Raw genomic sequence first — 128,193 nt, 5'->3', positions numbered from 1 at the left:
GGAGACACCATCACGTTTCTCAACGCAGTGATCTAGAGCAATGCCCCCATCCCTTATGGGAAATATGCAAAAGCATGTAAATCAACAGCCACGGAGACACCATCACATGTTTCTCAACGCAAGCAATGACTAGCCAGGTCTTTCCCCGGGAAGGAACAACCACGGGAAGGGCAGTCTCCAATGAAGGAAACCACCTATGCCAAAACATGGTATCCATCCACAGACAGCTGTTTCGGGGTATTGCCCCTCATCAGTGTGGAGTAGGAAACTGGCTAGTAGGAGCAATGCCTAGTGAAAGGCTATAAACATAAGGATGAGTGACCTCATGGAGATCAACATCCAACACTGCGGAGACACCATCACATGTTTCTCAACGCAGTGATCTAGAGCAATGCCCCCATCCCTTATGGGAAAAATGCAAAAGCATGTAAATCAACAGCCGCGGAGACACCATCACGTTTCTCAACGCAAGCAATGACTAGGGGAAAGACCTGGCTAGTCATTGCTTGCGTTGAGAAACATGTGATGGTGTCTCCGCGGCTGTTGATTTACATGCTTTTGCATATTTCCCATAAGGGATGGGGGCATTGCTCTAGATCACTGCGTTGAGAAACATGTGATGGTGTCTCCGCAGTGTTGGATGTTGATCTCCATGAGGTCACTCATCCTTATGTTTATAGCCTTTCACTAGGCATTGCTCCTACTAGCCAGTTTCCTACTCCACACTGATGAGGGGCAATACCCCGAAACAGCTGTCTGTGGATGGATACCATGTTTTGGCATAGGTGGTTTCCTTCATTGGAGACTGCCCTTCCCGTGGTTGTTCCTTCCCGGGGAAAGACCTGGCTAGTCATTGCTTGCGTTGAGAAACATGTGATGGTGTCTCCGCGGCTGTTGATTTACCTCTTATTTGTTGGCACGGCACTCTCCAGCCTGCTGCTGTTGATGCTGCAGCTCTCAGAACATGGACAGTCTGGTTTTGTATTCCCCTTCTCTACCTCTCCAAACTCCTTTCATACCTATTTACACCAATATTGAATGTTCACTTTAGAGAGTAACCATTTCAATTTTTTCAGCCTAACAGGGAAGATCAGAAACTTTATCTTTCATTATAGGAAAAATGTTTCTTTACGAAGTTATCTGTCACTCCCAATCCTGCAAGGGGAAGGAGCTGGAGGGAGACAGATACACAGACAAGGTACTGCAGCTTCTAGTGACTAGAACTTGCAGAACGGAAGAAAGTTTGATATTGGAGTAAGAATATTTACAAAGAAGCACAGATAACCTGCTACATGACAGGTTCGCACCATGCCAACATTACAGTGCCTACAGTCTTTTATCACATAGGTAATACATGACTGTATGGCAGTATAGTAACAAATGAAAGGCACCCATAGCAATCATCTATTTTGCTTAAACAGCAACAAGAATTGAAAAAAGCACTGTTTTTTATTTTTTCTAATTTTGTTAAAATTTTATTCACCCCAGGAGAAACAAATTACTTTTACTTCTGTCTGTAATGTAAAGTTTCTTGTTTCCATAGGATGCTTCCCAGGTTCTGCCTACCATCTTGCACAACTCTGTCTTAGGATAGATACACATGTCAGACATTAACGTTTAATCCTGCTGTCTGTCTATGAAGGACACACAGTGCATCACCCAGCTTTGCACATAGACTTGCCTCTGCACCTAGCATTCACATGGTATGTCCATCCACCCAGCTCTCCTGCTCTCCTGCTGTCTGTCTATGAAGGACACACAGTGCATCACCCAGCTTTGCACATAGACTTGCCTCTGCACCTAGCATTCACATGGTATGTCCATCCACCCAGCTCTCCTGCTCTCCTGCTGTCTGTCTATGAAGGACACACAGTGCATCACCCAGCTTTGCACATAGACTTGCCTCTGCACCTAGCATTCACATGGTATGTCCATCCACCCAGCTCTCCTGCTGTCTGTCTATGAAGGACACACAGTGCATCACCCAGCTTTGCACATAGACTTGCCTCTGCACCTAGCATTCACATGGTATGTCCATCCACCCAGCTCTCCTGCTCTCCTGCTGTCTGTCTATGAAGGACACACAGTGCATCACCCAGCTTTGCACATAGACTTGCCTCTGCACCTAGCATTCACATGGTATGTCCATCCACCCAGCTCTCCTGCTCTCCTGCTGTCTGTCTATGAAGGACACACAGTGCATCACCCAGCTTTGCACATAGACTTGCCTCTGCACCTAGCATTCACATGGTATGTCCATCCACCCAGCTCTCCTGCTGTCTGTCTATGAAGGACACACAGTGCATCACCCAGCTTTGCACATAGACTTGCCTCTGCACCTAGCATTCACATGGTATGTCCATCCACCCAGCTCTCCTGCTGTCTGTCTATGAAGGACACACAGTGCATCACCCAGCTTTGCACATAGACTTGCCTCTGCACCTAGCATTCACATGGTATGCCTTTCAGCTAACCCCAGCTTACCCCAGTGTTATTTATGACCTTGTTTACTCTGGCTTGATCATATACATCTGGTCCACTCTTAATTGTCTGACCAAAATGAGCAGAGACCACTCCTCTCTGCTTCACACCTGACTGCACTTAGTTGTACATATATTGCAGAGCACAAGTCTGCATAGACTTCAGTCTGCATTGTGATTGCTATAAGTGTGTGCTAGAAGTGTGAAGATTAATTTAAGAATTAAAACCAGAAGTGAACCAGAAGGGAACTGAAGGTAACTGGACACAGTCACTGTAAACAATGTTTCTGTTTGTTTTCACTTTCACCCCAATAATCCTTCACTTTCTGCTAATTCCCCTAATCCCTACTCCTAGTAAGGAACTGTTCATCTCTTCTTCAATCCTCCCCATCCACATCACCTCCGCCTCAAAACTGTTCCTTAACATACAATCCTCTGTCTCCAAACACAGACAGCCCCCTCATGCCCTCTCCTGCTCCCACCTGCTAACACTTTCTCTGCTCCTTCTCACTGCTGGCGATATCTCCCCAAATCCTGGTCCTCCTCACCACATTCCCACAGTCATTTCTACCTCCCATCCACACTCTATCACAACCTTCCGTAACCTCTCCAACCTTATACCCATTCACCCAGCCCCCGCTTCCCCAGTCCCACTAACAGGAGCTCTGTGGAACGCTCGCTCTGTCTGCAACAAGCTTTCCTACATCCATGATCTTTTTGTTACTACCAAACTCTCCTTCCTCGCCATCACCGAAACCTGGCTCACCCCTTCTGACACAGCCTCTCCTGCTGCACTTTCGTATGGCGGCTTCCACCTTTCTCACACCCCCCGCCCCAGCAGCAAACATGGTGGAGGAGTTGGTTTTCTCCTGTCAGATACCTGCTCCTTCACCCCAATCCCACTGCCACCCTCTGTTACCCTCCCTTCCTTTGAGGTGCACTCTGTGCGCATCTACTCCCCCTCCAACCTCCAACTGGCTGTCATCTACCGCCCCCCAGGGCCAGCCACCACCTTCTTTGACCACTTCACCACCTGGTTACTTCATTTCCTTTCCACGGACATCCCTACTATCATCATGGGCGACTTCAACATCCCCATCGACACTTCCCTCTCAGCTGCCACTAAACTTCTATCTCTCACTTCCTCCTTCGGCCTCACTCAATGGTCTTCTACAGCCACCCACAAAGATGGCCACACACTGGACCTCATCTTCACCCGCCTCTGCTCCCTATCTAACCTCTCTAACTCACCTCTTCCTCTCTCTGACCACAACCTGCTCACATTCTCTTCCCTCTTCACTCCATGTCTACAATCCCCACCCCACAAACTTTCACACCCTCGCAGGAATCTTAAACACCTTGACCTACACTCATTCTCTGAATCCCTCCTCCCTCTTACAGATATAAGTTCCTTACACAATGCGGATGACGCTGCCGCTCTATATAACACCACAATAGCTGTAGCTTTGGAATCCGCTGCCCCACTTACACATACCAAAACTCGCAAAATCAACAGACAGCCCTGGCACACCAGCCTGACCAAAGAGCTGAGGCGAGCTTCCAGGGCTGCTGAGCGCAGATGGAAAAGATCCCACTCCAACAAGCACTTCATCGCATTCAAACAGTCCCTCACTACTTTCAAGACCACACTCGCCACAGCTAAACAAACCTACTTCTCATCTCTCATATCCTCCCTGTCTCACAACCCTAAACAGTTATTCAACACCTTCAATTCTCTCCTCCGCCCCCCAGCACCTCCTCCCTCCCCACTCATCTCAGCTGAAGACTTTGCCTCATTTTTCAAGCAGAAAATTGATAACATCAGGGACAGTTTTGGTCAACAACCCCCAGAGCCCTTCCTCCCGACTTCCCAGCCCTCCACCTTCAAAACCAACTTCTCCACCATTACAGAAGATCGACTCTCCACTCTACTCTCAAGATCACATCTCACCACCTGTGCACTCGACCCGATCCCATCCCACTTCATCCCAAACCTCACCACAGTCTTCATCCCAACCCTAACCCATCTCTTCAACCTGTCACTAACAACTGGTGTTTTCCCCTCAAGCTTTAAACATGCCTCCATCACACCTATCCTCAAAAAGCCCTCTCTTGACCCATCCTCTGTATCTAGCTATCGCCCTATATCACTTCTCCCATACGCCTCCAAGCTACTGGAACAACACGTCTACCTTGAACTGTCCTCCCATCTCTCTTCTTGCTCCCTCTTCGACCGCTTACAATCTGGCTTCCGGTCACACCACTCCACTGAAACTGCCCTTACTAAGGTCACCAATGACCTCTTAACTGCCAAGAGCAAGCGACACTACTCTGTCCTCCTCCTCCTGGACCTGTCGGCTGCCTTTGACACAGTGGACCATTCCCTATTATTACAGACCCTCTCATCCCTCGGCATCACAGACTTGGCCCTCTCCTGGATCTCATCATACCTAACAGACCGGACATTCAGCGTCTCCCACTCACACACCACCTCCTCACCTCGCCCCCTATCTGTCGGAGTCCCACAAGGTTCAGTCCTTGGGCCCCTGCTGTTCTCTATTTACACCTTTGGCCTGGGACAGCTCATAGAATCTCATGGCTTTCAGTATCATCTTTATGCTGATGACACACAGATCTACATCTCTGGACCAGATATCACCTCCCTACTAACCAGAATCCCTCAATGTCTGTCCACTATTTCATCCTTCTTCTCCACTAGATATCTGAAACTCAACATGGAAAAAACAGAATTCATCATCTTTCCCCCATCTCACGTGACCCCCCCTACGAACCTATCAATTACAGTAAATGACTGCCCACTCTCCCCAGTCCCACAAGCTCGCTGCCTCGGAGTAATCCTTGACGCTGATCTTTCCTTCAAACCACATATCCAAACCCTTTCCACTTCCTGCCGACTTCAACTCAAAAACATTTCACGCATCCGTTCATTCCTCACCCAAGAATCTGCAAAAACCCTAGTCCATGCCCTCATCATCTCTCGCCTTGACTACTGCAACCTCATGCTCTGTGGCCTCCCCTCAAACACTCTCGCACCCCTCCAATCTATTCTAAACTCTGCTGCCCGACTAATCCACCTGTCCCCCCGCTATTCCCCAGCTTCTCCCCTCTGTCAATCCCTTCACTGGCTCCCAATTGCCCAGAGACTCCATTACAAAACCCTAACCATGACATACAAAGCAATCCACAACCTGTCTCCTCCATACATCTGTGACCTCGTCTCCCGGTACTTTCCTGCACGCAACCTCCGATCCTCACAAGATCTCCTTCTTTACTCCCCTCTTATCTCCTCTTCCCACAATCGCATACAAGATTTCTCTCGCGCATCACCCCTACTCTGGAACTCTCTACCACAACATATCAGACTCTCACCTACCATCGAAACCTTCAAAAAGAGCCTGAAGACCCACCTCTTCCGACAAGCCTATAACCTGCAGTAACCACCGATCGACCAAACCGCTGCACGACCAGCTCTACCCTCGCCTACTGTATTATCACCCATCCCTTGAAGATTGTGAGCCCTCGCGGGCAGGGTCCTCTCTCCTCCTGTACCAGTTATGACTTGTATTGTTTAAGATTATTGTACTTGTTTTTATGTATACCCCTCCTCACATGTAAAGCGCCATGGAATAAATGGCGCTATAACAATAAATAATAATAATAATAATAATAATACATATCTATATCTATATATATATATATATATGTATTTATTGATATGTTTACAATTGTGTGAAAGTGTTTGCCCCATTCCTGATTTCCTGACAAAGTAGACCAAAATATCCTCAAAAGCTAGACATCGTGCCGCGATCCAAACAAATTCTGGAACAAATGAGAAACAAAGTAATTGAGATCTATCAGTCTGGAAAATGTTATAACGCCATTTCTTAAGGTTTGGGACTTGAGCGAACCACAGTGAGAGCCATTATCCACAAATGGCAAAAACAATGAGCAGTGGTGATTGGGGAACTTTCCCCAACAGTGACTAGCCAACCAAAACTATCCCAACAGCGCAGCAACCACACATCCAAGAGGTCACAACAACATCATAAGAACTACAGGCCTCACTTGTCTCAGTTATGGTCAGTGTTCATGACTCCACCATGAGACAGGGCAGAAATCACCTACATGGCAGAGTACCAAGATGAAAACCACTGCTCAGCAATAAGAACATAAAGGCTTGTCTTAGTTTTGCACATTTTGATGATGTCCAAGACTTTTGGGAGAATACTCTGTGGACTGACAAGACAAAAGTTGAATTTTTTGGAAGGTGTATGTCCCATTGCATCTGGTGCAGAAGTGACACAGCATTTCAAAAAAGGAACATCATACCAACAGTAAAATTTGATGGTCTGGGGCTGTTTTGCTGCTTCAGGACATGGAAGACTTGCTGTTGTAAATGGAACCATGAATTCTGCTGTCTCCTAAAAAAAATCCTGAAGGACAATGTCTGACCATCTATTAGTGACTTCAAGCTGATGCGCACTTGGCTTATGCAGCAAGTCCACCTCTGAATGGCTTAAGAAAAACAAAATTAAGACTTTGGAGTGGCCTAGTCAAAGTCCTGACCTTAACCTGACTGAGATGCTGTGGCACGATATTAAAAAGGAGGTTCATGCTCGGAAATCCTCCAATGCGGCTAAATTACAACAATTCTGCAAAGATACCGTAAGTGGGCCAAAATTCCTCCTGGTCGTTGGAAAATACTCATTGTGCAAACGATTGCAGTTGTTGCTGCTGCTAAGGGTGGCCCAACTAGTTATTAGGTTTAGGGGGCAATCACTTTTTCACACAGGGCTCTGTAGGTTTGGATTTCCTTTCCTCTTAAACCCTTCACCCCCAAGGGTGTTTTGCATATTAATGACCAGGCCAATTTTTACAATTCTGACCACTGTCCCTTTATGAGGTAATAACTCTGGAAGGCTTTCATGGATCCCATTGATTCTGACATTGTTTTCTCATGACATAGTGTACTTCATGATAGTGGTAAAATTTCTTAGATGTGGATGGTGTTTATTTGTGGGAAAAAACAGAAATTTGGCGAAAATTTTGAAAATTTTGCAGTTTTCCAAATTTGATTTTTCATACCCTTAAAACAGAGAAATATGTCTCACAAAATAGTTAATAACATTTCCCACATGTTTACTTTACATCAGCACAATTTTGGAACCAAAATTGTTTTTAGTTAGGAAGTTATAAGGGTTACAAGTAGACCAGCGATTTCTCATTTTTACAACACCATTCTTTTTAAGAAGTCACTTTGATGGGTCTATATGATATAAAATACCCAAAAGTGACACCATTCTAAAAACTGCACTCCTGAAGGTGCTCAAAACCACATTCAAGAAGCTTATTAGCTCTTCAGGTACTTCACATGAATTTTTGGAATGTTTAAAAAAAAAAAAAAACCCACTTTCACAAAAAATTTACTTCAGATCCAATTTGTTTTATTTTACCAAGGGTAACAGGAGAAATTGGACCCCAAAAGTTGTTGTACAATTTATTCTGAGTAGGCTGATACTCCATATATGCAGGTAAACCACTGTTTGGGCGCACGGCAGAGCTTGGAAGGGAAGCAGCTCAGTTTGACTTTTTCAATACTAAATTAACTAGAATTGAGATCGGACGCTATGTCGCGTTTGGAAAGCCCCTGATGTGCCTAAACAGTAGAAACCCCTCACAAGTGACACCATTTTGGAAAGTAGACCCCCTAAGGAACTTATCTAGATGTGTGGTGAGGTGAGCACTTTGAACCCCCAAGTGCTTCACAGAAGTTTATAATGTGGAGCTGTAAAAATAAAAAAAAATCATTTTTTTTTTCACAAAAATAATCTTTTTGCCCCAAATTGTTTATTTTCCTAAGGGTAAGGGCAGAGACACACTGCCGTATTTCTCACGCGAACATCACATTGTAAAACTCGCACTGGCTGTTGGCTCTCCTGACCTGAGCTTGACAGTTGCATAGTAATCCATCGCACTGTCATGCTCAGGTCAGGAGAGGTGCCAGCCAGTCCGCACTGTGCGATGCGATTATAGGAGAAATTCGGCAGTGTGACTCCAGCCTAACAGGAGAAATTGGACCCCAAAATTTGTTGTACAATTTGTCCTGAGTAGGCCGATACCCTATATGTGAGGGTAAACCACTGTTTGGGCACATGGCAGAGCTCGGAAGGGAAGGAGCACCATTTGCCTTTTTCAACGCAGAATTGGCAGGAATTGAGATCAGACGCATGCAGCGTTTGGAGAGCCACTGATGTGCCTAAACAGTGGAAACCCCCCAATTATAACACCAACCCTAACCCCAACACACCCCTAACCCTAATCCCAACAGTAACCATAACCCTAATCCCAATCCTAACCCTAACTTTAGACCCAACACTAATCCTAACCACAACCCTATCCCTAATGGGAAAATGGAAATAAATACATATTTTTTTATTTTATTATTTTTCCCTAACTAAGGGGGCAATAAAGGGGGGTTTGATTTACTATTTATAGTGGGTTTTTATGTTTGGCAGCTGTCACACACTAAAAGGCACTATTGCAAAAAATAGTTTTTGCATCCCCACATTTTGAGAGCTATAATTTTTCCATATTTAGGCCCACAGAGTCATGTGAGGTCTTGTTTTTTGCGGAACAAGTTGATGTTTTTATTGGTACCATTTTCGGTCACGTGACTTTTTGATCACTTTTTATTCCAATTTTTGGGAGGCAGAATGAACAAAGACCAGCAATTCATGAATTTCTTTTGGGGGGGCGGTGATTATATGGTTCCGTGTGTGGTAAAATTGGTAAGGCAGTTTTATTCTTCGGGTCAGTATGATTACAGCAATACCTCATTTATATCATTTTTTATGTTTTGCAGCTTTTATATAAAAAAAAAAAAATTTGCATCGCTTTATTCTGAGAGCTATAACTTTTTTTTATTTTTCCGGTGATGGAGCTGTATGGTGGCTTGTTTTTTGCGGTACAAGATGACATTTTTAGTGGTACCACGTTTATTTATATCCGTCTTTTTGATCGTGTGTTATTCCACTTTTTGTTCGGCGGTATGATGATAAAGCATTGTTTTTTGCTTTTTTTTAATGGTGTTCACTAAAGGGGTTAACTACAGAGACAGTTTTATAGGTTGCGTCGTTACGGACGTGGCGATACTAAATATGTGTACTTTTATTGTTTAGATTTTTTTATTCAAATATTGATTTAAAGATAATTGATTTTTATTTTTTAAAATATTTTGACAATTTAATTTTTTTTTAAAATTTCAATCTATGTTTTACACCTTGTCCCACTATAGGACACTCATTTTGTGCAGGCTGATCGCTTATATGACATACATCTCTGCATGCCATATAAGCTGTCAGCGCTGCAGGGATTTGTCACTAACCTCAGAGACTTCATGACATGCACTGCGCATGACAGGAAGTCTATGACCTCTGGTTAACCCAGATGTTGTCATAGCGACATCGGGTTACCATGGGAGCAATCGGGACCCCGCCACAGCTGACAGCCCCTCTGCCGACTCCATGTTTGATCGCAGTGTGCCGGGGGTTAACGTGCCGAGAGTGGTCCGTGATGGCTTCTGGCACTTAGTGCCGGGTATCAGCTGTGAGAATCAGCCGACACCTGGCCACGATCAGCCGCGCTCCCACCGAGAGCGCGGCTGATCGCGCATGACGTACTATTCTGTCCATCGGCATTAAGTCCCAGGGCACATGGATGGAATGGAATAGTACGTCCAAGGTCAGAAAGGGATTAAAGATCTTCATTAAAAAACATTTTTTTTTTTTTTACTTGTGTTATATTTGTCTAATATTTACATTTGTTTGGCGATGTGATAGATTTAAAGTGCAAAAGAATAGTAAATCAGGAAGGAGAAAACACTTTTTCACACAACTGTATGTGTATATGTCTAAGAGGCTGCTGCATTTGAGTCCCAACAGCACAGACCTTCCTTCAGATGTCATTTTTTTACCATATACTGTATGAGAGAGAATACACAGTTTGTCATTAATGTATTGGATTGATGTCACCAATTTTTGGCCCATGCATCCTATTTTAACATCATTGTGGAATCTCTTTTTCTCATTTGAAAAAAAAAAAAAATTTTTCATTGCTTCTATCACTCATTAAACTTTAAAAAATGGACGGCACCCAAGCGATATTTGTCTTTTGAACCAATTCACTTTAAAGAGCAAGTTTGATCTGTAAATCGGATAAAAAAAAATTGGTATGCATCTATTCTCGGACCATCAAAAAAGACACATGAACCATTCCATAGACCAGGGGTGGGGAACCTTTTTTCTGCCGAAGGCCATTTGGAATTTTATAATCGCGTTCGGGGGGCCGTATAAAATTATTAATGATGATGAGCTCGGGTTTTCAAGGGAACCTATCACCTGTAAAAATGCTATTAACTGCAGATATGTTAATAGCGTTTGAATCCTGCTTGGCGCCTGCAGATTGAACCCCGCTGAACTTTAGTTCTCCCAGCAGCATTATGGTTTCCGTCATGGAGGTGGCACCGGTGTGGGTTCAGTCACCGCTCTGTGTATGGAGAGCAGCGGCTGTGACCGCAGCCTTCCGCACTGACTGACAGCTGCTCTGCATTGGAAACCATGAAGGGGGCACAGTTACAACCGCTGCTCTAGATTTACAAAGCCGTGACTAAACACCTTCGGGAGGATTAGAGTTCATTTCCTCCCAGCAGTGGGGTTTTACATGCAGGAACCACGCAGGTTCAGAACGCTACTAATCTGCAAATTAACTCCATTTCTGGGGCCTGAGGTATACAACACATGGGTGGTATATGGAGTCTGAGGTATACAGTACATGGGGGTTACATGGAGTCGGAGGTATACAGCACATGGGGGGTACATAGGGCCTGGGGTATACAGCACATGGGGGGTACATGGGGGGGTACATGGGGCCTGAGGTACCGTGATTACCCTGCACACTGCAACCATCTTCCCAGTGCAGTCACCTCCCCAGTGCAGCCATGTCCTCAGTGTAGCCATCTCCCCAGTGCAGCAGTCTCCCCACTGCACCCGTTTCCCCAGTGCAGCCATCTCCCGAGTGCAGCCGTCTCCCGAGTGCAGCCGTATCCTCAGTGCAGCCACCTCCCCAGTGCAGCAATGTCCTCAGTGTAGCCATCTCCCCACTGCACCCGTTTCCCCAGTGCAGCCATCTCCCCACTGCACCCGTTTCCCGAGTGCAGCAGTCTCCCTAGTGCAGCCATATCCTCAGTGCAGCCACCTCCCCAGTGCAGCCATGTCCTCAGTGTAGCCATCTCTCCACTGCACCTGTTTCCCAGTGCAGCCATCTCCCCACTGCAGCCATCTCCTCACTGCACCCGTCTCCCTAGTGCAGTCGTCTCCCTAGTGCAGCTGTCTCCCCAGTGCAGCCATCTCCCAACTGCACCCGTTTCACCAGTGCAGCCATCTCCCCAGTGCACCCATGTCCCCACTGCAGCCGTTTCCCCAGTGTAGCCATCTCCCCACTGCACCTGTTTTCCCAGTGCAGCCATCTCCCCACTGCAGCCATCTCCCCAGTGCAGCCATCTCCCCAGTGCACTCATCTCCTCAGTGCAGCCATCTCCCCAGTGCACCCATGTCCCCACTGCAGCCGTTTACCCAGTGCAGGCTCCGCTCATTGCCCCCCCGCCGCTCATCCACCCCTGGCTCCCATTCTCCACCTTGCTCTTTCTCTCCCCTCCGCCGCTCATTCTCCATCTGGCTTACCTGTGTCCATTCCCTGCTGCTGCTGCATGTCTTGTCCAGCCTAGTTCTTCCTGTGTGAGCGCGCGGTCACATGGTACTGCTCATTAGGCTCATGAATATGGGCGCCACGCCTATGAGAGTGGAGTGGCGTCCATATTCATGATCTTAATGAGCGGTACCACGTGTAACCACGCACTCACACAGGAAGAGGCACCACTGGAGGAGGTGAGTATGGTGGGGGAAAATGGGAAAAGCGCAGCACAATAACGCCTCTTAAAGGGCCCGTGGCCAAAAAATGGGGAAAGTGGCTGCGGGCCGCACAAGATGATATGGCGGGCCGTATACGGCCCATGGGCCGGACGTTCCCCACCCCTGCCATAGACAATGGATAAATGACAAAAGCTGTATGTGAATCACAGATGTCTGAATAAGGTCTTTGTCATAAGTAGTGGAAGTGCGGCCTGTAGGTACTATCGCTGAATCACATTGGTGCCGGATTCCTACCATTCCCATGCTGCCTCATGACCCTTGATGAAATTCTCCTTTTGCCACCTCTTGGGGTACATACATACGGCATCTTACCGCAGAGTTTCTGAGAGCTGCTTCCTACTAGAAGCTGCTTGAAGAATGAATAGGGCACATTTATTGTCGCTTCATGGCTTTCGAAGCTTGGAGATGTTAAAAGCAGCTTAAAAAGATGGTACATGTGAAAAGCAAGTCGTTTTTATATGCAATGCAATGCAAATAAGGATTCTTTTAATATTTTTTATGAGATTTTTCAGTTGGATTTTAGGCAGAAAGGAAATGAAAAAGTTGTAAATGAGACAGAGGTCCCGCTTCATCAAAGAGTTTAGGTCAGAAAAGAGGTGTAAAACACTTTGAAAATGCAACATTGTCTCTTCAGAGAGGAAGAGGACTTGATCTATTATGCCAGCTACTAGAAGCAGCAATTCTAAAAGTCAATATTGACCCATTAATGAGCCTTGCAATATGACTTATGATAAAAGCTAAACCAGAATCTCAATTTGCAGCTACGGTGTTTTGGGGTAGTGCCCTTCACCAGTGCAAAGTACGAGATCTGTCAGGCCTGGCTTGTCACTCTCCACAAGGATAAAAGTTACCCCTTAGATGCCAGGCTTAGCCTCTCGTCTAGCCAAATCAGATCTCATACTTTGCACTAACGAGGGGCAATACCCTGAAACACAGTCTTCAAATTGAGATTTGGCTTTTATCCTAAGTCATGTGCCAATTTTTGTTAAAGGGTTGATATTGACTTTTAGGATTGCTACTTCAAGTAGGTGGCACTAGAGTTCTAGTCCTCTTCCTCTCTGAAGAGACAATTTGCATATTTAATTTCCCAGAGGAACATACATGGCGTTTAAGTCTCTTCATTCTGACATGCCAGGCCTGCCTTGTCACTCTCCACAAAGAGAAATGTTACCCCGTACATCTCAAACTTTGAAAAGACACACTTTTGCGCAACATGAAGTTGCATAAAAATGTTGTGAATTTTAGAGTTTTTATGACCGTTTCAGGCAGTGCTGTCAAAATGGGTGAAAATGGTGAAGAGACAAGTCAGAGCTGGGCATGGCTATGTCAGCCTGTCAAATTAATAAAAAGTGGTGGCATTTCTTACCCCCAAAATCTTACTGTACTTTACAAATGATGTGAAACTGTGCATGATGTGTGACGCTATGTTCTCATGTACTGAAAACGTTTTACAGTTCAAGCTAAAGTGGATGTGATTTCAGGACAACTCTTGTCTACTATGTATTAAAAGAGAATGCATTTTTTAAGTGTGGAATCACGGCTTTACCGCATTAAAGAAAAAAATATGAAAAATGTTGCACACCAAAAAATGCATAAAAAGAGGGAAAACACGTAAAAAACCTCAATGAGTGTGCAATATTCGGTGCAGATGGGAATTTTGTATTATGGGTTTGACACCTGTGGAGAACAAGCAGTGGAAAAACGTGGCATTTTTGCTATGTGGGAAAATTACCTAAGACTCTGTAAGGTGACAAATTGTCAGAGTAACAGGTCTAAATGGATGGATTGTGCTGTTCTTACAGATGTGCTTTGTAAAGTTGAATTGATTGACTATTTGATTTGCGATTGTCTTGTTTCTTAACCCCTTTTACCCGCAAGGGTGGTTTGCATGTTAATGACCAGGACAATTTTTACAATTCTGACCACTGTCCCTTTATGAGGTAATAACTTCAACGGATCTTGGCAATTCTGAGAGTTTTTTCGTGACATATTGCATATTACTATATTACATAGTACTTCACATTAGTGGTAAAATTTCTTCGGTATAGCTTGCGTTTGTGTAAAAAACGGAAATTTGGCGAAAATTTTGCAATTTTCAAACTTTGAATTTTTATGCTCTTAAAATAGAGAAATATGTCGCACAAAATTGTTAAAAAATAACATTTCCCACATGTCTACTTTACACCAGCACAATTTTGGAAACAAAAATTTTTTTGTTATGAAGTTAGAAGGGTTAAAAGTTGACCAGCGATCTCATTTTTACAACAAAATTTACAAAACCATTTTTTTTAAGGGCCAACCTCACACTTGAAGTCACTTTGAGGGGTCTATACAGCAGAAAATACACAAGTGACACCATTCTAAAAACTGTACTCCTCAAGCTGATCAGAACCACATTCAAGAAGTTTATTAACCCTTCAGGTGTTTCACAGGAGCAGAAGCAATGTGGAAGGAAAAATGAACATTTAACTTTTTAGTCACAAAAATGATCTTTTAGCAACAATTTTTTTTATTTTCCCAAGGGTAAAAGGATAAAATGGACCACAAAAGTTGTTGTCCAATTTGTCCTGAGTACGCTGGTACCCCATCTGTGGGAGAAAACTACTGTTTGGGCACATGTCGGGGCTCGGAAGGGAAGTAGTGATGTTTTGGAATGCAGACTTTGATGGAATGGTCTGCGGGCGTCATTTTCCGTTTGCAGAGCCACTGATGTGCCTGAACAGTGGAAACCCCCCCACAAGTATCCCCATTTTGGGAACTAGATCCCCTAAGGAACTTATCTAGATGTGTGGTGAGCACTTTGAACCCCCTAGTGCTTCACAGAAGTTTATAACGCCCGGGCATGAAAATAAAAAATATTTTTTCCACAAACATGATCGTTTAGTCCCAAATTTTTTATTTTCCCAAGGGTAACAGGAGAAATTAGACCCCAAAAGTTGTTGTCTAATTTGCCCTGAGTATGCTGATACCTCATATGTGGGGGGAGGGGGAACCACTGTTTGGGCGCATGGCAGAGTTCTGAACGGAAGGAGCGCCGTGTGACTTTTCCAAAATAAAATTGGCTGGAATTAAGATTGAAAGCCAAGTCGCGTTTGGCGAGCCCCTGATGTGCCTAAACAGTGAAAAAAACCACAAGTGACCCCATTTTGGAAACTAGATCCCATCAGGAACTTATCTAGATGTGTGGTGAGCACTTTGAACCCCCAAGTGCTTCACAGAAGTTTATAAAGCCCGGGCGTGAAAATAAAAAATCATATTTTTTTCACAAACATGATTGTTTAGTCTGCATTTTTTTATTTTCCCAAGAGTAATAGGAGAAATTGGATCCCAAATGTTGCTGTCCAATTTGTCCTGAGTATGATGGTTCCCCATATGTGGGAGAAAACTGTTTGGGCACATGTCGGGGCTCAGAAGGGAAGTAGTGACTTTTAGGAATGCAGACTTTGATGGAATGGTCTGCGGGCATCATGTTCCGTTTGCAGAGCCCCTGATGTGCTTAAACGGTAAAAAAAAAAACCGCAAGTGACATCATTTTGGAAACTAGACCCCCAATGAACTTATCTAGATGTGCCCCCTTTTTGGAACTAATCTACTGTTTCCTGTAAAGTAAATTAGTAGTGCATGGAGGTGTGGTACAATTTGAAGCAATCTTTCATACACAGGCCAGGTTTTTCAGGGCAGGTGTCGCATTGATAAATGGTGTCCTTGCATATTCCCCTTTTGTAACACACTCGGCACCTTTTTTGCGACCTCTCTTTTTTTTTCAGTTTTCAGGACTTTCCCCGGTGAATGCTGACCTGGTATGATACAAGAACCTTCTCTTCCGGAAGTACTGGGGCCCGCTCTTTCCTGAGTGCCAAATATCAGGGCCTTAACCACTAGCTCCTGGAACTGAAGGTACGACGTATCGGTGTGGCATGCACATTGTGACAGCAGGAAAGCGTTGAGCATTGCCATTTGTGCACTGCCAGCTTTTTGTACCACACCCTGGCCTTTCTCAAAGCACTGTACGGTTGGAGGAGTTGATCAAAGAGATCAACTCCCCTCATGTTTTTGTTGTACCCCAGTACACAGTCCGGTTTGCAGACCTGTGTGGAGGTACCTCGTACAGTGCTGAGGGCGCTGCCATCACCGTGTATGGTGGCCAAGAGAAGGACATCCCTCTTGTCTTTGTACTTGACCACCAGCACGTGGTCACTATATTGGGCTCTGCTGTCACCCCTTCTAAGCATCTGCCCAAGTAGCGTCTTTGGGAGGCCTCTCTGATTTTTGCGGACAGTACAGCAGGTTGCGGTACCTCACGCAGAAAGGGATTTATAGAGTCGGATGCTGGTATAAAAGTTATCAGTGTAGAGGTAATAACCTTTATCCAGCAGTGGGTGCACCAAATCCCACACAATTTTCCCACTCAGGCCGGAGTCACATTAGAGAGAAATACGGATGAGTGCTATGCGAGAAAAGAATCGCATAGCACTCGGACCAATGTTAATCTATGGGGCAGCTCCCATCATTTGTTTCTTCTCGCCCGTATTATACGTGCGGGTGAAATTGCAGCATGCTGCGATTTGCACCGAATTACGACCAAGACTCGCCAATGAAAGTCTATGGGTGCGAGAAAAAAATGGATTACACACGGATCACGCGTGTGACTTGGGAGAAATACGCATCGGTGTCCTTTAGGAAAGCCGGTAATTCAGTGCGCTATACTGTAAAATCACACTGACATGTTAAAATAGGATAGATAGAATACATGTATACACATAATATAGGTATGAAACACAAAAAGACAGCACAGAATAGCAAATGTGCAAAAATACCCTGCAGTAAAAAATATGACAATCAGCAAGTGCTGGTAAAAAGATGACAACAAATACAGGGTATTTAGTCGATACTTTTTTTGCAAAAAAGTGTATACCAAGCCACTCCACCTAGTCAAGGTAACCCTTAATGGAGCAGTCCCTATCTAATCTATTTAAAACCTGAACATATGAAGAGTGTCTAAATGAACAGGATTAAGACAGGCGCTTCCTAGTGTGAGCACGTGGTGTAAGACAGCTCTTTATGTGCATGTCACACAAGAGAGGGGTGGGGTCTCTCAAACCATGCAAAAGCAAGGAGAAAAAGGATTAAAAACACAGTGTGACATGCACAAATATGAACAAGTCGGTCGGACAGTGTTCACATCACCCACTGACTGAAACACAAAAAGACAGCACAGAATAGTAAATGTGCAAAAATACCCTGCAGTGTTGTGAGTTCATTCTCTGGTTCACCAGTTGTGAGTTCTCCTTCCAGACTCCCTCTGGTGGTGACAGGAGGTAGAGAGGCTGATTTGATCGGTGGAGATCTGCCACCTGAGAATGAGGATGACGATTGGATCTCAGGAGTCTCAGATTGGATTTAAGACAGCCGACGCCCTATTCAGTTGCTGGTGATTCCTTCTGGCTTGTCAGCTCTTGGCTTTCAGCTCTGTTCCAGTCATCTAAAGCTAAGTTTTCTGCTAATGTTCACACTTGATTTTGTTGGTCTATTCAGTTTTTTGGTGTGGTCAGCCAGCCCCTGCTGGGGGCTGTACTGAATTTCCACTCTTATTTATCAGTATTTTGCCAATTGGCTTTTTGTCCCTTATTAGTTCGGTCTCTTTTTGCTCTGTCTCAGAATATTTCAGAGTGCTGATATAGTGGGTGAAGTCTAGTGACTTCAGGGTTAATTATGCTATCAGAAGTGTTGGACATGATTTTTGTAGGGTTTTTTGCAGGTTGCAGACAGTGTCTTTCCTTTCCTGTCTAGTTAGTTTGGGCCCCATCATTTGCTCAACCTATTTTCCTGCCTGTGTTTGTGCCTTCATCTTGTTTCACCGTCAATACATGTGTGGGGGCTATCTATTCCTTTGGGGTCTGCTCCGGGGTAGTTAGTTTTCCCTTTTCTTGCTTTAGGCTTATTTAGTCCTCCGGCCGTGACGAGGCATCTAGGAACATCGTAGGCACGCTCCACGGCTACTGCTAGTTGTGTGGTAAGATCAGGGATCTGCAATCTGCATAGTTACTAACCTCTCTGGTTAACAGAATCACCAGCCATACCGCAGATTCTAGGGTACTCAAAAGCAGGAAAAAGTTGAAAAAAAAAAAAAAGAAAAAGTCAGAATTTTTTATTTTTTTTAATTTATATTTTTTCCTCTTTTTTCTCTGGGGCCGTAGGAGGATTTTTTTTTTCTTTTTCCTAATGGAGATTAAGCAATTGTCTGATCGTGTGGAGCAGCTGGCTGCTGAAGTGCAGGGAATTTCCACCTACCTCATTCAGTCACATGCTGCTGAACCTAAGATCCCTACTCCTGATGTGTTTTCTGGGGATCGGTCTATTCTGCGCATGGACATGGATGTCAGGGATACAGTGGGGCCTGTCCCTCAGATCACTTTTCGTAGAGGTAGATCATTGAGGGACAGGCTGGTCCACAGTCTCTTTCAGCCTCCTAAGAACCAGACATGGCCGAGTTCACCGCCAACAGGGTGTTTTAGATATGGCAAGTGTAAATTCTGTATGCATGTTTCACCCGGAAAAACTTTTGTAAGTAACACTGGAAAGATGTACTCTATTAGACAGTTCATTAACTGTTAGAGTGTGGGCATTCTGTACAAGGCTACCTGTGAATGTGGTATGGAGTACATAGGAAAAACAAAAAGAGAGTTCCGCAGAAGGATTGGAGAACATTTAGGAGATATTGTGAATGAAGGAGACACGTCTATAGCTAACCATATCAACAAACATCATCAGGGTGACCCCAAGAAGATCACTTTTAGAGGGATAGGCAGGATTAATCCACCTGTAAGAGGCGGCAACTGGGACCAAAGGATCCTGCAAAAAGAGACAAAATGGATCTTTTGGTTACAAACCATACATCCAAAGAGCCTTAATGACCAGCTTTCCTTTGTTTCCTATATTTAGCATAGGGACTTTAGGGCCTTTAGAGAGGGACAGCTGCCGTCAAGTGGGGACACCATCTGCACAGGTCCTAGGGTGCCAATCTCCGCGTGAGGTAGGGCTCAGGTAAACGAGGGCCTTTAGGGAGAGAATAGTATACCGTATCTTTCCCTTTTCACCCTTCAGTGTTTATGTCCAAGGAAGTCGGTTGGTGTAAGTATATCTGGATAAAAAATACGTGTCTCTTTTCCAATTCCTATATGTCTCATCTATTTAACAGCCTCCCTATTCATCTGTTTTTTGTTTTTCTCCTTGTTTTTGTATGTATTTTCATCTACCATGAATGAATTTTTGAGCTGGGTGTTTCCCTATGTATTGATGTGCATATCTGGATCCTCTAGGATATCCAAAAATGTTTTAAATGGTCCTTACTTGATTTGGAACCTGCATATAGTTAATTAGTTAATGATCCATTAGGCTAGTTTCACACTTGCTTTTTTTTGCAGCGCGTTTTTCCCGCAAAAAAAACGCATTGAAAAAACGCATACATAAGCATACAACTGCTGCGTTTTTTTCAAGCATTTTTATGAGCATGCATGAAAAAAACGCAGCGTTTTTATGCGTTTGTATGCGTTTTTAGCGCGTTTTTACCGCGTTTGCGTTTTTTTCCAACATTTTTAGGTGGCCCCTCACACTACCCAAACCATGACTTTACTAACCCTAACCCTGACCCTAACCCTAACCCTGACCCTAACCCTGACCCTAACCCTTAACCAAATCATACTTAACCCTAACCCAAACCCTAAACCCTAACTAACCCTAACCCTAACCCTGACCCTTAACCAAACCATACTTAACCCTAATCCTGACCCTAACCCTTAACAAAACCATACTTAACCCTAATCCTGACCCTAACCATGACCCTAATCCTTAACAAAACCATACTTAACCCTAACCCTGACCCTAACCCTTAACAAAACCATACTTAACCCTAATCCTGACCCTAACCCTGACCCTAATCCTTAACAAAACCATACTTAACCCTAATCCTGACCCTAACCCTGACCCTAACCCTGACCCTAACCCTTAACAAAACCATACTTAACCCTAATCCTGACCCTAACCATGACCCTAATCCTTAACAAAACCATACTTAACCCTAACCCTGACCCAAACCCCAACCCTAACCCTGACCCTGACCATAACCCTAACACTAAACCCCCTTAACTAACCCTAACTCTAACCCAAACCCCTAAATTCCATGGTTTAAAAAAAAAACCGCATATGCAAAAAAACGCATACATGAGCATGCCAGTGCGCACATATGCGCATCCATAGGCTATAATGGCCATTTTTAGCGCAAAACGTGCGCATATGTGCGCATGCGCTTTTTTGCAGGGCCAAAAAATGCAACATGCTGCGTCTGGAAAATCACAACGCACACCCCAAAAAAACGCAGCGCATGAAAATCGCATACATGCGCTGACCAGTGCGCAGGTATGCGCACCCATGTTAAATATAGGGGAAAAAACGCATGCGCAGGTGTGCGTTTTTTTCCAGCGCTAAAAAACGCAAATGTGAAACCAGCCTTAGCTTTACTGTAGGGATTATTAAGATCTGGCCGATATTTAGGAGCCGTAGAGAGGGGTTGTTATGGGGGATGTGTTTTACCTCTTTGTAGTAGTTAACATCCCCTAATAAAAGCGCCTAGTTGTGGCGCGTGCGCTTTGACTGGCTGCGGCAGGGTGAACACGTCATTTATCCTAGGGGAGGTACACATTGACGCTTGCCTGTCAGTCTTTTCTCCCCTCCAATAGGAGCAGCGCTAATCAGCGCATGCCCAGTGGCTGACGGTCGCGCCCTCAGCACGCCGAGCGTTCCACAGAATGGACGCGCTGATGACGCTAGCGGTTCAGCTACAGGAAGTGAAAAGAACAGGAAACCGGAAGTATTCGTTCCTCCGGTAAGCAAGGCACCAATATAAAAATGAATGACACGCTACCACGATATACACATTATGGCGGTTTGGGCACGAAACGGCCACCTATGACGCCTGGCTACTGTGGCCCCATTTGACTCCCCTCATGAGCAAAACGAAACGCGTCGGGAGAAGGGGTAGCACATTCACCACTATGGGGATGTAGGCTTTCTTGACCAGAACCTGAAAATCAGTGAGACCGTTCCTTTTTATATGCCACAGGGTCTTTTTGCATGTCATGTTAACCAACCCCTATCAGCAGAATGTGGTTAAAACAGGGGTATGCATGACAATGATACGTCTTAATTAGGACGTTGTAATTATGACTTGTATATTTATGTGCTATCATTAAATCCCCTAGGAAGCGTGAGCTGATGACTGTGGCTCATTTAGGGGTGAAACTGGCTGTGCTAATGTTAAACAGTACACTTTATTTATGATTTATATGTATGTTTAGACCTAGGTTATAGCTATTGTATACCTCACGGTGAGAATTTATGTACGGTTTTTGGAAACTGGGCTAAACATTGTGTCACTGTTTATTTGGCAAATCCGGAATGGATTAATATAATGCAATATCCTGTATTTGATTCTGCTGCAGTATAGACTAATAGGCCAATGTGGAGAGTTGCAATAGATTTTGATAATAGATTCGGGTATAACCCAAAGAGCAATAGGCCTATGTGGACAGTTGCAATAGAATCTACCTCTGTGGGCATTTCATTACGTATGAGCACCAATAAAAGTATTTTGAGTTGCTGTATTTAAAGGGCATATGTTGGTGCAATATGATATCTGAAATTATGGCCAAGAGGATGCAACATTGGTATTAGGGCGTATAGGGAGTATATGATTTTGCGCCTATTTCCTAGTACCTCATTATCTTTTGGTGCATTATGATACCTGAAATTCTAGCTGAGAAGATGCAATATTGGGGTTGGGGCGTATAATACATTGCGTCTACCTTCTAATACCTCATCAACAGGCGTCTTTATTATAAGCAGAATATATATGGAAATACTTATGCATACTTTGGTGGTAAGGATTTGCATACCAGCACATCAGTCTTTTGTATGTGTTGTTTGTTTTTGAGCACCTTGCACTTTGATTCTTATTTGTAAAATAAAAGTTATGTTTTAATTCCTATCCAGTTGCTACAATACATTTATATAGGAGTGGATCTACTAGTGCTGTATTTTAAGTTATCAAATAATACTCATTTTTTTAGCCTCTGGTCGCATGATTTTTGGCCAGTGTCAACCATAACGGTAATGCACCCTAGGTTTCTATTTTGCAGCCATATTAATATAGTCTGTCTTTTATTGCATATGTTTACATAGATACAGTGAAAAAAGACTTTACTTCCCAATATCATTACGTGGAGTTTACAAATCAGCAAAATATAGCTCCAAAAAAAATCTACACATCAATGGCAGACAGACCAAGTCCAAGTGATCAGTGGAGTCCCAGTGCTTAGAACCACATACTGAAGGAATATCAATGTGTCAATTATAACACAGAACCTCTTTTAGGGTATATTAAACGACCCCTTTTCTGATGTATGAACTGTAATTCTCAGTTGTAGAAAGTTGTACAATAAATGTGCCACATGAGAACATAGTGTTAAGAATAAATTCATCAGATTATTGCAACAATCTGCAGCCTGTCTGTCCCCTTAAGGCCTCTTTCATACAAGTGTATTTTTAATCCATATCTCTGTTAGCCAATTAATCTATTCTCATGAATGTTTTTTCACGTCTGTGTTTCTGAAACATTGCATGTGCCATTTTACTCTATTTTACAAATACAATATGCCAACAAAACGTTTTTGGAGTGTGCATAAAATATGGATTACTCAGTATTTGATCAGTTCTTCAATGCAGATTTCATCAGTAGTCAATCATTAGTTGCATTTATTACTATTATTTTCTAGTGTCAAAAACAGATAAAGAAACAACAATAAATGCGAATTTGAATGTAAAAACTGCCCAAATTCATTATACTGGTAGTATTACAGGTCTATATTACAGACAGGGCTGAATATGCCACTAGGCACTGAAAGCATTTTTTTGTCCTGAGGTGTATTTTTTTTAATTTTATCAATGTTTATCTGAAGCATTTTCCTTACATTTTATTGGGTGTTTTTTAGCTAACACTTTTAAAGCTTTATTTTGCAGGTGAAATTGTGCATTATGATTAGTTATTGTACTGTAGTGCAAAGGTTCCATATATTGTTCTTGCACAGGGTCTTCTTCTGTCTGTATCCACCCCTGTACCACGTGATATACGTTTATATACAATGCTTCTTATAGTAGACAGATGCCTCGGCATTCATCCCGACTGCGCACACTTTCGGGCTCATACCTCCTGTGACAATGGCACAAAACGTAGTGTGGCCCGAGCCTAAGTGATAGGAAACTCAAAGAAAAAAACAGGATAAAATTGAAAGTTCTTGCAGTTGCCCTGTGTTTCTGAAGTCAGGTCAAAGATGGTGAGAGTATCGCTGGAGTAATTCTGATCAGTCCATTGGATAGGTTTTTGGCGGTGACCTGTCAGATGATATTATTGGTACCCCTAAAGCTTTGAGATCGCTTCTGGCCAGAGGAGGTTACATTTATTTTCGGCATCGTACCCCTGAGGATGGCAGTACAGTTATCTGTAAGTAACCTTAGTGGAACATTATTAGGCATTGTTAAGTTTTATAAAAGTGAGGCAATTAACATTTGTATGAACCCTGGTCACAGGACTGTGCACCTCTGCTTTGGCAAATGGATGTAGCATCGATATTCTGCTAGCTCCGTCAGGTAAGTGTGGGAAGGCCACTTGTGTTTTTCCACAAACTCCAGTTCCTCAGCTGGAAGGAGCAAAAAAGAAAAATCTAAGATTACACAGGAGATATACGCAGGTCACAATGGTCATTTTTGGAGTGAGTCGCACAAATATTAAATGGTTAATGTATTCCATGGCATCTGTACCTGTGACCCCATGTCACACACCTTTGTTGGTTATTTTGTGTGTAAACACCCCATGATTTCAATGCCTTTTCTAAGCTTGTTTTGGGTGGTGTTTTTATTCAGCAATTTATTCCATGCCACACAAAGAATATGGTTTATTTTGAATGAAAAAAAAAAAAACCTCAGTAACCCAAACACATAACAAAAGTAAGGAAAAGGCACAAAAATGCACTGCAAGCAGTGCGTTTCGAATATTGATTTAGAGGGGTTGTCCACTACTCGGACATCCACTTTATGCTCCCATGTAAAACTGACCTCCTGGAAGAGAGAGAGCATCGGAAGTTCTGACTTCCTCCAAATGTCAGTTTTGTCTGAACGAAGTGTGAGTGAAATGGCCGCTGATTTGCTGCAGTGCTGACGTGACATAATGCCACCGTCGCTAACACTGGAGGTGGGTACACTGCAGGAATTGAGAAGGGGTTGTCCGAGTAGTAAATAATCCCCTTAATCCTCATTCAAAACATGAGCCCAAAACATGTTCAGATCATGAACCCAATATCCTCTATGGTTCACGGATCAGACTTATTCTTTCAAATCAATTGATCTGTGAAAAAAAACGACAACAAACAGATGCCAGTGAATAAGAAAGGACCTTTTTTTGCACACAAGAAAAACAGATGCTGAACTGATAGTAAAAATAGGCAATGAACCAAAAATGAATGAAAATCAGATCCAGCTAAAAAAATTTGTTTTTTCTAGTTTGCAAAAAAAGTTTTAAAAAAACCTTGATGTAAGAATGAGGCTTTATAAACAACAACAAAAACACAAAACATCAGTACAGACATTTATAAAAAAAAGTTGCAATTTAAAATTTAAAAAACTGCTGCAGCCAGTTGTTAAGTTCAAGTCAGTTGGGTACTATAAGGCCAAGTTCACATCACGGTTTATTGACGTTAATGATAAAGACAGTCACTTTGTGCTCTGTCTGACATAATATTCCACCATAATAGCTTATTTGAAGGGGGCACCAAAAAGTGGTCAATTCCACTTTGATGTGCCCGCCTCAAATAGATGAATACTGCCTACAGAGCACAAAGTGACTGCTTGTATCATTAAAGAGGATGATCAGGGTTATCACAAAAGTCTACAGTCACTCTATTTTATGTGGACCCTATGTCTACGAAAAAAATCAGAGACATGTCTGTTAATTGGAATCACAGATCAATATTACCCATTAAAGCCTCTGGGTGCGTGTTAATCACTGACAGTACACAGACTGCTTGCTGATGCGATCTGTGTGCTGTCCGCAATTTTCATGGACCCATAGACCTTGAATGAGGAATATTGATAGGGACTTCGAATTAACAAATATGTCTCCGATTTTGTTTTGTAGACAAAGGGTCCACAGACACAGAAAATCATGTACATGTGACTAGCACTATAGACTTTAGTGGGTACATGTTCTAGCCATGAAAATCACGGTTATAACACGTACATGATTCACTTTCCCTGATGATACACGTGGGGCGTCTGAGCTACATGAGCCGCGGGTAAACATGGGTGACGTGTTTTCTAGCCATACTTTGGTCAGCATAGGGCACGTTATCTAGCACTGGGCACTATAGCTATGACATCTATGGTTAGGAATAGTCTTATTAAGGGTTTTTCATATGTGGCTATAATAACCTTATAAGCATCTTTATATACCTGCTATAGGTTTTTTGTGTATATTTAGTGTTGGATAACTGGATACATCAGACTACAGCTGTTTGAGATTACTATTAATTATTACATTGGTTTACATATTGCACCTTATAGTATATAGTTCATCGCCAGTATGCCTTGCTCTCACTGGTGTGGTATATAGCATACCATTTCTTTATCCCTTCGGATTATTGGTGTATTATATGCATGGCTTAAACTAATTCTATGTACCATTGCTAGCAATATTTATAAAAGATGATGAATTATTATGCTGTTATGTCTACCTTTTGGTATGTCACCTTGGCCCATAGCACCTGATTATGTGCGTCTCAGGTTGTTTCATTGATATTTTATATATTTCTATGCTTGAATACCAATAAAAGCCATTTTTATTTTAGGTGTGCGCATCACTAGGGTAAATGTGACAGTTGCAGAAATGTCACCAAAACATCTGAGTGTTAGTGTTAGAAAACCTAAACCAACTCACTAATTACTGTGCCAATTCCAGAACGAGTTACCTGAAAGGTCTTGGAACTCTTGCTTTTGACTGAAGATCATGTGATGTGTGGCAAGAAAGTAAAGTAGCCATTTATAAAGACTTTCTGAGTTATGAAACTGTCAAACAAAACCAAATCAATATTAAAAGAAGAAGTGAGCTATATTGGACATATACAAATATTAACAGGCAATCTCTACACACAACAATCATTGCTAGTCAAGTTTTGTGATAACTATCGCAATTATTACTCTACGGCTCAAGTTGTATGAAACAGTAAATGGTACATGCCGCCAATTTAATAAAGATGTTTTTTCAAATTTTTTTATATTTATAAAGCAATAGAAGCTTTATTGCTGAGTAAGGCACCATGCAGACCACCATATGTTGTCATACAGCTCCACAGTACATCTAGGTTATACAGCCCCCTGGACACCTCCTATGGATTTCTCTATATAGGCTTATGGTGCATTCTTCACAAACTGTTCCCAAATAGTTATAGGGTATACATTGTTTTACTGGATGCATCCATATGTAACAGTGTAGCAGACACTATTCCTTATAACAAATAAAGGTATACAGAAGCACATCAACAAATGGAAGCCAAAAGGACACTCTTTGGGCATTTTCAAATGAATGGGACTTAGGCCTCTTTCACACTTCAGTAGTTTGACGTCAGTCAAAATCCGCCGTTTTTGGAAAAAAGCGGATCCGCCATATTTTTGGCGGATCCGTTATTTTTTCCCATAGACTTGCATTAGCGGAGGATTTTGACTGGTGGTCGTCGATTGCATCTGTTTTTTGATGGATCGGTTTGAATTTTAGCATCCGCCGTCTGGAGTAGACGGACAAAGGAACGTTTTTTTCAGCGGCGGAACCGCTATTTTAAACTGCGCATGCCCGGAACATCTTTCCTTTCATGCATTTTAACCCTAAATGCCATTCTGGAAAAGGCAAAAAAATCTCTCTCTCTTAGCGGCTGCAGCAGACCCATCCAAAAAACGGATACAGTGCATCAGTTTTTTGCAAAGCGGAAATGGATCCGTTTTTTCACACTTTGACGGTTTGTAACTGACGTCAAACAACTGAAGAGTGAAACAGCCCTTATGGATACATTTGACCTATGTACCAGAATCTTTCCCAGTACTTACTGCAATAATGCGTGAGAGTAGACTTGAGATTCAAATTAACCCCTATCAGTGCATTATTGCTTACACTAATCTCAGGAAGCAGCTTACTTCAGGAGACCTGTTCTAGAAACATCTTTATTCTTCCTTCACACACACAGTCTATAGAGATACAGTCAAGGCCAAAAGAGTTGACAACCTTGAATTTGTCACAGAAAATGAAGTATTTCTCCCAGAAAATTATTGGAATTACACATGATTTGTTATATACATGTGTGTATTGAAACAGCACAAAAAAGAGAGGAAAAAAAAAAAGGCAAAGTGGAGATCATCTCACACAGAGGCCCCTAAATAGACCAGACAAAATGGCTGGCACCCTCAACTTAATATTCTGTTGCACATCCTTTAGAATGATTAACTGCAATCAATAGCTTTCAATATCAATCAACAAGATTCTTACAACTCTCAACTAGAATTTTGGACCAATCTTCTTTTGCAAACTGATCCAGGTCTCTCATATTTGAAGGGTGCCTTCTCCCAACAGCAATATTAAGATCTCTGCACAGGTGTATATATACTACATTCATACAACATACATACATAGTACATACTACATACATACAACATGCTACAGACATACAACATACATACTACATACAATACATTCATACAATACGTACAGTACATATAACATAGAGTACATACTCACCATCACTTGTCACTTTGATCCCCGAAGCCAGTGTAATCTTTAAAAAATATTAAAATAACAAACAACCGATATACTCCCTGATCCGCAGAAATCCACGAGTGTCCCACGACGATCTCCCGTGGAGAACAGCAGCATCAGCTGATGCCACCGCTCTCTAGGGGCCCCAGGAATGCAATGATGGGAGGTAGGTATCCTTCCGCCCTGTATTCCTCCGCCACTGTAAAAAAATAGTCCCTAGCCTCACTTTTGGCATTGTTGTGTGAGAAAGTTCCCACGCAGCTTTTGCCATAAAGTGAGACCAGTGAACTATAGTAACCTCTCAGTGATGCACTGCAGGAGATCGTCGTGGGACACTCATGGATTTCTGCGGATCAGGGAGAATATTGCTTGTTTGTTATTTTAATATTTTTTACAGTGAGATGACACTGGCTTCGGGGATCAAAGTGACAAGTGATGGTGAGTATGTACTCTGTTATATGTACTGTACGTTAAATATGTATGTATTGTATGAATGTATTGTATGTAGTATGTATGTTGTATGAATGTAGTATATATGTAGTATGTATTTATGTTGTATGAATGTAGTATATATATATATATATATATATATATATATGTAGTATGTATGTATGTTGTATGAATGTAGTATGTATGTTGTATGAATATAGTATATATGTAGTATGTATGTTGTATGAATGTAGTATATATGTAGTATGTATGTATGACTATGTATGTTGTATGAATGTTGTATATATGTAGTATGTATGTTTTTTGTTTTTTTTTACATTCAACACAATAGCCGGATGATGGGACTACTACTGTCCCATCATTGGCTAATGTGTCAATCACTGTCATTGTAGCAGGCATAGCCCGATGGGACTTGTAGTCCCATCCGACGATGCCTGCACACACACACAACCTCCGGCGTCCCGCACAGACCCCCGGCGTCCCGCACAGACCCCCGGCGTCCCGCACAGACCCCCACAGACCCCCGGCAGGCCCGCACAGACCGCGCATCATGATGCGCACAGACCGCGCATCATGATGACATCATTTCAGCAGCCAATCACAGCCATAACACTGGCTCATTCCATTATGGGAACTTCCGATTCCGGTATCCGATATTGTAAAAATCTCGGTATCGGAATTCCGATAGAGCGAATATCGGCCGATACCCGATATTTGCAGTATCGGAATGCTCAACACTAGTGCCAACACATTTGTCTATCATTGTATATTGGGGAATTTCCACCTTTCCCTTTTTTTTTTGTGGGGGGGGGGGGGCGGGTTTATTACTCCTATTGATGAAAAGTGACAGAGGAAATAGGCCTAACACTTTTCTATAACTTTCTACAACTATGCCTGTGCTATTAATTGTTTCTCTTTAGACCACTTGTAAATATGCTGAAACATTTTACTGGTGCCAGAAACTGGTTATTTGAAATCACTGGTGGGCAAAGATTTACACATATTGATGTAATTTGGCAGAATAAAACTTCCATTATGTCCTGCCAGGACACGGAGCCGGCAGAATATACAATAATCCCTGATGCATCACTTTCCATGATGCTGCCTATCTGCTGTTTGTACTAGAAACAATCATAATGACAAGATTTACTAGCAGATGTTGAGAATCCTGAAACTACTGCAGAAAATATGTTATTAAAGAACTGAACGATTTATTAAGGTCACGTGCACACTTTCAGTGTTTGGAGAGTTTCTTACCGCCGTACTTGTAAACCAAAATCACGAGTGGAACAATCAGAGGAAAAGTATAATAGAAACACGGCACCACTTCTGGATTTATCACCTATTCCTGGTTTTCCCTTACAAATACAGAGGTAAAATACTGACCAAATACTTACCGTTGTCTTATACAGATTGAAAAACCAATAGAGCCATTCACATGGACATGATGTCTTTTTCAGGTCAGATTACGTTTGGAATCTACCAGAAAAAGTTCCACAAAACTGCTGCAAAAAAAAAAAAAAAAAAAAAAGACGCCAATGCACAACAATGTAAAAACATTGCTGTGCACATGTTCAGTCTTTTGTTACTTCTTTTAACAACAGCTTCAGGATTCAGAAACTGTGAAGCCACTAGAAGAAGCAGCATGTTCATTCTGCGGCGTCTTCGGCTTGGAAACCGCTTATTGCTAGCTACAGTTTAAATTATAGACAAAAAGTCATCGTCAAAGAAGCCGACACAAAGATGATGGCATAACCACCAGCAAAGCCACTTCAGGATAAAGATCACTAGTTTTTGCCTAAGAGAATCTTGTCAAGTCCCCCAGCATCTTAAAGACGCCATGCGCACATACTCGGAGACTCTCGTAGGACAGAGTAAGATGATGCACAATCCGTGTAAGACAAACACTCATGTGAATTGTGTTATCGACTATTTTAGGGTTCTTGGGCAGTCTGTTATGCACATGACAACTGAAAAATTGGTAGTGCAAGTAAACCCTAAAGCAAAAAATGTACACTTGTTAGGTATCCATATTAATGTCACATTTCATTTAATTAAAAAAAAATGAATAGTATAATAAAAAATAGTTTTAAAAAAATCTAAAACATTTAGTGCATCATTTAGGTCATTGTTAATCACTGGAAACCCCTTCTTAAATGCCACAGTGCCCCAAAATAAAGAAAGAAAAAAACCCGAAAAACTTAATCCCCTCCAGACTAGCAACTGCTCCAGCAACGTCGGCATGGTGTCTCCTGGTATTCACTTGACATTGGTTTATCAAATGCACGCTGCAACTGTTACAACTGATAACAGTTCTTGCAGAACTTATAGAGCTATAAGGATGGCTCTATTAGGATACAGCAGAGATATGCCAGAAAAATAGCCCCCTGCTATAGATGCTTCATTATTACTATCATTATTACTATGCTTCATTCTTACTATCAATCTGACAATCAATCTGCTTCATCCTCAGGTACGTTCACTGGCTGCAATATCATCACCCATATTTCCTGACCCCACTCACCCTGTATCTGCCTGTCATTACTGACCTTCTTCCGTCCTCCACGCTTATTCGCTCCTCACCCAATCGCCTCCAAGATTTCTCCCAAATAACCCCTATCCTTTGGAATTCTGTGCCCCAACATGTACGGTTATCCACCACATTTGGATCCTTCAGACGGAACCTGAAAACCCATTTCTTCATAAAAGGTTACAACCTGTAATGACCACGCGGCCTCCTCAACACCACGGGAGCTACTGCAACCCCCAACCTAATGTCTCCTTCCCCATAATCCTGTAGAATGTAAGCCTGCAAGGGCAGGGTCCTCTTCTCTCTGTACCAGTCTGTCATTGTTAGTTTGTTTACTTTAAGTAATATTTGTATTTTGATGTAACCCCGTCTCATGTACAGCACCATGAATTAATGATGCTATATAAATAAATAATAATAATAACAACTGAGAAGGCTGCTGATGGGAATACCCCTTTAAGAGTAGCAGTTTATCTCCAAGATCCTATCCCAATATGTAGTAGGTGTTATCTATATATATATATAAAACTGAATGTATGTATGTGTATCACCAACCAATCACGAAGCATCTTTCATTTTACCAAAGCTGTTCAAAAGAAGCGGAGCTGTGATTGGTTGCTATGATGAACAGTTTTCCTTGCAACCAATCACTAAGCATCTCTCATTTCACCAGAGCTGGTTAAAAGTAGCTGAGCTGTGATTTGCTGCTGTGAGCAAGTTTTCCCACATGACAACACCTCAGCAGACACTGACATGGTGGGAGAAATCTAGCATCTTCGGGAACATAAGCTCCCAGCCATTGTCTGCCCCCCTGAAAGGAGCAGAGAGCACATGACAGAAATGAATCCCCCCCCCTCCCTGCCCATATCGCCATCATACATCCTCATCCTGTAGGCATATCTTCCCTCTTAAAGGGATCATTGGTATGGAAGTTAGGGCAAATCCACTCTGCGCTTTGGTACTGACCCCAGGCCTTTCTTAAAGGGATCTCCGGTATGGAAGTCAGGGCAAATTCATCCAGCGCTTTGGTTCTGACCCCAGGCCTCTCTTAAAGGGATCCCTGGTATGGAAGTTAGGACTGTTCCACTCAGCTCTGTGGTTCTGACCCCAGGGTCTCTTAAAGGGATCATTGTTATGGAAGTTAGGGCAAATCCACTCTGTGCTTTGGTACTGACCCCAAGTCTTTCTTAAAAGGATCTCCGGGATGGAAGTCAGGGCAAATCCATCCAGTGCTTTGGTTCTCACCCCAGGCTGTCTTAAAGGGATCTTCTGTATGGAAGTTAGGGCAAATCCCTCAACGCTCTGATTCTGACCTCAGGGCTCTATTAAAGGGATCATTGGTATGCAAGTCACGGAAAATCCACTCAGCGCTCTGGTTTTGATCCCAGTCTCTCTTAAAGGTTTCCCCGGTATGGAAGTGAGGGCAAATCCACTCTGTGCTTTGGTACTGACCCCAGGCCTCTCTTAAAGGGATCTCCGGTATGGAAGTTAGGGTAAATCCCTCAGCGCTCTGATTCTCACCCCAGGCTTCTATTAAAGGGATCATTGGTATGAAAGTTAGAACAAATCCACTCAGTGCTCTGGTTCTAACCCCAGGCCTCTCTTAAAGTGATCCTGGGTATGGAAGTTAGGACCGTTCCACTGAGCGCTCTGGTTCTGACCCCAGGCTGACGGGATGATGTGGGATATTAGGGGTAGTAGTCCAGTGGCTCTGGTTGATGGGATGATGTGGGATATTAGGAGTAGTCCAGTGGCTCTGGCTGATGGAATGATGTGGGATATTAGTGGTAGTTGTCCGGTAGCTTTGGCGGACGGGATGTTTGATATTAGGGGAAGTAGTCTGGCGTCTGTGACGGGATGATGTGGAATATTAGTGGTAGTTGTCTGGTGACCCTGGCTGACAGGATGATGTGGGATATTAGTGGTAGTTGTCTGGTGACCCTGGCTGACAGGATGATGTGGGATATTAGGGGTAGTAGTCCGGTGGCTCTGACGGGATGATGTGGAATATTAGGGGTAGTAGTCCGGTGGCTCTGGCTGATGGGACGATGTGGGACATTAGGGGTAGCAGTCCGGTGTCTCTGGCTGACGGGATGATGTGGGATATTATAGTGAATGTGGCTATGCGGAGTAGGCGGGGCTCTACACTCAGCTATATATATATATATATATATATATATATATATATATATATATATATATATATATAAATCCAACAGAGCAAAAATATGAAGCCTATGCCAAATAGGATTAAAAGTAAACAACTGTATTTGCCATAATTAAAATACATTCATAAAATCATTTTTCAGTGGAGGTATACGTCACAAACAAACTGTTTAACACAGAAAACATGTTTTGAAATGCCACAATAATAAATAGTTTAATAAACATCCTGTCCAGAACAATGAAGTCAATCTGCATAAATCACAATTACGACATATATATACATAAAAAAAGATCTGCATTAATGCACTCATCAACTAGTACCCAAAGAGGTCATGCACAAAAATTATAAAATTGGAAGACAGCTTTTCAATTAATCAAACAAAAAAATCCATGTGGCCCAGCCTACATAGGGTTAAATAAATGATCTACTAAATAACGTGAAGGCTCATACATAGGTAAATCATTCAAGAGTATGCGTCCCAATTCTAAAGGTGCTTTTTGCTAGTGCATAAAATTATAAAGTGCATTTTTAAGTGGAGTCATGAGTCATGTGACGCTGATCGGTGGTGACATCACATCCGCCTTGTTATTGTGAGCGCCGTTTAACCACTGCCACCACTGATTGAACACGCTATAAATAATGGCACAAAACACACCTACTGTAGCCAGACCCCAGGAAGAAGCAAGCATGCGAAACGCGCGTCGGGGCACAGCGCTGTTTACTAGGTAACATGTATTTTTGAAATCAGCCTTTTTTCACCGACCATGTTTTGTGGGCATAGTGGACACCTCAGCTAATGTTATTGGATCATCGGCTACTTAGCCATTATGTCTAGGGTACATTACAATTGGTACATTTTGTAATACTTTTGCTGGTATACTCTAGCGGGCATTTTAGCGAATACTAATAATTTATTGGCTTTTGAGCCATGTTTTCAGCAACTGCACTTTGCAATATATATTATTACACTAAGTAAACAATGTCTTTGAATTAAAACTGTGAGATTGTCCGTTTTGTATTATATTTCTGCAGGCATACCTATTTTTGGCACATTGGTAAACATCATCAGCTTTTTGGCTATTTAGCCATTAACTCCACTTAAAAATGCACTTTGTAATTTTATGCACTAACAAAAAGCACCTTTAGAATTGGGAAGCATACTCTTGAATGATTTACCTATGTATGAGCCTTCACGTTATTTAGTAGATCATTTATTTAACCCTATGTAGGCTGAGCCACGTGGATTTTTTTGTTTGATTAATTGAAAAGCTGTCTTCCAATTTTATAATTATTGTGCATGACCTATTTGGGTACTAGTTGATGAGAGCATTAATGCTGATCTTTTTTATGTATATATATATGCCGTATTTGTGATTTATGTAGATTGACTTCATTGTTCTGGACAGGTTGTTTATAAAACTATTTATTATTGTGGCATTTCAAAACATGCTTTCCTGTGGTAAACCGTTTATGTTTGTGATGTATACCTCCACTGAAAAATGATTTTATGAATGTATTTTAATTATGGTAAATAAAGTTGATTAATTTTAATCCTATTTGGCATAGGCCTCCTATTTTTGCTCTGTTGGATTTAGTTACACGATTGGAAGTGCCTTTAAGCTAAGCCTAGAATTAGGTGTGTATGTACAGTCATATGTAAAAGTTTGGGCACCCCTATTAATGTTAACCTTTTTTCTTTATAACAATTTTGGTTTTTGCAACAGGTATTTCAGTTTCATATATCTAATAACTGATGGACTCAGTTATATTTCTGGATTCAAATGAGGTTTATTGTACTAACAGAAAATGTGCAATCTGCATTTAAACAAAATTTGACCGGTGCAAAAGTATGGGCACCCTTATCATTTTCTTGATTTGAACACTCCTAACTACTTTTTACTGACTTCCTGAAGCAATAAATTGGTTTTGTAACCTCATTGAGCTTTGAACTTCATAGCCAGGTGTATCAAATCATGAGAAAAGGTATTTAAAGTGGCCACTTGCAAGTAGTTCTCCTATTTGATTCTCCTATGAAGAGTGGCATCATGGGCTCCTCAAAACAACTCTCAAATGATCTGAAAACAAAGATTATTCAACATAGCTTTTCAGGGGAAGGATACAAAAAGTTGTCTCAGAGATTTAACCAAGTCAGTTTCCACTGTGAGGAACATAGTAAGGAAATGGAAGAACACAGGTACAGTTCTTGTTAAGCCCAGAAGTGGCAGGCCAAGAAAAATATCAGAAAGGCAGAGAAGAAGAATGGTGAGAACAGTCAAGGACAATCCACAGACCACCTCCAAAGACCTGCAGCATCATCTTGCTGCAGATGGTGTCACTGTGCATCGGTCAACAATACAGCGCATGCATAACGCCTTTTTGTATGACCAAATAACTCAATCTTTGTTTCATCAGTTCACAGGACCTTCTTCCAAAATGTAACTGGCTTGTCCAAATGTGCTTTTGCATACCTCAGGCGACTCTGTTTGTGGCGTGCTTGCACAAACGGCTTCTTTCGCATCACTCTCCCATACAGCTTCTCCTTGTGCAAAGTGCGCTGTATTGTTGACCGATGCACAGTGACACCATCTGCAGCAAGATGATGCTGCAGGTCTTTGGAGGTGGTCTGTGGATTGTCCTTGACTGTTCTCACCATTCTTCTTCTCTGCCTTTCTGATATTTTTCTTGGCCTGCCACTTCTGGGCTTAACAAGAACTGTACCTGTGTTCTTCCATTTCCTTACTATGTTCCTCACAGTGGAAACTGACTGGTTAAATCTCTGAGACAACTTTTTGTATCCTTCCCCTGAAAAGCTATGTTGAATAATCTTTGTTTTCAGATCATTTGAAAGTTGTTTTGAGGAGCCCATGATGCCACTCTTCATAGGAGAATCAAATAGGAGAACTACTTGCAAGTGGCCACTTAAAATACCTTTTCTCATGATTTGATACACCTGGCTATGAAGTTCAAAGCTCAATGAGGTTACAAAACCAATTTAGTGCTTCAGGAAGTCAGTAAAAAGTAGTTAGGAGTGTTCAAATCAAGAAAATGATAAGGGTGCCCATACTTTTGCACCGGTCAAATTTTGTTTAAATGCAGATTGCACATTTTCTGTTAGTACAATAAACCTCATTTGAATCCAGAAATATAACTGAGTCCATCAGTTATTAGATATATGAAACTGAAATACCTGGTGCAAATACCAAAATTGTTATAAAGAAAAAAGGTTAACATTAATAGGGGTGCCCAAACTTTTACATATGACTGTATATATATATATATATATATATATATATATATATATATATAATCATTATAATTTGTTATAAGTAACCATAGTTAGTTACTATGCCCGGGCAGCGCCGGGCTCTTCAGCTAGTAATAATAATATTAGTAAATACCTCCAATTAGAAATGTAGTATAGTTTTTCTGATTCGCTTTGTCTCTCACCTCATGTGAAGGCACTGCGAGAGGGAGAGAGATTTGAGGCAATTCCGCTCGTCCAAAAACGCTGCGGAATCGCATCAAAATCCGCAACGTGTGCACATACCCTTATGCTTCCTGAAGTTCTACCTTACAAAATTGAAGAACAGGACATTCTATAACTAAGTCTCAACAAATGACCAAAGCTACCAGGGAATGACCATTCATGTATCAGATCCATATCTGGTCTGCCATGCTACATGCCAATGTACAAGAGTGAAGTCAGAGCAAAACAAACAGATGAGTTTAGCAATTCGTGTGAACATGGCCTAATAATACTCGTACAATATACAGTCAGTATTTTACCTCAGTACCTGTAAGCCAAAACCAGGAGTGGGTGATAAATACAGAAGTGGTGACATGTTTCTAATATACTTTTCCTTTGATTGTTCCTCTCCTGGTTTTGTCTTACAAATACTGATGTAAGATACTGACCAAATACTGAATGTGTGAACGTGGCCTTACTAGTTTGTATCTAGACTACACTTAGATTTTTTATTTACCTCTATATTTCAACGAGATCAATAATAAATGTTATTTTGTATACCACTTCCATAAACACTGTGTTTAATATTAAATAGGTTGTCCACTACTAGGACAACCCCTTCTTAAACTAAAATTATAAATAGGGATGAGCGAGTACTGTAGTATTCGGACTCGCTGTACTCGTTACAAGTACCTCCTAATACTCGGGTACTCGTAACGAGTACCGAGTCCAATGTAAGTCTATGGGAAATGCAATTAATGGGCGGGACTGTGATGGACTGGGCGGGGACTGTGCGAAGATTGTGCCAGGCTATGCAGGACTGTGCTGCCCTTTGCGGGGACTGTGCCGGGCTGTGCGGGACTGTGCTGGCCTGTGCGAAGACTGTGCCAGGTTGTGCGGGACTGTGCGAAGACTGTGTCGTGCGGGACTGTGCTGGGCTGTGTGGGACTGTGGTGGGCCGTGCTGGGCTGTGCGGGGACTGTGCGGGAACTGTGCCGTGCTGTGCGGGGCTGTGCGGGACTGTGCAGGGCTGTGCGGGAACTGTGCTGGCTGTTGCGAATAATGCAAGACGAGTAGTGAAATACTCGCGAGGATTCGAGTAAAGCGAGTACCGCATTACTCGCAGAGTACCGAATCCTCACGAGTATGCTCGCTCATCCCTAATTATAAAGTCTATACTCGCCTCCGGTGCCAGAGCTGTTCTTGCAGGGTCTTCACTCGCGGTCACAGGACCCAGTGTTGTGACATGAGATGCCGGCGCCCAATCAGAGCTGGCGTCACTGTCTCCGCCTTCTTACGAACATGAAGAGTAAGTCGGGGATCAGCTGCAGCCCGGGCTTCCTCTTCATGTTCAGTTTGTCGAAGGCGGAGACAGTGACACCAGCTCTGATTGGGTGCCGGGCATTACATGTCAATCCACCGCATCACAGTCCCATGACCGTGAGGGCCAACACCGCTGGAATGGAGCCAGCAAGGGAGGTGAGTATAGGCTTTATTATTTTATCAAGGCATAACATTTAGTTTTAAAGGGGGTTGTCCTAATAGTGGACAACCCCTTTAATATTTCATGCTGTTGACCTCAAGACGGCATTACCTTGGCTTTCTTGAGCAGACTGACCACATTCAGGCTGGTTGATGCCAGTTCTCTGCTAGGCATGCTCTGGAGCTGAGTGGTGATGTTACACTCACATGTATGCTTCAGTCTGGATACTTGATACATCTCAGAACAAACCAGAAGGGACATGGCTTGCAGAACACTGGCTGGAGGAAAACAAATTAAAAGTTAGGGACTTCTGTCAGATCTCCAGAACCGCCTCTAGTTCATTAGGCAAATGAGAGGTTTGTGAAAGAACAGTGACGTCACGTAATAAGAAAAAAGTGTAATGAATATTTAAAGGGGTTATAATATCACATTCTTAAATAGGTAAAATTGCAACATGCTTGTAAAAATAAGGACCTTTGTAATTTATCCCTTATTGAAATTTCTATACGTGCCCAAGATGTTTAATTTGACAGTGTACAGCTCATTACCTAGGTTACTGGCCACCCTGTGGTCTCAGAGTGGTGGGTTACTTAGGTAAGGAGCGCACACTGCTTGTACGCACTACACTTTACAGTCTGCTCACAGCGCTCTGAAGCTGTAGGGAAGATGTTTCCAACCATTTTGAATCCCCTTGCACTTATCCCATGTTGCAGAGGCAAAGCTATCCCAGGTAGCAGCTTGTGCGAGGGCACAGTTCACACCAGTGGCCCAACCATGTTGATGGTCTGCAATGTAAATCCTCAAGAGTACACCTAATGTGGCAAAACAGGACAGGGGGGGGGCAAGAGTCATGTGCTTCTGAAGATAAAACCTTAGAATAACCCATTAAATGAACAAATTGGCAATTTTCCCATATTGTATTAAGAGAAGCTCTCCATTGCTCAGATTTTAAAGTGTGTAGAGGCAACGAAACAGGGATTTTTGTGATAACTCACCGTAAAATCCTTTTCTCCGAGACACTCATTGGGGGACACAGGACTGTGGGTGTATGCTACTGCTGCCAGGAGGCTGACACTAAGTGAATTAAAAAAAAGGTTAGCTCCTCCTCCGCCGCAGTATACACCCTCGCCCTGATTGCCGGCGAGATCAGTTTAGTGCAAAAGCAATAGGAGATGAAAAACACAAACAAAATAAACCTTAATGCAGGTAACAACATGTCTGAAAAGACCCACCTTTTATCATAAATACATATTAACAAACAAAAAAAGAGCTAACAGGGTGGGTGCTGTGTCCCCCAATGAGCGTCTCGGAGAAAAGGATTTTACGGTGAGTTATTACAAAAATCCCTGTTTCTCTTTCGCCTCATTGGGGGACACAGGACTGTAGGACGTCCTAAAGCAGTCCCTGAGTGGGAAGTCGACTCACCGGTCCAAGCTATACGCACCTCCTGTCTAAAGGTGCACCACCGCTGCTTGGAGAAACCTTCTACCCAGGCTCACGTATGCTGAAGCCTGAGTATGGATATTGTCGTGCTTCCAGAATGTGTGCAGACTGGAGCAGGTTGCCGCTTTGTAGACCTGCTTCACCAAAGCCTGGTGCTGAAGAACCCAAGAGGCGACCACCGTCCGAGCGGAGTGTGCTCTGATCCCCGCTGGAACAGGTGCGCCTCTGATGTGGAAAGACTCCTGCAAAGCCAAATGAATCCACCTGGTTATGGTCGATCCTGAGGCCGCGAGTCCATTCCTGCGATCCTCGGGAAGCATGAACAGCGTGTCTAACGACAGGGTGCCGTCCGTGACACGTACCTCCTGAGAGCTCTCACCAGATCCAACGTATGAAGAGCCTTTTCCACCCGGTGTACCGATGCTGGGCAGAAAAAAGGGCAAGACAACATCCTCAATAAAGTGAGATGAAGAAACGACCTTTGGCAGAAAAAAGGTGGAGTCGGCCTGAGAACCACCTTATCCTTGTGGAAAATCAGATACAGGGCTCGACAGGATAGAGCCGCCAGCTCTGAGACCCATCTAATTGATGTTATAGCCACGAGGAACACCACCATCCAGGAAAGGTATGCCAAAAAGACACCCTGTAGTGGTTCAAACGGAGCTTCCTGCAGACCGCTTAGGACCAGGTTAAGGCCCCAGGTGTCCAGAGGGACCCTATAGGGGGGGTATCATGCGGGAGACCCCCTGGCTGAGAGTCTTTACCTGCAGATGGGTAGCAATCCTATGCTGGAGCAGGGCGGATAAGGCCGAAATCTGTCTCCTGAGGGATCTTGGAGCTAAACCTGAGTCTAGGCCAGACTGGAGAAGAGCTAAAAATGTTAGGATGGAGAATCTCAGTGGAGGATAACAGCGGTCCCTACACCGTGAGAAGAAAAAACTTCCCAAGCGCGGTGGAAAACACGTGCTGAGGCGGGCTCCCGGGCACTAACCATTGCAGCCACCACCTTCCGGCTGAACCTGGCCTGGGCCAGGATCCAAGATTCAATGGCTAAGCCGCCAAACACAGGGCCTCTGGGTTCTGGTGGTAGATCGAGCCCTGGGAAAGTAGGTTTGGGCACTCTGGCAGCCGCCAGGGGATGTCGACAAGTAGCTGCACTAAACCTGCGCACCCTATCCGACGAGGCCAATCTGGGGCAATCAGTATTACTGGAACCCCCTATGCCTTGAACTTCCTGAGACCTTTGGAAGCAGTGGAAGCGGAGGAAACAGGTACGAGAGGTGAAAACTGGCTCCATATAAGGAACAACGCGTCCACGGCGATTGCCTGTGGGTCCCGGGACTGAGCAACAACCCTGGGCACTTTGGCATTTAGCCTGGAGGTCAGCAGGTCCACTTCTGGGGTTCCTCAATGTTGGAAAATCTGTTGGAAAAAACTTGGGATGGAGTGGCCATACCCCAGACGCGAGACCCTGCCAGCTGAGAAAGATCGCCGCCCAGTTCTCCAAGCCCAGAATGTGAACTGCCGAGATCACAGAGTGATTTCTCTCGGCTCAGCAAAGGACATGCTTTGCCTCGAGCATGGCCTTCCTGCTGCGGTTGCCCCCCTGATGATCTATGTAAGCCCCTGCCGCGGCATTGTCTGACTGATTTCGGACAGGGCATCCTGCCAGGAGATGATGCAAAGTGCTGCAAAGCCAGTCGAATCACCCGGAAGGTTGATCGGGAGGGCGTGATTCCCGAGGTAACCAACATCCTTGGGCTGTGTGTTGGCGAAATACTGCTCCCCATCCGAGGAGACTGGAGTCGGCCGTGACCATTAACCAATGGTTTGGAGGAAAAGGCTTCGCCTTCAGAAGGGAGGGACTCATCGTCCACCATCTGGGAGCCTGTCTGACAGGAGTGAACAACCGGCACTGATGGTCGAAGGCGAACAGGCTTCTTGTCCCAAGCTGCCAAGAGGGCGTGCTGCAAGGGACGAAGATGGGGCTGGTCAAATGGAACAGCCTCTATTGCTGCCACCATTTTCCCTAAGACCTTCATGCCAAACCGGATGGTACAGGAGACCGGCTGGCGAAGTGCCCAGGCTCCCTGCCAGAGTGCTAGGGCCTTGTCCCGAGGGAGAATTTCCAACCCTCGGGAAGTGTCGAAGATCATCCCTAGAAGGTAAAATTTGTGAGTTGGAATAGGGGATAACTTCAGAACTTAAAATAGACCAGCCATCCTAGGAGAAGTGTATCCAGTGTGATGTTGACGCTCTCTTCGCAAGACTATAAAAATGGGCCCTTGACCAGGAGGTCGTCCAGATAAGGCCAGATAATTATGCCCCAGGCATGCAGGATGGACATGACGGCCGCCATGACCCTTGTGGATACCCTGGGGGTGATGGCTAGCCCGAAGGGTAAGGCTGTGATGCAGGTTGCTGATGGCAACTGTAAGAACCTTTGATGCGAGGGAAAAAAAAAATGGGAATGTGCCGGTAGGCACCTTGGACGAAATATTCTCCCCTTTTTCATGGCAGATATAACAGAGAGGAGAGACTCCATCCGGAAATGTCTGATCCTGACAAAACCTGTTCAGAAGCTTCAGGTCCAGAATGAGCCTCACGGTTCCGTTCCTTTTTTTTTTGGGGACCACAAACAGGTTGGAGTAGAAACCCTGAAATCTCTCTTTTTTCGGTACAGAGATGATCACTCCACTGCGCCTGAGAGGCTCAACGGCTTCAAATAAGGCGCGTGCCCGGATTTCAGATTTGGGAAGGTCGAGACAGGAAAAATCGTTTGGGGGTGGCTGATAAACACTATCTTGTACCCTGAAGACACCAGCGTCGTGTACGACGGTGAGCCAGACGTGATGAAACCAGAGCAGGCACCCGCCTAATCTGCAGGTGTAGACCAGAATTTCCTCCAGTCATTCGCTGGTTGGAACGCATCCTCCCAAATGGGTTGGTTCTATATGAGATCTGATGATCTCTGCCCTGATTGGGCCGACCTGAACTGGCGGTCGAAACTGTGTTTGAAGCTGGTGACGGAATGGCTGCTTAGCCCCCTGTTGTGGGAGAAGGTTGCTTTTCCCCCGTGTGGTGTCAGAGATAAGCTGATCTAGCTTCTCACTGAACACACTGCTGCTCTGATAGGGCAAAGAAGTTAGGGATTTGTTGGAAGTTGGGTAGGCTCGCCATGTTCTCAACCATAGGGCTCCCCTGATGCAAATCGCATTTGCGGCAGCCAGTGCTGCGGGGTTAGCTGCATTCAAGGATGCGTTAATGAAATAGCCTCCTGCTATTTCCAGGACTATCTGATTCGCGATTACAGCTACCTCCGACGGTAGGTTCAGGCTCTGCAAAGCTGCATTTGATGACTCTGACCAGGAAATCATGGCCTTGGCTACCCAATTTGCCGTGCAAGAGGGAGAGAGGGCTGATCCTGAGGCCTCAAACACCAAGTGAGCCCGGCACTCTACTGAGACGGTCAGTGGGATCCTTATTAGAAGAACCGTTAGGTAGGGATGATCGGGTTCTTGATACCAACCGTGATATGGGTGGATCTACTGATGGGGGCTCTGCCCACTTTTCACGGAGTTCAGAGGCAAATGGTTATCTTGCATCCAGTGCCCCCTGTCCTGCAAAGCATTTGTTTGGCCACTCCCTGTGACATTGCACTATGTCCCCAAACTCTGGGTGAGTCTATGAGGCCATTTGACCCGTTTGAATGGCACCATATGACCTGAGAACAAGGTGGACTCATCGTCAATACCCAGGGTTTGGTTGACTGTCTCCATGAGCCTGTCAACTGATTCCTGGTAACCAGGTGCATCCAAAATGAGGGGCCCCTTGGAATCGTAATCCGAGTTTTGCTCGCTGTCACCCCCTGGAGAAGGAGAGCGAGAAGCAGAGCTCATAGATGCTGAGGCACCAGTCGGGCTGGGTGACGTTGTGTGGGTTCGTTTTCCCCGCGTCTGCCTAGAGTGAGAGCAGCCCCTGCAGGCCGGCGGCTCCTGTAAGGTCAAGGATTTCTTCAAGACAGGCGAGCCGCTGTCCCTACCCCTATCTGGGGCCCTCGTTAGTGATGCCATAGACTGCGACAAAGACAGAGCCCATTCCGGGGGCTTGGTAGCAGGGGAGGGCTCTTGGGCACGTTAGGAATCGCAGGCTTCGTCCGGCACAGCCTCAAGCTGCTTAGTGGCTGACACCTGACGAGAGCAGTCACACTCAGCCTAGAAGGGCCGGTGGCACTATAACTCTGTGCCTGCGGAAAAGCGGGCTGACAGGAGGTGCATGCGGCAATTAGCACATGAGGCTTGGTCCTCTGGACCTGCGTGCCCGGGTTTCCTGCTGGCTGGCATGGCCTGCGGGAGTGACGCCATTAGTATAGCTGCCCGGCTGGAGGGGGTGGGGGGTAGCACTTACCCGCAGTCCTGAGCTCCTGAGCATCCTGAAGTGCAGCAGGAGGGGTCTGGCTGCCTCTAACTTCAAAATTCGCGCCGAGTGGGCGGGCCCCCCGGATGTAGGCGTGCCTGGGGGCCCCCCCGGATGTAGGCGTGCCTGGGGCATGATGTCCGTTCGTGCCTAGCACAGGCAGAAAATGGGCGTCAGTGGGCGGGACTCCCACCTCCCACCCGTGGCCTAGGCAAACTAGGAGCCGGGAAAAAAGTTCCGGCATCGGCCGGCGATGAAGAGGCAGCGCCGTGCTGCACGCGCCGGGGAACAGCCGCTGGCGCTAATCTTGCAGCGGAAGCTGCACTGCACAGGAGCAGGACCTCCACAGGAACCCTCGCTCCGTGCCCCGTCTTGATCGCATGGAGCGCTTCAGCTGCCAGCCTGTCAGGTGTGTGTGGGAGGAGAGGGGGGCTATGTACAGGACGGTCAGGCACCCTGGCTCCATCGTTCCTTACCAGGGAAGAGTAGAGGGACCGTCTGCATCCTTCCATCACCGCAGTCTAGCATTGGTGATGCAGTAGGGGCCGCACGGACTGTACTTGTGCCTCTGTACAGCCTAGGGTTTCAATACATCAGGGTGGTCAGGGCTGAGTCCAACATCATGTCCCACATTGCGGGAGAGGATACGTGGAGGCGACACTAGCACGTGCTCGCCCGTTGATGGTTTGGGGAGATCGGAGCCTTTCAGTAGGGTCCGTCGCCCCTGTCATCTTCATGGAAAGTAAAAAAAGAAAAAAGTCTGGGGTAAAAGACCAGACGTGTGCCTCCTACGGACACTAAGCATGAACTGGTCTCGCCGGCAATCAGGGCGAGGGTGTATACTGCGGAGGAGGTGCTAACCTTTTTTTCTATTCACTTAGTGTCAGCCTCCTGGCGGCACTAGCATACACCCACAGTCCTGTGTCCCCCAATGAGACGAAGGAGAAAAGTCTATTTGGACTTTGCACCAAATTCATTAACTGTGTGCCCTATTTTGATGAATTTGGTGCAAAAAACGCAAATAATACCACAAGGCAAGAAAAAGGAAAGTGACTTAAATCCCCCCACAAATTATGAATTAGGACCTATATCTTTTATATGAGACTCCCCTTAAGTTCTGGTTATTGCTTATAATCTGTTGTCTAGTTTTTGGTCACTTTCACCAATCCCAGGAATTTATCTTACCTTTTTGTTAGCAATTATACTTCTGCCCTATTACCTCTTTCATCAAGGTACTCACTGATGAGTAGCACCACAATATCTGATTACTGATCAAAAGTACCGTATTAGCGGATTTGATTATTCAGATTTTAGGTTGGTTGAGGCCCCAGGTGACATCTGATGGAGATGCCACCAATGCAGACAGGAGGTACTTGTCCCAATGTGGAAAATCAGGTAACACAGCTGTATATGCCAGTGCCCGGATACTCTGAGGGGGCTATAAACTTGTATTCTGCTTCATATGTACTGTGGCATACTGTATATTGATAAGTATGGCTGATATTTCTTTATTTCCCTACTTCCAACGCTCCTCTAATTAACATCTCGACAATAGTAATTTGCTGTTCCTTTGATATGCAATCCCCTTTGACTAGAAGAGGAGCCGCAAACAAGGTTACAATAAGATCTGACGCTCTAATGATGGAGATGAACTGCCGAGAATGATTGTGGAGCAACTGAAGATGAATGATCCACTGTGAAGATATACCGTAACTAGATAATTAGGTTACACATAACGTTTCAGGCACTTGTAGTGTCTCACAATGTATGTCTTACCAGGGCAGCAGGTATCCGTATAGATATATTCCAGGAAAGCAAGGAAAGTGTCTTTCGATATACCCTTCACTGGAATAAGGATGCAGTTCGCTTCCATGTAACTTCCGGTAAGCATGGCGGCCATTACTTCACAACGAGCTACCAATATGGCCCGATGAACTGGGATTTTGGTATCTGTTGTCCAAAACAGAAAGGTATAAAGTCAATAATATGCTCTGTTAGAAATGTTACTTCCATGTTGTTAAATATACCATAGCTCTATAAAATTGTGAAAATGAAAAGATGAAAAAGTGGATAATCAGATTTTAGGTTTAAAAGGGAACTTTTCAGCAGATTCATGCTGCCCAAACCACGGGTAGCATGAGTCTGAGCCTGGCTGCATCATTGCAGCCAGGTATTTTTTTCCATGAAACTCTCCGGCATTTCAAAGAAAATATAGTTAGAAGATACGGCGGGGGACTATAGATGGAGATGAGACTAGTCTGGTTTTGCCCCCTGACAGCTTTTCCCAGTGCAGTTCCAGGTGACAAATAGGTCTCTTGTTATAGGATTGGCTGGCTGGGGAACAATGAGGCCCTGCAGTTATCTTGGTGGAAAATGTTAAAAGGAATTTGTCAGCAGGTATTTGCAATGTAATCTGAGGAAAGCATGAGATAGGGGCTGATATACTGATTCAAGTGATGTGTCTCTTATTAATTAGGCTGAGTGTTTTTGTCTTAATACGATGAGTTTTTTTTATCAAGAGATTACCTCCCATAGTCTGACAGAGGAGATGGAGAAATTATTTTCTCCATCTCCACTGTTGCCGGCGTCCACAGGAATCACACTGCATTTGGATGATATCCGAGTGCAGTGCAATGTTTTATGTGGGTGCGTGGAGTCCGATCAGAGCTGAAAAAAAAACCAACAGATGAGAACACAACACGCAGATGAGAACAACATTGGTCTGAATGCATTCCAATTTTCTTAGCTCTATCAGTAAGCATTGCAGACTAAGCTGTCAGTGTTAACAGATATCGGACTTCAACAGCTATATCTTGGACTGGAAGTAGATGTGGCCGGGAAAAGGGTTTTCCACCCCAGAGTAAACTTTCGGCAAACAGTACAGCTTACTGATTAGCTAACAACCTGTAGAATATACAATGTTAGGATCCAGCTGAGCTAGCCTGTTTGAGCAGTTGCCATGTAATTGCAAGTGTCTTATTTCTATAGTTGCAATTATCTACCTAATAGACTCTCATTCACTTTTCTCACAGTTCTACTGAGAGAGGCAGATGACAATCTCGTCAGAACGCAACCACAATTTATTATAAATCACATACATCTAGCTGACAACCTCTTGAACTGGCTAGGAAAAATGAATTCTAACATTATATAACGAAACATATGAGAGCAAAAAGAACGGCACTAAGGTAATCCTACATTCTCATGGAAAAAGATCCTTTCTGAGTCAAAAACACATCGGTGGTTAACAACCGGTTAAATGGTGCTTGCAAGAAAAATACATGTGCAAAGTCCAACATAAAAGAAGCAAAAATTGCAGCACTCACCAGATAAGTTAAAAAGCCACAGTCCTTTATTTAGTCATCAACAATGTGGACAAGGTTTAACTCAGGCTATGCTGGCATACAGGGAACACATAAGGACGACGGCCGTTTCCCATTAAACACGCTTCCAAGGGTCCAGGTGTACAATTACAACGCCATTTCCTTATAAAGGCCAACACTTAAAAAATTAGCAAACAAAGACAACAATGACAAATATAAAAACAAACAAAGTTTTAAAAACCAGCGCAATTGTATACAAAAGATTACTGATTGCAACTAATATACTCGCTATTTTTATTCATTACAGGAAAACAGAAAAATCCAATCTTTCATTATGGTCCAATGGACCTTGTTCATTTGCCTTGATAATCCATTTTGCTTCACGCCTTAGAAGTAACTTATTGTGATCTCCACCACACGGTGGATACTTAACTACTTCCAAACCTGCAAAACGCAAACACTGAGGATTGGATTCATGTTTCTCCTGCATATGCTTTATCAACTTTAATGATCCTTTTCCTGTTGAGATAGAATGAAAATGCTCACAAAAACGCATGAATAACAGTCTTATTATCTTTCCAATATAAAAGAAAAAACATGGACAAAAGATATAAACTACAAGTTTTGTATGTAATTAGATCACGTACATGCTGAATGTGACCAACCTGTAAAAAATCCCCAGTCAAATGCAAATGACAAAAACTACAATCACCGCATTTAATATTACCTTTAGGAGGATTCGCCATCAGCCAATTATCATGCGGTCTTGAGATGCGAATACGCACCAGGTCAGTGAGATTGTTGGTCCTTTTATAAGCGGATTGCGGTTTGATTTTGCCCAGCTCTATGATGTGGTGGAAATATGAGATTCTTTTATTCACTCCAATCCATGTAGTACAAACGAGGTTAAAATGCCAGCATAATAAAGAAAGTTGCTTGCGTTCTCAACGCGTTTCTGGTGACTGCGCACCCTTAGTAAATGTTGAGGTTGCGGAAGATCAATAATGATGACATTATTTTTGAACAACAATTGAAGGATTTGAAATTGCGTCTTTTGTATAGAGGCTATCCTTTATCGTTATTAAATGAAGTTGCGGGACGTATAGCTAATTTGTCACAAACAGATGTCTTGAGAACAAGAGCAAATAGCAGTCGTAATAAGGGGAATAACACAGATGTTATTCACAGTAAGTGTTTTAATTTTTGTTTCAAACATAGCCCTATTGACAAAATTGTTCATGTGTCAATTAGAAAGAATTGGCATGTTTTGAAATTGGCTGACAGTGAATCCTCCTAAAGGTAATTTTAAATGCGGTGATTGTAGTTTTTATCATTTCCATTTGACTGGGAATTTTTTACAGGTTGCTCACATTCAGCACCATGTATGTGATCAAATTACATGCAAAACAAAATTTGTAGTTTATATCTTGTTTTGTCCATGTTTTTTCTTTTATATTGGAAAAACGATACGACCGTTATTCATGCGTTTTCGTGAGCATTTTCATTCTATCTCAACAGGAAAAGGATCTTTAAAGTTGATAAAGCATATGCAGGAGAAACATGAATCCAATCTTCAGTGTTTGCGTTTTGCAGGTTTGGAAGTGGTTAAGTATCCACCGTATGGTGGAGATCACAATAAGTTACTTCTAAGACGTGAAGCAAAATGGATTATCAAGGCAAACGCGCAAGGTCCATTGGGACTTAATGAAAGATTGGATTTTTCCGTTTTCCTGTAATGAATAAAAATAGCGATGGAGTGTATTAGTTGCAATCAGTAATCTTTGGTATACAATTATGCTGGTTTTAAAACTTAAATTTTGTTTTTAAATTTGTCATTGTTGTCCTTGTCTGCTAATTTTGTAAGTGTTGGCCTTTATAAGGATATGACGTTGTAATTTTACACCTGGACCCGTGGAAGCATGTTTAATGTGAAACGGCCGTTGTCCTGTCGTGCTGTGTTCCCTGTATGCCTGCAAGTACCTAGCCCAAGTTAAACCTTGTCCACATTGTTGATGGATAAATAAAGGACTGTGGTTTTTTTAAACTTATCTGGTGAGTGCTGCAATTTTTGCTTCTTTTATGTTGGACTTCTTATATATACTTCACACTAAGGTATACAGTAAAGATGTACTGCTTGCCCAAATTTTGCTCTGGGGTGGAAAACCTTTTAACGGCCTGACAACCAATGTAAACGCACCTTAAAGGGAGTTGCCTGGGCTTATCATAAAAGTCTGCAGCCACTCTATGTGACTGTAGACTTGCGAATCCTTACACAGCGTGGAGCACTCACTGTAAAGATCCTCTAGTGTTGGCTACAAGATCGAGAGGTTATGTGATCGCAAGTATGTGATAAGCAAACTTCTGGCAATTTTCGATCGGTGATCATATAGTAGCCTGTTTGCACAGCCACTCAACGATGTGAACTGAATGATCTGCACAGTGTAAGCTGCCACTGTTCTCACTCTTCTCAGGAAGAGGATGAGCTGCTCTGCTGACATGAAGCAACAGAATCGCCATCAGGAGCCATCTATGACTGTTCTAAGCCAACACTGGGTAGAATGATCAGGTAGTTAGTGACTACCTGCCTGTAAATTCTTAGTCTCAAAGTAAAAAATATAAAATCGTCCCAGACAACCCCTTTAAACATCATTTCACCTGATGAACGAGCGTTTTGCTTGTTAATCAGGTGATTGCCAGCCTGTTAACACTGTAAGGTTATTGTGTAAAGAGATCCTGGGAACGCTCATTCAAAATAATCTTTCAGTGTAAATGTATCAATTAAGTCAGCTCCTGCCCCGTCTGTAATACATGTGAGCACATAAAGCTGCACACTCGTAAGGTGCATTGACACTGCAAGATTAATCGAGAATGAGTGCTTGTAGGAACGCTCACGTCATGATACTCTCAAACTATATACAGGCTGCTAATCATCCGATGAATGAGAAAAATGCTTGTTCATCAAGTGAATTGTTTTTAGGTTGCTTAAAAATCATCGGCAGCTCATCATCCTGTGTAAACAGGACTTGCACTTCCAAAAACAATGGCAGACTATGTATGCTGAGCGCTCTATTGATCGTCCTGTGCCCATCCTTTATTGTAGTCTGCCTGTGCTAACAGGTTATTAAACAATAGCCAGTTATATAACTTTTTATAAAAAAAAAAATGAATCCCAACAAAGTTGAGGATGGATATACTGAATATGATAAAGAGCCAACTAGAAGAAAATACAAACAGCCAGTATGTGTGTATAAATGCTCATTTATAGGTGTAGGCCTCTGAACATATACTCAGTCTGGACAACCAGACCCCACAAAGGCAGAAAAGGGAATAAAAGAGAAGACGTACCAGGGGGCGCAGTTTCTTCTTTACATGAGTAATATTTTACCTCCCCCCTCTTCTAATTCCCTCTTTCTTTCCGGTCCTCTTTGGAGTCTTGTCCAGACAAGCGTATTTCTTTAGGGTTACCTGGGTACATTAAGGGAGCTATACCCATACGCCGGTCTCTATACACACCCACCGGCTGTTTCTATTTTCTGTCATATATATCAGGGCTGTGCAAGTAGCAGACCACAGACAGGGACAGACAGAGACCAGAATCAAAGGCATGGGAGCTAATGTGGGGGCCATTATACAGTACAGTTTAAAGGCTACGGGGGCCCTATATACAGTGTGGGAGTTATTGTGGGGGCTGTCATAAACTGGGGTTTACATACAGTGTGAGGACTACTGTGGGGGCCTTTAGACAGTGTGGGAGATACTGTGGAAACCAGTGTGGAGTGTGGAAGCCTCTGTGAGGGCAAATAAGAGACATTCTAGTATGCAAGGGGCACAGCGGTGGCATTATGTGGTGCAGTAAGAGGATCCCTGCGCTTGTAGCACACAGTAGGTGCAGCAATAGGGACACAAACAGCCGCAGCCGCTCAGAAATGGGTTGACAGTTTGTTGAGGTATTTGTGCAGGTTGGGAATAGATGTGGATGGTACAGGAAATGTGAGAAGTCAGATGTGTCTTTGTTGTAATCTCTGCAGATAAGTCCTGGCTGGAGAAGTTATTATTATGCATTTAGAAGTTGTTATATCAGTCTGAGTAAGATGTAAAAGTGATGATTATCAGAAAGAACATCACCTGTAAGTTATTATCTATAACTGTATTGTTAGCTCTTGTATTTTCTACAGCAGGGTTCCCCAACTCCAGTCCTCAAGGCCCACCAACAGATCATGTTTTCAGGATTTCCTTTGTATTGCACAGGTGATGCAATTACCACCTGAGCAATACTAAGGAAATCCTGAAAACATGATCTGTTGGTGGGCCTTGAGGACTGGAGTCGGGGAACCCTATTCTACAGGACTGGTATCTACCACTATACGGTCACTATATGACGGCAATATCAGTGTTGGTCTTTGTATAGAGATTTTTTTCAGTTACAGCGGGGTCATCTGCTGACATTCCCCAATACCCATTCCTAGATAGCATCACTTGAGTTGTAATCAGGGTTAGGGATGCACTCAGAGACTTCCCCCCCCCCCCCAGCTGAACCCCAAGCTATGCCTCTGCTGCTCACCCAAACATTGTTTTCTCAGTCATCTGCAGGGAAGCAATGAAGACGTTAACAATGAAAGGGTCTTGTAGAAATAACTTTTATAAACACAGGAGGGTGATAAGAAGATAGAAGATGTGTAGTTGAATGGGAGCTACATTTTAATCAATAGATCTTGGAATAATAAGTTCCACAGTTGGATGTATTTAAAAGAATATTCCTGTACCAAGATAACAGCAGCAAATTTACAAGATTAAGTGCTGTGTAATAGTTGTGTCTAAGGGCCCCGTCACACATAGCGACTCACCAGCGATCCCAACAATGATATCAACTTGTCAGGATCGCTGGTGTGTCGCTACATAATCGATGGTGAGCTGTCAAACAGGCAGCTTCACCAGCGATCAGCACCAGCGACGCCAGGCGCGCGGCGTCGCTGTGTACGTCAGTTACCAGCGCGCTGATGCAGGGAGCTGGTAACTAAGGTACACATCGGGTTTCTAAGCGGTGCGCGTCACTTAGAAACCCGATGTGCACCTTGGTTACCAGCTCCCTGCATCAGCGCGCTGGTAACTAAGGTACACATCGGGTTTCTAAGCACCGCGCGCTGCTTAGAAACCCTCCGTTTACCTTAGTCATCAGCGCGCTGATCGCTGGTCTCCCGCCTGTCACATGCAGTGATGCGTGCTGGCCAGCGGGAGACCAGCGATAAAAAAAATGTCCTGGCTATTCCAGGATGATCAGTGATAACCGGCAGGGGGGCCAGTCGCTGGTCAGTGTCACACACAGCGATCTCAGAGGCTTTACAGTGCAGGTTAAAAGAAGAAAAAGGTTTGGTACCAAGTTAGCCAGTTGAAAAAAGTTTGGTCTCAGTGGGAAAAACAAAATAATAATCTTGTAGTCATGATACTCTTTAATGGTTAACACAAATAAAAAAAATGATGCTAAGAAGCAATATTTCAAGACTTCTTAGGTCTCTTCATCAGGCATGGTATAACAAAGTATCTGAAGAAACACAAATAGACACAAAAAAGCAAATACATGGCATAAATAAATGGACATTTAAATAAATAAACAGAGTTTAGTTAGTTAATCCTTAAAAACTGGATTAGATTAAAGGCTCATTCACACGTCAGTATTTGGTCAGTATTTTGCATCAGTGTTTGTATGCCAAAGCCAGGAATGGAACTTACCGAGAAAAAAATATAATTGAAAGACTGACTCCTGTTCCTTATTTTGGAGACATTCCTGGTTTTGGCATACAAATACTGATGAAATACTGATCAAAAATACTGATGTGTGAAAGAGGCCTAATGGTGTGTCCATGCAAGATCAGAGGCCTGGTGCCCTCACTGTCACTGAAACAGATTCCTCAGATTTTGTAGGTGAGGGCACCGAGCCTCTGGCCACTGTGTTCAGATAAGGGACACATGTCAGATCAGACTGAACTTTCCATGCCTACTATGCTAGTCTCAGTTGGCCAAGTAGGAAAGCCATTCTTGGATTAACTAGCATATTTAACAATAGAAACATTCAAAACAATGCTAATGCAATCTAGCATTAACTGGGATAAAAAGGGTAAAGAGAGTCCTCCTCAACACCTCAAGGTATGTTTTTTCAGAACCGGCTTGCTGTTCATATGTTCAAGATTTTGAGTATCTATTAATCGCTTTAAGTTTCCAAAAATATGCTAAGTGGTTAAAAGAAGTGTGTGGACCATTCTTTATGTGTTTTCCTCTTTGTATACGCTTCATATTTTACAATAAAAATAAAGACAAAAAAAATGCTCCCGAAAAGAACACTTACAAAAACGTCAAAAAAACACTGTTGCAAACCGCTTTAAAAATGCCCGAAAACAGACGCAAAAAGAGGCTTCAGGAAGAAAAAAAAAAAAGGAAAAACACCAGCATTTCCTGAAGTGGTATACACACAGAAACCTTGTCATTCTTGACAGCCTGAAAAAAAATGTTGTGTGAACATACTCTTATAGGATACATTTCTACTTTAGGATTTTTAAAAATATACAATTATTTATGTATATAGAAGTCAGTAGAAGGCCACAGTCACACATTAAGTATTTGGTCAGCATTTTACATCAGTATTTGTAAGCCAAAATCAGGAATGGAACAATCAGAGGAAAAGTTTAATACAAACATGTGCACCGCTTCTAAATTTTTCACCCATTACTGGTTTTAGCTTACAAAATAATAATGTAAGTAAGTGTTGCTGACGTGATTGCCAGCAGACTGTGGCCAGAGTCAAAAAAGTATTGGAAGTGACAGCTCATGTTGCATAAACCAAATGTCTACTTTGTTCAAATAAAGCTGTTGGTTCATGTAAAACTGTTTAAATGATCAAGTAAGTTATATACTTGTTAGTAAAGTTTTTGAGAACTTAATTTGCGTACAACCTCAATTCCTCCTGCCATACCAAAAGGGGAACCGCTTTACTACAAAATGGCCACTATACACTCACTGGCCACTTTATTAGGTACACCTGTCCAACTGTGTGTTAAGACTTAATTTCTAATCAGCCAATCACATGGCGGCAACTCAGTGCATTTAGGCATGTAGACATGGTCAAGACAATCTCCTGCAGTTCAAACCGAGCATCAGTATGGGGAAGAAAGGTGATTTGAGTGCCTTTGAACGTGGCATGATTGTTGGTGCCAGAAGGGCTGGTCTGAGAATTTCAGAAACTGCTGATCTACTGGGATTTTCACGCACAACCATCTCTAGGGTTTACAGAGAATGGTCCGAAAAAGAAAAAAAATCCAGTGAGCGGCAGTTCTGTGGCCGGAAATGCCATGTTGATGCCAGAGGTCAGAGGAGAATGGGCAGACTGGTTCGAGCTGATAGAAAGGCAACAGTGACTCAAATTGCCACCCGTTACAACCAAGGTAGGCAGAAGAGCATCTCTGAACGCACAGTGCGTCGAACTTTGAGGCAGATGGGCTACAGCAGCAGAAGACCACACTGGGTACCACTCCTCTCAGCTAAGAACAGGAAACTGAGGCTACAATTTGCACAAGCTCATCGAAATTGGACAGTAGAAGATTGGAAAAACGTTGCCTGGTCTGATGAGTCTCGATTTCTGCTGCGACATTCGGATGGTAGGGTCAGAATTTGGCGTAAACAACATGAAAGCATGGATCCATCCTGCTTTGTATCAACGGTTCAGGCTGGTGGTGGTGGTGTCATGGTGTGGGGAATTTTTTCTGGGCACTCTTTGGGCCCCTTGGTACCAATTGAGCATCGTTGCAACGCCACAGCCTACCTGAGTATTGTTGCTGACCATGTCCATCCCTTTATGACCACAATGTACCCAACATCTGATGGCTACTTTCAGCAGGATAATGCGCCATGTCATAAAGCTCGAATCATCTCAGATTGGTTTCTTGAACATGACAATGAGTTTACTGTACTCAAATGGCCTCCTCAGTCACCAGATCTCAATCCAATAGAGCATCTTTGGGATGTGGTGGAACGGGAGATTCGCATCAGGGATGTGCAGCTGACAAATCTGCGCCAACTGTGTGATGCCATCATGTCAATATGGTCCAAAATCTCTGAGGAATGCTTCCAGCACCTTGTTGAATCTCTGCCACGAAGAATTGAGGCAGTTCTGAAGGCAAAAGGGGGTCCAACCCCTTACTAGCATGGTGTACCTAATAAAGTGGCCAGTGAGTGTATTTTACAATATTATTTAAAGGAGGACACCACCTACACAGGCTTTGTTTATCTGAACAATCTTGCATACATGCTTTAGATAGAGCAATCACTTTCACTTATAGGTCTGCAGATATTGTACATGTGTAAACTCTATATATGAAACATTCTAGTATATTTTTGTGCCAGCAATCAGTGAATGGTGAAATCCATTTTTTATGTTCAGATGCTTAAATCCAGTCATGCTGCATGACAAACAGGAAATTGGCACTATCTCAAACAACTTTCATGAATATTAGGTACATTTTAACATTGGTTTGTCCTTTTCACAGGTGTGTTCCTGCATATTTTACTTAAGTAGTGAGGCATGTAGGCAATGCCAATTCATGAGCAAAAACCCCAAATGTAAGAGGTTAAGCAAACAAATACCTTGCACTTTTGAATAAAAATACTAGACCCATGTTTGCGATGTAGATGCAGAGGAAAATTAATTTTTAAGTTCTGCGATTTAACTGTAGAACTGTTTCTATAGAAAACCACACTTGCAGTAATGTATAAAAACTGCTGTTCTTAAAGGTGCACTTTATATAATATTTCTGTTTTGAACAATGACATCAATAAGGGAAAATGCCACAAAAGGAGCTAGAGAAACTGTAAATAGGAACTTTGGCTCAGATTCACGAACACAGACATTTTTGTTGTACACCAGACTTGTGCTAGAATAAGAGGGGCCAAATTCATTAAGAGGTCAGCACTTCTCAATGAATCTGGGGCATCTTTCGGCTGACATGTGCCATAGTACGAAATGTACTCTAGACAGAGCCTGGAGATTAGGTTTGCTGTAATTTACACCACTTTTTGATGACATGAAACCGTGAACTTGATGAAATCAGAGATTTTGTGAATTTCCACTAACCAAGCCCCCATTCACACATCTGTAGGGAGATGGACCGGGCTAGGGTGGCTTCTTGTGTGCCCAGGTTGGAACTGTCGGGGCTGTCACCATTGATGCCGGGGGAAGGACTTTCTGACCAGAGCAGACCTTTGCACCTGACTGAGGGGTGGGGTGGATATAAAAGGGGCGCGCATAAAAACCCGGATTACTTACCGGTAATGCTCTTTTAATGATTCCACAACAGCACCCACACGAGAGGGATCCGCCCATAGGTATAGGAAACCTACAGAGAGATAAAAAGGGCGGCCCCCCTCTTCCCCTCAGTTGTGTTTCAGAGTACGAGAGGAACCGCCAGGTATTAGTCCAAATATTTATTCACAGTTTCTTTATATATCATTTACTATGTACAAGATCATCAATGAGAGAATCATCGCTCTATCCGTGATACATCTGACTAAGGGAGGGTAGTGAGTGGGTGCTGTCGTGGACTTGTTAAAAGAGCATTACTGGTAAGTAATCTGGCTTTTTACCCTTCGCCACGACAGCACCCACATGAGAGATTTGCAGAGAACCGTCACCTGGGTGGGATCACCGTGTTAAGGATGGCTCTACCAAAAGCCAAGTCGGATAAAGAAGACAGATCAAGTCTATAATGATTGTAGAAGGTCGAAGGTGTCGACCAGGTTACGGCTTTACATATAAGGTCGATAGGGATGTCTGCTTTCTCCGCCCAGGAGGATGCCATAGCCCGAGCAGAATGTGCCTTCACTCCTTCTGGAGGACTCTCGCCTTTTGTCGAGTAGGCCAAACAAATGGCATCTCTGATCCATTGGGACAAGGTTGCCTTTGTGACCCCGTGACCCTTCCTGTGACCCTGAAAGGAGACAGAGCCCTGCTCTGCCTCCAGGACCGGGTTCTCTCTATGTAACTCAAGACTGCTCTCCTCACATCTAATGTGTGAAACCTCTCTTCCTCTGGACCTGACGGATTGTCATAAAAGGAAGGGAGGAAAATCTCTTGTGATCTATGATAAGTAGATGCCACTTTAGGGAGATATGATGGATCTGGCTTGAGTATTATCCTGTCCTGGAATGTTAATAGTAAGGGAGGGTCTACAGAAAGGGCCTGGCTATCACTAACCCTTCTGGCAGATGTTAAGGCCACTAATAGGACTACGAGATGTTCTTTAGAGGAACAGACTAATGGCTCAAAAGGGGAATTAGTTAAGGCGTCAAGGACCAGATTCAGATCCCAAGGTGGTAAACGCGGAATGTGGACTGGATTACTTCTCTCACATGTCTTAATAAATCATGACACCCATCTATTTTCTGCTATATTAGCGCCATGAAGGGCTCCTAAAGCAGACACCTGGACCCTTAACTTATTGACTGATAGACCCAGCTCTCATCCTTTCTGCAAGAACTCTAGGATGGCTGTAGTTGGAACTATCTGAGAGAAGGGTTCCATATAGTAGTCTAGAAATTTCCTTCACACTCTGCCATATATTGTAGTTGTGGATATTTTCCTGCTCTGCAGTAACGTCTCAATGAGGTTATTGGAGAAGCCCCTTGACTCTAGTAGCTGCTTCTCAAATGCCACGCCGTCAAGTGGAGGCCTTTAACTTGAGGGTGGTAGAATGGTCCTTGAGAGAGCAGGTACTGATTTGCTGGCAGTATCCAGTGGTTGCATACTGACAGCTCGGAGACACGAGAACCAGGGTCTTCTCGGCCAGAAGGGAGCTATGGGGATCACCCTTGCTTTTTCCTCCCTTATTTTCCTGATGACTAGCGGAATCAATACCATCGGTGGAAAAGCGTATGCTAGGTCGAATTGCCAGGGAAACTGGAGAGAATCTACCATGTCTGGCCGATCTCTAGTGTTTAGGGAGGCGAACCTCTGCACCTGCCTGTTTTCCCTGGTAGCAAATAAATCTATTTGCGGGAGCCCCCATAATTCTACTATCCTTCTGAATATCTGAGCGTTGAGAGTCCATTTTCCTTGGTGAAGAGTGTGGCGACTGAGGAAGTCGGCTTTTGTATTTTCTTCGCCTTTGATGTGGAGAGCCGTCAGGGATAACAAATTGACCTCTGCTAGGTCGAAGATATTCCTTGTCCTTTCGCCTTGATGATTTAAATACGCGACCACTGTCGTATTGTCCAAAAGGATTCTTATGTGAGATCCTCAGTGCTGGGGAAGAAAGGAATTTAAAGCATGATCAAATGCTCTCAACTCCTTTCAGTTGGAGTATTCTATCTCAACAGTGTCCCAGAGACCCTGAACTAGATTATCCCCCAAATGGGCACCCCACCCATCTGGACTAGCATCAGTGGTGATTATTTTGGAGGGCTTTATGGCCCATGGCACTCCCCTGGATAGATTATCTTTATCTAACCACCAAGATAAGGAATCCAACACCTCCTCAGAGAGGGTGATCCTTCTGTCTAAACGGCCTTGACCATAGTGCTGTATATCCAGAACTTCCTGTTGTAAGGTTCTGGTATGGTATTGAGCCCACTGAACTGCTGTAATGCAGGAGGTGAGGGATCCCAGGAGGGACATAGCTTTCCTCAGAGACATGTGGGGCCTGTGTCTTGCTGAAATGACTTTTGAATTTATAGTCATTTTTTGCATTCTGGAAGGAGACACTTCTGACTTACGGAGTCCAGGTGTAATCCAAGAAAGGACTGGAGGGTTTCTGGAACCAGCCTGGATTTTTTGAAATTGACAATCCATCCTAAGGCCTGTAAAGATGAAATGGTGTTAGATAGGTGTTCTTTACATTGGGAGGAAGATTTCCCTATCACCAGAAAATCATCTAGGTAGGGCACAATCAGAGTATCCTGTTGACGCAGATAAGCCATCACCTCCAGCATTACTTTCGTGAATACTCGAGGAGCCATCGAAAGACCGAACGGCATCACTGTAAATTGGAAGTAACGGTCTTAACCGGCCAGGTTGACTGCTACCCTGAGGTATTGTTGATGGTCGGCATGTATGGGAAGATGATAGTACGCATCCTTCAAATCTAGCCCGGCCATGAGACACCTGGGAAATAAAAGTTTGATGGTAGAGCTAGTTGATTCCATCTTAAAGGTATGCTTATACAAAAAGGTATTCAGCTTCCTAAGATTTATTATGGCACGGAATGAACCATCAGGTTTGGAGACCAGGAATAAAGGGGAATAGAATCCCCTACCTTCCTGATCCATGGGTACTTCTACCAGGACTTTTTTGGTTAGAAGCGTGAGAATTTCTAACTGGAGCGCCTCTTGTTGTTCCGGTGCTCTAAGGGAAGTCACTATGAAGGTATATTGTGGGATCCGAAAAAATTCCAGTCTTAATCCATATTTTATAATGTCAAGGATCCACAGACTTGATTTAATGTTTTCCCATTTTTGGTGAAAAATTTTTAGCCTACCACTTACTGGGGGACCTGGACTATCAATATCGACTATGTTTTGACGTAGAAGAGCAACTGAACAAGGCACCTCTCTGCTTTGTCTCCTTTGCTTCCCAGGGGTCTTTTTGCGGCTCGTATGGCTTTCTCCTATTAAATGGTCGCCTTCTAAATGCTCTCCTGTAGGAAGGAATAGACTGATTAGGGAATCCCTTCCTTCTCTCTCCTGCCTTGGTGAGTATATCATCAAGTATTTTTCCAAACAGGAACTCACCCTGGCACAGGATTGCACAAAGATTCGATTTAGACTGTGCATCCCCTTTCCAGCCCTTTAGCCAAAGGGCCCGTCAAGCTGCGTTTACCAGGCCAGCCGACCTAGCTGCCAGAGGTAAGGAATCTGCTGATGCATCGGCTAAGAATGCTGCAGCCCCTCTAACCAATGGAATTGTCTGTAAGATTTTATCTTTCGTCATCTTTCCTTTGATCTGTTGTTCTAGTCGATCTATCCAGACCAATAATGACCTCGCGGTGCATGTGCCGGAGATGGCGGGTTTAAAGGCTCCACTGTTAGCCTCCCAAGATCTTTTAAGCAAGGCTTCTGTCTTGCGATCTAACGGGTCCGACAAGACCCCTGCATCCTCCACTGGTAGGACCGACTGTTTTGAGGTGGACGCCCAGCCGCATCTACCTTCGGAACCTTGAACCATGTGGCCAGCTCCTCGTCACTAAAAGGGATGGCGTCTTTTGGAGGAGGAAGGGAGAAACCCTCATTGACTTTGCCTGTCCCATTCCTCTTTGACAAGATCCTTAATAGTGGAGACTACCGGGAAGGCTCTGCGTTTTTTCTGTGCCAGTCCTGCAAACATTATATCCTGAGCGGACCTGGACTCTTTCGTGTCTGTGCACCCCACTGTATTCCTAATGGATTTTACGAGGTTATCTATGCTGTCAAGGGGGAAGCAGGTTCGTCCTTCGTCCTCTGATGAATCTGATGATGATGAATCAGAGGTTCCTGAAGATCGGATTAAGCCCTCTTCTGACCCTGAACTAGGGACTGGAGAAGGGGTCCTGCTCGCCTGCTTTTTTGAAACAGTGGTGCCCAGAGCCCGAATCTCCTGTCTGATCATGGCTCTGACCTCCATGGCCACCACTGCTGCCTCTTCTTGTAAGGTCTGACCTATACACCCTGGGCATAACCTCTTAAGGTATGAGTCGGGAAGGGGTTGTGTACATAGGGCACATTCCTTGTGTTTTGATTTATGAGTTTTCTTATCCTATAAAGGAGAGGTACAGAGAAGGATGGAATCAGCTTAATAGGTAGAGTCTTATTTACACTCACCCAGTGAAGCTGCACGGTACCGGTTTTGGAGGCGGAGGTATCTTATGGGCTCTGGGTAGTTCCACTTCTCTACCCTGTGCCTGTGGAAGCTTCCTCTCTTGGTGCTGCTGTGTCCGCTTTTCCCACTCCTAGCGCTGCCGCTTTTGGTAGCTCTGGTTTGCTCCACTGCCAGTGGGTGCACCTCATGCGCCGGGGATGACATCTTGAGCACGCCGGCTCTGTGTTCCGCCGACTTTTTAAATGTGGCGCCGCCATACCGCCTCCCAGGACTCCCCCGGATGTGCTCCAACCACTTCCGGGTCACACACGCCGGGTCTCCGCTCCTGCGTGGCCACGCGGCGCTGGGAAACATGGTGCCACCACTGAAACTGCGGCGATTCATTCTGTCGGAGCCCCCGGACGTGTCCTCGGGAGTCCGGGTCCCGTAACTCGCCCGGAACCTCCAGGTTCCATGGTCAGACGAGGGGGGAGGCTGCATGCAGTGGCTCCCCCGCCGCTGCTTCTGATGCCTCAGCCCCTACTGTTCCCTCAGAAACCACACAGGCAGGTGCACTGGCTCAGGGATCCTGCAGGTATTCCAGGGATTCCTCATAGGAACAGGAAACCAACTGAGGGGGAGAGGGGAACCACCCTTTTTAGCTCTCTGTAGGTTTCCTGTTCCTATGGGCGGATCCCGCTCTCATGTGGGTGCTGTCGTGGCGAAGGGTAAAAGGGACTTCTGGCGGGAAGCCAGAGTACGTACAAGGAGAAGGTTAACTCCGTCTCCGCTGTTCCACGCCAACCAGTAGGTCTTTTCGGCAGCCTGTCCTTCCCTGCTCACGCAACCTGTGCACGGACAGAGCTCAGCATATTGCAGACTACTGAACCTGAGAGCCCTGATCGGTCGGCACCCCCCACAGTGACTGACAACCTTCACAGTACGGACCTCGTGTTACACGCTGATTCGGGAGGCTCTGCTGTCGCCTCCACTTTGAGAATTTGTGTCTCACTTGGTGCACCACCTACAACCTCTTGTTTGACACCGTGTTCCAGGATTGGGAGACCACATCTGGAAAAGCCAGGATATGCCGGTTCGGTAGAGACAGTGCTTCAATTTTATCCGGGACCGCTTCAAAGACGTTTCACGCCACCCGCGCTGCCATCGCGGGATCTTTCGACCTCTTCCGTCGAGGAGCTCCAGGCCGATAAATTGATTTGCTTTAACTGTCTGTTGTCAACTTTAAACCCCCTACCGTTTAACCCCCCTCCTGTATTTGCATACTCCCATACTGTGACGATCTATTTTTGGATCTGTGGTAGAATCTGGATTCTCTTATAGAAACCTTTTTCCTTTCAGGTCCTGGGGGATTAATATGGGTTTTTGCCCCGGGTGGCCGCTGGTGTTACTACAACTGTAGTTGCTCTGCTGCTGGTTTTCCCCCCGGTGGCCGCTAGTGTTACTACATGTTCAATTAGCCAGCAGGTGGTGACCACCCCCCCTCCTTCCTATAATAGGTAGTCAGGTGCTGTAGCTCATTGTTGGTAATACTGGTCATTTGCTAACCAACCTTGGTGAAGACTGGACCTCCAGCTTATCTGGAGCAGTGGAGTGGCTGCTGGATGCTGATCGGGTGCCTTTCTCTGCTGCTTGGAGCATTGGCAGCAGACAAAGCTAAGTTTGGGTTTTTAGTTGCTTTAACCCCGTGATGTCTGTTTTATTTTTTCTTGTGTGTTATTGGGTACAGTTCATTTTATTCCCTGTCTCACCACCTGGGGAGGAGGATGTGGGTTTAGTTCAGGGCTAAACAGAAAATATGGACAGGTCGGGGACTTGGGCCTCACTACCATCAAGTGTAACCCCAAGTTAAGGAAAGTCAGGGCACCTCCTTAGCCTGAGAGGCAGTTCAGGGGCCCAGGTTCCACGTCTCCTGTTTCTTCCCTACTGCCCCTGACACATACCTTCATACTCCCTGCGTGGAGTAGTTACTGTTAAGATGTCTTTGAATAAAGAACCAGTTATCTTTTGCTCTCCCTTCTGCTCGTCACTGCATCCCATGCTCCTGCTAGAACCTTACACATCCACCTTACATAAAATTGTACAATGCAGTAAAATTCCCTAAATAAACTACAAAACACGACCAGGTACTTCTTTTGTCCTGCGGATTTATAAGGTTGTAAATGTGGTTTGGACCGAACCTTGCTGAGCCAAACAACACTGTTGGTTTCTTCTCATCAGGATTCCATTGCTCTTTGACATTCTGATAAACCCAGCATGTGGCTTTTTAATATCCAGGAAACCTGACAGAACCATTGTTAGTCAAAGGATAAGTTCACATGACCGATCTCTCCACATCTGAGAAAAACGGTCCAGTTATTCTGATCAGATTTTAATCACAGTGGCATCAGTTTTTCTCAGATGTGGCGAGAACAAAAAAAAGTTTCTCCACCTTCTCTATTTTGTCAGTCCGTGAAAGTGTCAGAGTGTGGTCCAATTTTTCTCATGGACAAAGATGTGATCTGACACTTGGATCAAAATTTGACATGTGTGCGCTTTTTTCCACAGACCACTTGGTCAAAGCTAGATAAGCTTGAACAAAAGGCAACAAATAACAGAATGGTATTTAAAAGTGAGAAATGCAAGATTCTACAGCTTGGCAAGAAAAACTAAAATTACATCTACAAAATGAGAGGAATAGAACTAAGTAACAGCACATGTGAGAATAGAGTTGGTGTATACTAATAGATCACAAAGTGTGCATGAGTCAACAGTGTGATGCAGCAGCAAAAAAGGCAAACACATTTCTAGGATGCATTAAGAGAAACACAGAGTCTAGATCACATGAAGTAATGCTCTCTATTATGATGCTCTCTCAACTTTTATATGAATACGTAAAGGGCACTTGTTATTTTGGGGTGGACCTTACCATAACCACACAACTTGGTGTCTGTGTGCAATGGTCACTGGCCAGTGCTTATTGGGCAAAATTAGGAACCTCTGAGAGGGAACTGCAGAACAGCGCAATCTGAATTGAGAAGCATTACTCCAACAAGTGGAAAGTTTCATAGAAATCTATATATATAAAACTGAATATATGTGTGTATCACCAACCAATCACGAAGCATCTTTCATTTAATCAGAGCTGTTTAAAAGAAGCTGAGCTGTGATTGGTTGCTATGAGCAACAGTTTTCCCACTTCACAACACCTCAGCAGACACTGACATGGTGGGAGAAATCTAGCATCCCCAGGAACATAAGCTCCCAGGCATTGTCTGCCCCCCAGAAAGGAGCAGAGAGCACACGACAGAAAAGAATCACCCCCTCCCGTGCCCATATACCCAGCACACATCCCCCATCCCATAGGCACATCTTCCCTCATAAAGGGATCTCCGGTACGGAAGTCAGGGCAAATCCCTCAGCGCTCTGATTCTGACCCCAGGCTTCTATTAAAGGGATTATTGTTATGGAAACCAGAGCAAATCCATCCAGCGCTGTGGTTCTGACCCCAGGGCCTCTTAAATGGATCATTGGTATGGAAGTTAGGGCAATTCCACTAAGCACTCTGGTTCTGACCCCAGGCCCCTCTTAAAGGCATGCCCGGTATGGAAGTGAGGGCAAATCCACTCTACGCTTTGGTACTGACCCCAGGCCTCTCTTAAAGGGATCTCCGATATGGTAGTTAGGGCAAATCCCTCAGCGCTCTGATTCTGATCCCAGGCTTCAACTAAAGGGATCATTGGTATGGAAGTCAGGGCAAATCCATCCAGCATTCTGCTTCTGACCCCAGGCTCTTTTAACCCCTTAGCCCCCAAGGGTAGTTTGCATGTTCATGACCGGGCCAATTTTTACAATTCTGACCACGGTCCCTTTATGAGGTAATAACTCTGAAACGCTTCCATGGATCCCAGTGATTCTGACAATATTTTCTCGTGACATATTGTACTTCGTGTTAGTGGTAAAATTTCATTCAAATAACTTGCGTTTATTTGTGAAAAAAAATGGAAATTTGGGGAAAAAGTCGTAATTTTCCAACTTTGAATTTTTATGCCCTTAAATCACAGAGATAAGGCACAACAAAAAACTTGATAAGTAACATTTCCCACATGTTTACTTTACATCAGCACAATTTTGGAACCAAAATTTTTTTTTGTTAGGAAGTTATAAGGGTTAAAAGTTGACCAGCGATTTCTCATTTTTGCAACACCATTCTATTTTTACAGACCACATCACATTTGAAGTCACTTTGAGGGGTCTATATGATAGAAAATACCCAAAAGTGACACCACTCTAAAACCTGCACCCCTCAAGGTGCTCAAAACCACATTCAAGAAGTTTATTAACCCTTCAGGTGCTTCACAGGAATTTTTTGAATGTTTAAAAAAAATGAACATTTGACTTATTTTCACAAAAAAATTATTTCAGGTCAAATTTTATTTATTTTACCAAGGGTAACAGGAGAAATTAGACTGTAAAAGTTGCAATTTGTCCTGAGTACGCTGATACCTGATATGTGGAGGGGGGGGAACCACTGTTTTGGCGCATGGCAGAGCTCAGAAGGGAAGGAGCGCCGTTTGACTTTTTCAATGCAAAATTGGCTGGAATTCAGATCGGACGCCATGTCACGTTTGGAGAGCCCCTGATGTTCCTAAACAGTGGAAACCCCCCACAAGTGACGCCATTTTGGAAACTAGACCCCCCAAGGAACTTATCTAGATAGTGGTGAGAACTTTGAACCCACAAGGGCTTCACAGAAGTTTATAACGTACAGCCATACAATTAAAAAAATCATATTTTTTCCACAAAAATTATCTTTTTACCTTTTATTTTCCCAAGGGAAACAGGACCATAAAAGTTATTGTGCAATTTGTCCTGAGTATGCCGATACCCCATATGTGGGTGTAAACGACTATTTGGGCGCATGGCAGAGCTCGGAAGGGAAGCAGCGCCATTTGACTTTTTTGGCTGGAATTGAGATCGGACACCATGTCGCTTTTGGAAAGCCCCTGATGTACCAAAACAGTGAAAACCCCCCACAAATGACAACATTTTGGAAACTAGACCCCCCAAGGAACTTATCTAGATGTGTGGTGAGAACTTTGAACCCCCAAGTGCTTCACAGAAGTTTATAACGTCCGGGCGTGAAAATAAAAAAATCATTTTTTTTCCACAAAAATGATATTTTTGCCCCCAATTTTTTATTTTCCTAATGGTAACAGGAGAAATTGGACCCCAAAGTTGTTTTGCAATTTGTCCTGAGTAGGCTGATACCCTATATGTGGGGGTAAACCACTGTTTGGGCGCATGGCAGAGCTTGGAAGGGAAGGAGCACCATTTGACATTTTCAATGCAGAATTGGATGGAATTGAGATCAGACGCCATGTTGCGTTTGGAGAGCAGCTGATGTGCCCAAACAGTAGAAACACCCCAATTCTAACACCAACCCTAATCCCGACACAGCCCTAACACTAATCTCAGCCCTAACCCTAGCCCTAACCCTGACCCTAATGGGAAAATGGAAATAAATACATTTTTTTTAATTTTATTATTTTTCCCTAACTGAGGGGGTGATAAAGGGGGGTTTGATTTTCTATTTATGGTGGGTTTTTATGTTTGGCAGCTGTCATACGCTAAAAGACGCTTTTTATTGTAAAAATACTTTTTGCATCACCACATTTTGAGAGCTATAATTTTTCCGTATTTTGACCCACAGAGTCATGTGAGGTCTTATTTTTTGCAGGACGAGTTGACATTTTTATTGGTACCATTTTCGGGCATGTGACATTTTTTGATCGCTTTTTATTCCGATTTTTGTGACGCAGAATGAACAAAAACTAGCATTTCATGAATTTCTTTTGGGGTGTGCGCTTACACCGTTCCACGTGCGGTAAAATTGATAAGGCGGTTTTATTCTTCGGGTCAGTACGGTTACAGCAATACCTCATTTATATCATTTTTTATGTTTTGGCGCTTTTATGCAATGAAAACAATTTTATATAAAAAATAATTGTTTTTGCATCGCTTTATTCTGCGAGCTATAACTTTTTTATTTTTCGCTGATGATGCTGTGTGGCGGCTCGTTTTTTGCGGGACAAGATGGCGTTTTCAGAAGTACCATGGTTATTTATATCTGTCTTTTTGATCGCGTGTTATTGCACTTTTTGTTCGGCGGTATGATAATAAATCATTATTTTTTGCTTTGTTTTTTATTTTTATATTTTAAGAGGTTCGCTAAAGGGGTTAACTAGTGGGACAGTTTTATAGGGAGGGTCGTTACGAACGCGGTGATACCAAATATGTGTACTTTTATTGTTTTGTTTTTTTATTTCCAAAAAATGAATTGGGGAATATTTGTTTTTTTTTTTTAATATATTTAGTGATTTTTTATAAATTATTTTTACACTTTTTTTTTTTTTTTTTTTTTAACTTTATTACAATGTCCCAGGGGGGACATTACTGTCATGTGACAGATCGCTGATTTGTCACATCACAGATCGCTGTGACAGATCAGCGATCTGTCACAAGCACTGCAGCAGACTTCCTCATGCCTGCGCTCAGCAGGCATGAGGAAGCCGCCTCCCTGCAGGCCCCCAAAGCCATATTGGATCCGGGGACCTGCAGGGAAGGAGGCCCCCGCAGCAGCGCTGCACATCGTGCTGCTGCTGGGGTCTCAGGGAAGCACTGAGGGAGCCCCCTCCCTACCGATGCTTCCCTAAACCCCAGGTACACTGCGATCGTGTTTGATCGCAGTGTACCAAGGGTTAATGTGTCGGGGGCGGTCCGCAGCTGATCGCGGTCCGGGTGTCAGCTGCAATAATCAGCTGACACCCGGCCGCGATCAGCTATGACATACTATCCCGTCCATGGGCATAGGGGCCCAGGTCCCATGGACGGGATAGTACATCAGATGGCAGGAAGGGGATAAAGGGATCCTCGGTATGGAAGTCAGGGCAATTGACTTCAAATGCTTTGGTACTGACTCCAGGCTCTCATAAAGGGATCTCCTGTATGGAAGTTAGGGCAAATCCCTCAGCGCCCCGAACCCCAGGATTCTATTAAAGGGATCCCCGGTATGGAAATGAGGGCAAATCCACTCTGCGCTTTGGTACTGACCCCAGGCCCCTCTTAAAGGGATCCCCGGTATGGAAGTGAAGGCAAATCCACCCAGCACTCTGGTTCTAACACAAGGCTGACGGGATGATGTGGGGTATTAGGGGTAGTAGTAGTACGGTAGCTCTGGCTGACGGGATGTTGTGGGATATTATAGTGAATGTGGCTATGTGGAGTGGCCGGGGCTCTACACATCTATCTCTATATATCTCTATATCAGTGGCATGCAAAAGTTTAGGCACCCCTGGTCAAAATTACTGTTATTGTGAACAGTTAAGCAAGTTGAAGATAAAATGATCTCTAAAAGGCCTAAAGTTAAAGATGACACATTTGTTTTGTAGTTTAGACTAAAAACTAATACAGATTGTAATTTTTTCAATTTTAAAAATTACAAAAAGAAAAATGGTTTGATGCTAAAGTTTGGGCACCTTTGGAGATTTGTGTGCTCAGATAACTTTGACCAAGGTTTCAGACCTTAATTAGCCTGTAAGGGATATGGCTTGTTCACCCTCAATGTTAGGAAAGGCCAGCTGATGCAGATTCCACAGGTTTAGAAACACATAGCCTCCTCTAACCTTGTGCGAAAAAACAGCCACCATGGGTTCTTTTAAGCAGCTGCCTAGCACTCTGAAATTGAAAATGGTGGAGGCCCACAAAGCAGGAGAAGGCTATAAGAAGATAGCAAAGCGTTTTCAAGTTGTCCTTTCCTCAGTTCAATATGTAATTCAGAAATAGCGGATTACAGGAACAGTGGAGGTCAAGATAAGGTCTGGAAGGCCAAGCAAGAGAGAGCTGCTTGTAGGATTGGTAGAAAGGCATATCAGAACCCCCACTTTACTGCAAAAGACCTTCAGAAAGATTTAGCAGATTCTGGAGTTGTGGTAATTGTTCTACTGTTCAGAGACACCTTATCAAATATGGCCTTCATGGAAGAGTCATCAGAAGAAAAGCCCTCCTGCACCCTCACCATAAAATTTAGCATCAGAGGTATGCAAAAGAACATCTGAACAAGCCCAATGCATTTTAGAAACAAGTCATGTGAATCGTTGAAGTTAAAATAAAACTCTTTGGTCGCAATGATCAAAGGTATGTGCAGAGAAAAAATTGCATAGAATTTCAGGAAAAGAACATCTCTCCAACCATTAAGCATGGGGATGGATCAATCATGCTTTGGAGTTGTGTTGCAGACAATGGCACAGGGAACATTTCACAGGTAGAGGGAAGAATGGATTCAATGATATTTCAACAAATTCTTGATGCAAACATAACACCTTGTGTAAAAAAACTGAATTTGGAAAAGGATGGCTTCTACAAATGGATAATGATCACACACATCAAAATTCACAATAGACGACCTCAAAAGGCGATAGCTAGAGGTTTTTCAATGGCCCTCACAGTCCCCCGATTCGATCATCATTGAAAATCTGTGGCTAGTCCTCAAAATAGCAGTGCATGCAAGACGACCCAGGAATCTCACAGAAATGGAAGAATTTTCCAAGGAAGAATGGATGAAAATCCTTCAAACAAGAACTGAAAGACTCTTGGCTTGCTACTAAAAGCGTTTACAAGCTGTGATATTTTAAAAGGGAGTGCTACTAGGTACTAACTATGCAGGGTTCCCAAACTTTTGCATTGGCCTATTTTCCTTATTGTAATTGTTAAAATGTAAAAAATGACAATATATAATTTTTTTGGCCTAAAATACAGAGAAAATGTGTCATCTTTAACTTTAGCCCTTTTAGAGATCATTCCATCTTCAACTTGCTTAACTGGTCACAATAACAGTAATTTTGACCAATATATCATTGTAATTTGTTATAACTAACCGTAGTTAGTTACTATCCCCAGGCAGCGCCGGCCTCTTCAGCTAGTACAATATAAAACACAAATATAATACTTTACAGTACCTTGTACCTGGAAGTGCACATCTGCCAGTGACGTGTTGTTAAAAAAGAATCCAAGAGATTCCCATAATGGCAATGGCTTCTGACAGTGTGAACCTGGACCCTATCAAATACAGAAAATCCATCAGAAAGGTAAGATGAGATGTAAAGTATGCATACATGTGTTGTATGTACACCTTAGGTCTTGACGTGAACATGCAGACCAGCAGGGTTTAATTCTGTTGGCTAAGGCCCTTTCTCAAGTAAGGTTTTTTTTTTTTTTTGTATAAGAAAAACTGGTCAATTTTGATCTTCATCTGTTGTTTGGTCCATGTGTCTTTTTATGTCATTAGTGTAGCATCAGTTTCTTCCTCATATTAAAAACAAATAAAATGAAATTTTCGAATCTTGTCCTTCCCCTTAGACACTGAAAATCAAACAGCACGAGCCATGGCATCAGTGTGAAAAAAAGAAAGGTTTGTGATAGAGTGCCCAAAAATCATAATGGGCATGCTCATCTGCCATCATTGTTCACATGCAGGCATTGCAAGCTAGACAATTTCACATTAAATTGCACCTGAATGGTCGTGGCCCGATCTAATATATGCTGCAGGTTAAAATAAAATCCTCAATATCAGCAAGATTGAATAGTATCACAGTTGAAAAAGTGCTAGAGGATTGCTGCATTAAGCCTCAAAGATTCAGCATTAAGGTTCAAAAAATAATCTGACAACACTACAGGCAACTCACTCTGAATGTAATAGAAACCCACATTAAATTGCACCTGAATGATGGCAACCCAGTCTGATATATACTGCAGATAAAAATAACCTCAATGTCAGCACAACTGAATATCATGGCTGAGAAAGTACTAGAGGATTGCTGCATAAATCCACAAAGGTTATACATAAAGGGAAAAAAAAAGGTAATACCTATGAAAACGCTGGTGCCAGGTCTCTGGTGAGTGTGAATGACGCGACCTCCTTCACCCTAACACGTGTTTCGCACTAGCGACTTCCGGGGGCAATATATTGTTTAATACTGTGGTGTGAATATTCCCTACATTTATAGAGATTATACTCTTGTTGGAAATTATTTATAATTACTTATGTGCAAGGATTCACATTTATCTGTGTGACTATAATAACCAATGGCAGGAATGTTTTGAGCGCCTCCTGCTGGGCATTTTTGTAGTTTTATAGTATTTTTAATGTTTTTTCAATAAAATGTGATATTTTATTCTCATAGAATATTACACTTGACTATGTATACAATTCTGTTTTAGGCTGGTTTCACACTTGCGTTTTTTTGCGCTGTTGTTTAGCGCAAAAAAAGCATGCGTTTTTTCCCCTATTTTTTACATGGGTGCGCATACACATGCATTTGTACGCATTTGTATGCACATGCGTTTTTTTTGTAGTGTGCGCTCGGGCACACAAAATGCATCCTGTTGCATTTTTTGTGCGTCCGATTTGCCCCCAAAAAACGCATGAGCACGCAATGCGTTTTTTTACAGCCAAACACCCATTATAGTCTATGGGTGCGCATAGTAATGCGCACGTATGCGCAAAAAAAAGCATGCGGTTTTTTTTTTTTTAAATAGCACCCAAACCCGCAAAAAACGCATACAAACGCATGATGCGTTTTTTAAGTGCGTTTGCACTGCGCACGGTGCACAGCGCAAAAAAAAAGCAAGTGTGAAAGTAGCCTTAGACCCTCAAAGAGCCCAAATCTCTACATCATCCAGTCTGTCTGGGATTACATGAAGAGACAAAGATCTGCGCAATCCTACATCCACAGAAGATCTGTGGTCATTTATCCAAAATGCTTGGGATAACCTCCCTGCTGAGTTCCTCCAAAAATTATGTGCAACTGTACTTATAAAGAAATTATGCTGACTTAAAGGCAAAGGGAGGTCACACCAAATATTAATTTGATTTAGATCTCTCTTCTGTTCATTCACTTTACATTTTGTTAATTGATAACAAAAGAATTTTAACACTTCTATTTTTTAAAGCAATCTTATTTTGCAGCATTTTTCCACATCAACCCAAAAGTACCGTATGTAGAGTAAATGCATTGCATGTATATAATACATTTATGTGTATAAGCTGTGTCCTCTAAATGCATATCTTTTACAGATGCATTGTATGCATCTAATACATTTATGTGTATAAGCGGTGTCCTCTAAATGCACATCTTTTAGCTGCTATGTGACACTGTAAAAAATGTACCGTATTTTTCGGACTATAAGACGCACCGGACCATAAGACGCACCCCAATTTTCAGTAGGAAAATAGGGGAAAAAAAAATAATGTGTCAAATGGGGGTCCGTCTTACAGTCCGAATACAGCTTACCTGGGAAGGGATCCGGCACAGGTGAAGTAGTCACAGGGGTCATTCAGTGGTCCAGGCTCGTGCGGTGGCGGCTCTGTGCTGGGGCAGGTTGGTTGTGTTGGGGCAGCTGTGCTGGGGTAGGGGCAGCTGCGCTGGGGCAGGGGCAGCTGCGCTGGGGCAGGGGCAGCTGTGCTGGGGCAGCTGTGCTGGGGCTGGGGCAGCTGTGCTGGGGCAGGTGGGCTCTGCGGTGGTGGCAGCTGTGCTGGGGCAGTTGTGCTGGGGCTGGGGCAGCAGTGCTGGGGCAGGTGGGCTCTGCGGTGGTGGCAGCGGGCGGCGCTCTGCGGTGCGGTGGTGGCAGCGAGCTGTGCTCCAGTGCAGGGGCCGCGGCTCCGCTGGCATTTCCTCGCAGCCCGGAGGCCCCCGCAGTTCCCTTGCTGGCCGCCGCCATGTTGCGGTGGCCTCCGGGAGCATGGACGCCAGAAAGATGGCCGCCGGTCCGGGGACGGCGCATGCGCGGGATCAGATCTCGTCCCGAGATCTCGGGGGACGAGATTCAAATCTCCCAACATACCTTTGAACGAAGGACCCTAGACACTGAGTCTCCAAAACCAAATTTCCACCGACTTCAAGGACTCCCCCCCTCTCGAAGCCGCCACAACGAGGGCCCTTGAACACTTCAACGGCCCGAGACCCCCCGAACACGCCATGCTATGGCCCGCTCAATACCCTCCTGGAGACCGAGAGCCCAAATATCGGAACCAACCGAATTCAGATGAAGCCCATCGCCAGCCAAAAATCACCCTCGCCCTTTTCCAAATCAAAGTGTCGCACAGCCACTGCCCCACTCCTGATGACAAAAGAAGACACAGCCCTGTTCACTTTTATCCTGGCCTTGTTGACCTTTGTGAGAGACCTCATGGAAAGCCATCGCCTACGAGGGACGATGTCGGACCAAACGATAGTGACCCCTCGGTATAGCAACCACAGGCGCAGACAATCCTGCTTGATGTCCCTTATCAATTCCCGGAAAGGTCGAACCACCAAGTCGTTACCCCCGACATGTAACACCAGGATGTCCGGAGCGCGGTCCAACCGAATGCACTCGTGTATTTCCTGCAAGACCCGTCTCCACTCCATCCCCCTAAAACCACACCAACGCAACAAGGCCGTGTTCCTGGAAAAACCGAGCTGTCTGCCTTCGTTCCGGACATCGGCCCGCAATGCTCCCCAGTAAACGAAGGAATGACCAAAAATCCACACCAGCAACGGCTCGACACCTGAAATGAAAAAAGGCAATGCCAACATCACAACCAACCTCAATTAAACGTGAATGCAACCCTCTGCATCACCAATCACCACCCACCGACCTAACTTAACTTCGGTAACGATTAGACACCCAACCGCCAATGCGCTGTATCGAAGCCGCATCCAAACCCCGAACTGCCGCTTCCGACGACGCCCCTATCCTGAACGAATGAGAAGCGAAACGGGATTCATCCAAACCCAACAATCGAATGGACCTCTTAAAAACAGCGCCAAATTGGTATCTAGACAAACTAGAGCCATCAACGTGACACAAAAGGGAACCGCTCAAACTAGGACTAAGTTCCCAAAAACCCCGCAAACACTGAACGGGACACATCAAAGACCCGGGCACACTGCCCAACACCACTCGGCGGCCTTTCCCTGCCTGATCCACCTTAGACCGTCGCAGCCAAAACTCAATGCCCCGAGCAGTAACCACAACGTCCCTGGCCAATATACCCCCAACTGACTCTTTGTTACCCGACACTAGCTCCCCTACCCTTAATGCGCCAAAAAATGCCAACGAAAAGGCTAAGCGAAATAACAAAACCTCATAGCGTGAAGAACACACCGACTCCAAAATGCCGCCCAGTCGTTCCAGTACATTAAACGATATTGGACGCCTCAAATCACCCGCGCTTTTTAAATGGCTAAACCCTTTTGCCGTCTGTTTCACCAGAAAAATCTTAGCCCAATCGCGGCAACCGCGCAAACGGAAACCAAAAGACAACCCTGCTAAAATACGCATGGCTTTCGCACCAGATCAACCCTCGGAGGCCCCGCGCCCTAACCAAAACAATAAAATTCCCTCCTGATCCAGCCCGGGCCCGACTGCCGCACTGGCTGCAAGATGCTCCTCCCACTTGCCCCATACAGCCCGGTATGCCTCCCAAGTTTTTGGAGCTAAAGACAACTCGATCAGCGACTCCGCGGCCCGTAAGCCACTTTCCACAGCTCCTCCGGACAAGCTAAACCCATGATCTCTGCTTCTGGTGCCAGAGAGCGGAACCGATCCCACTGTGAACGAGAAAGAGAGTCAGCGATATCGTTCTTAGCACCTGGAACATGTGTCACGGGCACATGTGCATTCAGATCCAAACATAGTAAGACCAACTGTTGCAACACCCAAACAACTGGGGAAGACGATGCAGTAAGGCCATTGATCGCACACACCACGCCCATATTATCGCAGTTAAAACGCATGCGCCGATCCCGAAACTCCCGTCCCCACAGATGTACGGCTACGAGAATCGGAAAGATCTCCAACAAAGTGATGTTGCGTATCAAGCCGTCCGCAATCCTCTCATTGGGCCACTGGGACGCGCACCACTGCCCCCGAAAGTAGGCCTCAAATCCGACACCGCCAGCTGTGTCCGTGAACAACTCCAACGCCTCGCTGCTGACCACCTCTTCCATCACCAACGAACGGCCGTTGTACCTTTCTAGGAAAGACTCCCAAATCACCAAATCTGCCCTGAGTTCCGCCGACAATCTGATGAAATGATGCGGGGCTCGAATACCCGCAGTCGCACTTGCCAGACGACGTGAAAAAACTCGCCCCATCGGCATAACTTGACATGCTAAGTTGAGCTTCCCCAACAAAGAGTGGAGATCACGCAATGACAATTTTTTTACCCGGCGCGCACAGACCACCTCCGCCCGTAAATCAGCCAACTTATCCTCAGGCAGCCGGAACTCCCAACTCAACGTGTCAATGACAATTCCCAAAAAACGCAAGCATGTACTGGGGCCTTCGGTTTTTCCAGGCGCGAGTGGAACTCCAAAACGCTCCGCCACCCACTCAATGGCCTGTAACATTCTCTCACAACACAAAGAATCGGCCAGGCCCACACACAAAAAGTCATCCAAGTAATGAATGACCGAATCGAAACCGGAAACATCACGCACGACCCACTCCAAAAAAGGAACTGAAGGCTTCAAAATACGCACAGGACAGCGAACATCCCATGGGTAGACACCTGTGCACAAAAAATATGCCTTCCCAATAACAACCCAGCAACTTCATGCTATCCGGGTGGACCGGCAGCAATCGAAATGCAGATTCAACATCCGTTTTAGCCATGAGGGCACCCCGACCACATTTCCGCACCCACCGTGCTGCTTCATCAAAGGAGGAGTAAACCACCGAACAGATCTCTGGATCGATACCGTCGTTAACAGACCCCCCACGTGGATATGACAAATGCTGAATAAGCCGAAACTTATTCGGCTCTTTCTTCGGAACCACTCCCAGAGGGGAAACCACCAAATGGGGGAGAAGCAAAGGGGCCAGCCATACGGCCCAACGAAACCTCCTTTCCCAGTTTTTCTGAAACCACCGAGCCATGTAACAAGGCTGAACGCAGATTTTTTAAAACCTGCGGAATTGCAAAATGGGGGTGAGGGATAACAAAACCATCTTTAAAACCTGCGTACAGCAATGCCGCCTTCTCCCTGTCCCCATATCTATTTAGTATTTAGTTAAGGGACCATCTTTTCCAGCTTCACTGGAGTCTCCCCCTTGGGAATTACTACAGCTAGTTCTGGGCTTCCCTTTCTTGAAACACTTGGCGGCTCCATGCGAAGCGCTATTGCAGTTGGAGCAAAGATGTTTGAATTTGCAGTTCGCCCCGAACTTACACTGGCCGTCGTTGAACTGCCAGCACACCCCCAACTTATGACTCCTCGTTTGACCTTGCCCGCCTCCGACACAGGAACTGCTGCTACTCTGGCTGGTACTTCCAGCCCCCCCCGTGAAAGGAGCTCCCAAACTTGTTTTGGGCTATGACTCGCATCCACAACCCAATGTCCTTCTGGTCCCAGCGGATAGCCGGACGGACAGCCATCCTCTGCCGGAATTGCTCGCCGTAGCGCAACCAAGCCTGCCTCCTGTAAACCCTATAGGCCTCCCCAATGGCATCAAAATAACGCCGAGCAATTGTCGGGGGACTATTCCCTAATGACGCTTGCCAAGATAGCAAACACCTGTTGCCAATTAACAAACGTTTGAGGGATCAAACGCCACCTGCGCTTTTCTTCATCCTCCTTTTTGCCATCATCCTTCTTACCCTTATCCAAATTAAATTTCTCTAGTGGTAACAAGGAAAATATTTCCACGTACTCATCCTTCCAAATGCGCTCCTTTACTTCCTTCTTCAAATGAGCCCCCAACTGGCCTTCAAAACAAACGTACACCTCCCCATGCGCTCTGTCGTCCAAATGCACACAACATTCTTTTTCCATCTCAGTCTGCACCGACACCGCCTCGCTTGCGCGCCCGGCCGGATCTGACCCGCTCTGCCCCGCAGGACTCCCAACTTGTACCCCAACCCAAGCTGCTACCGGTGAAGGAGCGACGAGACCCCGCTCCAGACGTGACACCAAATTACGCATTTCCGTAAGCACTTCGCTGACACCGCCTACTACGGCTACGCCACCGAACCCCAACCCCCCCACTGACACCGAGGGATGACAAACAGGGGACACGGAGCCATACTCACCAGGCTGCGAGGGGGCTGTGTGCCCTCCAGCCGGAAAACCTGGATCCGCGGATGTAACTTCGCCAGCTTGCTGTCGACCTCTGGTACTCCCCACAGGAGGAGCCAGATGGGGGTGACTGAGCCCCCCGGGGGACCCCGATGGCGGGACCCCGGATACGGATCCTGGCCGGGACACCATGCGTCGAGTTCCTGCTGCCACGCCTGGATCCAGCAGGGAAGCATGCATGGCCCCCCGCTGCGCCTCCAGGCCACCCGAAAAGAGTCCATCGCCACCGTCTATGGGCATCACTGGTGCCGGCCCTGCAGGGGAGCAGGCCGCGACCCTGCTGCTGCAGCGTCCTCCTCCTCCTTGTGCAGTCCCTGAAGCGGACCGCCAATGCGAGGCCCCCTCGCCGCGGCCCCCCGCCGCACCCGATGTCCCCCCACTGCTAGGGGACGGTGGTGGCAGCCCTGCTAGGCTGCAGGCCGATGATCCCCCGACAATCGCCCCCCTGCTTGAGGGGGAGGCAGGCCGCGCGGCGTGGAGGCTCCTGCCGTGGCCCCCCGCTGTTCCTGGTGCCTGCCGCCGCCCGGCACATGACAGGCCCGCCCCCCACCTGGATCCAGGCTGCGGCCTAGTCACCGCTGTGGGCCCTCGCCTGGCCTGTTGATTCCTCCCAGGCCGGGTAGCGGCGGTGGGAACAGAACGCAGCGCCCGGCCTGGAGGGTCCCGGGAGGGGCTCCTGCTGCGCCGCGAGGCCCTGGGAGCTGAATCAGGTGAGAGCCGCTCGGGAGGCCTCACCCGTCTGTAACGCCGCTCCCTCACCGCTCCTGAAGCCGACTGCCCGGATTTCCCTGGCACAATCCCCGTCACCTGTGACGCCAGCCAGCCTGGGGGCTGCGACCGCGCCGCCGTCCGCAGCTGCTCCAGAAGCCGCTCTACCTCGGCCATGGTAAGTGGAATCCCCGTCTCTGTGGTCACTGCTTCTTGCTAGGGAGCTGGATCCAAAGAGGAGGGGGACACCCCCACCCCTCCACTATATACTCCCCCAGCTCCCCTCCTCCCGGGTACTCCCCCTGTGTACCTCACCACCCCCCCGTCATGCTGGCCTCCACCTATGCCTCCTTTGGGAGGGTGGGGAGGCTCAGCTCTGGACATTTGTTTTGTAGCAATCACCTCATGTAAATTTAATCTAGTCAAGCCTACTTCTAGTTTCCTTCTATTTCTATTGTCAGGAAGCCTAAATCCTCAAAACATCAGGAGCTGTATTCCAGTAGCTGGCTACATCTCAGAGTAATAAATGTGAATGGGGGTAATGCGACTTTGACAAGCAAGTCGCAAAAAAAAATCCAACGTGGTGGAACTTCTTGCGACTCGCTTGTCACAGTTACAGTACTCTCAAGTTCACAACGCTACCCTGTTCATTAGTATGGTGCTATGACATAGCTGTGATACCCAGCAAACTTTGGTTGCACACCAGATGTCGTGGCCAAAGTCACCATGTAGCCCCCTACATGAGTTCAGATAGATCAATATATACACAGAGTGGTCCCTGTAGTGCAACATACAGGGTCTTTGGTTATTATTGCTGTACTTAGTACTACAGCTGTTTCCTGTTCAGGTTAGCAATTTTTGTTCTGTATATCATTAAGGGACATTTATCTATCCAGTCCTTCGATAGGCCATGTATTTGTTTCTAGAAAACTTAAGGTTAATTAAAAGTACTTATATGATCGATAACTAAACATGTGAATGGAATTTCAGAGCTGGGAAAGTAAAAGGAAGTTTAGGAGAAAATGTACGAGAAAACACTTACTGTTTTATTTATTATGCTTTGCACTATGCGGGACACGTGTGCTAGTTCTTCAGCATCTTTCAATTTTTCTTCAAGATGATGTTCTAGAAGTTGCCATTGTGAGGCACCTATATCAACACAGCATTGTTATAGCTACAAGAGTCACCAGTGACAACAGACTCTATATTATAAGTATACTATACTCTACTTTGAACGTATACACTGACGGGCAAAAAGGTAACAATATTTTAAATTTTGACTTTCAGGCTTCATATCTCCACCCAATCCAAAATCGACATTACAATAACAAGAAAAACACATAACAGTGTATATAATCAGTAGAGATGTAAATGGATAACTGTGGTACCTGAGTAAATGAACTGAAGGATGTCAGGTAAACATTTATGGAAGAGAGGGTCTCTAACAATGACTCTCACTGGAGAAGACTTCTTAGCAGAGACCGCCGGCACCTGGTACACGGAGAACAGGGATTCGACTGACTTTTGTGAGCAAGAGTCGGGCACGTCTTTCATGGATATCACACCAAACAGCAGCCTAAATACGGAGCTCACACTACATAGCACGACTCTGTGAGCAGCAGATATCGGACTCAAGTCAGCAGTGCAGAAAACCACATCCACGCACTGGCAGTGATCCAGCAGCTTTTTAATATCAGCAATATATTGCGAGGGCTCATCGTTCAAGGAAGGCATCTTTTCTGTCAAAAAATAAAACACAGAGCTTATAAGTAACATCAATTCTTCTGGTAAATAATATTTCTTTTGTGAGGGACACTGCTTTAATTGGATCATTAATGGTAAGATTTTCTCAGAAACAGTGCCACACTGTCTATGACCAAACCCTTTATTTCAACTCAGTCTCATTCAGATGAATGGGACTGAAATGCAAGCCCAGACTGTTAAAGTGACCTGCCAACAAAGTGTGAGCAGTTTTAGCTCTTAGTTTTTTCCCATTGCTCCCTTGAGTATTAACGTTAAAATAAAAATCTGCCATATAGTTTCAGAGATATGGGCCAATTTTATGGTCTTTACCAAGGAAGATGGTGCTCAAAGTATAATGCAGAGCAGTCTACAAACACTCCCCAGAGGATCATGTGAGCTATGCCCCCTTGTAAAGACCATAAAAATTAGCACTAAATAAAAGAATCTTTGGAACCATATGGCAGATATAAAAAGGAAAAACAAAAAATACTCATGGAAGCAGCAGGAAAAAAATAAGAGCAATAAAAACGAAAATAGACACTTTTTGCTTTGATGACAGGTCCTCTTTAAAAAGCATACCCTTTAAACAACCCATTTAAAGGGATAACCTGACCCTTATTAATGCAATATGTTATAAGAATAACATTGTAAATTTGAAATATAAAAAATGGATACTGGATGTGAAAACTGTACAGAGATGTATTTCATATACGTATACATATAAGTATTCAGGTGAAAAAGTACATTGTTTAATTATATTATCTGTGCTAATAAAATAGTTACTAAATTAGCAAATGCCGAAAAATCTCTAAACTGAAATTTGGAAGTAATAGTCAATTTCTTAGAAGATATGAACAGTCCCAGCATAGACACAGCCATTCTTGATACAAGAGTAGTATATTGAGTCATGAAGAATTTCAAAGATCCATGATTACAAAATGGATTCTACAGTATGTCCAATTCATAGTCCAATAATTGATTTCTGAGATATCTTAGATGCTGAAAAGTGCAAGACTGAAGATTAGAGATGGGGTGGACCCCTGGATGTTCGGGTCCAGCGGGTTCGACCGAACAGTTAAAAAAAAAAGTTTGGGTTTGTGTACCAGAAAAGTACCCAGACGCCATTCAATTGAATGGGAAGCCCAAACATCCAGTGTTTGCCATGCTGTCATCTGCTTCTGATCGGCAGTAAAACCATTATTGCCGGTCAGACAGCCACGGTTCACAATGACAAATGACAGCTTGAGCCTTGCTAAAGTTGACAGCTAAGAGTTGCATTCTGCAGCTGTCAGTTTTGCCTGGCTGGTTATAAAAATATAGGGGAACCAATGCATTTTTTTTAATTATTACTATTTATTTTGAGCTCAGGAGCCAGCTGATCAATAATCCCATCAGCCGCCATCTGCTCTCGCTGTTATTAGTGGCAGCAGGCGTTGGCTGATCGGGAGTAGTATTCCCATCAGCCGACGCCAGTGACCGGAGGTAAACATTTTCTTACTGCGCTTGCGCTGTCATCAATTAGATGAAGTGAGTTCACTGGCTGTGAACTCCCAAGACCTGTTTGACGGCACCATGAGCAGGAGAACTTTCTCAAGCTCAGGGTTCCCTCAGACAGGAGTTCACAGGGAGACACTGAGCACACGATACTCAGTGTCTCTGCTGGATGGCAGGCTGTATGGTCTTATAATGCAACCATGCAGCCTGCCATCTAGATGTAGCAGAGATAGACCTATCGTGGGACAAATGGATTATTTATTTTTTTTTTTTAACTCTTTTGCAGAAGACAATGGCATCGGTGGAATACGCGAGGTAGCAAGTATGGTTTAATTAAGATTTATTAAAGGAGTCCGTGTCATTTTTTCAATTAAAGGACTTTTTCTGTGTGTGTGTGTGTTTTTATACGATATGACTATGTGGTTAGTAATGGGGGCGTCTTATTGACGCCTCTCCATTACTAACTTTGGGGCTTGATGTCACCTGACAATACAAATGTGACATCAACCCACCAACTGTCATCCCACTTGCCACAGCTAAAGGGAATGTGGGAAGAGCGAGGCTAAGTGCCAGAATTGGCACATCCTAGAGATGCACCTTTTCTAGCCTGGGGGGGTGCCAATATCCATGGCCCCTTCCTAAGTTATTAATATTAGCTGTCTGTATATCCTTTGCTGGTTACTAATTATAGGGGGACCCTACATCATTTTTTTAGGGTCCCCCATTTTAATAGCCAGTAAAGGCTAAGTATACAGTTGTGAGCTGATATTAATAGCCTGTGAAGCTCCATGGGTGTTACCTCCTTCCCAGGCTATAAACATCGGCTTTCCCTCTGCTGGTTAAGAAAATTATGCAGGAGCCCATGCCATTTTTTCCAGAAAAGTATTTTTTTTATTAATTAAATACATGTACAGTAAGCTGCACACACACACACTGCACCAATTGTATATGTCACTGACATCTGTATTATATTATACCTATATGTGCATTTACTGTATGTAATCAATCTCTTCTATCCTGTTGGCTCCTGCAATGATTTTACACTAGCGGCTGCTGAATTGCCAGCTATTCTTAGATCTATCCATGTAATATATATACGGTCCGAGTGCTGTGAGATTTATCGCACCCATAGGCTTGCATTGGAGAGTCTCGGCTGAGTCTCGGAGCCAATCGCAGCATGCTGCGATTTTACATTTGCCGAATACGCCTGAGAAAATAAACGCTGATGTGAGCTGCCCCATAGTTCAACACTGGGCCGAGTGCTATGCGATGTTTTCTCGCATAGTATTAGGCAGCATTCTACGGTAGTGTGACTCCGGCCTAAAATAGATACTTTACCAGGTTGCCGCAGTTTGGGAGGATAAACCTTAAGGTCTTGATTCTTCTTTTTCCTTTTAGTTACAGTGGATTTTCTGTTCATAGCCTGCCTTACAAAGTATTCCAGCTGAAAATCAAAGTAAAAGACAATAATGGTGAAATTTGGGAGAAGTTTCTGCCTATGAAGATGCCTTTCTTACTAGAGATGGATAAGGCACATTGATATTTGCTTAGGTTAATCAATTCCTTAATTATGAGTTTGCCACTTTTGTATTAAAAAATCACGTTTTACATAGGCCTGGTCTTCAAAGTGCCATTTTGTAAGCATTTGTATAATGATCTCGCAGTCTCATTATCACATAGGCTCTGGGCCAGGCTAGACAGCAGCTCTGATAGAGTAACATATAGTCAGCACTCAGGACCATTTTCTGTTGCTCTGTGTTACGTAAAAGATCCAATGCACATAAAATAGATAACAGCACCCCGTGGTACTTTACTGTCTATATGAATGCTAAAAGCTGAATTTTCAATAAAACCGTTTCCTTGATTGCCCCGTGGGTGCCATGGTTACAGAAACTTGATAGCATGATGGCTGTCCGGTGGAATGCTTTTTCTGTGTGCTATCGAATATGTACTCAATTTTACAATTGATTAAAGTGTATTTCAAGAATAGATCAAGTTCTCTCTGGAAATCATTTGCTAACAATTTGGCTTGAAATTTGCTTACAAATGTTGGTTTGATGCTCTTTATGCTTTAGGTTCTATCGTAAGTTAAGTATTAGTCCGCAAGACATGAACTTTGGTAGAAAGCAATTGCACAGCTAATGTGTGTTTGCTACAGCCCCAAAACATGGTTCAGTGCAGTGTGAGCAAAATCTGACTATGCTTGAAAAGGACAGACCATTCTAATGTATGTCTGAAGTCTGCAGTGCTGGATGTAATGTTCTGATGGACATGTAAACCTGCACAAATAACTGTATTGTTCACTTGCTTCCTAATGCAAATTTCAACACCTTTTAAATAATCTTGATTAAAATGTTCCAACATTTTGCTGCAGAGTGTCTGTAAGTGCTTTGTGGGGAAGGTGACTTGACGGACAGACTTGACTGGAAGTAGGAGGGGACGATGTGTGCACTACAGTCGGAGATTAGTAATGACAGAAAGGTAACAGCAGGGAAAGACAGAAAAGGGAGTGCAGTACCGAAATTTGACAAGATGGCAGGGGGGAGTGTAGTTCAGGACTTAACATCAGCTTACGGCTATAGAAACTGCTTAGTCATGGGGGGCGGGGAGATAGGAACCCAGGAGGGGAATTCCCAGTGAGAGAGGGGATAAATAGGACAGGTTGGGGTTCCAGAGAGGCTAGTCCCAGGAGGAGCTCAGCAGAGCAAGACTCAGGACAGAAGATGGAGAACAGTGAAAAGCTCGACCAGGGGACTGACAGGAGAAGACAGTCAGGGGGGTGGCCCTGACACGACTTACCGCAGGACAGACGAGGCCCCAGGGGTACCGATTGGACGACGACCTCGGGCAGGTGAAGCGCTGGCGGTAGATTGGTCTAGGACAGCCCCAGCGAAAATCCGCGAGGGACGTCATCACGACTAAAGGAAAGGTGAAAGGTACCCGGGCCTGGAAACGGAGAGCTGTAAAGGAACTGCGGTGCATGGCTAAGGTCGTCAGGAGGACGGCCAATAAACCCAGATCTGTTACAACTGAATTCTGCCTCTGTCTCGTCTTTGCATCGTCCAGTCTTGGTAAGCAGTGGACCACCCCCCAATCTGGCCCCCTACCATATTTGGCGTAGTCGGCAGGATCGCCGCCGCTAATATGACATCTTCCGCGGCAGGCCTGCGCCTGGAGAACCCAAAAGGACTGAGCTGCGCACCTGTGGATTACAAGTTTGCTCCCCTGTGGATTACAAGTTTGCTCGCCTGTGTATTACAAATCTGAGACTCTGTTCCGGACCATTGGCTGTCATCGGAGGATTCGGAACGGAAAAAAAAAAAAAAAACTTTGCGAGATGGTGCCCAAGTGGAATACCAATTGGGACTGTGGCTGGACCCATCCAAAGAAAACCCGAATGAGACTCTGTGCCCCTGCCACGCTGGTGACCTGCGAGCAGGAGGGGGGTGGCGCTGAAGTGGATTACCTGGGGCGGCCGCTAATGGAACTGTTGCCGACTGTCCCTGCGGAACTATCTGGCTTGGAGGCTGGTTCTGCTGAGGGGCGGGATGAAGAGCAGCGGCGGACGCCAGACAACGGGAGCTACGGAGGAGCAGCGGAGGCCAGCTGCTTCCCAGACCGACTTCTGGGAGAGCGGAGAAACAACCTGCAGAAAGCCGCGGCACCGGGGAAGGTGATAGTTCCCCCATCGGCTCCGCAAGCAGCCCCCACCACGCGGCCTCCCATTTTCCAGCGGCCCCGGTTGCGGAGGGCTCTGTGGCCTCCGCTGGGCCGACCGACACTCTCACCCACCACCGAGCCACGCCGCCCGGCGGCGCATCGGCCTGTATCGCCGGTGCGGAACCAGCCCGTGGCCGACGCTGCTGCGTTCCACCTGGCATCAGCGGTTTACCACCCGAAGCCTGCCGCCACTCTGGCCTCCCCTACGGCCTCCTCACCAGTGCCGGCCGCCACTCCGGCCCCATCTGCGACTCCGGTTGCAGCCTGCTCCGCGGCCGCCTCTGGTTCGATTGCGGCGCCAGCCGCGGCCTACCCGGCGGCACCCGCGGCCGCCTCTGCCTCGCTCATGGTTCTAGCTGCGGCCTGCTCACCGATGTCCGGGGCCGCCTCTGCCGCACTCCATACCGCGGCTGCGGCCTGCCCATCAAGGTCCGCGGCTGCTCCGGCCCCACTCCGGATTGCGGCTTCGGCCAGGTCATCGGGCTCCGCCGCCTTTGCGGAGCCATCTGCCATCCACACTAGCAGGCCCCAGCTTCGCCACTCCGCTTCTCACCGGTCAACGACCCCCGGTCCCTCACCTGCGGTTGGAACTGCAGGAGCTGGGGGCCGGATGGAGCGAAGCCACCACGTCGACAGAGATGAGTGCATCCATGCCACCACCGGTGGTGGACTGCTGGTCCCCAAGTAGAGAAATGGCGCGGAAAGCGCGCCGTGGAACCACTTTTGGCCCCTTCTATCCCTTTTGACTCATCTCTCAGGGGGGAGATGACCCCTGAGCCCTGGGCAAAAAGAATACTCGGGGCTCAGGAACAGTCGAGACATCCCGGGAACCTCACGGCTGTGGGGTTCCCCTGCTGGACTGGCGCAACATCGGCCATCAGGAGATTGCCCGGACTGTCGGGATTTCGCTGCACCGTTGTGCAGGCCCCAAGAGGACAGTTCGACGTCCAAGATAAGGGACATGTTTTATTGTTGATTGTTTGATCCTGGCATAGCAGGGATATGGGAGAGGAAGTACTCATGTTAAAGGGAGGGGGAGTATTTATGTTCTGTTTTAAAATGTTATGTTAAAAGAAAAGAAAAAAAAAACGACAAAAAACAAACAAAAAAAAAAAAAAGGGGGTTACTCCGGTTGAGTAACTCCTATTGTTATTAAAGTAGAGGTAATGGTAGACTAAAAGTTGAATTAATGTGTAGTATGTATAGAAAAAATGTGTGTGTAACAAAAAGAAAAATGTGTGTGTAACAGGTCCCGGGTACGAGGTAGATGTAACGAAGACGCCGACCATGACTCTTTTAAGTGAAGGACGAAGAGAGGAAAGATATCGAAACAGACAGTGGTCCGTCAGTCAGGTCCCCGACACCACGGACACACCAAAAGGACGGGCGGGCGCCAATAATGACCTGGTAGGCAAAAGGCCTTGGTCCTGGCATTCCGGGTAGTTGAAGGAAGTAGTAGGGGAGAGTAGTGGGAGGTACACGCCGTACAGTAGTCCGGGTGGACCTCGCCAACCTGAAAGAAGTTGTCACATGGCGTGCACGCCGGCGAGTAGCAGTAGGCTGCTCGGAGCATGGTGCTCCCAGTTTGGTTTGACCCCCATGTGCGGCGGGGTGGCCCAACGACCCGTCCGACAACAGACTGTGGACAAGCTTTAGGACGACGTAGGTAGGGAGTACGATTGTCGGGACGACAATGGACAAAGGAAGGGGGAGTGTGGGGAAGGTGACTTGACGGACAGACTTGACTGGAAGTATGAGGGGACGATGTGTGCACTACTGACGGAGATTGGTAATGACAGAAAGGTAACAGCAGGGAAAGACAGAAAAGGGAGTGCAGTACCGAAATTTGACAAGATGGCAGGGGGGAGTGTAGTTCAGGACTTAACATCAGCTTACGGCTATAGAAACTGCTTAGTCATGGGGGCCGGGGAGATAGGAACCCAGGAGGGGAATTTCCAGTGAGAGAGGGGATAAATAGGACTGGTTAGGGTTCCAGAGAGGCTAGTCCCGGGAGGAGCTCAGCAGAGGAAGACTCAGGACAGAAGACGGAGAACAGTGAAGAGCTCGACCAGGGGACTGACAGGAGAAGACAGTCAGGGGGGTGGCCCTGACACGACGTACCGCAGGACAGACGAGGCCCCAGGGGTACCGATAGGACGACGACCTCGGGCAGGTGAAGCGCTGGCGGTAGATTGGTCTAGGACAGCCCCAGCGAAAGATCTGCGAGGGACGTCATCACAACTAAAGGAAAGGTGAAAGGTACCCGGGCCTGGAAACGGAGAGCTGTAAAGGAACTGTGGTGCATGGCTAAGGTCGTCAGGAGGACGGCCAATAAACCCGGATCTGTTACAACTGAATTCTGCCTCCGTCTCGTCTTTGCATCGTCCGGTCGTGGTAAGTAGTGGACCACCCCCAATCCGGCCCCCTACCACAGCTTCATCCAACCTGAGTGATGTGCAAAAATGTTACAAATCTGTAGAGATCCTGCTTTAGATAGTTCTCTCTATTCTCTCCTGCCTTCCCCTATTGTTAGAAAGAGCAGCAGGGATGGGAAGAGAGTTGTGCATAGTTCTCAATTGTGTGGAGAGGGGGGAAAATAGCGACAGTCTCAAGGAGGGCAGAAAACCAGCTGTGCATAATGAGGAAAGCACATCAAGAGCAAAATAAGTACAGGATAGAAGCTGTGCTGTTACATGAACTATTGACGGCAGCATCCTGGATGCTATAAACCTCAAATTCAGCCAATATTATTGTGAGAGACAGTCCCATAAGAGAAAAAAATGAAAACTAGATTTGCAAGCTTTATATCAGGGGCTCTAAAAAGGAATGAATAAATGAATGAAGATCAGTTACTGACATGTAAACATATTTTTTTCTATGTCAAAACGTGGCCATAGCCATTAAAGGAAATTTGTCAAGAGGGTTTTGCTACCCCATCTAAGAACAGGATTATGAGACAGAAACCCTGATTCCATCAATGTTATCGCTTACTGGCTGCTTGATACAGTTTTACCAAAATCACTGTTTTATCTGCTTCAAATCAGCCACTGATTGGCAGATTTCTATGTTCCCTGTGTATAGGCAGAAAGCTGCCAATCAGTAGTGGGGATGGAGTTATAGAAAGCTCAAATATGGAAGACTACATGACAACAGTTTTACTAGTCATCTAGTGATAATTTCCTGCTAAAAAAAAGTTCAAAAATGGCAGTAAGGAACCAGCAAATAATTTTAATAAAAACATTACACACTTCTATTTTTGCAATTTATAAAATTGGACAGCTTTTAAAAAACAGCGAGTAAACAAAACAAAAAAAATGAGAGTAGAAAGAGCCCACAGACAACACTGCCCAGGGGTCCTTTTCTGGGTCCATCCCAGCACTAGACTGAGCTACCTTTCCGGAATTCTATTGTAAGTAAATTTGTGATTAACACTAACTGCACCGAGTTCTGTTTGAAACGTTTCTTTATACAACTCAGTGCGCTGTAATGTTTTTTCTCAATTACAGAAGTCCTATGAGGGAGCCTATACAAATTGTTTTTGGTTTGCAAAATGGATCAGTATTCTCCTTTAGTGAGTCTTCCACTCGGTCACAAAAGTAAATATTTTGTAAAGTCTATAGACTGCGAACGTACCAGTGGTTCAAAGAATGTTTCAACATAGGTGCAATGAAACATATGTATTTCTAGGTATGTACCACCTATGTCCCTGGACAGTTGAATCAGCTCTGAAGCAGGAACACAATCCTCTACGAGTGAGCTGCACATGGGGCAGGTGCATGGAGACTCATCTAAAAAAAAAAAAAAAAACATTTAATAACTCATCAATGATGACGGTTTTTTATTTTCTAGAATAATTGTTTCTTATTTTCTAGAATAATGAAATGCAGACATAGAATGAGATTTTTGGTTCTCACACATCTTTTGCAGTCCACAAACCCATGCAGTCATCCATTTCTTTTTTTTTTTAATGACAATTACATACATACTTTCAAATTGAACTTTCCTGAACAAATTTTATTGAAAAGATTTTCCCATAAATTTTCAGGATAAAAACACCATTCTGCTGTTATAAAAAGAATTACGAAGAATACACTTTTCATAACTAGATTTAACCACTTCACCCAAGAGCCTGTTTCCACCTTCCCGTCATAGCCAAATTTTACAATTCTAACCAGTGTAATTTTATGTAGTAAAAACTCTGGAACGGTTCAACGGATCCCACTGATTCTGAGTGTATTTTGTGGCATATTGTACTGCATGATAGTGGTCAAATTTGATCAATATGAATTGCTTTTATTGTGAAAATATCGGAAATTTGGGGAAAATTTTCAAACTTTTAATTTTGATGCCTTTAAACTAGTGTGTTATATCACACAAAATAGTCACTGTAATAAATAACATTTATCACTTGTCTAACCTTACATCTGCATCATTTTTTAAATATATTTTTAGTTAGGAAGTTAGATTGGTTAAATGTTTATCAATAATTTCTCATTTTTCCATCAAAATGTACAAAACCATTTTTTTAAGGTACATCACATTTTAATTGATTTTGAGGGGCGTGTGTGACACAAAATAACCAAAAGTGACACCACTCTAAAAACTGAGCTGAGGGAGGTGATATAGGTTGGTGCTGAGCCATGGAGAGCTTAATGGGTGGGTGCCATAAGATTATATTGAACTCTGTAGTGGATGGGCAACCAGGATGGATTGGAGAGGGAAGAGTTTAGTAAGAGGGAGACCAGTTAGTAGAGAGCTGCAATAGTCTAGACAAAAATGAATAAGAGCAACAGTAGGAGCTTTTGCAGAGTCAAAGATAAGAAAACGTCGAATTCTAGATATGGTTTTGAGGTGTAGGTGACATGAGCGAGCCAGTGATCAGATGTGGGGAGTGAAGGAAAGATCTGAGTCAAATATGACACCAAGACAGCGTGCATGTTGCTGGGGAGTAATGGCAGAACCACACATGGAAATGGTCATATCGGCATAGAAAGTTTAATGGAGGATACACTAGGAGTTCAGATTTTGACAGACTCAGTTTCAGATAGAGAGGAAATGATGTTAGACACTCAGAAACAATCACTGGTATTTTGTAATAATGCAGGGGCGATGTTAGGAGACAATGTGTCTAATTGGGTGTCATCAGCATAGAGATGGTACTGAAACCAAATCTACTGATTGTTTGCCCAATATTGGCAGTGTATAAGGAGGAAAGGAGGAGGCCTAGGACTGAACCCGGAGGAATCCCGACAGTAAGAGGAGCCAGCAAAAGATACAATGAAGGAGGGGTCAGAGAGGTAGGAGGAGAACCAGGAGAGAGCAGCATCTTTAAGGTCAACACAATGTAGCATAGTGAGGAGGAGCTGGTGATCCTCAGTGTCAAATGCTGAAGAGAGATCTAGGAGAATCAGAAGGGAGTATTGAACATTAGAATTAGCTGTTAGTAGATCATTAGAGACTTTACTAAAGGCAGGTTCAGTAGAGTGTTTGAAGTGGAAACCAGATTGTACAGGGTCAAGAAGAAAGTGATCTGAGAGATAGCGGATCAGACAGGAGTAGACCAAGCATACCAGGAGTCTGGATATGAAGGGAAGATTAGAGACAGGTCTGTAGTTTGCAGCACAGATCTGGTCCAGATATTTTTTAAGTATTGAATGCATTCTGGTGTGTTTAAATGAGGGAAAGATACCAGATGAGAGAGATTAAATATTTTAATTATGTGAGTGGTAACAGCTGGAGAAAGAGACTGGAGAAGATGTGAGGGAATAGGGTTACTGGTGCAGGTAGTAGGGTGAGAAGATGCAAGGAGCCTGGTCACTTCTTTTTCCATGACTGGTTCAAAAACAGAAAGTGAGCTACAGTCATGGCCAAAAGTTTTGAGAATGACACAAATATTAATTTTTACAAAGTCTACTGCTTCATTTTTTCTAATGGCAATTTGCATATACTCCAGAATGTTATAAAGAGTGATCAGCTTAACAGCAATTACTTGCAAAGTCAATATTTGCCTAGAAAATGAACTTTATCCCCCAAAACACATTTCAACATCATTGCAGCCCTGCCTTAAAAGGACCAGCTAACATCGTTTCAGTGATTGCTCCATTAACACAGGTGTGGGTGTTGATGAGGACAGGGCTGGAGATCAATCTGTCATGATTAAGTGAGAATGACACCACTGGACACTTTAAAAGGAGGCTGGTGCTTGGCATCATTGTTTCTCTTCTGTTAACCATGGTTATCTCTAAAGAAACACGTGCAGTCATCATTGCACAGTTGCACTGCACAAAAATGGCCTAACAGGGAAGAGTATCACAGCTAGAAAGATTGCACCTCAGTTAATCTATCGCATCATCAAGAACTTCAAGGAGAGAGGTTCCCTTGTTGCCAAAAAGGCTCCAGGGCGCCCAAGAAAGACCAGCAAGCGCCAGGACCGTCTCTTAAAAGTGTTTCAGCTGCGGGATCGGGCTACCAGCAGTGCAGAGCTTGCTCAGGAATGGCAGCAGGCAGGTGTGAGTGCATCTGCACGCACTGTGAGGCGGAGACTCTTGGAGCAAGGCCTGGTCTCAAGGAGGGTAGCAAAGAAGCCACTTCTCTCCAGGAAAAATATCATGGACAGACTGATATTCTGCAAGAGGTACAGGGAGTGGACTGCTGAGGACTGGGGTAAAGTCATTTTCTCTGATGAATCCCCTTTTCGATTGTTTGGGACATCTGGAAAACGGCTTATTCGGAGACCAGGTGAGCGCTACCACCAGTCTTGTCTCATGCCAACTGTCAAGCATCCTGAAACCATTCATGTTGTGAGTTCATTTTCCCCTCCGTCACTGAGGCCTGGTGAACTCCCTATTCTAGTGAAGGAAGGTAGTGAGCCTGATTATCAGGCACCTGGGACTAATGAAGACGATTGGCTGAGTGGAGTCACTGACTGGATTTAAGGCAGCCTACACCCTTTCTGCCCTGCGGGTGATTTCTCTGTGGACTCTTGGACACCAGTCTGATTCCTGCTCTCCTAAAGCTAAGTTTTCTGTTTTGCCTTTCTGCATTTAAGATTTGTTTTTGTTTTTCTTGCTTTTTGGATTCTGCCACTCCCTGCTGGAGTGTGCAGTGTTCCGTAAGCTCTGTCTTCTGAAAGTACCTGAGTGCTGATTTAGTTTTGAAGCTTAGTTGCTTCAGGGACATTTTTATATCAGCTTGTTGGCTTTTGTCTCTGATAGGGTTTTGGCAGATTGCAGACAGCAGCCTTCCTATCCGTTCCTATCTAGGTAGTTTTTGGGCCCCGTCTTTGCTCAGCCTGTCTTTCTGTCTGTGTAAGTGTTTTCATCTTGCTTCACCGTCATTATATGTGGGGGGCTGCCTATTGCTTTGGGGTCTGCTCTGGGCCAGTTAGATTTCCCCTTTCCTTCTTTAGGCCTATGTATCTCTCCGGCTGTGATCGAGGGGTCTAGGTCATCGTAGGAACCCCCCACGGCTACTGCTAGTTGTGTTGATAGGTTCAGGGGTCTGCAATCTGATAGTTGCCAACTTCTCTGGTTTTCTGGACTTAGCTAGCATTTCTGTTTTTCCCTCCTACTGTGACTCAATCATAACACATTCATGTGTGGGGTTGCTTCGCAGCCAAGGGAATGGGCTCTCTCTCAGTCTTGCCTAAAAACACAGCCATGAATAAAGAATGGTACCAGAATGTCCTCCAAGAGCAACTTCTCCCAACCGTCCAAGAGCAGTTTGGCGATCAACAATGCCTTTTTCAACATGATGGAGCACCTTGCCATAAAGCAAAGGTGATAACTAAATGGCTCAGGGAACAAAACATAGAGATTTTGGGACCATGGCCTGGAAACTCCCCAGATCTTAATCCCATTGAGAACTTGTGGTCAATCATCAAGAGACGGGTGGACAAACAAAAACCTTCAAATTCAGACAAAATAAAAGCATTGATTTTGCAAGAATGGACTGCTATCAGTCAGGATTTGATCTAGAAGTTGATTGAGAGCATGCCAGGGAGAATTGCTGAGGTCCTGAAGAAGAAGGGTCAACACTGCAAATATTGACTTGCTGCATTAACTCATTCTAACTGACAATATAACCTTTTGCTACTCATAATATGATTGCAATTATATTTCTGTATGTGATAAAAACATCTGACAAACACACATAAAAAGCAGAGGCCAGCAGATCATGTGAAAATATAATATTTGTGTCATTCTCAAAACTTTTGGCCATGACTGTAGATGCTGTACAGGAGGGAGAACAATGCATGACATTAGAAGATTGGGAGAAAATTTCCTGTCAGATATGGTCAATTTTTTCTTTCAAATAATTGGCCTGATCATCAGCGCTGAGGTTGGTGGAAAATGTATTTGCAAGACATGCAAGGTTGTCGCTGTCTGTGCAATGTTGTTCTATATGTAAGAGACACAGCTTTATCAAGGGCACTTAACAGTGTTTCATTATAATGTTTCAGTTCAGGACATGTGAGGGAAGAGATTGTGGCCAATGATGACTGCAAATTCTTCATAAGTTTCTGGGTATTAATGGCACGTACAGTATATTTTTAGAAGTATGGAAAGTGGGGGTGTCCTGAGTGGGGTGACAGAAAATAAAAAGAAGGTTGTGGTCAGAGAGAGAGAGAGGAGTTCGTAAAATCATGTATTGAGCAGAGCTGGGAGAAGACCAGGTCCAGCGTATTTCCGTCTCCATGTGTAGGAGACTTAGTAAGCTGTGAAAGGCTGAAAAAAGAGGTTAGAGAAAGAAGATGAGTGGCAGATGGGGAGAAGGGATCACCAAAAGGGATGTTAAAGCCTGCCATGATGAGAATGAGGATGTCATAGGATAGAAAATGTGGAAGCCCGGTGGCAAAGTGATCCAGCAACTGATGTGAGGGGCCTTGCTGGGAGAAGGGCCGGAAAAGTCTGGCAGTGTGGACTTCAAAATAAGGGAAGATAAATGAGGGTACTAGGGGAAGATAATCTCAAAAGTACATTTTGTTGAAATGAGCAGACTAACACCTCCACCTGGTCTGTTGTCAGGTCTCGAGGTATGAGAAAAATGTAGGGCACGATATAAGAGTGCAGCAACGGCGGTGGTAATCAACTGCTGGATCCAGGTTTCAGTAAGAGCCAGAACGTTAAAAGAATTAGGAAGTGAAAAGTCATGGATGTATCAGAGTATGTTGCACGCTGACAGGGAGTTCCAGAGGACACAATTAAAAGAGACAGAAGGCATATAGGGAACAGTAAAAAGATTTTCCGAGTTCTTTAGTGTAGCAGGGAAGGAGTTAAACTTACTATTACAAAAATGTTTGGGATTAGGAGGAGAATATAGTGAGTGAGCAGATAGTTAAGTGATTTGTGAGAGCATTTCTTATGCAGTATGGTGGGAGTGAATGGATGTGTGGTTTAAGATTGTTAAAAGAGTGTGAGAGATTACATACTGTAGGAGAGGAGAGAGGGGCTGATATGGATGGAGTATACAGTGTTTGTGAAAGGAAGGTAGAGTAATTGCAGCAGCCAGAACAAAAATGGCACAAAACATATCGTGAGTACCTTTTGCAATGCAGATGACCTGGAAAAAAGTTTCTTTAGGTGTCCAGCGTGTCTTTCTGGTATCCTGCCCTATCCAACTGCCATGTTTAACTGCCCTGGAACTTTGAAAAATATGGCGCTTGGATAATATCTGCACAAGGGCCTCCCCGTGGCTAGGTCCAAATATAAAGAAAAATATTCCTAGTAACATGAATGATTACTTTCACCCTTCCTTCCTCTTGAATGTGTTTCAGAGGAGCATCAGTATCATCATAGAGATGTTCTTAGCTGTTTGTGGGCTGAGATGGGTAGATTTTCTATGGACAGCTTCTCAAAGAAATATGGACACAATTTTTTATACAGACATATTAACAATAGTAAATCATTAAGATTAGAAGTAATACATGTCTACGGCCCATAATTCTGATATAAAGACATCAGCTGCATTCACTGTTAACTGTAAAAGGTTGAGAAATACAGTAATAAAAATCTGTACAAGTCTCTCCAGTTTAACCCCTTACTGACATTTTCTGTACATATACAGTGCAAGGCCGTAGCTGGTGTATGTAAAGAACTCACAGGGTGAGCAACAGCTCAGCCATCTGATCTGGGCAGGGGCTGGATGAACTGTCAGTATTTTGAGTGGCAGTCCAAAGGCCAATCAGGACAGAGGCAAGCTGGGCTTCTGCCAGGTGTCTCCCGTTCTAGGTGATTACCTGGCTATTTAGCTGGCTGTCAATAAATGATTATTGCCAATTGTAGCCTTAGCTCGGTGCTGTGTGCGTGCCTTGTTTTCCAATGCTCCATTTCTGATTTTTTGCTGTCTGATCTTAAACCTTGGCTTTGACCAGCTGTTTCCCTAGCCCCTTTGTCTTGATCTGCTACATTCCTCGAATTCGGATCTTGGACTGTGACCTGACTACACCTTTGACTTACCCCTCTGCTTATAATGAGCTCCCTTCGTATCTAACCCGGAACCTCTTGACTACCCTGTGTCACAGCTTTTCTGTGACTTTTGTGATGTAGCGTGACACAAACAAGGCATAAAGTGCTTTGTGCGTGGCAGAGCATTTAATGAGTCTCTGCCTATCAAAGTTGTTTAGCAGCCTAGCCCCAGGCTCTTTAGCTTGATTAATAGCTCACTTTATAATTTCCTTGCCTAATGCTGCTCTTACACGGGCAGAGAGCTATCAATCAAGCTAAAGAAGCTAGTACTGGGAGGAAGAACAACCTCTGAGAGAATCATGATTTAGGCATAGAGACCCTGAATCAAACAATGTACCACTTATTTTACTGGATACAGCAGTTGTGACACAATCAGATTTTATATTTAGCATGTAGCAGAGCCGAGAAAGCTAACTTCGCTCACACCAGGCTCTGCATGCACATAGTCAATTGATAGTGAGCGCCTCATCACAGGAGGTGCAGTCGGACTAGCAGTCACGTGCGCATCAGAACTGGCAATGATAATGTCCAACTGATAAAACCTTCACTGTAAGTAAACAACTACACAGTTTGATAAGAGACACCTCATAGATTTCTGTATTTTAATCCCTACCTCATTCTGTCCTCAGGTTACATAGCAAAAACCTGCAGACAGATACCCTTGCTGCGGCACATCCTCTTCCTAGCTTATCAGGTAAAATGCTGCACAATTGGTAACTTTGTGCCTGTGCAGTTCAGTTACTTATACTTAACAGCATTTTCCACTTTTACTAAAGTGGTGCACAAACATTTGCACAGATGTGAATCAAAGATCACAAATGGACCTCACCCTTCCTGGGTACAGCGTTGGCTACTTGCTGCTGCTCTCTCCTCTCTGTATTGGCTGTAGCAGTGATATTGTTACTACAGCACCTGTCACCATTGCAATCAAACGCTGAACTAAGGCTGGAGTCACACATAGCGACTCACCAGCGATCCTGGCAACGATATCAATGTGTCAGGATCGCTGGTGAATCGCTATGTGATCACTGGTGAGCTGTCAAACACACAGCTTCACCAGCAATCAGCACAGTGACGCCCAGCACCCGGCGTCGCTGTGCACGTTAGTAACCAGCGCGCTGATGCAGGAAGCTGGTAACTAACGTACACATCGGGTATCCAAGGGACGCACGTCCCTTGGATACCCGATGTGTACATTAGTTACCAGCAGATCGCTGGTCTCCCGCCTGTCACACGTAGCGATGCGTGGTGGCCAGCGGGAGACCAGCGACCAAAAAAAAAGTCCTGGCCTTTTCTGCAGCGATCAGCGATACCGGCAGGGGGGCCGGTCGCTGATCGCTGTCACACACAGCGATCTCGCTAGTGAGACCGCTGCTGTGTCACAAAAATTGTGACTCAGCAGCGATCTCACTAGCGAGATCGCTATGTGTGACGGGGCCTTAAGTGGTTGATCTATATATATATAATTGCCTTAAATTGTCCGTCATCCACTTCCATCTGGAAGTCCCCGAATCCCACAAGCCACTGCGCCGCACCGGAAGTACGCTGACCGCCATATTGGAATACCCGAGTGATGGGTATTCCAATATGGCACCCGCTGGTGGTACCAGGCGCTTCCACAGTACCACCATTGGGACACTGCCGGGATCGCCCCGCCGCTGCTGGACCCCCCCACCGAAACCGCCGCTGCCTGCCCACCCACCTCCTTCACAGCCGGCAAGAAAGACCGTGGCTTGCGGCCTGTGCTGGAGATGGGGTGCGGGCTCCCTCTGGTGGCGCCGCACCCCATCTCCAGCACAGGCCGCAAGTCGCAGTCTTTCCTGCCGGCTGGCCGCCGCCAGGACCCCCCACCGCCGCTGGCCACTATGTACACACACACACGTACGTACACACTCACGCGTACACACTCACGCGTACACACACACACACACGTACTCACATACACACACATACTCACATACAGTACACACACGTATTCATATACACACACGTACTCACATACAGTACACACACACACGTACTCACATACACACACGTACTCATACACACACACACGTACTCATATACACACACACTCACATACACGTACTAACATACATACACACACACGTACTCACATACACACACACACATACTCAAACACACACAAATGTACTCACATACACACACGTACTCACATGTACTCCCATCTCCAGCACAGGCCGCAAACCACCCTCTTTCCTGCCGGCTGTGACTGTACGGAGGTGGGTGGGCAAGCAGCTGCGGGATACACATACGTACACACACACAATGTACGTACACACACACACACATATGTACACACACACACTTATCTCCCGATGCGATAGCATCGGGCACACCTCTAGTGTCATTTATATGAGCAGAGCTCAGTAATTGGCTGCGACGGTGACACACACTGCAGTCGTTAAGCCACCACTACAGTCAAAACACAGACACTGGAGCAGCAGCGGAGTGCCGTCACCAGACCTGGGTAGGCCGAGTACTATCTGCCAAGCACCGCTACTACAAAACGGAAAACCATTTTGTTGTCTTTACATCTTGTTTCTGTTAGGCCACATCCACACAGTGAGTATTTTTGGTCAGTATTTTACCTCAGTATTTGTAAGCTAAAACCAGAAGTGGAACAAACAGAGGGAAAGTATAATAGAAACACGTCACCACTTCTGTATTTTTTACCCACACTTGGTTTTCGCTTACAAATACCAAGCAAAAAACTCACCAAATACTCTACGTGTGCACGTGGCCTTAGTGTCTTGCAAAATGTAAAGTGATTTATTTTAGTAAACAAAGAAATCAATGTTTGCCTGCTGGAGCATCTTCAGTGAGCTGATCACTACAATTATATAAAATAATTATTTGATTTTGCAAGTTTGCCCACTGACAAAGACATGAACAATCTATAATTTTAAGGGTAGGTTAATTTTAACATTGAGAGACAGAATACCAAAAATAAAATCCAGAAATTCACATTGTATAAATTATATAAATTTGCATTTTGCAGTGAGAAATAAGTATATAATTCCCTACAGTAGCGCAGCTACCGGGGGGGCAGAGGGGGCGGTCACCCCGGGCCCCAAGCTTTGAAGGGGCCCACCAAGCTACGCTACTGTAACTGTATCTGCGTGCACAGCGCGCCCATACAGTTACATTCTGCGGCAGAGCAGGGAGAATCGATCTCCCTACTCTGCTGCCCAGCCGCTATGGGCCCCTGAGAAGGCGGTGGGGGGCCCTGTGCCAGCAGTGGGCCCCCCACCTCACAGCCAGCAATGTCGTCCTGGACTCCTGGGCTTTAATTTCTGTGCGCACAGGACCTGTGATGAGGTCACGGGAGGGGCAGAGTCAGGGGGTCACATGATCAGGGGCTTCAGCTGCTGGTTGTCATGGTGCTGGATGAGGTGAAGTAAGTTTCTATGTGGGATCAGGATTGGTTTACAGGGTGGATGTAGCAGGGCTGTGTGTGTATGAGGTGTACAGAGCGGAGCTGTGTGTGTAGAAGGTGTACGGAGCAGAGATATGCATGTATGAGTTGTACAGAGGAGCGGAGCCGTGTGTCTATGGCGTGAGCAGAGCTGTGTGTGTACGGAGCGGAGCCAAGTGTGTACAGGGTGTACAGAACAGAGCCGTGTGTGTACGGGGTGTACAGTGCAGAGCCGTGTGTGTACGGGGTGTACAGAGCAGAGCCGTGTGTGTGCGGCGTGTACGGAGTGGAGCCGTGTGTGCAAGGTGTACGGATTTGAGCCGTATGTGTACGAGGTGTATGGTGCGGAGCCGCGTGTGTATGGGGTGTGTGGAGCAGAGCTGAGTGTGTACAAGGTCTACAGAGCGGAGCCAGGTGTGTACAAGGATATGGAGCAGAGCCGCATGTGTACAGCATGTACGGAGCAGAGCCGTGTGTGTATAGGGGGTATCAGGTGCAGTAATAGGGACACATACGGCAGCAGCGGCTCAGTATTGGGGTATCAGGTTCTGTAATAGGGACACATACGGCAGCAGCGGCTCAGTATTGGGGTATCAGGTGCAGTAATAGGGACACATACGGCAGCAGTGGCTCAGTATTGGGTATCAGGTGCAGTAATAGGGACACATACGGCAGCAGCGGCTCAATATTGGGTTATCAGGTGCAGTAATAGGGACACATACGGCAGCAGAGGCTCAGCATTGGGGTATCAGGTGCAGTAATAGGAAAACATACGGCAGCAGAGGCTCAGTATTGGGATATCAGGTGCAGTAATAGGAACACATACGGCAGCAGAGGCTCAGTATTGGGGTATCAGGTGCAGTAATAGGGACACATACTGCAGCAGTGGCTCAGTATTGGAGTATCAGGTGCAGTAATAGGGACACATATGGCAGCAGCGGCTCAGCATTGGGGTATCAGCAGGATGAGGGGTTTGTGCAGGTTGGGGATACATGGTGATAGGGCTGGAATATGAGAAGTGAAACATGTCGTTGTTGTATTCTCTGTAGCAGAGTCCTGGCTGGAGGAGGAGTTGTCATGTCGGTCTGGGCCAGAGAAAAGACGTGAAAAGTGACCCATTCCATCAGAAAGAACGTCAGCGGTAAGACACCAACTATACCTGTGCAGTAATCACATATGTTTTGTAGGACTGGTATTTACCACTGACCATATTGCGGTAATATCCATGTTGGTCTTTATTTAGGGATTATTTTCAGTAACAGCACAGTCATCTCCTACATCCACTATTAGGGTGCGTCACCGAGTTGTAATCAAAGTTACCTAGTTAGGGGCCCACTCAGAAGTTTGTCCCCCCCTGAACCGAAACCCTAGCTACGCCTCTGATTCCCTACCAACCATTAAGAGTTCTGGCTCCTACAGACCAGTTAGACACTGCTACTCCACTCATTACCTGCATTAAACACAGCTGTCTTACATAGTCACCTTTATAAGAGACTACTGTCCACAGACTCAATTAATCAGACTCTAACTTCTACAACATGGACAAGACCAAAGGATCTAAGGGACAAGATCATAGACCAGCACAAAGCTGGAATGGGTTACAAAACCATACCTAAGGCACTAGGTGAGAAGGAGACAACTGTTGGCGCAATAGTAAGAAAATGGAAGAAATACAAAATGACTGTCAATCAACATCGATCTGGGGCACCATGCAAAATCTCACCTCGTGGGGTATCCTTGATCATGAGGAAGGTGAGAGATCAGCCTAAAACTACACAGGAGGGCTAAAGGCACAGGACTACTTCACCACATCAATGGGAGAATGGATGGAGCCATGTACTGTGAAATCCTGGAGTGACAACCTTCTTTCCCTCTGCCAGAACCTTAAAAATGGGTAGTGGCTGGGTCTCTAGCAAGACTATGACCCAAAACATACAGCCAAGGCAACAGAGGAGTGGCTCAAAAAGAAGCACATTAATGTCATGGAGTGGCCTAGCTAGTCTCCAGATGTTAATCCATAGAAAACTTATGGAGGGAGTTGAAGTTCCGAGTTGCCAAGCTAAAGCCTCAAAATCTTAATGATGTAGAGATGATCTGCAAAAAGGAGTGGGCTAAAATTCCTCCTGACATGTGCGCAAACCTCATCATCAACTACAAAAACATCTGACTGCTGTGTTTGCTAACAAGGGTTTTGCCACCAAGTATTAAGTCTTATTTGCCAGAGGGATCAAATACTTATTTCTCACTGCAAAATGCAAATAAATTTATATAATTTATACAATGAGATTTTCTGGGTTTTATTTTTGATATTCTGTCTCTCAATGTTAAAATTATAGACTGTTCATGTCTTTGTCAGTGGGAAAACTTACAAAATAAGCAAGGGATCAAATAATTATTTCCTTAACTATATTATATATATATATATATATATATATATACACAGTTAAGGAAATAATTATTTGATCCCTTGCTTATTTTGTAAGTTTTCCCACTGACAAAGACATGAACAGTCATATATATATATATACATATATATATATATATATATATATATATATATATATATATATATATATATATATCAGATTTGTGGGGCTCAGACTCCGATAGTACTACAGTTTTTGAATTATTCCATTAAGTTTAAGTCAAAATAAACTAAATGGAACAGAGTCTCTCGTCATGTCATCCAGTATGATTTACAGATGAGAAAGCTGCAAGTTAGATATGATGTTTGGTAAATATTAACCTCTCATACACTTTGGTCCAAAGACCTTAAGGTATTTATGATGCCTTATAACTCTGTAATAAGGGAACATGCAAACCATTACATATAACTCTATCCATATTTTTGAAATCTTTTTCCCTGCAATATTTACCTCAAAGCAAGCGGTTCATAAAGAAACATTTATGGTGAATGGGGCCTGAAAGATCGAAATGTTTCTGCATGAAAATATACATTAATGTGATATAAATATAAGAAATGAATAATTAACTGAAACTTTTCAGCAGTTACGCCCCAAAGAACAAGCTAAAAATGTCTACATACAGTTGTGGCCAAAAGTATTGACACCCCTGCAATTTTGTCAGATACTCAGTTTCTTCCTGAAAATGATTGCAAACACAAATTCTTTGGTATTATTATCTTCATTTATTTTTGTCTTAAATGAAAAAACACAAAAGAGAATGAAGCAAAAAGCAAAACATTGATCATTTCACACAAAACTCCAAAAATGGGCCAGACAAAAATATTTGCACCCTCAGCCTAATACTTGGTTGCACAACCTTTAGCCAAAATAACTGCGACCAACCGCTTCCGGTAACCATCAACGAGTTTCTTACAATGCTCTGCTGGAATTTTAGACTATTCTTCTTTGGCAAACTGCTCCAGGTCCCTGATATTAGAGCCTTCTCCAAACTGCCATTTTTAGGTCTCTCCACAGGTGTTCTATGGGATTCAGGTCTGGACTCATTGCTGGCCACTTTAGAAGTCTCCAGTGCTTTCTCTCAAACCAATTTCTAGTGCTTTTTGAAGTGTGTATTGGGTCATTGTCCTGCTGGAAGACCCATGACCTCTGAGGGAGACCCAGCTTTCTCACACTGGGCCCTATATTATGCTGAAAAATTTGTTGGTAGTCTTCAGACTTCATAATGCCATGCACATGGTCAAGCAGTCCAGTGCCAGAGGCAGCAAAGCAACCCCAAAACATCAGGGAACCTCCGCCATGTTTGACTGTAGGGACAGTGTTTTTTTCTTTGAATGCCTCTTTTTTTCTCCTGTAAACTCTATGTTGATGCCTTTGCCCAAAAAGCTCTACTTTTGTCTCATCTGACAAGAGAACATTCTTCCAAAACGTTTTAGGCTTTTTCAGGTAAGTTTTGGCAAACTCCAGCCTGGCTTTTTTATGTCTCGGGGTAAGAAGTGGGGTCTTCCTGGGTTCCTGCCATACAGTCCCTTTTCATTCAGACGCCGACAGATAGTACGGGTTGACACTGTTGTACCCTCGGACTGCAGGGCAGCTTGAACTTGTTTGGATGTTAGTCAAGGTTCTTTATCCAACATCCACACAATCTTGCGTTGAAATCTCAATTTTTCTTTTCCGTCCACATCTAGGGAGGTTAGCCACAGTGCCATGGGCTTTAAACTTCTTGATGACACTGTGCACGGTAGACACAGGAACATTCAGGTCTTTGGAGATGGACTTGTAGCCTTGAGATTGCTCATGCTTCCTCACAATTTGGTTTCTCAAGTCCTCAGACAGTTCTTTGGTCTTCTTTCTTTTCTCCATGGTCAATGTGGTACACACAAGGACACAGGACAGAGGTTGAGTCAACTTTAATCCATGTCAACTGGCTGCAAGTGTGATTTAGTAATTGCCAACACCTGTTAGGTGCCACAGGTAAGTTACAGGTGCTGTTAATTACACAAATTAGAGAAGCATCACATGATTTTTCGAACAGTGCCAATACTTTTGTCCGCCCTCTTTTTTATATTTGGTGTGGAATTATATCCAATTTGGCTTTAGAACAATTCTTTTTGTGTTTTTTCATTTAAGACAAATTAAATGAAGATAATAATAACAAAGAATTTGTGTTCGCAATCATTTTCAGGAGAAACTGACTGAGTATTATCTGACAAAATTGCAGGGGTGTCAATACTTTTGGCCACAGCTGTAGCCTTTCTTTACAAACAGCTATGTTTTACTCTAGAGAGGGAATGGTGGCAATGGTTTGGTTGCCCTTGTCACGTTATCCTTAGGGGCACATAATTTCAAAAGATAAAAATGTAATACAAAAAAACAACACCTCTAAGAAATGTTGTTGCTAGTGTACAAGCCCCAGACTTCACGCTGGGTGCCCTGGATCTTCAGATTGCTACTTTGAACTGTATTGGCATCAACATGATGCTGATACATTTGGATCCTGTGGTGTTGCAGGTAGACAGAGCGCCACCACTCTCCATTCAGTAAACTTCACGCTACGGTAGGTTTACAGCCTACAAGACATCAGCTTCCCGGTGCATGCTGCACTATATCGTCATTGCATTGCACAGCCTGTGCCGGCCCGCTCGCTCTGCAGGGAAGAATACTTGATTTGTCATTAAAGGGAGTGTAAACTATTTTTTGCAATATGGCAATTATTAGTTTTTGAGGGGCTACTCAGGAAGCTTCATTTGTTTTCTGAGAGCATGAATACTTTCTAAAAGGGGCACTTATGGCATTATTTGTTATAAGCGGACCACAGGTGTAATTGTTTAAAGGTGCCACTAATCTATAATAATAAATGCCCTAAGCAGCTTCCGGTTGTAACAACTTCCATCCAGTTGTAACTGGTGACGTCACCGCACACCTCTTTCCATGTTAACTCTCAACACACCACTCCTCCTCAACACACACACTCCTCTCACCTTTCACCATCTCCACTCACGTCCACTCACTCTTTCACTCCACATACGACCCTTTCTCTCACTCCGTCTCATATACTCACGCCGTCATCGCCGCTGATCCACGATCCCCGACATCTTCCGCCGGCGCCATCCTGGATCCAGACGTCCTCCACGCCGGCGACATGTTCTTGCGCAAGATGGCGTCGCCGCAAGAACATGTCGCCGGCGTGGAGGACGTCGGGATCCAAAATGGCGTCGGCGAAATCTCGCGAGATTTCGCCGACGCCATTTTGGATCCCGACGGCATCCACGCCGGCGACATGTTCCTGCGGCGACGCTATTTTGGATCGGCGAAATCCCGTGATACTCAAGATGGCGTCGCCGCAAGAACATGTCGCCGGCGAGGACGACGTCGGGATACAAAATGGCGTCGGCGAAAACTCGCGAGATTTCGCCGACGCCATTTTGGATCCCGACGTCGTCCACGCCGGCGACATGTTCTTCCGGCGACGCCATCTTGAGTATCGTGGGATTTCACGATACTCAAGATGGCGTCGCCGCAAGAACATGTCGCCGGCGTGGACAACGTCTGGATCCAGGATGGTGCCGGCGGAAGAAGATGTCGGGGATCGTGGAGCAGCGGAGATGACGGCGTGAGTATGAGAGACGGAGTGAGAGAAGGGGGTCGTATGTGGAGTGAAAGAGTGAGTGGACGTGAGTGGAGATGGTGAAAGGTGAGAGGAGTGTGTGTGTTGAGGGTTAACATGGCAAGAGGTGTGATGCTATCGCATCCTCTCGATGCGATAGCATCGGGCCATAATCTAGTTGCCAATAATTGCCTTGCCCACTCCATGTTACTGGTGGGATGTGTCCTCCAGGTGGTGGGTGCCTAGGGAAGTTCTAAAAAGCTACTCTTTGGCAGCAGATAGAAACTTTTTTTCTCCTGATGGCAGAATGTTCACCTACATCAATAATGATAGTTACATAGGGAAAATGAGGTTACCGTACATTTTTTCAATCTTTCATTCCATTACAGTATCTTTGCAGAAAAGCATTAAAGGCTTAATAACACAAACTTAACAAAACAAGCCTCAGAATAGTCTTTGCATTGATATGCTATCCCAATTGAAAACTGCAGTAAGATACAGCAAGAATGATGCTTCTTACCTTCTGATTTAACACCAAATGCTAAAACCATCACTGGGACAGTTCGTTGATTCAGTATTTTTTTTAACAATGGAGCAAAATTGTTCTTCAGTTCCAGAAATAAAGATTTGTTGTTGAGGTTAGACTTTAATATAATGATATCTCCTTCCGCAATTGTTGCCAAAGAGCTTTGCAAATCACTGGCAAAAGTACCCTATAAAAATGTAAGAATATACATTTCAACTGGACTTTATTAAAATGCTTTCTACACTGGGGAAAATAAGTATGTCATACACTGCCGATTTTTCAAGTTTTTCCACCTACAAAGAATGGTGAGGTCTTTAGTTTTTATCATAGGTACACTTCAACTGTGAGACAGAATCTAAAAAACAAAACAAAACCAGAAAATCACATTGAGGCTGTGTGCCCACGTAGCGATTTTTAAGCGTTTTTGCAGCGATTTTCGGCGCGAAAATGCTTAAAAATCGTGTACAGAACGCCCCCCGTGCATTCCTATGGCATTCCGCACATGCTGTGTTAATGCTGCGCTTTTTTCCGCGGCGGAATCGCATCGCGGAAAAAAATCGCAGCATGCTCATTCTTTTGTGCGGAATCGCAAAGAATTGCCGCGATTCCGCACCCATAGGAATGCATGAGAATCGCTTACTTCCCGCATGTGGCTATGCCCACCATGCGGGAAGTTAAGCGTCTCATGTGCGGTTGGTACCCACGGTGTGGAGGAGGGGAGACTGTCCTCCAGGCCCTGGGTACCATACCCCTGTAAAAAAAAGAATAAAAAATAAAAAAATCGGGGTATATTTACCTTCCGGTGTTCCGCGCTGCATTCCCGGCCTAAGCGTTCCCAGTAATGCCTTGCGGCAAGGCCCTGTAATGACGTGGTCTCGCGAGATCGCTATAGCAACGCGAGACTACGTCATCACAGGTCTCGCAAGGCATTACTGGGAACGCTGAGGCCCGGGAATGCATCGCGGGACGCCGGAAGATAAATATACCCCGATTTTTTTATTTTTTTTTTAGCATTTTAACATCCTATCTTTTACTATTGATGCCGCATAGGCGGCCTCAATAGTAAAATCTGGTCACACTTGTCAAACACTATGTTTGACGAGTGTGACCAACCTGTCAATCACTTTCCAAGCGATGCTTCAAATCGCTTGGAAAGTGCTTGAATATCGCACGCGAAAATCGCGGCAAAATCGCGATCATAATCGCGGTGAAATCACGCGGAAAAAAACGCGCGATTTCTGGGAAGGAGTCCGGTTTTTAGTGAGCGTTTTAAAACGCTACGTGTGCCCGCAGCCTGAAGGATTGATTCTTAAATAATTAAATTGCATTATTTTGTATATAATGTTTAAAAGGGGAATCTCACCAACAGTCACAACAAAAGAAACACCCCAAAGCCCATGCCCTAGGCTTTACATATGTTTTGCTCAAATTGCAGTTAGATGTGTAGCTTGTGGATGTGGTGGTGTATGGGTTTAAACTCAGGAGTCAAACAGATTTGGCTTTTCTTTAGTGAAAGATTTTAAGCTACAGGACTACACCCAGACATTGAATCATTGCCCTGACGGAATAAACTTCCTGGTTATGCTTTTGATTACAGTTGATGATCAACTTGCCAGAGATATTCCAGGAAGGTGCTGTGCACACCTTTAAAAATACCAAGATGTAAGGGCATCACCAGCTTTCAGACCTACACTCTGCATTTGACTCCATGGAGTAGTCACTTCACTTTCACTGAGTAGTCTCTGTGGATTTTTGCTATTTCCACATCACCCCTTTTGCTGTACTATCTTCTACTGCCCATATCAGCCTAATATTTTCCCAGGGATATAGGCCGCAGTCACAGCCTTTCCCCCTCATCCTTTGCACAGCCACACAGATACTTCACACCTCACTCATGGCCTTAGCTGACTCTGCCGTGTCGTCTACTTCACTTGCAGGCTTGTACTCTCTGTTAGGGTTACCAAATGCCACACCTGGATGGGCCTTACTCACAGGTGGCAGGACTACATATCACAGGCAGTCACTCATGCCCACAGGCACTCTACTTGTCACGACACTGGTGTTGGGTGACCCAGGCCAGGGGCTCCTTCCCTGTCCCTAACACTAGTTGGTACCCTTGCTCGCTCTATTCCCCGAGATACTTCTGAAGGTGAAGATGCCAGTGGCCTCCACCCTTGCCTTATCTCCTGAGTGAGTCCTCCGTCTATTCTCTTTCCCCACCCAGGGAAGAGGGGACACTACTGTGCACCATAGTACACTACCCCGACAAAAAAGGCAACACAAACAAGGGTTAACAGAAAACTCCAGGCATATTCACTCACATATAACAGAGAAAGACACCGGGGAGTGGAGGATGGTGTAAAAACCAAAATAGAGAAGGATAGGGAATTACCACACATAAAAACCAAGCAACAGTCACAGATAATTCCTACAACTCTCCTTCTCATATGCACACCTCTCCCTCCATTAGCCATGCAGCAAATGCTAGCTATGACAAGGATTTGCAACAGAGCCAAGATTATAAATGGGAAATGAGTGGCTAACCGAGCTCAGCTGGGAGCACAGGGATTTTCAACACGGCCTATTAACCCCTGTTCTACCAGGAATAAACCCCAATAAAATGAAGGAGAAGTGCTTCTTCTCAGGACTGAAGTAGGAGCAATCAGACGCTGCAGTCTTCTGGCTCCACACTGTTGCGGTAACCCCGTGACACTACTCTTTTGCAGCAGATCTCAAAACATTTACTAATTAACAGCTCCTTGGTGTCTGTCTGAGACAACTTTGCCTCTTACACACATGGGCTGCAATTTAACCTCTGTTCCTTACAGATGGGTAGTCTCCTTTTGGGGAGTGCATAGACTTCACATTCATAGTGCAATCTGACATATTCTTGTCCCAATCTAACTCTTGTGAGATGCAACAAATTGCAAGTGCTGTCCATTCCTAACTTTTCTACAATCCGGTCTAACTACAGCAGCTCATCTTCCCATGTGTGGTGGGAAAAAAGAAGCCTATATACCGTCATGCACAGGGCCACATTTACATGTTCACCCAATGTAACCTGCTTACCCAGCTCATCACACCACCTTTCAGATCTTTAATCCATTACATTCAGTGGTCATAAGGGGGTTACAGTCAGACTGTTATGGTCACCCGACCACACTGTCACCCCACCACTGACCAAGGCTTTCCCAATCAAGTAATACGAACACTGAATACGAACACTGGTTCCACAATATGCGTGAAATCTGCATAATTAAGCACAAAACAAATATACTGAAGGCTGAAAAACGAGGCGATACACCCAATATAATGGCAGCCAACAGGGTCTAACTTAAAAGTTGTACAGTCCCAATAAATAGTGTTTGGAGGGTTTAGCATGGTTGTAGTCCACTACTTTGTAATAGGGAGTGGAGACATTTTTCCACCATCTCATAAACAGTCACTGTTTTCTATAAAAACCCACAGAGCGTCAGCAGAATTGTGTTAACGGAACAGCAAGCACAGCGCCTCATAAACTCATAAAGCTGCCTGTGTCTGCTGACCTGCAGTAAATTAGAGATGTACTTTACATAATAAAGACGTCCATTATGTAACTAAACCAAACACTACTTAGGAAAGGTTTTTCATGTTGGTCTAATAATGTCCTATTAGGCCTGTTTCACACATCCGTATTTTACCATCAGTCAAAATCCACCGTTTTGCAAAAAAAACGGATCCGCCATTTTGCTTGGCGGATCCGTTTTTTTCCCCATTGAGTTGCATTACCGGCGGATCTTGACGGATGGCCATCCGTTGGATCCGTTTTTTTGCGGATCCGCCAAAATTTTGGCGTCCGCCGACATGCCTGGACGGACAATGCAAAGTTTTTTCGGGCGGCCGGATCCGCATTTTACATTGCACATGCCCGGAGGATTTGCCTCGGCCACAAATTTAACCCTAAACCCTGTTCTGGCGGCTGAAAAAAATTCTCTCTCTCTCTTCCCCAGGCAGCGGTTCCTTTAAAATTTTTCCTTCGACGGATCCGTAAAAACAACGGTCCGGTGCCAAACGTTGTGGTCACTACAGGAACGGATCCGTTATCTGCCATTTTAGCGGATTTTAACTGACGAAAAAAACTGATGTGTGAAACAGGCCTTAGCTGAAAAAAAAAAATTGAATCAGATGTTAACATGTAACCAGATGTTACCATGTAATCCTTTTCTGACAGAATGTAAACTGTCTAGACTGACATGAAATCTTATTAAGTGTCTATTGCAGCATTATTCTCAATGAACACACTGCAGAATAAACTTTCTGTGAACATGAATCCAGTGCTTTGCCTTTTTTTTGTTCCGCCATTACAGACTGCATTTTGGAATGAAGCGTTGGAGATAAAACTTAGAAAATGTACAAAGAAACCATTATGTGAAAATGTGGCTAGAGAAGTAAGCGCGTGTCTAGATGAGTATTTCAGAAATCCAGTGTGTTACAGGACATTCCTGTGAAGGACAATACATTGAAGGACATACATTCTTATGATCAGTTCCCAGACAACATTGTCCAATTTATAAATGAAAATTGAAATAACAATACAGTGGTTTCAGCATCCTCTCTGGCAGAAGGGTTAGAAAATCTCATAACAGCGTCCAGATAACTAGAAAAAGTTTATCTTATAATTACACTGACAATCCCTTCCCTAAAAAATCTGAAGTCACACATCAATAATGGCGCTTTCGCATTGCGTGTCTCCGTTGAGGCATACGTCCGAAATCCCCCACAAAATGGGGTATGGAAGTATGCGCCGACTGGACCATAGACTGCAATGGTGACGATAGAGCGAGCACGCTCTCTGCAGTGGACTTTCTTCGGGAGTGTACATCTACAAGAGGCAGACACTCAGACGCAGTCTCCTATGCCTACTGTATTTGTACACTCCAGACAAATGTGCATGGCAGAGCAGTCTATGGTCCTGTGGGCGAATACGTCCGGACCCAGTTTTGCTGGGGATTTCAAACTAATGTCCCGCCGGGAAAACACAATGCCGTGGGAAAGCACCCTTATGGTTTTGGTTGCATATTTCCCTGCTCTACTACTATACATTTCACACAGTCTTCCAAAATATATAGTTATTATGAAGCATGTATTTCCCCTTTTACTAATCTTGAGATTTATATCCCACAGTTTTACTGCAAGACCATCAACATATAGCAGATTACAGACTGCTATATACCGCAGCCTATGGATGTAATCAACTACAAGGATAGAAAGAACTAGTGTTGTGCTCTTATGATTACTTAAAGGGGTATTCTCAAGTTGTCTCTTGAGCTATACAGTCTCTGTACTTCCTGGTTTGTGGCAGGGCGGGCTCTCCTCTGTGAGTGACAGCTCTGCTGAATAGTGGAACTGTCGTATAAGTAGAACTATAAAGCTCAGAGCACATTATGCTAAAACACAATCAGCTATCAGTGGTTTGTTTTGGAGTGTACACTGTTATCACTATATTTACAGCAAAATAAAAAGTGAAAGATAGATAAAACATAACTTACTAAATACATACTAAAAAACGGAGCCACAAAATTAAAAATAATCAATCTCAAATGGTAAAATGTATCCTATAACTATATACAGTTGGGAATTTGATACACTGCCAATTTTGATAGTTTTCCCACCTACAAAGAATGGAGAGGTCTGTAATTTTTATCATAGGTACAAACTGTGAGAGACAGAATCTTAAAAAAATAAAAAATAAAAAATCACAATGTATGATTTTTACATAATTAATTTACATTTTATTGCATTAAATAAGTATTTGATCACCTACCAACCAGCAAGAATTCTGTCTCTCACAGACCTGTTAGCTTTTCTTTAAGAAGCCCTCCTACTCTGCACTCATTACCTGTATTAATTATGACTATATGAACTCGCTAACTGTATAAAATAAACCTGTCCACACACTCAATCACACTCCAATTTCTCCACCATTGCCAAAACCAAAGAGCTGTCTAAGAACACCAGGGACAAAATTGCAGACCTGCACAAGGTTGGGATGGACCACATGACAATAGGCAAGCAGCTTGATGAGAAGGCAAATGTTTTCACAATTATTAGAAAGTGGAAGAAACACAAGATGAATGTCAATCTTCCTTGGTCTGGGACTCCATGCAAAATCTCACCTCGTGGGATAAGGATGATTCTGAGAAAGGTCAGGAATCAGATGAGAACTACGCAGGAGGACCTGGTCAATGATCTGAAGGGAGCTGGGACCACAGTCGCAAAAATTACTATTAGTAACACAGACTACACCGTCATGGATTAAGATCCTGCAGGGCACACGAGGTCTACCTGCACACGGCAGCACATGCCCAGGCACATTTGAAGCTCGCCAATGACCACCTGGATGATCCAGAGGAGGTATGGGAGAAGGTCATGTGGTCAGAAGAGACCAAAATAAAACTTTTTGGTATTGCAAGAAGAATGATGAATATGGTTGTGAAAACATCATACTTAGGGGGTACTTTTCTGCAAAGGAGACAGAACAACTACACATTATTGAAGGGAGGATGGATGGGGGTCATATATCGCAAGATTTTGGCGAATAAACTCCTTCCCTCAGTAAGAGCATTGAAGATGGGTTGTAGCTTGCTCTTCTAGCATGACAATGACCCGAAACACACAGTCAGAGCAACTAAGGGGTGGCTGCGTAAGAAGCATTTGAATGTCAGACCTCTCCACTCTTTATAGGAAGGAAGACTGCAAAATTGTCAGGGTATCAAATACTTATTTTACCCATTGTAAATATCCATTTACTAAAGAAATTGGAAACTGTGTATATATTGTGAGAATGCTAAGTTCACAGTATTTTTATTCATTTTTAGCACTTACCCAGTCCTTACACTCATGCACACAAATTTCCACATTGTCCAGAATATTGGTTCGGTAGACCCTAAAAGCTGAGCGGTTATCCTCTATGTGCAAGCCATTAGATTTGTTTCCAAAATAGTAAGAGATCAGATTCACATTCTCTTCATTCTCATATAATCCAGTGTTCTCATTCCCGAATGACACAATCCGAATAATTGACCTTAAACAAATATACCAGTTACTCATTGAGTATTAATATTAAGGTTGATCAAACAATCATAATGTACTCTGCAAAACTGTAAATAAATAGCAAGCAAATAAAAGATCATGTGGAATCTTCTATGATTTTACAAAATACATCACATTAAATTCACTGTTTTGTTTCACCCTGATCAGTCATTAAAGGATATATTTTATCAGCATGTGTCATCTTATTCCACATATGCCGTTGGACACACACTGGCCTTAGACTAGGAGCTGCCAGCAAGTATACCTATTTCCATTTTGAACTGGATATACTTCCTAAGGCAAGTCAATAAAGCAAGATTAGGTGGGTTTAGAGCAACGCCTCCATGACTTTTCTGCCAAGAGGCTCCAAATGCTCGACTCATGTACTTAGTGTGCAGCAATTGAACTGAATATTTTACAAATTGCTAATCCTATCATTAGCAGTGTTTAAAATACGGTATGTAATTTTATTACCGCATGCTAAGTGTATTATTTGATATGAGGACAGCCACTAGTGGCGGTATGGATAAGTAAAATGTAACACGTTCCCTTTAAAACCACTGATAGGTGAATAATATTGATTATCGTTTGACAATGACACCTATCAAAGGGTGGAATATGATAGGCTGCAAATGTTAGTCAGTTCTTGAAGTTGATGATGCAGGAAAAATGGGCTGCCATAAGAATCTGAGCAACATTGACAATGGGGCGATTCTGGTATGCAGTGGTTAGTACCAATCAAAGGTACCCCAAGAAAGGCCACAAGGTAAAGTGGCATCAAGTTGATGGGTGCTTAAGGCTCAAGTGGGGATTGAAGGCAGGCCCGCAGAAAAGCTACTGTGGCACAAATTGCTGAAGTTAGTGATGTCAGAACACACACTGCATCATAGCTTAATGTGAATTGGGTAGTGTAGCTGCAGACTAGTCCTGAAGTTGTCCCCTGCTTACTGGTAAAAGAGCCTATAATGACTACCTAAGCCTCAGAAACAGACCATGGAGCAAGGTGGCCTATTCTAATAAATCAAATTCTATTTTTCATCACATGGGCTATGTATTCATACTTTACTTCCTAAAAACTCATCTGCACAGTTTACAACAAAGACACATTTCACTTTTCACATTTTCAGCACCATCCCCATCTGTTCCCAATATAGACAAACTCCTTGTCTTGCTAATACCCCAATACTGAGCCGCTGTTGCCATGTGTCCCTATTACTGCACCTACTGTTTGCCCTTAAAATTGTAAAACTAACCTCTAGAATATAGTAATGCCTTGTGCAAGTGCCCGAGAACACAGTGCCCACATTTTGCCCGCTAGAAAGTAATATTGCCTTCTGTGCGTCCCTTTAACAGGCACAGTAACCTGAGTTCCCCTATAACAATAAATGCCCAATTTACATTTAATAAAGTCCCGAGTCTTTCCCCTATAAAGCTCCCCTATACATAGTATAATACTCCCTCACAGTATAATACCACCCACACAGTATAATAATGCCTTAGTACCCCCCAAACTGTTTGATGGCTCCAAAACTGTATGATGGCCCCCTCACTGTGCAATGGCCCCTATGTAGCTTCCATATAGTATAGTGTTCCAGATAGTCCTCAATATTGTATAATGCACTCCCCAAATGCCTCCATATTATTATTAGTATTATTATTTATATAGCACCATTGATTCCATGGTGCTGTACATGAGAAGAGGTTACATACAAATTACAGATATCACTTACAGTAAACAAGCTAACCATCAAAGACTGATACAGAGGGGAGAGGACCCTGCCCTTGCGGGCTTACATTCTACAGGATGGTGGAAAGGAGACAGTAGGTAAAATGCACTCCCCATAGGCCTCCATATAGTATAATGCCCTCCCCATAGGCATCCATATAGTAAAATGCACTCCCCATAGGCCTCCATATAGTATAAGGCACTCCTCATAGGCCTCTATATAAGGCACCCATCATAGGCCTCCATATCGTATAAGGCACTCCCCATACGCCTCTAAATAGTGTAATGCACTCCCCATAGGCCTTTATATAGTATAAGGCACACCCTAGGCCTCCATAGTAGAATGTACTCCCCATAGGCAGACTTTACAATTCACTCCCCATAGGCCTCTATATAGTGTAATGCACTCCCCTTAGGCCTCCATATAGTAGAAGTCACTCCTCATAGTTCTCTATATAGTATAGGGCACTTCCCATAGACAGACTCTATATAGTATAATGCCCTCCCAAAAGGCAGAGTCTATATTGTATAATGCACCCCCATAGGCATACTCTGTATGATATAGGGTCTCCCTATTGGAGTGCATTATATGGTATAATGGACTCCTCATAGGCCTGTATAGTATAATGCATTCCCATAGGCCTGTATAGTATAATGCATCTCCATAGGCCTGTACAGTATAATGCTCTCCCCATAGGCTTGTATATTATAATGCACTTCCCATAGGCCTGTATAGTATAATGCACCCCATAAAAAAAAAAATACAATACTCACCTCATTCCCCCGCTGCTCCGAGCGCCCACACTTCTCAGTACAGCGGGCACCGAGTAGTGAAGTCATTGCAAACTCTATCAGTGTCTGTGTCAGGGACATCAGAAACTGAGAGGGGGATGATGGAAGTGGGAGCGTGATGCTCCCACTCTCATCAATGCGGTCAACTGTATAGGAATCTAGCCGACAGTTGAACTTGCAATTACGGGCAGGGGGCCTCACAGCGGAGAGGTGGCAGAGCAGGAAGATCGAGTCTCCCTGCTCTGCTGCAGAGTGTAACTGTATGGGCACGTTGTGTATGCCGATACAGTTACAGTAGCATAGCTCCGGGTGGGTCCCCTCAGAGCACGGGGCCCGGAGTGACCGCCCCCCTCTGCACCCCCTGTAGTTACGCTACTGTCACCATGTGAAAATGAGAAGGGGCTGCCATTCATGTTCATCTGGGTCCTCTTACCTCTTGATTGTTCAGATGATCAAGATGTATTGTTGAATTGGTAGCAGATGCCTAAGGCTGCGCTCACAGGGCTGTAGATTCTGTCATGCGAGAGAATCGGGCAGATTATGCTAATGACATTCGGCTCACACTCTGTCAGAGTTCCCTTGCATACGAGAATTGCAGCACAAGGGTACAGAGGATGGAGAACTTAATTTCCCCATATTCTCCATTGTTTGAGTCCACAGATGTCGGACTGAACTTGGATAACATCATCATTTATTATTTATGGTCGGCTTAAAGTGTTATTTACCTTAGTGCTGCACAATTTAGCATTTGAAGCGAGTGATGCAGGTGATGCAACAACCCCGCAAACCTGTTAAGACGTGTGAACAATCAGCAGGCATCATGCATGTGTACTCTTCTAATGAGCAAGACACGTGCACTACCCCAGCAAATTATGCATAGATCTCGGGAGGTGGGTGAGGGACTAACATCATCAGTATTGCTATTTTTTAGTGTGCAAGTCAGCAGTGCCAGTTAAAACAAGGGAACCTATCTTATAGAGAAACACTATTTACCATCAGATAGAGCGGTAATTTGCAGGCAGTGTTTAACTCATGCATAACCAACTTACTGGAAATGCAGCTACAGGGAGAAAAGCAAGTTTTATTCTCCCTGCAGGCATTGCTCTAGTAAGCCAGCCGCATAGGATTTAAAGAGAATCTGTTAAATAACTCTAGCCATTACACTGCTCACTGACCTGTCAATCAGCCAGGTGAGGGTAATTCTACTAAGGATATATAGGTCGAGTCTGAGAAGCTGTAAGTGCATCGTCACACCCCAATGAGCATCCAAACATATACAAAATTTAAAAATGCGATTTCTCACTGCTATAGCATCGTTTTGGGGGTAATAAGGCTTATCTTTTAAAGGGCTACACGGTTATATAAATGGTTTGAAGAGTAAAAGTTTAAATGTTACTTAACTGCAGATTACCCCTATATCTGCAAATAGTGTTCATCAAGGTGACAGGTTCCCTAAAGGCCCCGTCATACACAGCGATGTCGCCAGCGAGATCGCTGTGTGTGACATGGATCAGCGACCGGCCCCCCTGCCGGGTATCACTGATCATGCAGGATCGTCCTGGGCCATTTTTTGATCGTTGGTCTCCCGCTGGCCAGCACGCATCGCTGCGTGTGGCAGCGAGAGACAAGCGATCAGCTACGCTGGTTTCCAATGTAAACAGCGGGTATCTAGGAGCCGCGCGGCTCTTAGTTACCCGCTGTTTACCTTAGAAACCAGCGTGCTTGCTGGTCCTGATCGATGGAGGGGCTGTCTATGTGACAGCTCACCAGCGATCAGCCTAATGATGTCCCAGCGATCCCATCCATGTTGGATCGTTGGTGGGATCGCTGGGACATTGTTATGTGTAGCGGGGCCTTAAGTTAATGAGGGGAGCTGTGCCCAGAGCCTCCACATTCTTGATCTCACCCTGCTTATCCTCCAACTGAAATTGTATGACAACAAGGCTAAATATTTATGGGGGAGTTGTACATGTTTGGCTGTACACCAAGAATCATACAGCTGCTATCTTACTAACTTTTTACATCCAGTGATATTGAACAAAGGCGTAATTTTTTTTTTTTAATTAAAACTTGTCATTGTATCAGAATAACCCACCACTTTTCTCTATATTAGTATCTTCTTCTTTGGATCATCATATATATCTTTGACCAAGATCACTTCTTCAGATCCCTTAGTTTACGCTCCCACAATGAGCTTTCGGCGAGTTTTTAGGGATGTGTATTTCTGCTGCATCAAAAATCCAGTGTAATAAGGCTATGTGCACACGCTGCGGATTTGGCCTCTGCGGATCTGCAGCAGTTCTGCAGACAGGGTACAGTACAATGTAAGTCTATGGGATTTACAATCTGCTGTGCACATGCTGCGGATTTTCAACTGCAGAAAAGCTGCGGTTTTGAATCCGCAGAAAGAATTGACATGTCAGTTCTTTCTGCAGATTCTGCTGCGGTTTGCCACCTATTCCTTTGTCCAGGTGTCAAACCGCAGGGGAAAACTGCTGGCCAATCTGCAGGTCATTTTACCTGCGGATCCGCAGATACAAATCCGCGGGTGAATCTGCAGCGTGTGCACATAGCCTTACAGTTCCAGCAAAGTGGATGGGATTTATAGAAACCTCACACTGGGCTTTCACTTTACTCAGTGTAAGCTGTCCTGCGGTGCTTGTCAATGTCTCTTGTGGGTACACTGAGTTTTATGTGCGGATTTTCCCCATAGACTTACATTAGATGAAGAAAATCCACAGGTAAAAAACGCATATGAGCTTTTAGTACATTTCCGTGGTGGAAACGCATCAAAAACAGATGTAATCCGCACCGACACAGATCAGTAAAGTTTTTTCAAAGCCAAATACCAGGTAGTATAAAAAAAGCAATTTAAAACGTGAAATACCAAGAAGAGAGAAAAACGTGATAAAGACACAAGTAACCGAATTCAAATAATAGGTGCAAAAACGGGGCAGAAATTCTGCAGTGTCAAAAACTCATTGTGGGAACGTAGCCTTGAAGTGCTCCTCCATCATAGCAAAAATCATTCGGCAACACCCAGTCAGGCTGCAGGCTAAAAAGATGTTATCTGGTCTGTCAGAAAACAGGATCCAGGTTTAGCCATCTATTTAAAAATGAAAAAAATGTCGATCCACTACAGTAAAATCGTGTTGGAGAAGCATTTGGGATGGCAGCCCCCTCCACTGACTATTGCTCTATACACAGACGCCAGCATTCTGTCTGGGCACAATCCGCTTTGCATGGGACTGAATAGTAACAGCAGACCCGTGTCAGTGATCACCTACATTGCTGGAGATCCGCTGCAGCTGGTCACATCGCTCCCTGGCACATGCAGGCTGTAGTGTATGGGAGTGGCGGGCTCAGGGGAGGTGGGGGTTAATTTTCAGCTTGCTCTGTGCCCCAGCCCAGGCTGCAGCGCTGCCTTCCCCACCGCCAGGGTGCTCCGGAGTCCTGGGAAGCTCCTGCTAGGAATGCCTGTAAACAATGCCCTACAAGCAGCATGTTGTGCTGAGGGCGGGAGCCAGGCCTACACGTCAGCTGCTGTTATGTGCAATGAGGAGAGTGTTCAGAAAAGCAAAAAGCAGCCGAGCATTCCCATTGTGTGAGGATTTGTGGCTGCTATAGAGAGAGCATGTGTGTATATAGGCCTCTTTCACACTGTGGTATTTGATATCAATATTTCATCAGGTTTAGGCCACGTTCACATGTTCAGTATTTGGCCGATATTTTACCTCAGTATTTTTAAGTGAAAACCAGGAGCGAAACAATCAGAGGAAAAGTATAAGAGAATAGAAACACAACACCACTTCTGGTTTTGGCTTACAAATACTGAGGTAACTAAAAAACTGACCAAATGTTAAACATGTGACATGGCCTTATACAGATTGAAAAACCAATAGGGCCATTCGCATGGACGTTTCCATTTCCCAAAAATGCAGCGTGTGCTATCTTGAACCGTTTTACGGATAGTACACAATAGCTTTTATGGAACACACTTAACCCCTTCACCCTCATTTTCCATTTTTTCCTCCTCTTCATCCAGTGCCATAAAGGTATGTGCCCACAATTGGTAATCGCAGCAGGTTTGATGCTGTGCACTTGCATAGCTCCCAACCGTCCCGGATTTGGCAGGACACTCCCGTTTTTGCCCCGCCCACCCGCTGTTCCGCCAAGGACTCTATTTTTCCCGCACTGCAGCGAGATAAGCCGCACGCCCCTCCCATGGACCCCATCCTCGCCCTTACAGAGACCCACCGCAGCCCCTCACAGCCAGCAATGACATTGCTAGGCTGTTCTCTTCTGTGGCACAGGACTTGTGATGCGGTCACGGGGAGGAGGAGTCAGAGGTCACATGATTAAAAGCCTTGATGTATGCAGGACTCTGCTGTGCTGGTTGTCATGGTGCTGGATGAGGTACGTTTCTGTGTGAGTTCAGGAGGGGTTTACAGGGTGGACGTAGCAGAGCTGCGCGTGTACAAGGTGTACGGAACGGAGCCGACTGTGTGCGAGGTGTGCAGAGCCGTGTGTGTACGGAGCGGAGCCGTGTGTGTACGAGGTGTACGGAGCGGAGCCGTGTGTGTACGAGGTATACGGAGCGGAGCCGTGTGTGTACGAGGTGTATTTAGCGGAGCCGCGTGTGCACGAGGTTTACGGAGTGGAGCTACGTGTGTGCGCGAGGTGTACAGAGCGGAGCCATGTGTGTATGAGGCATACAAAGTGGAACGATGTGTGTATGAGGTGTATGGAGCCATGCGTGTACAAGGTGTATGGTGGGGAGCATTCATACCTCCCAACCGTCCTGGATCCAGCAGGACAGTCCCGATTTTGAGTCTTCCCCGGCCGGGAGGTTACTTTTCCCATGGACACATGAGTACACAGCGGAGCTCCGTGGAGCACTTTAAAATTTGCATGTGATGTTCCACCGGAAGTGAAATGCTGGAAGCTGACTGGAAATTAGGTAATTTCTGGAGGAGATTGTGACGGAACCATGGAGACACTTCAGGGAATGCTTCAGATCTGTTGTGAGTTCATTTTCCCCTTCACCATTGAGGTCTGATGAACTCCCTCTTCTGGTGAAGGAAGGTAGTGAGGCTGATTACCAAGCACATGAGCAAGATGATGATGACTGGGTGATGGGAATTGCTGACTGGATATAAGGCAGCCGACGCCCTTCTGCCTTGCTGGTGATCTCTCTGAGAGATTCTAGGAGACCAGTCTGATTCCTGCTCCTCAAAAGCTAAGTTTTCTGCTCTGCTTTTTGCATTTGTGTTTTTGGTTTTGTTTTTCCTTGTTTTTCTGGATTTCTATCATTCCCTGCTGGTGTGAGCTGAATTCCTTTTTGCTCTGTCTTCAGAAAATACCTGAGTACTGATACAGCCTTTTTGAAGCCTAGCGTTTTCAGGGCCTTTTTCCCTATCAGCCTGTTGGCTCTTGTTTTGACAGGGTTTTGGCGTATTGCAGACAGCAGCTTTTCTATCCTGTCCTATTTAGTTAGCTTGGGCCCCAGCCTATCTTTCTATCTGTGTGAGTGTTTTTTCATCTTGTTTCACCGTCATTATATGTTGGGGGCTGCCTATTGCTTTGGGGTCTGCTCTGGGGCAGTTTAGATTTCCCTTTCTGTCTTTAGGCTATGTAGTTCTCTGGCTGTGATCGAGGGGTCTAGGGCACCGTAGGAACCCCCCACGGCTACTGCTAGTTGTTGTTGATAGGTTCAGAGGTCTGCAATCCGATAGCTGCCAACTTCTCTGGTTTTCTGGACTTAGCTAGTATTTCTGTTTTTGCCTCCTACGGTGACTCATTCATAACAGGAGACGTTCAGAAAGGCACATGTTGGTGGAGTGTTGGAAGGGAGCATTCCATCTTGCCTGGAGGTTGGTTGAGTCTCTGACCCGGAGGACACAGTACGGAGGCAGGTACCTGTGTATACTACAGACTATGAGTAAAGCTTTTTTTTTTCTCTCAATGGAGATAAAGCAATTGTCTGATCGTGTGGAGCAGCTCGCTGCAGAAGTGCGGGGAATTTCCGCCTACCTTGCTCATTCACATGCTGCTGAACCAAAGATCCCTACTCCTGATGTGTTTTTTGGGGATCGGTCTAAATTTTTGAATTTCAAAAATAATTGTAAATTATTTTTTGCCTTGAAGCCTAACTCGTCAGGGAGCTCCGCGCAGCAGGTTAAAATTGTTATCTCTTTGCTGCGCGGCGATCCCCAGGATTGGGCGTTTTCTTTTAAACCAGATGATCCTATTCTGACTAATGTGAACGCATTTTTTCAAGCCTTGCGTTTGTTGTATGATGAACCTAATGCTATTGATCAGGCTGAAAAGACCCTGTTGGCATTGAGCCAGGGTCGAGATTCTGCAGAATTGTACAGTCAAAAATTCCAAAAGTGGGCAGTCCTTACTACCTGGAATGATAATGCCTTGGCAGCTCTCTTTCGGAAGGGTTTGTCAGAAGCCGTAAAAGATACTATGGTGGGATTTCCTGTTCCCTCTGGTCTTGACGATTCTATGTCATTCATTAGTCATTCAGGTTGATCGGCGATTACGTGAATGCAGGACTGCACGAGAGGTGTTGCCACCTGTTGAACAAGTGTCTGAACCTATGCAATGTGATAGAGTTTTGTCCAGGGAGCAACGTCAGGAGTTCAGAAGGCGTAATAAGCTGTGTTTTTTTTGTGGAGATGCCTCGCATATTATTTCTGTCTGTCCTAAACAAGAGAAACGTTTTGCACAGACGTTTTCTGTGGGTGGTGTTCAACCTAAGTTTCTTCTGGCAATTACTCTGATCTGCTCCCTGTCCACATTTTCCGCCAAGGCTTTTGTGGATTCGGGAGCAGCCCTGAACCTAATGGACTTGGATTTTGCTAAACGTTGTGGATTTCCGATGACACCTCTGCAGACGCCTATCCCTTTGAGGGGGATTGATGCTACTAATTTGGCGAAAAATAAACCTCAGTTTTGGACCCAGGTGGTAATGCGGGTCACCCCAGACCATCAAGAAAATTGCAGATTTTTGGTGTTGCATAATTTGCATGATATCATTGTTCTGGGGTTTCCCTGGTTGCAAATTCATAATCCAGTTTTGGATTGGAAATCTGTCTGTGGTGAGTTGGGGTTGTCGGTGTGCCCTTAGTGAGGCTCCGTTTTTTTCCACCTCTCCTCAGTCGCATGATGTTCCTGACTATTTGGCGGACTTTTATGATGTATTTAATGAGAATGAGTCTGTGTCTTTGCCTCCTCATAGGAGTTATGACTGTGCAATTGAACTGAGCCCGGGGTGTAAACTTCCCAAGGGTCGGCACTTCAATTTATCTGTACCCGAGCACGAGGCTATGCGATCCTATATTAAGGAGGCGTTGGAGAAGGGTCATATTAGACCATCCTCTTCACCCTTAGGTGCTGGGTTTTTTTTCGTGGCCAAAAAGGATGGTTCATTAAGGCCTTGTATTGATTATCGTGCCCTCAACAAAATTACTATTAAATATCAGCATCCGTTACCCCTGATTTCGGATCTATTCTCCAGAGTTAAAGGTGCTTGCTGGTTTACCAAGCTTGACCTCAGGGGGGCGTATAATCTTATCCGCATTAAGCATGGGGATGAATGGAAGACGGCGATTAATACTCCGGAGGGACATTTTGAGTACCTGGTGATGCCTTTTGGGCTCACTAATGCCCCTTCTGTCTTCCAGTGCTTCATGAACGACATTTTCCGAGACTTTGTGGATAAATTTTTGATTATCTATCTGGATGATATTTTGATCTTCTCCAAGGATTGGGATTCTCATGTGGAACATGTTCGGACTGTGCTCCGGATCTTGAAGGAGAATTCCCTGTATGTCAAAGGATCGAAATGCCTTTTTGCGGTACAGAGGATTTCATTTTTGTGATTTATTTTGTCTCCGTCAACTATTGAAATGGACCCGGCCAAGGTACAGGCCATTTATGATTGGGTTCAGCCCACTTCTTTGAAGGCCCTCCAGAAGTTTTTGGGTTTTGCTAATTTTTATCGGAAATTTATAGCAAAATTTTCTAGTATTGCCAAGCCATTGACTGATCTGACTAAGAAGGGTGCTGATGTATTGAATTGGTCTCCGGAGGCTGTTTCTTCCTTTCAGGAGCTGAAGCGAAGATTCACTTCTGCCCCGGTTTTGCGGCAACCAGATGTCTCACTCCCGTTCCAGGTAGAGGTGGACGCTTCTGAGATTGGTGCAGGAGCTGTTTTGTCCCAAAAGGATCCTGCAACACCTAAAATGAATCCCTGTGCTTTCTTTTCCCAAAAGTTCTCTCCATCTGAACGTAACTATGATGTGGGGAATCGGGAACTGTTAGCCATGAAATGGGCATTTGAGGAGTGGAGACATTGGTTGGAGGGAGCTAAACATCAAGGCGTGGTCCTCACTGACCACAAGAATTTGATTTACCTGGAGTCGGCCAAACGCTTGAACCCTAGACAGGCTAGGTGGGCCTTGTTTTTTACATGTTTTGATTTTGTGGTCTCTTTTCTTCCTGGCACTAAGAATGTCAAGACTGACGCTCTCTCTAGGAGCTTCTTTGCTGATTCTCCTGTGGTGACCAAGCCTGCTACCATCTTAGGCGAAGGGGTAGTTCTTTCTGCCATCTCGCCCGATTTGAGACGTGCTCTGGAAGAGTTCCAGGAGGACAAACTTAAGCGTTGTCCCAGTGGAAAGTTGTATGTTCCTGACCAGTGGAAGAAGAGAGTGATGTCTGAAGTTCATTGCTCTGCATTGGCTGGTCATCCAGGTATTTTTGGTACTAGCGATCTGGTGAGTCGGTCTTTTTGGTGGCCCGCCTTGTCTCGTGATGTCAGGAATTTTGTGCAGTCCTGTGGGACTTGCTCCCGGTCTAAACCTTGTTCTCGCTCTAGTGGGTTGTTGATGCCTTTGACGGTCCCCAGGAGGCCATGGACCCATATTTCAATGGATTTCATCTCTGATATGCCTGTCTCTCAGAGAATGACTGTTATTTGGGTGATTTGTGATAGGTTCTCTAAGATGGTTCATCTTGTACCACTCCCTAAGTTGCCATCTTCCTCTGAGTTGGTGCCCCTGTTTTTGCAACAGGTGGTTCGCTTGCACGGGATTCCTGAGAACATTGTATCTGACAGAGGAGTTCAGTTTGTGTCTAGATTTTGGAGGACTTTCTGTTCCAAGCTGGGAATTCAGTTGTCCTTCTCCTCTGCTTTTCAACCTCAGACCAATGGGCAGACGGAGAGCACAAACCAGACCTTGGAGTCGTATTTGAGATGTTTTATTTCCGCTGATCAGGATGATTGGGTTTCATTTTTGCCCTTGGCCGAATTTGCTTTAAATAATAGAGCTAGTTCTGCCACTTTGATGTCACCTTTTTTTTTGTAACTTTGGGTTTCATCCTCGATTTTCTTCAGGGCAGGTGGAGCCTTCTGCCTGCCCAGGTGTTGACACTGTGATGGAGAGAATGCACCAGATCTGGGACCAAGTGGTGGATAAGTTATCTCTCTCCCAGGAAAAGGCCCAGCGGTTTTCCAACTGACATAGGACAATTGGTCCCCAGTTTAAGGTTGGTGATATGGTTTGGTTATCATCAAAAAATATCGCTATGAAGGTGGCTTCTCCTAAGTTTAAGCCTAGATTTATTGGACCTTACAAGATTTTGGAGATTATTAATCCGGTCTCTTTTCGTTTGGCTCTTCCTGTCACATTTAAAATCCATAATGTGTTTCATAAGTCCTTGTTGAAGAGGTTTGTTGAACCAGTAGTTCCTGGGGTAGCACCTCCGGACCCTGTATTGGTTGAAGGTAACATGGAATATGAGGTAGAGAAGATACTGGATTCCCGTCTGGCTAGGCGGAGACTCCAGTATTTGGTTAAGTGGAAGGGTTATGGTCAGCAGGATAATTCCTGGGTCTCTGCCTCTGATATTCATGCCAAAAGATTGGTGCGTGCCTTTCATCGGGCTCACCCTGATCGCCCTGGTGGCGTGGATGAGGGTTCGGTGACCCCTCCTCAAGGGGGAGGTACTGTTGTGAGTTCATTTTCCCCTTCACCATTGAGGTCTGATGAACTCCCTCTTCTGGTGAAGGAAGGTAGTGAGGCTGATTACCAAGCACATGAGCAGGATGATGATGACTGGGTGACGGGAATTGCTGACTGGATATAAGGCAGCCGACGCCCTTCTGCCTTGCTGGTGATCTCTCTGAGGGATTCTAGGAGACCAGTCTGATTCCTGCTCCTCAAAAGCTAAGTTTTCTGCTCTGCTTTTTGCATTTGTGTTTTTGGTTTTGTTTTGCCTTGTTTTTCTGGATTTCTGCCATTCCCTGCTGGGGTGAGCTGAATTCCTTTTTGCTCTGTCTTCAGAAAATACCTGAGTACTGATATAGTCTTTTTGAAGCCTAGCGTCTTCAGGGCCTTTTTCCCTATCAGCCTGTTGGCTCTTGTTTTGACAGGGTTTTGGCGTATTGCAGACAGCAGCTTTTCTATCCTGTCCTATTTAGTTAGCTTGGGCCCCATCATTTGCTCAGCCTATCTTTCTCTCTGTGTGAGTGTTTTTTCATCTTGCTTCACCGTCATTATATGTTGGGGGCTGCCTATTGCTTTGGGGTCTGCTCTGGGGCAGTTTAGATTTCCCTTTCTGTCTTTAGGCTATGTAGTTCTCTGGCTGTGATCGAGGGGTCTAGGGCACCGTAGGAACACCCCACGGCTACTGCTAGTTGTTGTTGATAGGTTCAGGGGTCTGCAATCCGATAGCTGCCAACTTCTCTGGTTTTCTGGACTTAGCTAGTATTTCTGTTTTTGCCTCCTACGGTGACTCATTCATAAGACAGATCCATCACTGTGTCCTCCTCCGACAGCGCGGACAGCGAGATCGCCTTGGACTCGGGGATGTCAGCCATGTGAGCAGATCATGATATGTCCTGCATCAGGAGGCTCAGGTGGGCACTACAATGGGAGCTGGCTGCTATAGTATCTGTATAAAATCTCTCTTCTTTCTTTCCCCCCTTCCTTTCTCTCTCTGCTCTTTCTTTCTCTCTCCAATCTTTCTCTCTCTGTTCTTCCTTTCTCTCTCTGTTCTTTCTTTCTTTCTTTCTCTGTTCTCTCTCTCTGTTCTTTCTTTCTTTCTCCCCTTTCTTTCGTTCTTTCTTTCTCTATTCTTTATTTCTTTCCCCTCTTTCTTTCTCTCTCCCTCTCTGTTCTTTCTTTCCCCTCTTTCTTTTTTTTCTCTCTCTCTGTTCTTTTTTTCTGTCCACTCTTTCTTTCTCTGTTCTTTTTCTTTCCCCTCTTTCTTTCTCTCTCTGTTCTTTTTTCTGTCCCCTCTTTCTCTGTTCTTTCTTTCTTTCTTTCTTTCTCTCTGTTTCTTTCCCCTCTTTCTTTCTTTCTCTTTCTTTCTCTTTTTCTTTCTCTCTCTGTTCTTTTTCTTTCCACTGTTTGTTTCTCTTTTTCTCTGTTGTTCCTTTCTCTGTCTCTCTCTGTTCATTCTCTCTCTCTGTTCTTTCTTTCTCTTTCTTTCTCTCTCTGTTCTTTCTTTCCCATCTTTCTTTCTCTCTATCTCTCTGTTCTTTCTTTCCGCTTTCTTTCTTTCTTTCTTTCTTTCTTTCTTTCTCTCTCTGTTCTTTCTTTCTCTCTCTGTACTTTCTTTCCCCTCTTTCGTTCTCTCTCCCTCTCTGTTCTTTCCTTCTTTCCCCTATTTCTTTTTTTCTCTCTCTCTGTTCTTTTTTTCTGTCCCCTCTTTCTTTCTCTCTGTTCTTTCTTTCTTTCTCTATCTCTGTTTCTTTCCCCTCTCTTTCTTTCTTTATTTCTCTCTTTCTTTCCCCTCTTTCTTTTTTCTCTCTCTCGCTGTTCTTTTTTTCTGTCCCCTCTTTCTTTCTCTCTGTTCTTTCTTTTTCCTCTTTCTTTTTTTCTTTCTCTCTCTGTTCTTTCTTTCTCTTTCTCTTTGTTCTTTCTTTCACTCTGTTCTTTCTTTCTCTTTCTTTCCCCTCTTTCTTTCTCTCTCTGTTCTTTCTTTCTCTCTCTCTGTTCTCTTTTTTCCCCTCTTTCGTTCTCTCTGTTTTTTCTTTCTTTCTCTCTGTGTTCTCTTTCTTTCCCCTCTTTCTTTCTCTCTCTGTTCTTTCTCTCTCTCTGTTCTTCTGTCCCCTTTCTCTCTCTGTTTCTTTCTTCTTTCTTTCTTTCTCTCTGTTTCTTTCCTCTTTCTTTCTCTCTGTTCTTTCTTTCCCCTCTTTCTTTCTCGTTCTCTGTTCTCTCTTTCTTTCCCGTCTTTCTTTCTTTGCTTGTTTCTTTCTCTCTGTTATTTCTTTCCCCTCTTTCTTTCCCTCTCTGTTATTTCTTTCTTTCCCTCTCTGTTTTCTTATTTCTCTGTCTATTATTTATTTTCCTTAGTACCAGTCAATGTGCCCGTAATGCCAGCCACTGTGCCCATAATACCAACCACTGTGCCCTCAGTACCAATCAGTGTGATCAGCAGTGCTAAATGGGTGTGGTTGGAGTGTGGACATGGGTGTGACTAGTTGTGAAATGGGTGTGGTCGAGGCATGGCCTAAAATTTGCCACGGGGCGATGAGCGTGCCGCAACTTTTGTCCATCTTTCCCTTCTTCAAACCTTGGGAGGTATGCACTTGTGTAGCATCAAACTCGCAGTGGCCAGCTGTTACAGCATAGTGGAGAAATAAATCCCATGTCCACTCTGTGCATAGAGAGACATACGACGTGTCTCTCCACACCACAACATGTCAATCTCCAAGTGAATTGAAATTGCAAAAAAAATTGCAATCCCATCATACAATTTTTTTTCTTTTCTTTTTTTTATTTACCATGTTTACTATATGG

General features: G+C 44.5%; 1 protein-coding gene across 2 annotated transcripts; it reads right to left on the bottom strand.

Moving 5' to 3' along the window:
* Positions 1-22,685: 22,685 nt before the first annotated feature.
* On the bottom strand, positions 22,686-118,962 carry RHOBTB3 (Rho related BTB domain containing 3). 2 transcript variants are annotated; one of them, XM_073541433.1, is made up of 12 exons: positions 118,660-118,962; positions 112,648-112,846; positions 105,778-105,970; positions 88,956-89,110; positions 82,941-83,046; positions 79,754-80,104; positions 79,408-79,514; positions 70,494-70,593; positions 46,123-46,296; positions 38,599-38,765; positions 26,560-26,656; positions 22,686-24,237 (listed from the first exon to the last, which is right to left on the bottom strand). In XM_073541433.1, coding segments are annotated over exons 1-12 (1,767 nt in total). In that variant the 5' UTR covers positions 118,662-118,962; the 3' UTR covers positions 22,686-24,121. The 2 variants fall into 2 exon arrangements, with proteins under 2 accessions (XP_073397534.1, XP_073397501.1); XM_073541400.1 differs by lacking the exon at positions 118,660-118,962 and adding an exon at positions 118,092-118,578.
* Positions 118,963-128,193: the final 9,231 nt, after the last annotated feature.

Source organism: Dendrobates tinctorius, unplaced genomic scaffold (genome assembly GCF_039654945.1).
Source record: "Dendrobates tinctorius isolate UK_male_01 unplaced genomic scaffold, ASM3965494v1 ptg000003l, whole genome shotgun sequence".
Lineage (NCBI taxonomy): Eukaryota > Metazoa > Chordata > Amphibia > Anura > Dendrobatidae > Dendrobates > Dendrobates tinctorius.
This window is presented reverse-complemented; position numbering and strand designations above follow the sequence as displayed.

Coding starts and splice junctions, on each gene's coding strand:
- RHOBTB3 (XM_073541400.1), bottom strand. CDS start 118,162: ATGCGTTTCCACCACGGAAATGTACTAAAAGCTCATATGCGTTTTTTA. Junction 80,105..82,940: donor TCCCAAACTGCGGCAACCTG/GTAAAGTATCTA, acceptor ATTTTTTGACAG/AAAAGATGCCTTCCTTGAAC. Junction 46,297..70,493: donor TGTGCACTTCCAGGTACAAG/GTACTGTAAAGT, acceptor TTTGGACAACAG/ATACCAAAATCCCAGTTCAT.